The 108,709-nt window shown below is 42.4% G+C and overlaps 4 protein-coding genes across 14 annotated transcripts; 2 read left to right on the top strand and 2 right to left on the bottom strand.

The window, feature by feature from the left end:
• Window positions 1–241: 241 nt before the first annotated feature.
• NMT2 (N-myristoyltransferase 2) lies at window positions 242–59,668 on the top strand. 6 transcript variants are annotated; one of them, XM_057731195.1, is made up of 14 exons: window positions 1,087–1,225; window positions 13,428–13,676; window positions 18,983–19,080; window positions 27,826–27,961; window positions 36,899–37,043; window positions 39,758–39,876; window positions 39,973–40,064; window positions 40,185–40,301; window positions 41,553–41,723; window positions 42,838–42,946; window positions 50,375–50,545; window positions 55,742–55,909; window positions 57,894–58,031; window positions 58,221–59,668. In XM_057731195.1, the coding sequence occupies exons 3-14, from the start codon at window positions 19,034–19,036 to the stop codon at window positions 58,239–58,241; spliced, it is 1,434 nt and encodes a 477-aa protein (XP_057587178.1). In that variant the 5' UTR covers window positions 1,087–1,225; window positions 13,428–13,676; window positions 18,983–19,033; the 3' UTR covers window positions 58,242–59,668. The 6 variants fall into 6 exon arrangements, with proteins under 6 accessions (XP_057587177.1, XP_057587176.1, XP_057587178.1 ...); XM_057731197.1 differs by having other exon boundaries at window positions 1,150–1,225; window positions 13,433–13,676; XM_057731196.1 differs by lacking the exon at window positions 1,087–1,225 and adding an exon at window positions 6,175–6,196.
• A 1,715-nt stretch (window positions 59,669–61,383) lies between these two features.
• On the bottom strand, window positions 61,384–65,844 carry RPP38 (ribonuclease P/MRP subunit p38). 6 transcript variants are annotated; one of them, XM_057731200.1, is made up of 4 exons: window positions 65,639–65,844; window positions 64,274–64,314; window positions 63,586–63,705; window positions 61,384–62,320 (listed from the first exon to the last, which is right to left on the bottom strand). In XM_057731200.1, exon 4 carries the CDS (start codon window positions 62,308–62,310, stop codon window positions 61,462–61,464), a length of 849 nt encoding a protein of 282 aa, XP_057587183.1. In that variant the 5' UTR covers window positions 62,311–62,320; window positions 63,586–63,705; window positions 64,274–64,314; window positions 65,639–65,844; the 3' UTR covers window positions 61,384–61,461. The 6 variants fall into 6 exon arrangements, with proteins under 6 accessions (XP_057587183.1, XP_057587187.1, XP_057587182.1 ...); XM_057731204.1 differs by lacking the exon at window positions 65,639–65,844 and adding an exon at window positions 65,466–65,625; XM_057731199.1 differs by lacking the exon at window positions 63,586–63,705.
• Window positions 65,845–78,378: 12,534 nt separating this feature from the next.
• Window positions 78,379–86,354, top strand: ACBD7 (acyl-CoA binding domain containing 7). Its single transcript, XM_057730243.1, has 4 exons — window positions 78,379–78,449; window positions 84,546–84,663; window positions 84,771–84,833; window positions 84,919–86,354. Exons 1-4 carry the CDS (start codon window positions 78,438–78,440, stop codon window positions 84,990–84,992), a joined length of 267 nt encoding a protein of 88 aa, XP_057586226.1. The 5' UTR covers window positions 78,379–78,437; the 3' UTR covers window positions 84,993–86,354.
• Window positions 86,355–88,128: 1,774 nt separating this feature from the next.
• Window positions 88,129–106,538, bottom strand: OLAH (oleoyl-ACP hydrolase). Its single transcript, XM_057732603.1, has 7 exons — window positions 106,511–106,538; window positions 103,185–103,319; window positions 96,700–96,838; window positions 93,745–93,844; window positions 93,152–93,312; window positions 88,607–88,689; window positions 88,129–88,271 (listed from the first exon to the last, which is right to left on the bottom strand). Exons 1-7 carry the CDS (start codon window positions 106,536–106,538, stop codon window positions 88,129–88,131), a joined length of 789 nt encoding a protein of 262 aa, XP_057588586.1.
• Between the last annotated feature and the right edge of the window lie 2,171 nt (window positions 106,539–108,709).

Raw genomic sequence — 108,709 nt, 5'->3', positions numbered from 1 at the left:
GTTGCGGCACTCAGAGGCGAGCCCAGGGTTCAGGCGCAGGGCGGGTTCCAGGGCTCCGCCCCGGCGCGCGGCGGGGTGCGACCCCGCCTACTGCGCCCCGCCCCGCCCCGCCCGCTCGCTCCCTACCCCGGGCCGCTGGGACGTGCCGACCGCCCCCCGCCCCCCTCGCGGGCCGCGGTGGGCGGAGCGGGGCGGGGCGAGGCGGAGCGGGGCGGGGCGAGGCGGGGCGGAGCGAGGCGAGGAGCGGCGAGGCTGGCCGCACGGGCGCGCGGGGAGCCGGGAGCCGGGGCTCTGAGGAGACGGCGGGCGGCACTAGAGGGAGCTGCTCGCGCCGCCGCCTTCCCCGCGCCGGCCCCCCGCGCCCGCGGCCCCGAGCGCCGCCTCCCAGCCCGCGCCGCCGCGATGGCGGAGGACAGCGAGTCCGCGGCCAGCCAGCAGAGCCTGGAGCTGGACGACCAGGACACGTGCGGGATCGACGGAGACAATGAGGAGGAGACGGAGCACGCCAAGGGGTAGGCGCGCCCGGGGCTCCGCGCCGACGCCGGCTCCGGCTCCGGGGCGCGGCGGGCGGCCCCCCGCGTGGCTTCCGCGCGGCCCCGGGGCGGCGGGAGGTCCGGCGGCGCGTCTGGGGCGCGGCGCGGGCGAGGCCCCGGGTGGGCGGGGAGGCGCGGGGAGCAGTCGCGCCGCTGTCACCTGCCGCGCGGCCCGCCGGCCCTCGCGCGGCCCCGTCCCGGCCGGCGTGAGACTCGGCGGCACGGAGGGGGGCGCGGCGCCCTTGCCTTTGTGGCGGCCGGGCGGGTGGGAAGTGGCCCTCCTCTCTCCGCTCCTGTCAGCCTCTCCTGAAGTCCTCCCAGACCCTCCCCCCCTCCCCCAGCCGCCGCCGCCGCCGCCGCCGCCGCCGCCGCAGGGAGAAGAGAGCCGCTGACGGAGGAGGAGCGGTCAGAGATTCGCCCCTGCTCGTTTCGGCGCCGCTGGTGGGAGCTGCGGAAAGTTGGGCCGCCCCGGCCGCGCCGCCCCGCCCCGCGCCGCGCCGCGCGAGGGGGCGCCGGGGGTCCCGGCCCGGCTCCTGGGGACGCGCAGGTTCGCCGCCGCCCAGCGGGTCCGCATCTCTAGGAGCGGGTCCGACCTTGATTTCAGCTCAGGCTTGGGGAGCAGCTCCCGCCGACCCGACCAGATCCTGCTCGGCGTTTGATGTCCAAAGCCATGCGTTTTAACACCTGATCAGGTTTCTTCCTCCTTTCACTGGCTCCTTTTCTCCCCCGCAGACTTGATTTGCTCTCCTGTCGGAGAAAAGATTGCTTCCGGTGAGGGGGTGGGGGTTAGTGAAGTTCTGTTTTTATAGGTGGGGGGGGGGGTCATTTTAAATCCTGCCTGGTGTTTACCTTACCCTCTTACCCTGTTGAATTCGAACTGTGCGCTGGCACCGAGCACATCCCCTTAGAAGGGAGATTTTGCACACCGTGGTGACTGGTGAAGAAGTGGGTCAGCTTAAAAAACATGATGGGGAGGCCTTAGTCACAGATGGCTTATTTATTCAGTTCTTGGAGAGGATTCTTTAAATGATTGATGATTTAAAGTGTCAAGTATTTGCATTCTCTTTAACGTCTGCTTGAAGATTTATTTAAGAAAGGGACTTTGAGCTTTAATGTGTTATAAAATATTAAAAGAGATCAAGGAAAAGAAAAGCTGACTAAATGTATCTTTCATTGGCATGAATATTTTTCACTGGCAGCTGCAAGTACAGAATGTTATAATTCTAGTGTGGAATATTTTTTTAAAAGAGAGGAAAGGAAATTCTGCAGACATCTGAGCTCGACTTCTGTTTAATGCAGTGATAGAAATTTGTCTATGATAGGCAGCTAAATATAGATATGTTGTTGAAACAATGGCACTAGTGCCAGAAATGGGCCCAGATGCAGATGTGTTGGATTACGCAAAAAACTTTGGCACCTGGCTTTCTGGCAAGACCCTGGACGTCTGTCTTCTCCACTGTAATGTCTGTTTGTTGTTCTTCACTCTTTGGAAGGTTTGATTATGTACTTCTTTGCTTCTACAGTCAAGAATGTCCATGGTACAGGGAATTACTCATCTGTGTACCCATTGATGGGGACCTGCCCCCAGGAACCTTGCAGGAGGCTGTGCGAAGTTCCCAGATTAGCATCCAGAAACATCTGCATGCCTTCTTCAGAGATTTTCAGCTTTGTACATTAATTACACGTTAGCACAGTTACTCAAAATTAGAGCTGTTCAGTGGACTGAAATATTTTCACCCAGAACAGATAACATGATTTCAGCTTCTAGGAGGAAGAAATTGTTGTAATGGGTTTAGTGTAGTCAATTAAAACGTAAGGAGATTAGTAAAAATCCAAGTTGCTGTGCTAGTTGGTCTGCTTTTCTGGATTTGAATTCAGATGCTGTGTGCCACATTTGGGGGAGTCATTATGTTTTCTTTGGCTCAGGTACTGATGATATGGCTCAGTGATGATTTTTTCTCTTAAGTAGCTCAAGTGTGTTAAAATTTGAAAGAGTTTTCTACGCTTGGCCTCTTCATTCTCCACCAGTTTAAATCAGGTGACAAATAATGAGGCTTGGAGGAATGGGTATGTACACGCTTTACCTTTTAAAGGTGAATTATCACTTTGAGGCCACTAGGTATGAGTCAGTGCGCAAAGCAGTCATTTACTAATTAGTACCCTTGTGGCCTGAAAGAATTAATTTACCCCCACTATTGAGTATAATGTATTTACTAGTTGTCTTAGATGTATTAAAACTAAAGCCTCAGAGAAAAGGAAATGACCAAATTAGACTTATTTGTCACCACAATGTAAATATTACTGTGTATGCTCTTCTTCCGTTTTTGTAGAATTTTTTTTATGAATTAAAACGGGTATTTCATTTTGTGGATAGTGCCGAAAGTCCATAAATGAAATACAACTTCTGTTCAATTAAAAGCAATGGCTGACATAGTATAAAATACTTGCACTATCTCTGTATTTTATTTTTCATGGAGAATGTGCTCTTGATTTAACTTTCTGGTCCACCCAAGTATGAAAGTGGCACACCACTATACAAATTTCATGAATTCCAGAAAACATGGGGGAGGGCAGGGATTGTCCGTTTTAATTAGCAAGACTGAATTCAAAAAAGTGTAGTTTTATTATCTTCAAACGATATGCAGCAATTAGAACTAGACCAACAGAGGATTATCTAGAAACGTGCTTTAAATATTGCTTGAGTACATGATTTACAATTAGGGGAAGTGTGTAAAGTGTTTGAGGGGACTTGAAAACTTTCAAGCAAATTAAAAGTTCTAAGGTAGGGACATCCCTGGTGGTCCAGTGGTTAGAACTCTGTGCTTCCACTTCAGGGGACTTGGGTTCGATCCCTGGTCAGGGAACTAAGATCCTGCATGCTGTGCAAGGCAGCCAAAAAAAAAAAGTCCTAAGGTGATCTTTCTACATAGGTTAGAATTAACTTCACCTGTCTTCTTCTCCTTGCCCCACTGATCTGCATCTTCTCCATTTGTTAAATAGAGTGAGTCCTGGTCTTTATCTCTCAGTCTGCCTACCCCACAGTAAGCATAGTTGCTGTCCAGTGGTGGAAACAGGAACATGAAATGAGCATCTAAGTTGGCAACAGAACCAAATCTCTCTCTTTGCTTTACCAACACTGACTTGCAAAATGCATATTTCCTGGACAAATTGATGTGTTTCACCTCCATTTCACACAGAGGGCTTTCCCCTCATTATTCACTGTGGTGAATAGAGGCAGCTACCAAGAATATTTACATAGGGAATAAAATAAGCATATATGAAGATGCCTGTGTTGGCAGATAAATGACCAAATTATTCTCTGGGGTAGATATGAAATAGTCTGGTATTTGAGGGTTATTCCCAGACATTTAAAATAAATTATTTTTCTTAGAAAAATTAAAGATGTGGTATTTGGGAAAGATGGAAACTTTGGAATTATTTTAACAGAGACCCTAACCTCTCTTACCCCCAATTTAAAGGGGAAAAATGGAGGTTACTCTGTGTGCACTGTGTTGTAGTTCTGATTTTATCTGTTGAGTTGGGTGGTGGGAACTTCTTAGTAAACTGTAGAGTCAGTGGGAAGATGAAAAAAATTACTGTAACCCTCAAAGAGATTTTTCTTGTCATGGAAAACTTAAGGACTCCTTCAGAGCTGCTCCTCTGAAATGTGATCTGTTATCAGTAGTATAAATCTAAATGGAAAGGAGCTAACCGCCTTTGCCCAAGCAACCTCCCAATTTAGGAAATAACATTTAAAATTATCAAATGCCCGTCCAGACTTACATCTGAAAGCGTGATGTCACCCTGAGGCCCAGAACAAACTTCTTGCAGAGCTTGGCTAAACTCTAGAAAATGCCTAACTCTAGGAGACATACTGTGCCATCTTGAAATTGTTTATTAACCCGCGCATACACAGTAGGTACATACGAGTTCAAGTCAGTTACTGGGTTACCCCTGTGGTTGGAACCAAGTTCTTTACCAAGGTCAAGAAAGAGCTTGGTTGGTTGGTTTGTGGTTACTCCCATTGAAAATATGTCCATGACTTTTACTCATTGTAAGGCTAAAATATGTTTATTAAAAATGCAAACAGTAAAGTGTATGGAGAATAAAAGTCTCCATCATCTTATTTCTTAGAGATGCCTCTTTTTTAAAAAATTTATCTATGCATTTATTTATGTATTTATTTATTTATTTTATTAGCTGTATTGTGTCTTTGTTGCTGCACATGGGCTTTCTCTAGTTGCTTTGAGCAGGGGCTACTCTTCATTGCGGTGTGCGGTTCCTCATTGCTGAGGCTTCTCCTTTTGTGGAGCACTGCCTCTAGGCGCGTGGGCTTCAGCAGTTGCGGCACATGGGCCCAATAGTGGTGGCTCACGGGCCCTAGAGCACAGGCTCAGTAGTCGTGGCGCACAGGCTTAGTTGCTCCACGCCATGTGGGATCTTCCTGGAGCAGGGATCGAACCCATGTCCCCTGCATTGGCAGGCGGATTCTTAACCACTGCGCCACTAGGAAGTCCCAAGATGCCACTATTTACAGTGTAATCAAGTCATACTTATTTATGTTTATATACATATACACACAAATATTTACATAAATAAGACCATACTTTACACACAGACGCTTTTGTCAGCTTTTACTTTTCACTGACAATTAGCATTTATATTTATTTATATGTATAAATGTATGTTTAACATAAATAGGATCATACTTTATATAGATTCATATTACCTTGTATTCTTCACTGACTGTGAGAGTTGTCTGCTAGACCTTTCTGCAGTGATGGAAATGTCCAATGCAGAGGTCACTGGCCACTTGTGACCAGTGTGACTTAGGAGAATTTTAAATTTTATTCATTTTTAATTCATTTGAATTTAATAGGCCCATGTGGGTTGTGGCCATTGTGTTGGACAGCTCAGATCATATCCTGCCTTTGTAAGCCTTTTTGGTACTCAAATATTTCCTTATTCTTTTCTTGCGTTTTGCAGAATATGTCAAGTTTCCATTCTTCCTTTTTCCTTCCTTTTTTTTTTCCTCTAATGGTTTAGGAGCTCTATATCCTATTTTTCTTTTTCTGGGAATTATCATTAAATTTCGAGCAAGCATGCTTTTTTTCTGTATTTCTCTATCAATGTTAAAAATTGACCAATGTCCAAAATATTCTGCATACTACCAAACAAGACAAACCACGTAGGATGTTTGGATTTCTCCTTCCTTTACATGTCCTAGGTTTTGTTGAAATAATTGGAATTTTTAAATCCATGTGGCTTCTTTTACTTTTGCCCTTATATCATGGTAGAGCTTCTTTTCTCAACCATTGACGTTACAGTTACATCCATAGTATCAAAAGCTTCTTAAACTTCCCTGACGGCATTACTGTTTTCATTGCTTACCACTGTTTCTTATAAACTGCACCCTCCCCTTTTCTTCTTTGAGTATTTTCTCATTTAATTTTTTTATTAGAGTATGTGGATGATACATTTTCTAACCTCTTATATGTCCAAAAATGCCTTTTTTTTGTCCTCACGCAAGAACCAGAGTCTGTGTGGAAGTGTAATTCTGTGATAATCGTTTTCCTTCAAACTCCATAAACATTGTTTTATTATCTTGCAGGATTTAATGGAACAGATGTTTCTCTGCCAATCTGCTTCTCTTTCTTTTATGGGTAACTGCATTCTTTTTCTTTGACTTGTTTTTAGTCTGGAAGCTGGTAGGATTTTTCTCCCCATTTTCCTAAATCCCAAGGGTTTCCACATCTTTAACCTTCCAGGATCTCTCTTCTTTAATACCTAACGAAATGGCTCAAGCTCATACATATTTGCGGGGGGTCTCATGGGGACTGAGGTTTTCGTGGCCCTCCAGCACGTCCATGTGGCCCCAGCTGTCCCATCACTAGCTCCTGATGCTTTGGGTCCTATAGTATTTCTCCTGAGAGCTTTGACCCTGGGTGGAATACAGTCAGCTCTCTTTCATCCCCCCTCCCCCACCAAGAACCACTAATACGGGGCTGTCGTGCGCAGCATTTGCTGAAGATTCTGTGAATCAGGAGTGTGGGGTTTGTTGATAGCCTAAGGCAGAAAACAACTTCACATTCAGTGTCAGACATCATTGTTCACCAAAGGGATTTACTGGTGTCCGTGGCCCTCCAGCATAGGCCATGGCCTCCTGCAGTGTCCTTCTGAGAGTGGTCTCTTTAATCCTCCCACCTCTGCCTCTTCTCCAAGTTCAAGGTCGAGCTCCAATGTCTTTTTTTTCATGATGCCTTCCACGGTCATTATAACCAAGGGTGACAACCCCTGGCAAAGGCCCCGGGGCCCTTAGTGAGTGCATCCTTCACATGGTGCCTTTGCACCAGTCACCACCCCCACCCCCCAGCCATCTTCTCAGGCAGACTCTTGTTTTATGGGAAGGAAGCTCTGGCTCATAGGTAAGTGACTTGTCCAGAGTCACATGGTGCGTCGTAGGCAGGAACAGAGTTCTTGGTGTCTCTCTCTTCTTCTTCTTCTTCTTGTTTTTTCTTTTTTTGGCCGCTCCAAACAGCTTGTGGGATTTTAGTTCCCCAACCAGGGATTAAACCCGCACTTAGCACTGAGTCCTAACCACTGGACTGCCAGGGAAGTCCCGGTGTCTCTTGTTTAACATGTATGTATAACATCTTCTACATATTGGCTCACATAAAAGATTTTATTTTACACATGTGGTAGGTTGTTGTGAAATAAAGCGTGGCTGAACTTTATTAGAATTGAGGACCAGTGGGTTAGGAAAGCGGGTCTGTCTGTCTGTTTAACCTTCCCTCTCTCCATCAGTCAGCTAACAGCAGGCTGGGTCCAGGCGGTAGCAGAGAGTGAGCAGGCGGCAGGAGGGGGTTGTCACGTGCTACAGTATGGCCATTTAGGGGCAGACCTTTAGGGAGGTCTGGGATCAAAGTAGTTTTCAGAGAAGATAATAAACAAGGCTGGCACCTCCAAACCTGTCTAGAGAACACGAGCATGTGTCTACCTGTCTGCTAACACAGACTCCGATTCTTGTAATAGTGGGAATTGCACACGTTGGTAGCTTAGTAAAGATTTGTTGAATGGATTCCAGTGGTTCTTCATCTTCATTGACAAGTTAACTTCTGACTTAAAAAATGTTCCCCTGTGGGGACTTCCCTGGCAGTCCAGTGGTTAGGACTCCACGCTTCCACTGCAGGGGGCGTGGATTTGATTCCCGATCCGGGAACTAAGATCCCACATGCCACATCTTGCAGCCAAAAAAGAAAAAGATGTTCCCCTGTGTGCATTCAGAAGACATGAAGGATTTCCTTTTTTTAATTCTAATTTTGATGGATTTGGACTGTGGCTTTCGTTGTGTTCTTTGCTGTATAGGACCCAGCATGGGAAAATGATCCTCAGCTTTTGAACTCCTATGCGCTTCTTTCTCTGTATATGCATTTTTTTTTTCCCTCACTGAATCATAATAACAGATGAGGAGACTGAGGCTTCTCCAGGTGTAAATAACTTGCCCAGGCCACATCTCAGATTGAGATTTAGGTCTTGGCCTCTAGCTGTCTGTCAACTCCTGCATGTTCACAAACTGCCTGGTCTTGTGGACTCTCAATACAGAGCGATTTGTTTGATGATGTTTCAGATTCATCTCCCCGTGTGTCATGGATTACCAGCTTGAGCAGCTCTGGAGCCAAGATTCACCAGGGTGTACTGAATGTCAATGAATTTAAAAGAAAGAAATGCCTACATTTCCTTCTTTTAAAAGACATTGCACCTCGATTATAGAAAACCCTTTTGGAGTTTGTCTTTTGGTCTCTTAAAGGACTGCTTTTAAATTATAGCATCAGTAGTTGCAATAAGATCCTTCTTCCTCTGTGCTTCTTTCCTGGCTGTCTCTTCTCCTTTCTGGTTCAAGTTCCGTGGCTGCCCCACTGTAGCCTCTCACACACCAGCATCCTTTCCCCCGGTACTGCCATTGTTCAGGCCTCCACAAAGTCAGATTCTTGTGAGAAGCAACATGGGCGTAGGAATCCAGTTCTTAAACATCTCTGGGTGATAGCACCACTGGAGGAAGCCACGTCAGCACCTCGGTACCCGGCACCCCAACTCCACAGCTCGGCTTGTGCAGCGCTTGTGGTGGGTCATGCTTTTGGGGGTGCTTTGAGTTCCTCTCAGTTAGTGGCCCATCATGGGAGAGAACCCAGCACACCATCACCTGGTGCGGTGCCCACACTGATCTGGGATTTACCTCTGCAATTTCTGTTTTGTAAGCACGTTGCACTTCAGTTGCTGGCTTGAGCACATGCCAGGGAAATATGGGCTTTATTCTGTGTTCACTCAGTGGTCAAGTTCATGTAGTACTTTCCCAGAGAAAGATGGAGACTCAGTTACTATGATAATTTCCCGCAACTTCTCCATTTCGTATTTGGAGGTGGGGTTGATAGTTGTTCTTTACTGCCCTTGGGAATTTATTAACATTTTAAAGAAACCAAAGAAAGAACCCATGAAAGCAGACTTCCTTTTTTGTTTTTCCAATTGAATTTAAAACAAACAAACAAACAAACAAACAAAAAACCCTTTTTGCAAAAGCCCATCATTTCTAATATAGAATGTTAGAATGTATCACCAGGCAAAAAGACAATGCTTTGGCATATTCATTTATACATTTCCTATTCATATAGATTTACAAAAATGCAAGTATGGCTCCGGTTGTCCTGGAAATTCCTGTTTGTCATTTGATGGGCCAGGACCGTCTTTCCAGGGTGTTACAGAGCCTTCTTTGGCGTCACGGGAAGTGCCGGCTAGTGCATTGTACAGCTCTGTGGAGATGATAGAAGATCATCGCGGGTTCAGTCTCCTGTTGTTGGGCCTCAGTGGCCCAGGAGCAGGACCGGGGTGTGCTTGTTTGTGATGGGAAGTCTCCGTGGACCAGGTGAGCCCAGCACACAACCCAGGGTTCCTAGGGCTGGCCGAGAGCAGGTGGAGGGATTCCAGATCTTCTCCGGCAGAACTTCCTCACTGAGGGAAGCTGAGACTTTCCCATGAGAGCGATGTGGGCTCATGTGTCCCATGCTGCTGTTACTTTGGGACTCACCCCACACAGCTCAACCTGTACACTAACTAATAGAACATCTGCATATTACCTTTGACTTTGTAGACTCCTTCACTTTTTTATTATTATTTTTCGGATAGGTAGTATGAGAATATGGTACACTCTTCAAAAGGCGCACAAAGGGTGTCAAGTGAAAAGGAGGTCTCATCCTGCCAGCTTTGAGTTTCGCTCCCTGCGAGCAGCTCCTGATGCCAGTTCTTGGCGTATCCTCCTGGTGGCATCCTACACTCGTACAAGGATGCGGGGTGTGTGCACACGTGCATGGGCGTGCTTACGTGTGCACAGGCACTCACCAACAGTGGCAGAATGCCTTTCCATTGCTGTACCTTGATTTTTTTTTTTCCTTTTGGCTGCATTGGGTCTTCATTGCTGCGCACTGGTTTTCTCTCTAGTTGTGGTGAGCGGGGGCTACTCTTCATTGCGGTGCACAGGCTTCTCAGTGTGGTAGCTTTGTTGCAGAGCACGGGCTCTAGGCACACAGGGTTCAGTAGTTGCAGTACTCGGGCTCAGTAGTTGTGGCTCACGGGCTTAGTTGCTCCTCGGCATGTGGGATCTTCCCGGACCAGGGATTGAACCCATGTCCCCTGCATTGGCAGGAGGATTCTTAACCACTGCGCCACCAGGGAAGTCCTTGCACCTTGATTTTTCACTTACCTGATATATATCAGTTATATATATAACTGATATATAGAGATATATATATATCAATAAAAAGCCATAGACCAACCTCATTTTTTTAAAAGGCTGCCTGCCATCATTGAATAGATATCCCGTTACTCATTTAACCTGTCCCCTGTTCATAGCTCATGAGGCTGTTTCCAATCTTTTGTGCTAACGAACAGTGCTGAAATGAGTATCCTTGGATGTATAGCACTTCTTCAGAATATTTCTTCATGAATATTTTAAAAGCCTTTCCAGATAACAAGTTTTAAGGAGTCAGGTGTGTGGAAATGACTATTAAACCAGGAATCAGGAAACTCCTGTCACTCACCCTTAGTTGGATGTCAGAATACCAGTCAGTGCATCTCTCTGGGTATGAGTGTCTTGTCAGGAAATGGAAGCATTTTGCCCTCAAACTCTTAGAATTTAACAGGGATTTAACAAGTACACACTTTGTCCTGAGCCCGGTCCCTATCCTCAGGGATAAGGACCACAGACCTTGTGCCTCAGGCGCTATCAGGCCCCCAGAGATCCTTGGATTAACTTTCTGCTTCCATAGCCCAAAGGTCAGGGGGCAGTATAAATGCTGGCAAAAGAGAGATGCATGTCCTGCCCGTCTCCTGGCTTGTCCCACCTTTAAGCTCTCCTTCTAGGCACTGTCAGCTGTTCCTTCACTTTTAGACACTTTCTCTGAGCCCTGGGGTATTTCTGTGCTTTTTACATTTTTATTTTTTTTTAATTTATTTTATTGAAGTATAGTTGGTTTACAATGCTATGTTAATTTCTGCTATATGGTAATGTTATACATATGTATATTCTTTTTCATATTCTTTTCCACTCTGGTTTATCACAGGATATTAATATAGTCTCCTGTGCTATACAGTAGGACCTTGTTTTTTTATCAATCCCTTATATAACAGTTTGCATCTGTTTGTGCTTTGTAAAAATGTCCTTGTCTCTTTCCTATCCCATCCCAAAGTGGACCATGACCTCTGTCTCCCTTCTGGATCTGGGAGGTCATGTCCTTTTTGTTTGAGAACTCCAAGTTCACCTTTGTGATTCCCGGAGAAGAGGGCCACCTGCATGGCCTTAGCTTGGCCTCTGACTCTTGACTGTCCACTGAAATCATGTTTTCTCTGCATCCTGTTTGTGACCTTTGCACTTGGTCTCATATCACAGACTCATCGCTCAGCCCTTCTACTCGGGCTCGAGCTAGCATTTTCTCTGTTCCAGTGTTTCTACTGCTTTGGATCCATTGGTCCCTGGAATCCCTCCAGCCTAGATGGGATCTGGTCATTACCTTCTTGCTGTTGGAGCCTCCTTGCCCTTCCTCGCAGATTTAACGGTCTGAGATGGCGATTTGTCTTCCCCGCCAGGCACATCTTGCCCCACACTTCTTCACCAGAGTTTTCTGGCGGGGAGGGTCTGGTGGGGGAGCCTAATTTGCCACACTCTAACCACAAGCAGTTCATCCAAATACGGAACGTTCCTTTAATGAAAGAATTGAGTAGGTCTATGAGCAGCATTGAGACTGTAAAAAAAGAGGAACTAAAGAATGAAAATTGGATCTAGCAAAGGAATTCAGAAATAGGAATATCATTTGGAAAGCACACCAAGTTGTGGGCTTTGCTGACATTAATCTTATTAACTATAAAAGTGTTAATACAATACTGAGATGAATCTCAGCCATAAAAAAATTTTTTTTTTGACTCTTTCATCTTCCTTCAGTAAAGTCTGAAAGCCCCAGAAATGAGAAAAGTCGTAGAAGTAGGAGCTGGTGTGTATGGCCTGTTCTTCTATCAGAAAAAGATTTGTGAGCATGAGAAAAGGCTGTAGGAAATAGGGTAATTTTTCACTAATCTGGATTATCTTGAAGGCTATATACACTAACACCCTCAAACCTTTTTTTAAAAAAAGACTTGATTTTTCTACTCATTTTGTTCATTTCATCTTTTTTTAATAAATTTATTTATTTATTTATTTATTGGCTGTGTTGGGTTTTCATTGCTGCACAGGCTTTCCATAGTTGTGGTGAGTGGGGGCTACTCTTCGTTGCGGTGCACTGGCTTCTCATTGCAGTGGCTTCTCTTGTTGCGGAGCACAGGCTCTAGGTGTGCGGGCTTCAGTAGTTGTGGCACGTGGGCTCAATAGTTGTGGCTCGCAGGCTCTAGAGTGCAGGCTCGGTAGTTGTGGCGCACGGGCTTAGTTGCTCCGCAGCATGTGGATCTTCCTGGAGCGGGGCCCGAACCCGAGTCCCCTGCGTTGGCAGGCAGACTCTTAATCACTGTGCCACCAGGGAAGTCCCCATCATTTCATCTTTAGGAACAGTTTCTGTAAGATGCAAGAAAGTGAGCCTTTAAGAAATTTGTGGAATAATTGAACAATCTGTATTTAGTTTTTCAGTTATATGTAATGATCTTAGAGTTATATAAACAATGTTTAGGAGCATTTAAAATATTTCTTCCTTTATTCTGATCTTGAATAATCTGCAGTGACAGGTCTTCACAAACTAAACTTTATGCTAGACTAGTTTCTGGCCAATGAGTATTGGTAAAATTTTATGATGAGTTAACATTAACTCATTGGAATTGGGTTCTTATGAGAAGTAGGCCCCAAATGTGTTGGATAACAATGAGATAGTCGTGGAAAGAGAAGGTTTAATGTGATAGAAGCTATTTTCCCACATTTAGATTATGGTAAGAGTGGAAGCAACTAAAAACTTGGGAACAACCCAATATCTAAAAAAAGGGGAATCGGTTAGCAAGCTGTAGACCAGAAACTAGCGGAGGGAATCGTTAGGTGCTACTCCAGCTGGCCCAGGACTGCCCAGGGGCTTGTTGGTCAGCCACTGCCCAGAGGCAGTGCCCTCTGCTGCTGACACCCATGGAAATGCTGGAATTGCTGGCAGTCCCACCGCGACCTCTACCCAATATCCCAGCCTCAGTAGCTACTGCCGCCTGCCTCCTTGGCTGACCTCTGTAATGATAAAGGTCATTGTCAGGTTTCCACCCCTCACTGGTCATAAAAGTCTAGGGCAGCTTTGAGCTCGGAGCCCTCCAATGGCTTCTCCATGACTTACTGCTTCGACCAGAGATCATGTGGCTTTAAAGAACCTCTGACAGGTATTCCTCCATCAGTCCAGGACGGGAAGGAAGGGGCTGAGCAAGGGACGAAACTCCTGAATTGATGAGATGGCTGAAATCTTGCTGGAGGTCAGACCATGACGAAGCCAGGTGATGACAGCGGCAAGGTTGTTGGCTTCTTGCTCTGGACTGTGCATCACACTTGGGGAGAAAGCAGGTGAAGGCGTTGTGACTGGAATCGCACAGAGGAGCCACTGACAAAACAGACTCACTCGTGGGCCTTCAAGAACCTGCACTGTAGGTAAAATCCGTTCTTGAGTTGGGCGGCCACGTGATCAGCTTGTATCAGATGTGTGCCCCGATCCAGCATGAGAACAGCCTGTAGCCAGTACCCGGGAGAGTTTGAGCCTGCCTCAGCCCACCTGCCTGCAGCTGTGGCTGTGAGTTCTCTTCTATCAGCTGGGCACTGAGATGCTCCTTTGGGTTACCTTTACATTTTTCATAAACTGTGCCAAAACTGCCTCATGTATTTCCTCCTGGGTAGTGCATTTCCCTCTAAGTAAAGTGATTTGGTATCCCAAACAGAGCACACCTATACACACACACAAACATAACACTAAAGATCTGTTACCATTCCATAGAAGACAAACTAGGTTAATAAAAAATGTTCAGAAAAGAAGAGTTCATTCCCCAAAGAGGACCTCAAGATTGCCAATAAACATCTAAACAGATGTTCAGCCAGTGACAGTGGATGAATGGAAGACGATGTAGTGTAGTAATTACCTGGATCCTGGAGCCTGACTGGCTGATTTGAGTCCTGGCTCTGCCATTATTTAGCTGTGATTTTCAGCAAGTTACTTAACCTCTCTGTATTGCAGTTTCCTCTTCTATAAAATGGGATAACTGTAATCATAAGGTTTAACCTCACAAAGTTGTGACAGTTTACAAGGTTGATACACGTAAGGTGCTTACACAATGTCTGTGACAGTGATGAGGTTGATGGGGTGATGGTGGTGGTGGTGGTGCTGGTGTGGGAGTCGTGGTGGGAGTGATGATGGTGATGGTGATGGTTATGGTGGGGATGCCAGATGGTTCCCAGAGTGCTTGTACCAGCATTATGTAAGCGTTCCCTTTTCTCACATTCTTCCGATATTACTAGACTTGAAAATGTTTGGCACATCAACAGATAAAAAAATAGACTCTGAGGTGGTTTCATTTTTAGTTTCCTTACTGCTGGTGAGGTTGAGATCTTTTCATAAGTTTATTGGCTGTTAGGGTGTCCTCTTTTGTGACTCGTTTATTCACATCCTCAGCCCATTCTTCTCTCAGTCTTTTGTCTTCCTATGGATTTTTACATTGATTTCTCATTCATCCAGCAAACATTTATTTTATACCTCAGACACGTTAAGGCGCTAAGAAGACAATGAAAAAGACCGTCTCATGGATCTTATGTTCTAGTCAGAGGAAGACAAATAAATAAATAATACGTTTTTAGCTAGCAGTAAGTTACGTGAAGAAAAGTAAAGCAGGATAATCATAGTAATATCTAGCATGGACTGAGTGTGCCAACTGCTAATACAATGTATTAAGTCATTTTATCCTCACAATTTTAGAACACCATTTTTTGAAACCTTCATCCTTTTGCAGGGATGGAAACTGAAGCACAGAGAGGTTAAGTAAAAGATTCCAAGTCACATAGCTAGGAAGTAGTGGAGTCAGGTTTCAAAACCAGGTGGTCCGACTGTAGCTAATGCCTGCGGTCCTGACCAGGCTATTATGCTGCTCTCTATGCTATGCTGGAGACAGAAGGTGAACAGGAAAAGAGCTTTCTATATATTCTGTTAATATTTTATCATCTGTTTTATAAATACCTTGCCTCCTTCTATAGTTTTAAAATTTTGTTTGTAATCACTTTGCCACAGAATATTTAATTTAGATGTAGTCAGGTTATCCCTTTTTATCTTATGGTTCGTACTTTTGGGTCCTTATTTAAGGAGTTCTTTCCTTCACTGATACTAGGAAGTTATTGTCATCCTTTTGCTTATTCATTCAACAGATATTTACCTGAGCATCTACCATCTGCCAGACACTTTTCTAGGCATGGATAGATGTTAACAAAACCGACAAAAATCATTTCACCACTGATTTATGATGTAATCATCGTATATCAAGCTCTTGTGTGCCATGAGTTGTTACTCGTCTTTCTGCTCCATTTCTTTGATCCATTTATCTGTTCTAGAGCTCTGTTGTATTTTAATAATGTTTTAGTTGCAGAGGCATTGTGGTTATTATGAACAGTTTAGAAAATGCATGAAGATACAGCAGTGATTAAAATCACCTATAACCCCACCATTTCTTATGCAGGAAATTGGAAGTCAGGGGGGAAATTTTTGTAAAATAATTATATCAAACTACTAATGGTCCTTGTGGGGAGGAGCTAAGTGAACTCTCTGGTGGAATCGTGTGAAATCTAAAATATTTCTAATCTTTGGGGTTCACATACCATGAATCAAGCTCTTAAATTAATGTATTAATTATGACAGGCTAAGCTGCTATAACGAGTAGACCCTAAGGTGTGATTGTGCAATTCCTAATTGATGGGACAGTCCTGGACAGGTCTTCAGGTGGATGTTGAGGGGACATCCTTTCATTCTATCCATCAGAGGCTGCCTTCTCCCATCACGTGGCTTTACCATCCTCTGCTGCTTCATCCTACACTTGCATCCAGTCAGCCCAGGGAAGGGAGAGAATGCAGGAGCACCCCCAGGAAGGTCTCTGGGCCATCAGGCTCACTTCCACTTGCATCCCACTGGCTGGAACTCAGTCATATGGCCGTACCTGACCACCAGCAGCAAGAACATGTAGTCTAGCTGTGAGCTCCTGGAGGAGGCGGGGATGAATCTTTGTGGGCAGCTAGCAGTCTCTCTCACACACTTGTTTCTCCTGGAGCAGCTGTAAAACCTTTACAGTTTCCTGTAACATGTGTTCCTTTGCTCATTCCAGTAAGTCCTGTCTGCAGAATCCCTGAACACTTCTTTAAAGAGAGTTCCTGGATGTGCTTATTAAATGTTTGACATTTCCGTGGCTGAGAAGGAGTTTGTTGGTTTACACTTGGGGTTTGGAATGTGCCAAAGATTCTCTTCAGACACAGAAGTGTCTGTTCTTCCTGGGGTAGCAAAATGGAGAGGCTTTTCCTTATGGATTTTTCTTTTCTTTTTTTTTTAATTTAAAAATACTTTTATTTATGCATTTATAATAACGTACTGATACCGACTTTTCTATCAACATCAAGAATTAATCAGAATCTGAATCTCTTCTGTCTCCCAGAGCAGACAAATCCTTTAGCATACTTTCTCTTTAACAATGCACTGCATCCTTATGGATTTTTCATATGAATTCTTGAGGAGGTGGGAAATGGAACTTCTTTTCTTAAAGATCCAAGAGATTTTTTTAAAAGAGCTGCATGTGTTTCATGGCTAAACAACTAGGATTCTGTAATCAGCCTCAGGCACTGAGAGTCTGAATCTTTTTCTTCATCGGATTTCCAAGAAGTGTCTTCTCGAGCAGGGATTTTCCTCTATTATCCTGAGGCCTTTGCAGCATCTTATCACCCCTGGAGACAGGAATTTCACCTGCTACTTTTTCAACAGCTTTGACAAATCCACATACCTTGCAACTCACGCACCTAAAGTGTACAATCCAGTGGTTTTTAGTATTTTCACAGAGTTGTACAGCTATCACCCCAGTCAGTTTTAGAACGTTTTCGTCACCCCAAACTGAAACCCCTCATCCCTTAGCCATCACCCCCAACCCTCCTCATCCTCCCAGCCCCTGACACCAACCATCAATCTGTTTTCTCTCTAGAGTTGCCTGTGCTGGACACTTCATATAAATGGAGTCATACAGCGTGTGGCCCTTTGTGACTGGCTTCTTTCATGCAGCGTAATGTTTTCACAGTTCATGCATGTTGTCGCATGTGTCAATACTTTTTTTACTTAAAGTTTTTTTATTGCTAAATAATATTCATTGTATGGATATAACACATTTTCTTCATTCATCGGTTGATGGATATTTGGGTGGTTTATACTTTTTGGCTGTTATGAAGGACATTGTTATGAACATTTGTATACAGGTGTCTGTGTGCACAAATGTTTTCATTTATCTCAGTCATAGACCTAGGAGTGAAATTGCTGAGTCATGTGGTAAATCTCTGTTTAGTATTTCGAGGAACAGCCAGGCTGTTTTTGAAAGCACCTGCACCATTTTACATTGCCACCAACAGTGTCTGAGGGTTCCAGTTTCTCCATGTCCTCTCCAACACTTATTATTATTTCCTTTTTTTGGTTACAGTTGTCCTAGTCAGGGTCTAGTGGTACACCTGTGAGCTCTGATTCCCAAATTCTAGTCTCCTTGAGGCTAGACCCCTGCCACCCTTCCCCTGCACCCAGCACAGTGCTGAACGCATAGATGGCTCGGTAAATGCGTAATAATAGGCTGCCATCAACTTTACCATACAGGTAGGGAGCACTGCAGCTTTCAGAGATATTCTGCCTCCTGGCAATGTGTGATTGGAGCTACCCCAGGAACCAGAATTATTCGTTCATTCAACAAGCATTTGTTATAAAAATCTCCTAGTGTTGGGCATTAAAGCATTCATGATCTTACAGGTAGAAATAGAAATACCTTCTTCCCTACCCTCCACACACTGACACGAACACACACCTAAATCACATAACCACAGCACAGCAAGTTCACCATTTTACGAGGCACCAACCCTGGGAATACTGAGAGAGGAAAACCCAAAATAGTCAGGTTCCCAAATCGGAGAGTGTACAAAACCGTACCATGCATGGCATATTTCTAGCTCCAGTATCTGGCTGTGATATGTTTGTTTAAGCCCAATTGCTAGTCAGATATTTATGGAAGTTCTTAACTACTAGATGATTTTAAACATAAACATCACAATACGTAGTACAGATTTGATTCTACTGATGAAAACAAACTGCTCACTTGGGGGTGGGAATGCATTACTATTTTTAGACCACGAGGGTGCCATTTGGCGGGGTCTTCTCCTATCTCCAAAAATGAGCACTGCTTTCTATTCCAGGATTAGGGAGAACAAGGAAACGCGAATCTATAGCTCATGCACTTGTCTTTTAAACACTTTATCTCACTGTTGAACATGACTTTCATTCTTTGACTCTACAGAGGAATGAATTATTCACTTTAACTCAAAAGAGTTTCTGATTTTAATACATGAGTAACTGCCAGAAGGGAGAGTCCCCCTGTGACCTAGATTTTGGGTAATGAGGCTGGCACTTGGGATCCGTCCGGTTCCTCTTAGTGGTAAAGACCTAGCCCACAACTCTGTTTCGTTAAGTCAGCAAAACTTAGTCCTCCCCTGGCGCTACATGCAGCAGGCAGGGGGCCTCTGCTCCTCAGAGGGCCTCCCAGGCCTCAGCTGCAGGAGGCCCATCCCCTCCTGCTGGATCCTCTTGACAAGGCTGCGGGCTCACTGGGAGGGGAGGTCAGCAAAGAGAAGGTGTAGCAGCCCTCACGCGCGCTCACCTGGGAGCAACACTGTTCCATCGCCTTGTCTTCCATTGGGTCGGCCTGCTCAGCCTACCTTTCTCACTTCGCAGTGGGGATGGGGAAAGTGTATGCGTCATCCTCTGGAATTTCCACAGGAGAGGGTTCAGAAATATCGGTGAGTATGAATAGTATTTATCTGAGTAGGAAAACACCATTTCTGCTTCCGTGTTCTCCTGATTCTCACCTCTGTCACCCTCAGCACTTCTGACACCAGGTATGGGGGGTTTCCGCACACCAAGCATTTCTGCAGTGCCAGTGGGGGGTCATACCATGTAACTCAATTCTGACACTGGCTACCTGGAGACGGCTTCAGATCCCACAGATTGAGGACTCAGTCCCACATTCTGCCCCCTCCCCACTGGGGATGCCAATCCTAAGTCCAGATTGTCACCTGTGCTTCTGACTGACCAGCTACAAATTGGAGGTTCCCAAGAACCCCTCCTTGGGTTTGATTAATTTGAATTTACAGAACTCAAGAAAACACGTTTTACTGTTCACTGGCTGATTATAAAAGGATGTGATAAAGGTTGTAGACGAACACCCAGATGGAAGCAATGTGTAGGGCAAAGTGTGTGCGGTGAGGCACGAAGCTTCCATGCCCTCTCCGGGCACCACCCTCCCAGCACCTCCACATGTTCACCAACCCGGAAGTTCTCTGAACTCTGTACCTTTGAGGATTTTTATGAAGGCTTATGGTTGATCATTAACTCCATTTCCAGCCCCTCTCCCCTATCTGGAGAATTGGGGATGGGGCTGAAAATCGTTCAAGCTGCTGATCATGACTTGGTCTTTGTGGTGACCGTCCAGGAGCCCATGCAGAGGCATCTCATTAGAACAGAAGACACTGCTGCCTCCCAGGGAATTCCAAGAGTTTTAGGAGCTCTGTGCCAGGGACTGGGGTCAAAGACCTGTGTATATTTTCTCTATTGTTTCACACATTTGTTAGAGATATGAGAGACCTTCTGTTCTTCCACTCACTTACACTCTAGTGGGGAAAGAGGTAAGAGCACCAGGTTTCGAGTGTGTTAGATGGGAGGATACTCAGAAGACAGAGGACCATTGAGTTAGGAGCACATGCTTCAGAATAGAAAGGAGCAAGAGGGTTCTCGAAAGAGGTGATTCTTGGCTTAAATCTTTTTTTTTTTTTAATTGAAGTATAGTTTACTTATACTGCTGTGTTAATTACTGCTGTACAGCAAAGTGATTCAGTTATACATGTATATATTCCTTTTTTTATATATTCTTTTCCATTATGGTTTATCATAGGATATTGAATGTAGTTATCTGTGCTATAAAGTAGGACCTTGTTGTTTATCCATCCTATATATAAAAGCTTACATCTGCTAACCCCAACCTCCCACTCCATCCCTCCCCCAACCTCCTCTCCCTCAGCAACCACTAGTCTGTTCTCTATGTCTGTGGGTCTGTTTCTGTTTCCTGGATAGGTTCATTTGTGTCATATTTGAGATTCCACATATAAGTGATATCATATGGTGTTTGTCTTTCTCTTTCTGACTTACTTCACTTAGTATGATAATCTCTAGTTGCATCCATGTTGCTGCAAATGGCATTATCTCATTCTTTTTTATGGCTGAGTAGTATTCCATTATATATATATATACCATATCTTCTTTATCCATTTATCTGTCAATGGACATTTAGGTTGTTTCCATGTCTTGGCTATTGTGAATAGTGCTGCTAGGGGTGCATGTATCTTTTTGAATTATAGTTTTGTCTGGATATGTGCCCAGGAGTGGGATTGTTAGATCATATGATAGGTCTGTTTTTAGTTTTCTGAGGAACCTCCATACTGTTTTCCGCAGTGGTTGTACCAACTTACATTCCCATCAACAGTATAGGGGGATTCCCTTTTCTCCACACCCTCTCTGGCATTTGTTATTTGTAGACTTTTTAATCATGGCCATTCTGACTGGTGTGGGGTGGTGTCTCATTGTAATTTTAATTTGCATTTCTCTAATAGTTAGTGATGTGGAGCATCTTTTCATGTGCCTGTTTTCTTGGTCTCAATCTTGAATGAAAAGCAATTTGCCAGGAAATGAAGGAGAGAAGGGTGACCTGGCAGAGGAAACAACATGCCTAAATGTGTAATAATAACAGTACCTATCAGTTATTGAATGGCTTACTCCATGCCAGACACTAAGCTCTGCACTGTGTAGGCCCTGCATTGTTTAATTTCCTGTAGGCCTCCCATTTGTGTGTTATCTGTTGCCTTAAGAATATATGCTCCATAGGATAGGACGTTGCTTTGTTCATTGCTGTATCTTTATGTTCCCGTAACTCTTGTTGTTTAACAAGCCAACAAACATCTTATTAGGCTCACAGATCCTGTGGGTTAGGAATTTGGAAGGGGCATGGCTGGAGGGAGTTCTGGCTGGGGGTCTCATGGAGTTGTAGTCAGATTTCTTCTGCAGCTGCAGTCAGCCAAAGGCTCCCCTACAGTGGATGCCCGGGGGGCTTACTCTCATGACTGGCCATCAGTGCTGGCTGTTGACTGCAGCCCACCCACCACGCCTACACGTGGCCTCCCCGGCATGCACATCTCTAGGAAAAGCAGGTGGGAGCTTCTCACCTAGGCTGGGAAGTCACATGTTGTGAATGATTGGTTGTGAGTCAGAAGCCCATCCAAATTCAAGGGGAGGGGAGCTAGATTCCATCTTTCATTGGGAGGACTCTCTAAAAAATTTGAGGATGTATTGACAACTACCATAGTCCATCTTGGCCCCAAATTATGCACATTCTCACACATGTAGAACATATTTACCCTCCCTGAGGCTATCCCCAAAATCACATCTCGTTTTGGCTTATATATGAGGCTCAGGCTTGAAGTTCAGGATTTCATCATCTAAACCAAGTCTAGGTGTGGATGAGCCCCTCAGGGTCCATCTCAGTACCCATAAACTGAGCAGATATGTTGTCCGCACATCCACACCCCCGTCGTGGAAGGGTGGACAGATGTAGCCACCGTGGCTGTTTCCATTCGAAAAGGGGCAAGTCACACAGCACAGCCAGTGGTCCATAGCAGTTCTGAAATCCAACCAGGAACCTGTCGCCAGTCCCTTGATTTGAGTTCAGTCCTAATCCTCAGGAGCTGCTCTCCATGGCTCTGGCCTCTGTCCTTTGAGCTCTGGGTTCTGCCCTTTAAATCCTCCTTCCAAAAGAAAAGATGGCTTTGCATCTGAGTGAGTGACCTTCTCTGTCTGCCTCCTGCCTGTAAGTGGCTGAGGGTGCAAAGGCCTCTTTGTATTCTGTTCTGCTCTGTCTCTTTCAAACTGGTATAATCCTTAAAAAATGTCCTGGGCTTCCTATTCCAATGTATAATCCACTCTACCAAAGCCACACTCACCAATCTCTTCTTCAAGATAAGCTTTTCTCTATCTTGGTCTTTCTGTGAGGTTGAATGTCTGGAAGATTTAGAAGCCATACTGTTTAGAGAGAGGATAGAAGAGGCACATCCTTCAGAAACTTGGATGGCCGTTTGTCTGCTTAGAATGGTCGATGTGGCACCACCTTGGATCTTTCTGAGATCCTAACCATGGGTCTTACAGCTCCATCCCAGGTTTGGCTTTCTGTCCAGAGGCCATTTCTTAACACGTGCAGCCTTTGTCCCTGGAGATCCTGGGGATGAGGAACAGTTTGATTCTGAGTCTAGCAAGTCTGCCTGCTTTATGTATTCTCCAGCTTCCACTCAAATGCTGAGAAGCTCATTCTCGAGTTAATATCTCTCCACTCTCATTTTCTTATAGACAGCTGGGAGAAGCCAGCATACTTTCAACCTTCTGCCCAGAAATCTTTTTAGATTTTCACGCTCATTAGGTTCCTTTTCTGTTTTTCATGTTATCTCTGGCAGCAGTTTTATAAACGTTCCTCTACTACATAACGATGAGGGTCCCTCAGTCTTCCGATATCATTTCCTTTATTTTCCCAAGGCCCCCGCCACCCCACCAGCCTCCTCGAGACTGGCAGGCTTCTGCTCACAGTCGCCCTGGGGTTTTTCCACCTGCTCTGAAAGCCAGGGCCTTGTGTTTTGGGTTTTTGTTACAGCTTTCCACATTCATACCCCACATTTCTGGCTGAGTTTTTATTGCTGCATGCAAAATCGTCACAGACCTGGTGACATAAAACAGCATTGCTTTATTAGGCTTGCAGATCCTGCAGGTGAGAAGGTGAGAAAGGCAGTTCCTCTTTGGGGGTCTCTTGTGCACTTATAGATGTTGCCTTGGGCTGGAGTCTTTTGCAGACTTGACTTAGTTGGGCATTTATGAGGGCTCCCTCCCATGGCTGCAGTTAGTGGTCTCAGGGCAGTCAGGCCTCTTGCTTGGCACCTGGCTGCCCCCAGAGTTGAGCATCTCAAGGTAGCCAGGTGGAAACCGCCTGGTCTTTTGTGACCTAGTCTCAGAAGTCACGTAATGTCACTTCCACTGCATTACGAGCAAGTGACAAATCTGCCCAGATTCAAGAGGAGGGAAAGAGACTCCCACTTCTCCATGGGAGAAGCATCAAAGGATTCGCAGATGTGTTTTGAAACTGCTTGCATCTGGAGAAGCATCTGGCAGAAAGGGGTCCTGGCCGTGCAATTGTATCCAAGGAGTAGGCATGTCCGCCTCTCTTATTATATATGCTTCTTAGTCTTTGGGCGACACAGTGTGATCCCTGTAATAACAAGCTATGTTATAATGGGGCTTTCTTGTATTTGAAATGTATTTTTGAAAAGTAGGAATACGGGATTTCACATTGTATGTGTTTTATTCCAAATGAATTAGAAAGCTAAATATTTTTTACCCAAAGTCATAAAGCTAAAAGAGAAAAGATTTTAGAAGGATACCTATGTAATTTTGGAATTGGGAAGACTTTCTAAGCAAGATAGCCAAAAAATCACAAGGAAAATTTTTAAATATTAGAGCCCATAAAATTTTTAAGTGTCTATACAGGAAAAAAAATACCATAAATTAAGCTGAATGCTAAAAGCTAAACTGGGTAAAGTATTTACAGTCTAAACAGTAGACAACAAACTAGGCAATGGAATATTAGCATAGGGTAGTATCTTGCATAGGGCTGTTGTGAGGATTAAATGAGATTAAAGCACCCAAAGCAAAAATTCTTCATAAATGACAGGTTCTATCCACGCTTTTGTAAAGAGCACCTACAAATCTTTTTTTTTTTTAAAGATGGCTAATGGAAAAAGGATATGAAGGAGCTATTTGTGGAAAAATATAAATGGTCTGTAAACATATAAAAAGATATGTAGCCTCACTCCTTGTTAAATAAACGAACGTTAAGTCTACAGTGAGCTTTTTTTTTCTACCTATCAGATTGTCAGGGATGAAAAAGAATGGTTATATTTCAGTGCTGGCAGAGATGTAGGGAAATTGATGTTCTCATTTACTGTGTGGTCCTTTGTTCCTCTGTAGGTGAGGGAATTTTTCCTCTCTGGCTCCTTTTATCTTTGATTTTCAGTAGTTTGAAAATGATTTGGCAAGATGCTGTTTTTGGGGCATTTATCCTGCTTGGTGTTCCCTGAGCTTCTTGGATCTGTGGTTTAGTGCCTGATGTTGACTTGGAGAACTCTTTCGTCATTATTGTTTCAAGTATTTCTTCTATTTCTCTCTTCTTCTGGTACTCCCATTGCACGTATGTTACACTCTGTAGTTTTCCCACAGTCCTCGGATGTTCCATTTTTTTTTTCTGTCTTTCTTCTTTTTGCTTTTCAGGTTTGGGGAGTTTCCATTGCTGTATCCTCAAACTCAGAGATTCTTTCTGCAGCTGTATCCAGTCTACCAATAAGCCCGTCGTAGGTGTTCTTCATTTCTGTACTGCGTTTTTGATCCTTCTCATTTCTTTCGTAGGATTTCCGTCTCTCTGCAGACATTGCCCATCTGTTCTCCCAGGCTGTCTACTTTGTCATTTGAGCCTTTAGCCTATTAATCATAGTTGTTTCATATTCCTGGTATGATCATTCCACCTTCCCTGCCACGTCTGGCTCTGATGCTTGCTCTGTCTTTTCCAACTGTGTTTTTGGCCTTTTGGAATATCTTGCAGTTTTCTCTTGATAGCCAGACAAGATGTACTGAGTGAAAGGAACTGCCGTGAATAGGCCTTTGGTCATGCAGTGGTGAGGTGTGGGGGTGGGGGGAGGCATTCCAAGGTCCTATGGTCAGGTCTCAGTCTTTTAGTGACCCTGTGCCTCTAGACCGTGAGCCCACAAAAGTGAACAGGATGGCTAAAGGGGGCTGGGGTCGCACATTTCCCTTCCCCAGATCAGTTAAGCTCTGATCGTAGCCCAGTGGGTTAGGCTCTGGTTGACTAGTTTCCATTGAGCACACACAGGCCTTGTTAAGAAGCACAAAATGTCTGGCCTATTTCAAAAATGATTCCTCTTCCCCTCCCTCTGCCAGAAGCACAAGGGGATTTTTCTCCAATATCTGCTGTGGGAACCTGATTGTGCTCCTGGGGGTAAAACTCACAAAAGTGTGGGAGACCCCTATGACTGGGCTCATAACTCTCGGACTTGTCCATGTGTCCAGGACTTTGTGAATTACAGTCCAGTGGTTCCTACCTGGGCACTGGCTCTGATGGAGGCTCGTGAGTCTCTGCTCCCGGAAGCTGTCTCTGTAATCCTGGGGGCAGCAGTTTGTCCTGTGTTCTTGCCTCCCTCCCTTAGGGATCTGAGAAGAATTATTGATTTTTCAGCCTGCTAGAGTGGAATGGTGACGTCCACGCTCCTTATATTCAGAACCAGAAACTGATTTACTGTTGCTGGTATAGTATTTAGTAAAGCAGGCTTAACTGTCCACTAAAATTAAACATGTGTATACCCTTTCACCTCACATTTCCACCTTTGGACATGCTAGCATGAATGTGTAAAGATGTACGTACCAGATTATTTTTTTAGCAGCAGCATATTTAATATAGGAATGGTTGCATAAAATATGATATATTTACACAGTGGAGTGCTACCCAGTTGCTAAAAAGAAATGAGGTAGCTCAATATATCCTGACATAGAAAGAAAGAAATCCAAGACTCATTTGTTAAGTGGAAGGAGAAAAAAAGCCAAGTTTCAAAATAGTGTGTTTAAGATTCAATGTTTGTTGAGAACTTGTTCGTAGTAAAAATGAAAGCATGCTTAGGGAAGAAAGACTATTTTAGAAGAATTCATACCAGAAAAACTATTGGTTACCTTTGAGGGACACTGTTATAAGGCTGTTAATATATACATATATAAGGCTGTTAATTAATGATATTTGTGTGTTATATAATGAACATGTATTTGATAATTAGGTAAAAATTCAAGAAAGAAAATAGGAAGAGATAGCACTAATTAAGAACAATAGAACAGAACTGATGATTTCCATCACTTTTCCCTGTGTGAGGCAATAATGCAATAATAATTTCTGACTCGAAATTTGAATTTACCTTCTGGGAATACTGTGGGAGAGTAGGCCCAAAGATATGAAAAATTTAAATCTCCTTGTGTGTCTTTTGCTCTTGCAGAAGATGACAGCTCTTAGATGACAAGGGTTCCAAACAGAAATGTTTTTACCAGTGAACTCTTTTTTTCATGTAGTGTTTTTTTTTTATTGTTAATCCTTCTAATAAAAATCTTTATCAGGAAAAATTTCTCTCTCTGCAGAGCTTCAATTTCTTTGGTGTCAAGATTAGTGGTTTGTTGTACCCAGGAGATGTTTATAATGGAATATTTTACAACATGTATCTCCCTGAAAAGGCTGATTGAAAAGTAAATTAGTGGAACAGTGGTAACTGTGAAAGCTATTTGACTTCGTGATAAAATATAGTCTATTGCTACAGTTTTCCTGTTTAAATGACATCTAAGCACGCTGCAGGATGACTGAGTGTAGACTAACATTCTTCTGGGTTCCTGGACCCAGTTCCAGTGGGGAGGTGGGACTGTGGGGGTTCCCACATAACACCAAGCAGTTTTCAGGCACCAGCTGGGTGTTTTGCAATTCAACTCAGTTCTGACACCGTCAAGGCAGAGACAGCATTGCATCCCACAGGTTAAGTCCTACAAGAGTGTATCCCCCCCACCCCCGCCCAAGGCATCATAAATCCAGGTTGTTACGTGTGCTTCTGACCGGGCTACAGATTGGAGGTTCCTAAGCCCCCCTCCTTAGGTTCGGTTACTTCGTTAGAGCAGCTCACAGAACTCAGAGAAACATTTACCTACTAGATCACCTGTTTATTACAAAAGGATGTAACTTGGGAACAGCCAGGTGAAAGAGATGCACAGGGCAAAGTATGGGGAAGGGGCACAGAGCTTCCATGTCCTCTCCAGGTGCCACTGTCCCCAAATCTCCATGTGTTCACCAACCCAGAAGCTCTCTGAACCCCCTCCTTTGGGATTTTTATGGAAGCCTCCTTACATAGGTGTGATTGGTTACATCATTGGCCATTGGTGTTTGATTCTGCCTCCAGCCCCTCTCCCCTCCATGAGGTCAGGGGGATGGGATTGAAAGTCCAACCCTTGAATCACAGGGTTGGCTCCCCTGGTGACCAGCCCCCGTCCTTAGGTGCTTCCAGAAGTCACCTCCATACCACGACATAAGGGGCACCTTTAAGTTCTAATCTCTTAGGAAATTCCAAGGGTGTTGGGGGAGCTGTGACCCAGGAACCATGGATCGAGGCTAAATATAGATGAAAAATACGTATTTGGTCATCTGAATATCTATGTATTTCTTATCAATCAGAATATTGCACATCCTAATATAGTTTTTCTCTCCTATGTGTATAATGTGTTTTTCCTAAATGATTAATTTCATGCAATTCACATTTTATATAATGACCTGTTGTAATTTTTACAAAACTCTGTGAATTTCCTAACAGAAATCCCGGAAGGGATTTGGGTGCCAAAAAGAAAAAGAAGAAACAGAAGAGAAAAAAGGAGAAACCGAACTCCGGAGGTACCAAGTCAGACTCGGCATCTGATTCCCAGGAGATTAAAATTCAGCCGCCTTCAAAAGTGAGAACCAAGTTTTATTTTAACCTCCGTGGTGTCTCATGCATGTGAAAGCGTGTCCTAGCAGCTTAGGTGAGCACCCTGTTGGGTCAGAGGTGTAGTTAGGGTGTTGCTGTCACGGTGTACTGCGTGCTCACTGCAGGGTATTTACAGCCTTCCCAGAACTGAACTAAGAGGTCTGTGCTGGGCTTCTGTGTGTGTGTGTGTGTGTGTGTGTGTGTGTGTGTGTGTGTGTGTGTGTGTGTGTGTGTGTATTCTGCCTGCATTTTCCCTCTTTCTCAGCGAATTAGTGCGTAGACTGTAGTCATAGAAGAAAGTCTCAGTATGACCTTGTTAGGTTTTTGGTTTGGGTTTTTTTAAGTTACATTTAACATTTGATTCCTTTTCATTCAAAAGATATTCACATTTTCCCTTTTCTGGGTGTGTAATTACCTGAATAGCACAGCACCATCTGGCAGCAGGTTTCAGCGGGAGAAACCACAGTTACATCCCATATTGACTTTGCCCTGGAGCAGTCTGCAGTGGCCATTCTTAATTCCATTGCCAAGGATGGGAAGTAACCCATTTTAGACCAAACCAGAAGTGGTCTGGCTGGGCCCTACGTCTAGAATGCCTCTGGAGGTGCTGATGCCAGGTACCCCTTCCCTGGGGCCACCCTGGTCACCCTGGCTGGAAATAGAGGCCTCGTGTGCTCGGCCCAGAGAAGACAGAGCCCTCAATGCCAGAAACTCACAGCGAAAAGGGGTAGAGTTAGAAGTATAAGAAAGCAGAGGTTATCTGATTGTTGTAGCTCCAAGTTAGTTGGGTAGCGCGTGGTGTCAGAGCAGGAGCTCGGTCCTGCCCCAAGGCTCTCGAGCCCTGTGCCTTTGCCAGGCTCTGCCCCTCCTAAAGCTCATTTCATCTGCAACATGGGGACGATGCCTCCTCCCCAACTCACAGGCTCTTATGAGGTCACAATCAGACCATCTTCACTACATGGTTTTTATACTGTAAAGCACTGTCTGCATGGCAGCTGTTACCACTACACAAGTTTTATGGGGTCTAAGTTTCTTTCTTGCATAAAGTTTACATCATATGACATTGAGTGAGGCTTGCAGGTGGTTTTGTGTTGGTTGTTACCTGTTTTACACATAAGGACTAGGAATCACCAAGAAGGGAAATTCCTTGCCCCATTTTTGTCCTGATTGCCTTTGTGGGGTAAGAAGACAGTGCATTTTCCCTCGCTGGCTTTTCAACCTGGTTGTCAGGTAACAAGTAGTCTACCCACAGACAGAAGTTCCAAGGAAACTCATGTAAGGTGCACTGTAAGCTGGCAAGATATCTTCTCCATTTCTCGACATTGCATCATCAGATAAACGTGTTATTTATATGCATTTGTGACCATCTCCTTATTCCTTCTGTCATCACCATCCCTGTACCCTTTGGGGCCCTTCCCCTACCTCTGGTCACTTACAAGAAACTACAGAATGGGAGTTTGGGATTAGCAGAGGCAAGCTAGTATATACAGGATGGATAAACAACAAGGTCCTACTGTATAGCACAGGGAACTATATTCAATATCCTGTGGCAAACCATAATGGGAAAGAATATGAAAAGGAATACATGTAAACTGTGCTGAGTCACTGTGCTGCACAGCAGGAATTAACACATGTAAACATGTAAATCAACTATACTTCAATAAATTTTTTAAAAATTAAAAAATAAAAAATAAAATGCATGGGTGGATGAAATTTAAAAAAAGAAGAAGAAAAAGAAACTACAGCCAAGCAAAGCAGGTGGAACTGCTGGCATATTATGGTAGAGAAATTCTTTTCTTTTTTAATGAAGAATAACTCAAAATTGTTTTAATATGGGCTTTTCACTGCATTTTAAAAACTGGGGCTCCTTTCCCTGAAATTGATGGCAGCTCTACATAACACCATCAATTACAGTGACCTTTAGAGACTTTTTTTTTAAACAGACAATAAACTGCATATATTTAAAGTGTACAACTTGGTATCCCAATCTCCCAATTCGTTCCCCCCCAACCCTCCCTGCTTTCCCCACTTGGTGTCCATATGTTTGTTCTCTACATCTGTGTCTCTTTTTCTGCCTTGCAAACCAGTTGATTTGTACCATTTTTCTATAGTCCACATATATGTGTTAATATACAATATTCGTTTTTCTCTTTCTGACTCATTTCACTCCATATGATAGTCTCTAGGTCCATCCATCCATGTCTCTGCAAATGTCCTAGTTTGTCAGCTAACTTTGGGTTTTGTTTGCTCTTCTTACTCCAGTTTCTTTAGGTGTAAGGTTAGATTGTTTATGTGGGATTTTTCTTGTTTCTTGAGGTAGGATTGTATTGCTATAAACTTCCCTCTTAGAACAGCCTTTGCCTTATCCCATAGGTTTTGGATAATTGTGTTTTCATTGTCATTTGTCTCTAGGTATTTTCTGATTTCCTCTTTGATTTCTTCAGTGATCTCTTGGTTATTTAGTAGCATATTGTTTAGCCTCCATGTGTTTGTGTTTTTTACAGTTTTTTTCCAGTAATTGATTTCTAATCTCATAGTGTTGTGGTCAGAAAAGATGCTTGATACGATTTCAGTTTTCTTGAAGTTACCAAGGCTTGATTTATGACCCAAAATGTGATCTATCCTGGAGAATGTTCCATGTGCGCTTGAGAAGAACGTGTAATCTGCTGTTTTTGGATGTAATGTCCTATAGATATCTATTAAATCAAGCTGATTTACTGTGTCATTTAAAGCTTGTGTTTCCTTGTTAATTTTCTGTGTGGATGATCTGTCCATTGGTGTAAGTGGGGTGTTAAAGTCCCCCACGATGATTGTGTTACTGTCAATTTCCTCTTTCATAGTTGTTAGCATTTGCCTTATGTATTGAGGTGCTCCTATATTGGGTGCATATATATTTATAATTGTTATCTCTTCTTCTTGGATTGATCCCTTGATCTTTTTGTAATGTCCTTTCTTGTCTCTTGTAACATTTTTTATTTTAAAGTCTGTTTTATCTGATATGAGTATCTCTACTCCAGCTTTCTTTTGATTTCCATTTGCATGGGATATCTTTTTCCATGCCCTCACTTTCAGTCTGTATGTGTCCCTAGGTCTGAAGTGGGTCTCCGGTAGACAGCATATATATGGATCTTGTTTTTGTATCCATTCAGCCAGTCTGTGTCTTTTGGTTGGTGGGTTCAGTCCATTTACATTCAAGGTAATTATCGATATGTATGTTCCTATTACCATTTTCTTAATTGTTTTGTTTCTGTTTTTGTAGGTCCTTTTCTTCTCTTATGTTTCCCACTTAGAGAAGTTCCTTTAGCATTTGTTGTAGGGCTGGTGTGGTGGTGCTGAATTCTCTTAGCTGTTGCTTCTTTGTAAAGCTTTTGATTTCTCCATTGAATCTGAATGAGATCCTTGCTGGGTAGAGTATTCTTGGTTGTAGGTTCTTCCCTGTCATCACTTGAAATATATCATGCCACTCCCTTCTGGCTTGCAGAGTTTCTGCTGAGAAATCAGCTGTTAACCTGATGGGAGTTCCCTTGTATGTTATTTGTCATTTTTCCCTTGTTGCTTTTAATAACTTTTTTCTGTCTAATTTTTGTCAATTTGACTACTATACGTCTTGGCATGTTTCTCCTTGGGTTTCTCCTGCCTGGGACTCTCTGCACTTCCTGGACTTGGGTAGCTCTTTCCTTTCCCATGTTAGGGAAGTTTTCAACTAGAATCTCTTCCAATATTTTCTTGGGTCCTTTCTCTCTCTCTTCTCCTTCTGGGACCCCTATAATGTGAATGTTGGTGTGTTTAACATTGTCCCAGAGGGCTCTTAAGCTGTCTTCAGTTCTTTTCATTCTTTATCCTTTTCTGCATCAGTGATTATCCCCATTCTGTCTTCCAGCTCACTTATTCACCCTTCTGCCTCAGTTAATCTGCTATTGGTTCCTTCTAGTGTATTTTTCATTTCAGTTATTGTGTTGCTATTACCATTTTCTTAATTGTTTTGTTTTTGTTTTTGTAGGTCCTTTTCTTCTCTTATGTTTCCTGCTTAAAGAAGTTCTCTCTGTTTGTTTGTTCTTTAATTCTTCTAGGTCTTTGATAAACTTTTTGATCTTTGCATCCAGTCTTTTTTCAAAGTCCTGGATCATCTTCACCATCATTATTCAGAATTCTTTTTCTGGAAGGGTGCCTATCTCCTCTTCATTTAGTTGTTTTCCTGGGGTTTTATCCTGTCCCTTCATCTGGTACAAAGTCCTCTGCTTTTTCATTTTCTCTCTCTTTCTGTGGCTGTGGTTTTCAGTTCCACAGATGACATACTGTTGATACTGCTTGTTATTGCTGTCTGCCCTCTTGTGGAGGAAGCTGTCTAGGAAACTTGTGGGTGCTTCCTGATGGGAGGGACTGATGGTGGGTAGGATTGGGTGGGCGGAGCTCAGTAAGGCTTTAATCCGATTTGGTGGGTGGAGCTCAGTAAAACTTTCATCTGCTTGTCTGCCAATGGGTGGGGCTGTGTTCCCACCCTGTTGGTCGTTTGGCCTGAGGCCACCTAGCACTGGAGCTTACAGGCTCTTTGGTGGGGCTAATGGCAGACTCTGGGAGAGCTCACACCAGTGAGCACTTCCCGGAACCCCTGCTGCCAGCACCCCCGTCTCCTCGGTGAGCCACAGCTGCCCCCCACCTCCACAGGCAACCCTCCAACACCAACAGGTAGGTGTGGTTCAGTCTCCTATGGGGTCACTGCTCCTTCCCCTGGGTCCTGGTGGGCACACTCTTTTATGTGCCCTCCAAGGGTGGAGCCTCTGTTTCCCCCAGTCCTGTGGAGGTCCTACAATCAAATCCCACTGGCTTTCAAAGTCTGATTCCCTGGGGATTCCTCCTCCCATTGCTAAACTCCCAGGTTGGGAAGCCTGATGTCGGGCTTAGAACCCTCACTTTATTGGTTGGACTTCTGCAGTATAACTGTTCTCCAGTTTGTGAGTTACCCACCCAGCACTTATGGGATTTGATTTTAACATGATTGCACCCCTTCTGCTATCTCATTGTGGCTTCTCCTTTGTCTCTGGATGTGGGGTGTCTTTTTTGGTGAGTTCCAGTGTCTTTCTGTTGATGATTTTTCATCAGTCAAGATTTCTTTTTAAAGGTAAAATAATTAAAAAAAAATTTTTTTTCCAGCTCTTTATTGGAGTATAATTGCTTTACACTGTTGTGCCAGTTTCCACTGTACAACCAAGTGCATCAGCTGTGTTTATACATATATCCCCACATCCCCTCCCTCTTGAGCCTCCCTCCCACTCTCCCTATCCCACCCCTGTAGGTCATCGCTGATCATTAAGTTGATCTCCCTGTGCTATGCAGCAGCTTCCCACTAGCTATCTAGTTTACATTTGGTAGTGTATATATGTCAGTGCTACTCTCTCACTTCATCCCAGCTTCCCCTCCCCACACCGTGTCCTGAAGTCCGTTCTCTACATCTGCATCTTTAGTCTTGCCCTGCCACTGGGGTTCATCAGTACCATTTTTTTAGATTCCATATATATGAGTTAGCATACAGTATTTGTTTTTCTCTTTCTGACTTACTTCGCGCTGTATGACAGACTGTAGGTCCATCCACCTCACTACAAATAACTCAGTTTCATTTCTTTTTATGGCTGAGTAATATTCCATTGTATATTGCCACATCTTCTTTATCCAGTCATCTGTTGATGAATATTTAGGTTGCTTCCATGTCCTGGCTACTGTAAATAGTGCTGCAGTGAACATTGGGGTACATGTGTCTTATTGGATTATGGTTTTCTCAAGGTATATGCCCAGGAGTGGGATTGCTGGGTCATATGGTAGTTCTATTTTTAGTTTTTTATGAAATCTCCATACTGTTTTCCATAGTGGCTGTATCAAGTTACATTCCCACCAACAGTACAGGAGAGTTCCCTTTTCTCCAGCATTTATTGTTTCTAGATTTTTTGTTGATGGCCATTCTGACTGGTGTGAGGTGATACCTCATTGTGGTTTTGATTTGCATCTCTCTGATGATTAGTGATATTCAGCATCTTTTCATGTGTTTGCTGACCATCTGTATGTTGTCTTTGGAGAAATGTCTATTTAGGTCTTCTGCCTATTTTTAGATGGGTTTTTGTTTTTGTTTTTGTTTTTTTGATATTGAGCTGCATGTGCTGTGTATATTTTGGAGATTAATCCTTTGTCTGTTGCTTCATTTGCAAATGTTTTCTCCCATTCTGAGGGTTGTCTTTTCGTCTTATTTATGGTTCCCTTTGCTGTGCCAAAACTTTTAAGTTTCTTTAGGTCTCATTTGTTTATTTTTGTTTTTATTTCCATTACTCTAGGAGATGGGTCAAAAAGGATCTTGCTGTCATTTATGTCACAGAGTGTTCTTCCTATGTTTTCCTCTAAGAGTTTTGTAGTATCTGGCCTTACATTTAGATCTTTAATCCATTTTGAGTTTATTTTTGTGTATGGTGTTAGGGAGTGTTCTAATTTCATTCTTTTACATGTAGCAAGATTCTTTAGAGAATATTGTGGTCTAGAGTCAAGAACCAAAATAAAATGATATTTGGGATCTTGTACTTCTTAGTGATAAAGGACTTGAACATTTTTTCCAAAGTATTAAATTGGAAAATAATAGGCAAAGAGTCCAGTTGGTGTTTGGTATTTCCCAAGGAGCAGATATGGAGGAGAAGAGGCGTGTCTGACTCTTACATCAGAATATAATAGTGGGAGGCTAATGCAGGATCAGTACACATTCTCACGTTTCCAAACACCCCTTTGATGCTGCTCCCAAAGGCTATCGGATAGGTTTAAGAATTTATCATAGCGGAATTTTCCTTACTGCTCTGTTGCCATGGATTTGAAAGTTGCACTTACTTGAATCTAAGAGTGTCATCTGTAAAAATATTGAATCACTATGTTGTACACCTGAAGCTAATATAATATTGTAAATCAACTAGACTTCAATAAAAAAAAAGAAAGCTTTTAATAGTGAGCATTGGGATATGACTATTTCATGAATGGTGATATCATGTAAAGAGTGCTGGTCAACCTGCCAAGGCAGCGGCCACTCTGAGGGCTTCTTCATGGAGATGAGGTACCATCATTATCTCCTTTGGAACAAAGATGCTGATGCATGTTTGTTATGAACGAGTTGGAGTTTGATACATTCTTGTTAGAGGATTTAACCCAAATAGCAGGAAAAAAGAGTTAACCACCATGGCAAATTCGGTACCAGACACTGTAGGTATATTTTTGTAAGACTTGGTTCTACTTGGCCTATTTTAAGATAAACAGATGCATGTTCAGGCATTACTACATGAATGAAATATGCTGTCTCCTAGTTGATTGTGTTGTTGGGGGTTCAAGTGGATGTAAATTTCATTTGCTAGAAATCACAAACTTTTATGTTGAGGCTCAGAAGAGACCCAAATGAGAGAAATCTAAAAATACAGTAAATTAGAACAACAAAATTATTTTGTTAAATTAGTATGTATAATTGATATATGAACCTGACGATTCAGACCTCAATCAAAATAGAAGATAAACAGCTTACAAAATTTGTGGCAGTGCTTGGTGATGTTGTTAGACTTCCAAGTGGAGACATTAAAACTTTAACCTGCCTCTGGTTAGACTCCAACACTTTGTTTCTTGGAATCATTTTAGGGGCAAGAATCTTAAGGAAATCCGGTGAGTAAAGCCACCACAGGATGGTCTATTTTAAATAAACGTTGTTTTGTATGGGGTCAAACAAGTAATCTTCCCAGATTCAAGGATTTGCTCCAGACCACAGACTTCAGAGTCAAAACTGAACAGAAGTTCAGAGCTGCTGTTAATAAACCACTGAGGGTTGATGGCACCTTTCCTTGGTGCCTGTAGTGTTGACATACAGGGAAACCAAAGGCTCTGAAACTCCTTCTAACCAATTCTGAACCCACAGTGAAGAGCATTCTTTGTATGGCATCAAAATTCTAAAACTAATCAATAATTTCGCATGTTGAAGGAACCTCACAGATTTCCATGTTCAGTCCTACATACTACTCTCTCATTTCAAGTATGGTCTCATTTTCTGTGAAATATTACATTATTTGAGGGATCTTCCAAAAAAAAAAAGAGAGAGCAGGGGAATCTTCAGAGATAACAGGAATATTGGTTTTGAGGAAGGAACTTTAATATTTAAAGGCATTGTCAATTTTATAGACTGAGGATATATTTTACTTAAAAGGGAGGTTATTTCCAACCCTTGGATGGGGGAGAACAGGCTTTTATGGTTGCAAAAGATCTGCATTCATAGAGGAAACTGCTCATCCTTGCTGGAATGTTTGTCTCTGGAGAAGCATCAGAATTAGGAGAGAGCAGGGTGTGGTCCCAGAGAAGGCATCCTTAGAGAGTCCTTTCTTGATGAACTTCCTTCCCAGCCCAGCACTAAGTTCGGATTTCTTTCTTTTTATAAACTAAAATCTCCCTCGTCTGCCTGGCTTCCTTTCTAGAAGTTATTTCCTTTGTCCCCACAGTGCTCCTGCCAAACATTAACCCCAACAGTGACGCCAAAGCCAGAGTCTGACTGGCCGCCGTGTGGTGGTAACGTTTACATTGCACAGCACCCCTTCTGCTGCTCCGCCCACAGGAGTAGTTAAGGGTGAGGACTGTTTGCACATGGGTGGGAAATTGCAGCAAAGAGTGGTTCGGTTTACTTGAGATTTCCCAGACTGTCAGAGCCCCATTAAAGCTATAGAACTGTTGTTGCCTTTAACCTAACACGTTTGCTTATATTTTAATACGTTAGCATACTTGAGCCCAAGGGCCAGGCTTAGAGGAAGATTCTGTGTTTTTCCAACCAACGCTGTATAGTCTCCAAGGAGGGTGCACGTGGACCTGCCCCAGGTTTGGGAGTAGCGGCAGCTTCCTCATATTTTGTGTCTGTGTGTCTTTGCTGTTGTAGAATCCCACCATTCCAATGCAGAAGTTGCAGGATATCCAGAGGGCAATGGAGCTGTTATCCGCATGCCAGGGCCCCGCCAGGAACATTGATGAGGCTGTCAAACACAGATACCAGTTTTGGGACACACAGCCGGTACCCAAACTAAGTAAGCTTTTCTGCCTTTTCCCCACAAAAAACAAAGCTGGGTTAACAACAAACAAACAAAAAAAACACAAAAGAGGCTTGCCTTCACTTACACCATTTATTTTAGATGACAAATTCGAAAGTTACACAGGAGTCATATTTTCCTTCTTAAATATTGGGTGGTGACACTGGCTTTCAGTAAGAACAGTGTTAATCTAATTCCTGTCCCTATGAAATTTGGTGTCCGCACACTTCAAACATTAGTGTATTAAATGTATACATAAAACAGGGGTCTCTGCCACTCCCAGTTTTTTGGTTTCGATCGTCATGGAGTGGTTTATCTTCTACATACATTTTTAGCAGTCTCACAGTTCAGTTACCCCAAAAAACACAGAAAATTTGCCCTGTTAAATCTTACTGAAATGGAAAATTTTGCTCTGTTTAACAATAGGATTCTGAATGCTCACCCACGGTGTTAATTATTACCAGTGTGATAACATTCCAGTATAATAAGTGAATTGGGACACCCCGTGAAGGCCTTCATAAGTGCTCTGGGTCATGTAAAAGTCTCTGTAATAGGCCTCTTCCCCCAGTGCCTGGCCTGCTCCATCACATTTTACTTGAACTTTTACCACTTAAGTTTCCTTAAACATAATTTCACTGTTACTCTTTCACATTATGCAAAAATTAAAAAATGATATAAATGCCATAAAAATGTTTATCAGTGTATTACAAGCTAAACCTGCTGCTTTGTCTTATGTTTATATGAAGCTATATATTTCCATATATTATTTCCGTATTTTTCTTCCATGATAGTTTCAGTTCCAAAACCCATATAATAGGAGGTATTCATTGCCATCCCAAACTCTTTTATTAGCCCAGTTGTGTACAGATAATCAGTTTTATCAAATATAAATCAGGGAACAATCCTTCTCTGTGACTTCAAATAATAGGTTTCAAACTTTTTAAAAGTGGCCATTCCTTTTCCACCCACACCCACCCCAAGCAGCTTCAAAATCATGAGCTTCAGAGCATGAAAGAAAGAAGAAAGCAATGATCCTTGGTTGGTTTTTTTTGTTTTTTTGTTTTTTTGTTTTCAGGCTCTAGGAATTATTTGGTAGTGGAGGAAGACCCTCTAGACTGAATTTACTGGGTTTCAAATGACATTGAATTGATTGACTGTTAGCTAAAGAGATGTAGGTTTATTGATCTGAATGTACTGGGTTTGGCTAAATGCTGCTGGTGGCTTTTGGGTCACTGCCCGGGGAGGAGAAAGTCTCTTCTTGCTGGCACCTCACCCCAGTGCACCTCTTTGGGAAGATAGCCCCGCTGCTCGCTTTGTTTTGGCCCCTCCCCTAAATCCTTGCAGGATTCTCGGGTTCCTACAGTGTTACCTACCCACCTCAATTAAGGCAACACCAGTGGTGGAAGAGGGGGCCTGAGGTTGGGGAGAACATTTGAAAGTCAGGGGGACTCTGCCTCTTTGTTTCTCTCCAGAGCCGTGTCCCAGTTCAGTCAGACACACCCAGGTGTCTGGAGCAGCTTGAGTGGGATGGGCCCTGGGTGTTGTGTGGATTAGCGAAGCCCTAAGCAACTCCCAAGGGACCCCCGGGGAGCAGCTGGGAATCTGGCCACTGGGGCTGACCTAAGGGAGCCTGAGGTATTCACGTGCGGATGAGCTAGTAGAGTGGAGATGAGATGAACATGCAAAGTCAGGGATTAGGAAGAAGCAAAAAAGAAATCCCTTGGGGCTGGTACAAACCCTGTGACGTCCCCCCTGTAAAAAAGTCTCTGATGGTAAGAATTGTACCTGAAGGTCATTTATTCAGCAGATATTTGTTGAACATCTATCACTAAATGCCAGGCACTGGGACGCGGACCCCGGAAACAGTGGTGGGAAAGTAGGGTAACAGTGGGCAGGCAGGGAGGACATACCTCCACACAGGAAGAAGCTTTAGTCGGGGACAATGCTGTGAGGAAGTGATGTGTAAGCTTATAGCTGAAGAAACAGCAGTGGCCAGCCATGTGAAAGGCAGGGGATGGGCCTTCTGAGCAGAGGTTCAGCCTGAGGAAGGTCAGTGGGGCCGAAGCCTTGAGAGCAGGGGTGGGGTGGATGTGGCGAGGGTGGCCAGGCAGGCAGTGGCCATGGTCAAGGGCCTGGATTTTATCCCAACTGCATTGCGAAGCTCCGGAGGAGGAATTGGAAAAGGGCATCTCTTTGTGGAAATTGCTAGAGACATTGATGGCTTGAACTGTGCTGTCAGCAGCCCAGATAGAAGTAAACAGTCCTGAAATTAATTTTGGATTTTGCTGGGAGGGGTCAGAGGTCACTGCAGCCCTTGCCACCCGTCTGTTGAAAAGCAGAGTTTAAAAGAAAACATCTCTACGGCTGTTATATCAAACCTATGTGGCCAGCAGTTGTGTCGAATGATTAATCTGTAATGTAGGAGTTCAGACTGAGAAATCACCACTGTTTCATAATGTCCAGTTTGCCAGTGGATGATAGGATTTCTCCTTTAATTGGTCAATTAGCAGTTACTCTCCACCACTACGTATCTACCCTGCTTCATTCTGGAGGTAGCTGGAACACTACAGTATTTTTAAAAATTATATGAAACTCAAGAGCCCTAAGCATGCTTTTGTTTCCTGTAACTGACCATTTTGGATCGTCAGAACACTTTGTAATTGAATCATCTCTCTTTTTGTCTTTCTTTTTCTCCTTCTCCACGACTCCAGATGAAGTAATAACATCTCATGGTGCAATTGAAGCTGATAAAGAAAACGTGCGTCAAGAACCATATTCCCTGCCGCAGGGTTTCATGTGGGACACTTTAGATTTGGGTAATGCCGAAGTGGTGAGTAAAACCCTCGACCTCGGTCCCCGCGTTGGCATGGGTTGCTTCTGCGTTGGTCCCCAGCATCACAGGCAGGGTGCTTGTTTGCTCTCCTAGCTCAGGGAGCTGTACACCCTGTTGAATGAGAATTACGTGGAGGATGACGACAACATGTTCCGGTTTGACTATTCGCCCGAGTTCCTGTTGTGGTGAGTCTCGCTGGTCACATGTGCCTGGTGGGGACGGGGCGGCGGAGGGGTTGGCCTGTCTCTGTCTGTGTTTTGTTGGACACTCACTGCACCTGTTTTCCTTGCCTGCATTGACTTCAGGGCTCTGCGTCCCCCAGGCTGGCTCCTTCAGTGGCACTGTGGCGTCAGGGTGTCTTCGAACAAAAAACTAGTGGGATTCATCAGCGCCATTCCTGCGAACATTCGCATCTACGACAGGTACATGGTGAAGCTTCTCCTTGTCAGTTTTGAGGTATTGCTTCTCCAAGAATTGTGGTTAGAATAGGCTTCTTATTTTCTCCAGCTGCGTTACATGGCATGCAGAATCTTAGCTCCCCAGCCAGGGATCGAATCTGCAGCTCCTGCAGTGGAGGCACAGAGTCCTAACCACTGGACAGCCAGGGAATTCTCCTAGAATAGGCTTTTTTAAGTGACTGAATGCAGGCTGTTGATGGTGGGGGAGGTTGTGCATGTGGGAAGGGCAGAGGTGTATGGAAACTCTATACTTTCTGCTCGGTTTTGCTGGGAACCTAAAACTGCTCTAAAAATAAAGCTTATTAATAAAAAAACAGGTTGTGAACAATAACAAAAAAAAGAGCTGTATTTTTCTCTCTCTGTTTTTCTCTCTCTGCCTCTCAATCTCATACATGCACACACAGGTATGTATGTATGTAGCAGAAAAAACAAAGCTATAGATAGGTATTTCAGATTTGTTTCTGGAGAAAAAATTAGTTGGAGTTTTTTTTTGAAGTCTTTCTATCCATAGGATATGTATGTTCCATTTTTGCTCTGGGTCTCCAGCCCAGAAAGTCAGAGATACAGCTATGAAACTCGAAGATCTAATGCATAATAGGTCTCTTCACCTTTCAATGTATTGGGTAAGCTTACTTACTGCTAAAAAGCATTTGATCTCAAGGAATATTTTGTGCCAAATGAAATGCGTGCATATCTGGAACCAGAGCAGAGGATGGGCTTTGAAGCTCTAGAAGGTTCATTGTTGCTCAGAAAAGCACCAGCTCTGGCCTGGTTGAGGCACTTCCCAGAGATCCTGGGGATTGCATTATATGCCAAAGCAACATCTTATTAGATTCTGCATCTGGGTGACCCAGTTATTGCTGTAATTGTCTACATTACAGGAAAAACAGATACAGAAACTGTGAGGCACAGCTGATCCAGTTTCTAAACGGAAAACTTAGAAAAGACCAAAGTTCTCAAATTTATTTAGAACAAGGATGTTTGCATTTCCACAGCCTGGAGCTATGATCATTTTGGTGGTGGAGTGTGGGAAATAACATGTTAATCTGAATTCGTGAAATATCTAAATGATAGGATATTTTTCTTAAATAGTGTGTTACAGGAGGCCTTTCAGTTTCTTATTCTTTGAAATGTTGAAGGTGTTTTTGGTTTTTTGGTTTTTTTTAATGTTTTCCTCTTATGTTGGCTCTAATTTTCACTATTTTTATTTCTTAGCGTGAAGAAGATGGTCGAAATCAACTTTCTTTGTGTTCATAAGAAATTGAGATCAAAACGGGTAGCCCCAGTGTTGATTCGAGAAATAACCAGAAGAGTGAACCTGGAAGGGATTTTCCAGGCTGTTTATACCGCTGGAGTGGTTCTTCCGAAGCCAGTGGCCACATGCAGGTAATAGCATCACACCTTTATCTTGCACATCACCTGTACCTAACGCTTTGAGCCTCCCTGCTATTGACCCATGATGATGTGGTTGGTTGGTAGCAGAGATGGAGATAGAACCAAGAACCACTAGCCCAGTATTCTTGCAGTAAACCCTGCAGCCACGTGTATACGAAAGGTGCTGCATCTCCACTTCTGTCTCTCTTCCATTTGAAAGACTAGTCTCTGCCTTGGGAAACCCAGGGCATCAGTCATCTTGAGGTGTCCCTGTAGTACCATTTTCTTTCCTGCTTTAACACTCAGTGTTATGCCAGTGCTATCAGGAACTACTCCAAAAGCTTGAGAAACATCAGCTGAAAAGCCTGGACATACTCATTTGCTAACAGTGATAAGAAAGCTGAAGCTCTGTTTTTATTACTTCATCTGCTCTTATCAAGCTTTCAAAGGTTAATCTAATAAGGAAATTGCTGGTCAGAGTGTCACTTGACTAACCTGTTTCTAGAGCATCAGAAAGAGTTTATCTCCCTCTGTTATTTTTATTGACTCAAATAAGATGAAACTTCAGGAAAACAGAATATAAAACACAAAACTGTAAAATGACTCTCCTATTAACTTATTCATAAATAAACAGAATAAATTAGACTTCATGGGTATATTTTAATACAATCATTCATCCTAGTACCTAAACCTGGAAGCACTTAAGAAATTCAATCTCGTTTCTCAAAAAGTTTTCTTTGGTGTGCGATATGTAAACGTGAAGGCTACTAACTTAAGAAGGGTATTTTCATGTGTTTAAACTTTATGGTTTGCCTTCTTAGAATCTGTGATGATCATTCAGTACTTAGGAACTGGGCATTGTCAATATTCCTTTTGTAATTCTAAGATCTCTCTTTATTGAAAGAGATGAACGGTTACAAACAACAAAGAACATAACTGGGACATAATTTAGATGTAAAAAGTGACGGATAAAATAATTGCATAGGAAGAGAGCCAGCACCCAGCATTGCACTGGGCCTAATGTAAGCGTTTGTTCAATGCTTCTGTAACAGCTGAACTGAGACAAAGAGTAAAAACCTGGAGAGTCAGAAATCAATCAGATCTTAAAACCTGTATTGTATTCCAGATACTGGCATCGATCACTAAACCCCAGAAAATTGGTAGAAGTGAAATTTTCTCACTTGAGTAGAAATATGACTTTGCAGAGAACGATGAAGCTGTACAGACTTCCAGATGTAAGTAAGAATGATTTGCAGTTTTTCAAAGCTGTTAACAACTGCAACTTTTAACGTAGAAAAGAATTATTTGCAGGAAGCTTAAAACTGGCTCATGTGTCTGAGGACGTGAATATGCAGCTGAAAAGACTACATAGAATTCCAGGGCCAGGAGAAGGAGAGGAGTTCATTTGGAAACACCTGTTTGTTTTTTTAAGGCTTTTTTAAGTTCCTCAGTTTGAGATTGGATGGGATTGAAATTCAAACTTAAGTTTTGAAATTTTGAGTATTTATGTTCTGTTTAGGCAGAGAGAAGAAAAGTTCCGACCTATGATGGTATCTTAACACTTGGAACTAAGGAAAATACTGTTTAAAGGAGAAACCCAGGGAGGGGAAATAATGTCTTATTAAATTAGCATCTTTTTAAAGTATTGAATTCCCAGTGTGAAAAGTTGTCTCTTAATAAGGGGAAATTTAAATGTGCTTACCAGTCCTGGCTTTATTTGGGGCTCGGATGGTGAATCAGTTATCTATTGCTACATAACAAATTACCACAAATGTAGAAGCTTAAACCAGCACATGTGCTATCCCTTGGGTTCTGTGGGTCGGGAATCAAGGCACAGCTTAGCTGAGGCCTTTGCTTCAGGGTCTATCATGAAGCTGTCATCAGGGAGTCAGCCAAAGTCAGGGTTTCATCTGAAAACTTGACTGGGGATGCATCTGCTTCCAAGCTCATGTGGCTGTTGGCAGCCTTGAGTTCCTTGAGGGCAGTTGGACTGGGGTCCTCAGTTCCTTGCTGGCCTTCAGCCCAAGAGTGCCTCAGGTCCTCGTCAGCTGGGGTTCTCTGTAGGGCAGCCCACAACACGGTGGCTGGCTTCATCAGAGCCAGCAGGGAGAGTCTACAGAGAGTATCTGCTGGCAAGATGGAAGTTAGAACCCTGTGTAATCAGTTAAAGTGGAATCACTATTGCTGTATGTCATCAGTTAGAAGCCAGTCACAGGCCCCACCCACACTTGAAGCAAGTGGATGGCGTGGGCGTGAACTCCAGGAGGGCACTGCAGAATCTGTCGGCCACAGATGGGATCTTTTGTGTAAAGTTTTTATTTCTTCAGAGCAATTCTTTCTTTTGGGTTGTAGTACATCTTTTATATTACACGCAAATCCCTGATTGAGGGATTTGCGTGTAATATACCCATGTTCCTCTCAAACAAGGTGAGGACTTACCTGTGGAAGGTGCACCCGACCCCAGCTCCTTTTGTCTTGGGCCAGTTGTGTGGGTACCAAATGCATATGATCAGCGGCTGCGTGAATTGATGTCCTTCTTCCAGTGACAGACCAGAATCAACTAATTTCTGACTCAGGCAGAATTTCATAAGGAGAGAAGTGGAGGTGAAGGGAACCAGGTGTGGGAGATGTCGGGATCGTCATTCCAGGGCTTCATCACCTGGCAGAGGGCCTAGAAGGCACAGTCTCCCTTCTGTCGAAGCTGTAGTTGCAGACAGTGGGGCTCAAACTAATGAACTCCCTGCCTGTCTGTGAGGCCAAGGACAGAGGGGAACGCAGATCAGAACAGAGGAAAATGAAAAACACAGGCGACGTAACGAGGGAGGGTCCACATGTCCTGGGGAAGAAGGACCAGGCCTCCTCAAGCTGGGGTAACAGAACGAAGGTAAGTGTATGGAGGCACGTGCATTGCAATGGAGACGTGGGCAGATGCGCTGAGGGGGTCGCACCGTGATCATGACATGGTGATTTACTGATCAGCCAGGAGTAATTTCTGCTAATGGCCAAGACCCAGAGCCACTGAGAGGGGCAGAGTCACGTAGAGGCACAAGTGGTCTTGAGAAAAAAGAGGGCACAAGAGGGGCACAGTGCACAACGAAGACGAGATGCCATCGATTCTCAGCATCCTCCTTGCCAGTTGTCAAATACTTTGCTGTATGCGAGTTGAAATAAGAATTCAGAGGATGCCTCCTTTTTTCACTAGGGACAAATGCTGTTCTTTGGTCCCCGCAGATTTCGGTTTCTTGAACCTAAACCTGTGGAGCTTGTGTGTAAAGAAAGCGCCCCCTTACATTTAGTTGCCTAAAACGGAATGAAGAATAAGGAATTTTAGTAGCTGTCGTTGGTTTATCTGGGATGATTGGAGTTAGAGGTGCTGAAAGTTATTTTTGACTTGACTTTGTCCATCAGCTCCATATTTTTGTACAGGCATCCATCAACTCATCAGTAACAAAGTTTTGACAAGTTGGTGATAAATCGCGGGTCGGGTGTTGGTGGTGAAACCAGAATCTGGCATCTTGGTTGTGGTTAACCTGGGTTCCTTGGCACAGCAGTCCTCTTCTGGCCATGGGGTTATGGTGACTGCCTTTTTTCTTCCCCAATAAGTTGAAGTTTATAAGGTGCTGTGGCATATATTACTCAGTATATTCTCCCAACCACCATGTGAGGTCGGTATTCTTATCCCCATCATACAGATGCAAAGACCGAGGACTTGTGAAGGTTGATGCTTAGACCAGGGCCTGTCACTAATAAGTAGATGACTTGGGATGTGGGTCCCAGATGTCCGTGTTTCTCCTTTGAGGTCCCTTTGCCCCCACTGTCACCTCTAACACACCTGTCATGGGGGCACAAAGGCCCAGTCCCACCAGACGTCTCGCTGTGCCATCATTAGAGACCACGTTGAGGCAGGAAGGGACAAATGTCGAGGTCCAAACAGCTCTTGTTGGTGTGTTACAGCCTCCTTTCCTCCTTTTAAGTCATAGGAAAGGAAACTAAAGAGTAAATTAATTAGAAAAAAAAAAGAAAGAAAAGAAAAGAGAGAGAGAAAAGATCAAAGAGATACGCAAATAGAGATACTGGAAAATTGGAAGGTGCCGCCAGCAGCCACCGTGGTGTCGGCTCCTGCGTGGGAAGCTGGACGAGGCTGTGTACACCAGACCACCTCTTTCTCTCTCGGGGGCCCAGATGGGTGATGCCCCCACTGGCAATCGCATCACTTAACATTTTTGTACCATGAAGTGTAAAAAGAAGAACCTTACTGAATACAGCTTTTGCTCTTGGATTCAGACTTGTTTTCTGATTCGCCAGGACAGTTTGCTCACCGCGCCAGCTTTACATCTTCAACGGGGATGTCAGACCGTAAAAGTTAACATGGATTGCGGCCAGCATTATGCTGGACGTTTAATGTCCATAATCTCATTTATTATCCACACTGATCAGAGAGGGCAGGTCATTGTCCCCAGTCACAGAAGAGGACATTGAGACACCAAATTGATTTGCCCAGAGTCTTCCAGTCAGGACAGAACCATCCCCAAGGGCCATCAGCTACTGTTATCTATGAGACTGAGGTTTTCCCAAGAGGAACACAGTTTTCTACCCTTTCAGTGTTGGTTTGGTTTTAATTTGGTGTCGAGAATTTCCAAACCACGTAGAATTTTTTTTTTTGGTCAGTACTCTTCAAGGTGAAGAAATTTGAAGTAGATAAAGCACAAGAGTCAGGTTAATCTCCCAGCATCTTTACATTCTGTTGCAAGAAGCTTATGCTTGGGAAGACATGCTAAGACACAAGTGTTCTTGATTTAGTAACTGTAGATTTTTTTTTTTTTTTTTAGTGTTTAATGTCCTACTGCTCCTTCTTAAATCAAATAAATAACTATAATCATTGCTTACGTCTCTACTCTGGAATCTTGGCTGCAAATCATTTCACACCACATAGTTTGACAGAGAACAGCACTGCTTCTGTTTTTTAATAGGGCCTAAGCTTTATTTCATTATGTGCTTAAGAGCAGATTTTACACAGATTTCAGTGTATATAGAGTCCAACGAGTAATGCATGTTAGTTGGACCATGGGAAAGTATCTCTGATTCAGAAATAGAGTTTGCTTATGAAATTTAAGATTTTCTCAGTTGCTGGAAATGTTCTTTGCTTTTTATTGAAATCTCAGAAAACATTGCCACTTGACTCTTTCAGATTATGCCAAAGCTTAAATTTTTATCTAGGCATGACATTTTCCCCACCTATTCTTGAAGACAGCAGCTGTAATTGGCGTGTTTATTTTTCATTTTAAAATTTATTTCCTGTTTCTGTAGATTTCTTGGAGAGTATGTGACTTTATGATGTTATAAAGAAACAAGTTTAGGCTCTGAGATACATAAGCCATCGTTAATCAGCAAAGTAAATACTCTTCCCCTGTTTCTAGGACCTTATATTTTTTATAGTTGGATATAGGCTGATGTTCTCTTCTGCGTTAATGCTCCTGTAAAAACTTCTTTGAAGTACTTAAAAATTGCCAAGTTCATATACTTTCTCCCTGCCTGTTTGCCAAAATATACTGTTTCACTGAGTCTTCCTTATCTAAATTCTATTATCCGTTTTTCTGACCTTCAGACACCTGAGGTAGCAGTTCTCAAAGTGTGGTCCAGGGATCCCTGGAAGTTCCCAGAACCCTTTGAGGGGCCTGTGAAGTCAATTTTTTATAATAACACAAAAATCTAATTTGCATCTTTCATTTCATCATCTTACAAGTGCACCGTGCAGTCTTCCAGAGACTGTGTGGAATGTGAGCTTATGTATTTTTTTGTTTTAAAATTTCTAATTTAATTTTTAATCTTATAAATATGAATAAATAGAACTCACATAAGCAAAGTGCTTTGGGAGCACTGAATAATTTTTAAGAGCATAACAAAGTCCCAGACCAGAATATTTGAGAACTGCTGCTTTAAGGATGTCTTCTGGGCAAAAAAGATGTTGGTTTTAGTGATTTCACAGTATGAATATTCAATGAATAAGGACTGTGCTGCAGAAGCATCTTTTGCTCCAGAAAAGGAGTTGGCAAGCTTTATTCTTCATTTCTGAACGTTCTGTATGAACAGAGCGGTTGTATTGTGTTGCTTTCATTAGTTAATCTGATTGTTTGATATTATTGATTGTTACTGAACCAGTAACAAAATGTATCAAGGTCATCCTCATAGCAGAAAATAAGCTTTTCAAATGACTGCAGTATATATTTGGTATGGCTTTGGTCTTCCTACCAGCATTTTAAAAGGTATATTTTATTTCATTTAACACTATTTAGCAATCATATAGGTTCCCTCTTCCCACGAATTGCTGTATAGACAAGCTCCGAATAACTAAAATTGGCAAAGGAAAACAAAAGAAAAATATAGTTTCATGCCTGGATTGCACTTAAATGCCAGGCTGTAGAAATGTCATCTCTTCAGAGCCAACAGTGACTTTTTTCCATGTCTGCAGGCTTCACCTCACTTTATTGGGTAAATGATTGTGCTTAAAAACCTAGGAATTCATTCATTTATTCAACACATCTTCAGGCCACTATTAACCAAGGGTTAATAAGCCTTAGATGGAAGCTGGGACCTGGAGATTTCGGGTCCTTTGGCCTTGAGATCCACAGAAATACTAGAAGTATGAGTTCTCTATTAAATATCAAGGACTTAAATTCTCTCAATTTAGGATATTAAGCTATTTTAGCTGCATCACTACATCTTTATTGATTCCATAAATCATAACCAAGTGGCACATAGTAACTGCTCAACTAAGGACTGCTGGGTCTGTAAACACAAAGAACACATCTCCCTTCTCCTCCCAGCATGAATCAGTAATCAGTCAGCGTTTCTTGTCACAGACCCTTAGAAACCTCAGCGTGGCTACTAACATCCATCAGAGCCAGCACTGAAGATGAAAACCCATTTTCACCTTGGTCTTCTCCCCTACCACTAGTCTGGGGGCATGCAGGAATTGTGATGATCCAATTTTAGAGGCAGTTTTAAATTTAAAAGTACTTAGAGAAACAACAAGGTCCTACTGTATAGCACAGGAAACTATATTCAATGTCCTGTGATAAACCATTGTGGGAAGGAATATTAAAAAAGAATGTATATATGTCTATTAATAAGTTACTTTGCTGTACATACAGGCAGAGATTGGCACAACATTGTAAATCAACTATACTTCAATAAAAAAAAAATCTAAAAGTACTTAGAGATACTTTAGGACAGAAAAGGTAGAATAGCACTATTTTTTTTTTACTTTGTTACATTTCTTTATTTGTGAGCAAAGAATGATTGCTTTTCTTCTATTGATGTGGTGTGTTACATTGATTTCTGAATGTTAAAGCAACTTTTCATTCCTGGGCTAAGTCCCACTCGGTTATGGTGTATAATCCCTTTTTTATATTTTCAGATACAGTGTGCTAATATTTTGTTGAGGAATTCTGCATCTATATTTAAAAGAGATACTAGTCTAGTTTTCATGCTGTTGTCTTTGTTTGGCCTTGGTAGCAGGATAACAACTGGCCTCATGAAATGAGTTGAGAAGGGCTCCTCCTCTTTATATTTTGGAAGAGTTTGTGAATAACTCGTATTAATTTTTCTGTAGAAGTTTGGTAGAATTCACCAGTGAAGCCATTTGGGCATGGGCTTTTCTTTGACACTAGTTTGTTTACTAATTCAGTCTCTTTAGTACTTGGCATATGGCTAGAATAGCACTATTTGTATACAAGTTATTTGTCTCTTAAAATTTATCCATTATTTCTTCAAGAAAAAAAAATCAAGTTAACTAGAAAAATGAAGTTGTATTTGTAAGTATTAAATTTTTGCTTTGTACAAACGAGCAAATGTAGTAAGCTTTCTCATTTCTAGTGTCAAGTGTCCTGATGTCTGGACACTTCCTATAGCTGCTGTCTGGAGCTCTTTTAAGGATAAAAGAGCTTGTCCTAACATTGAGGGTTTGTTATTGAGGGCCTGATGTGAAAATTGCAACGTTCTGGAATGATGGATTCAGATGCCCATTCTGATCACTTTTTAATCAAAAGATGGCATGAGAGACCAGGGCTACATCTTGGAAACCAGCCATTCATTCTTGGCGATTAAAATGTTTACCTTCCCATACTGACCGACATGATTTACTCTTCTTTCATTTTTGTTGTTTATGAAAACAAAAGAGCTACATCTTTTACACGGGCTATTGGACAAAATCAGTTTCTCAGACATTTTCAATTGTGTTTCCAAAATGTCCGACGTGGCAGTCTTAAAGTGTGATACTCTAGAACATGTGCTGAAATTGTTCCACCCTATCATGTAGACTGTTAAAGTTCTTGGCATAGGGATATAGATGAACTTATAGTGTTCCCATTGGTTTTGTCTGGGTCATGGGCAATACTGACCTGGTACACAAAGATAGGCTAGAACATGTCGTGTAACTTATATTTTAAACTACCGGTTCTCAAGCTTTATGGGTATATGAATCACCAGGGGATCTTGTGAAATTGCACATCCTGACTTGGTAGGTCTGTGGCAGGCCCAAGTTTCTGCAATTCTAACAAGCTCCCATAGGATGCTAATATTGCTGGTCTGGGGACCATGCTTTGGCGCCAAGTTTGTTTACTCTTATTTAAACCTCCCAACTGGTTTTGTTTTCACTCCGACAGGTTACAAAAACTTCAGGTTTGAGGCCAATGGAACCAAGAGATATCAAAGCCGTTCAAGAACTAACCAACAGTTACCTGAAGCAGTTTCATCTAGCCCCAGTGATGGATGAAGAGGAAGTAGCCCACTGGTTCCTCCCCCAGGAGCACATCATTGACACTTTTGTAGTGGAGGTAAAGATAAGGTGATAAGATAGTACAGAGAAGTATGAAAACACTATGCGATTGAGTCCATTTTCCAGAAAATCATAGAGTGCCCTTCTCCTTCCTCTGCCTCCATGACTCACTGCTTCTATACCAGATTTCTGCTCACCCTGTTAGAACCAGCTGTTCTTACAGCTGCCATTCCTGGCATAAGAGCACACTTTTAGTATTTAATAATGGGAAATCAGGACACTGTTCTGTTGTTGCCTGTGTGATTAGTTGCTTTTCTCAGTTTTGAAAAAGCCAGTTTGGATGATCTCATCTGAGATGGATGTGCCCCAAGTTTAATATTGTTTTGCTTTTGCAAAACTGGTTGGAGCTGAACTGCCTTTGTTAAAGATGGCATAATTCAGCCACTTCAGTCAACCTTGGTCTTCTTGATTTGTAAAAAGTTTTGTTGTTGTTGTTGTTATTGTTTTTTTGTTTTTTTGGCTGCACTGTGCAGCTTGCAGGATCTTAGTTCCCTGACTAGGGATCGAACCTGGGCCTCTGGCAGTGAGAGCACCAAGTCCTAAACACTGGACCACCAGGGAATTCCCTGTAAAAGTTTTCTATAGACTGAATACTGATACTTCGTATTGTGGTCTATTTCTGGGTTCTCTGTTCTGTTCCATTGATCTCTGTGTCTATTTCCCCAAAAATGCCACGTTGTCTTAATTACTCTAGCTCCATAGGAAGCCTTGGTATCAGGTAGAGTGACCCTCCCACTTTATTCCTCCGTGTCAAGATTGTTTTAGCTCATCTAGTCCCTTTGCCTTTATGTATAAATTTTAGAATAAGCTTGTCTTTATCTACAAAAGACCTTGCTGGGATTTTGATAAGAATTACATTAAATCTGTAGATTAAGTCACAGAGAATTAACAAGTCTTCCAGTCCATGAACATGGTATGTCTCCATTTATTTAGGTCTTTTAAAACTTATTGTATCAGCATTCTGTAATTTTCAGCATCCAGATCCTGTACATTTTTTTAAAAGTGTGTACCTAGATACTTCATTTCCTTGGAGTAGTTATAAATAGTATTGTGTTTTTAATTTTGGTTTCCACGTGTTCATTGTTAGTATGTAAAAATATAATTGGTTTTTCTCTGTTGTTCTTGTATCCTGCAAAGTTGCTAAAATCACTTATTATTTCCAGGAATTTATTTGGAGATTTCTTGGGATTTCCACATAGACCATTGTGCCGTCTACAAATACAGTCAGTTTTATTTCTTCCCTTCCTGTGTGTATGCCTTTGCTTCCTTTCTCTTGCCTTATAGTACTTTCTTGAGTAGGAGGGGTGAAGGTTGACATCCTTGCCTTGTTCTGGATATTAGGGGAAAAGCATTGTCTTTCCCCATGAATCTTACACCATGATGTTAGCAGTAGGTTTTTCACGGAAGCTCCTTATCAGTTTGAGAAAATTCCCAACTTCCTGAGAGTTCTTATTATAAATGGGTGTTGAATTTTGTCCAGTGCTTTTTCTGCTTCAGTTGGTACAATCATGATTTTTCTTCTTCAGCCTGTTGATAATGGTATATTCATTTATTGATTTTCAAATCTTTGACCACCCTTATATACCTAGAAAAATCACCTACTTGGTTATGGTTTTTCTACATTATTGGATTTGGAGTGCTGATATTTTGTTGAGTATTTGCTGAATTCATGAGAGATATTTGTCTGCAGTTTCTTTTTTTTTTTTTTTTTTGGTACTGTTTTTTTGCTTGTTTGTTTTTGGTATCAGGATACTACTGGCCTCATCAGATGAGTTGGGAAGTGTGACCTCCTCTTCTGTTTCTAGAAGAAATTATATAGAGCTGGTGTTAATTCCGTAAATGTTTGCTAGAATTCTCCAGTTGAAACCATCTGACCTTAGAGAATTCTTGCTTGTGGAAATAATGAATTCACTTTCTTTAATGGTTATAGCACTGTTCATCTTGATTGAGTTTTAATACAGTTGACTCTTGAACAACATGGGTTTGAACTGTGTGGGTCCAGTTATAAATACTACAGAACTACACAACCCGAGGTTGGTTGAATCCAACCATGTGGAGGGCCGACTGTAATGTTATACCTGGATGTTCAGTTGCACTGGGGGTCAGCACCCATGTTTTTCAAGAGTGAACTGTAGTTTGTGGTTTTTGAGGAATTGGTCTATTTCTTCTAAATTGTCAAATTTAGAAGAATAAAGTTGTTCATAGTATTCTCTTTTAATGGCTACAGAATCTATAGTCACAGCCCTTATTTAATTCTGGTAGTTCTGTCAGTTAATGAGAAGGGTGTGGAAGTCCCCAGCTCTAACTGCAGATTTGTCTGTTTCTCCTTTAGTTCTGTCAGTCTTTCTTGATGTGTCTGGAGAGTCTTGTTTGGTGCTTATACCTGGAGGATCTGCATGTCTTTCTAGTGGATTGATCTTTTTATCATCATGTAATACTCCTCTTTGTCTTCCATAGTTCTCTTTGCTCTGAAATCTACTTCCTTGTATATTAATACAGGTAGACCTCCTTTTATCACACTCTGATTTATTGTACTAACAGATAATGCATTTTTCACAAATTGAAAGCTTGTGGTAACCCTATGTCCAGCATGTCTGTTGGTGCCTTTTTTTCCAACAGCATTTGCTCACTTTGTTTCTCTGTGTCACATTTTGGTAGTTCTTGCAGTATTTCAAACTTTTTCATTATGATTATATTTGGTGTGATGATCTTTGATGTTACTATTTCTACTTGCCAAAAGTTCAAATGACAGCAATTTTTTAAGGTATATACATTGTTTTCTAGACATAATGCTATTGCATACTTAACAGACTACAGTATAATCTGAACAAAACTTTCATATGAACTGGGAAAACAAAAAAATTCCTGTGACTCACATTATTACAATATTCACTTTATTGAAGGGGTCTGGAACCAAACCCGCAGTATCTCCTGGGTCTACCTGTACAGCCACTCCTATTTTTTTTAAATTCATGTTTGTATGGTATATCTTTTTCAGTCCTTTTACTTTCAACCCATCTGTGTCATTGAATTTGAAGTGAATTCTTGTAAACAGCATATATTTGAGCCATGTTTCCTTATCCACTCTGCCGCATTTCTTTTGATTGGTGTTTCGACCATTTACATTGGATGATTATTGATATGTTAGAGCTTAAGTCTTCCATATTATGTTTTCTGTTTGTTTCTTCTGGTTCTTGCCCCTATGTTTCTTTTTCCTTGCCTTCCTGTTCCTTGAACATTTTTGGATCTGTCTTGATTTATTTATAGTGCATTTGAGTATACTTGTGTAGGTCTCATGATGATTGCTCTGGGAATTACAATACACAGATGTGACTTCTCAAAGGCTTCTGGTACCCACATTTTACCACTTCAAGTGACTTTACTTCCATTTAGGTCTCTTTACTTTCTCATCGTTTAAATATCACTGTCTTGAGTATCAGATGGTGTCATAATATTTGTTTCAGTCATCAAGTAAGTTTATAAAACTTATGAGAAGAAGCATAGCTCAAAGTATGTACCCAAATCTCTATTCCTTCTTTCTTCCTTCCTTTCTAATGCTCCAAGATGCTTTCTTTTATGATTTCCTATCTAGTTGAAGAATGTCCTTTGGCCAGTCTTAATCTGCTAGCAACAAATTCTTTTAGTTTTCATTTGTCTGAGAATGACCTTATTAGCCCTTCTTTCCTGAAGGAAGTTTCACCAGATACAGAATTCACGGTGGATGGTTCTTTTCTTTCAGCTCTTGAGCCACTTGCTTCTGGCCCCTGTGGTTTCAGGTGAGCAGTCTGCTGTCATTTGAATTAGTATTTCCATGTAGGTAATGTGTTGTTTCTCTGTGGGTACTGTCAAGATCTCTCTCTGTCTTTAGTTTTTGAAAATTTTATTATGTTTCTTGGTGTGGATTTCTTTGGGTTTATCCTCTTAGAGTTCACTTGGCTTCTTGAATCTACTATCTGTGTTTTGCCAGATGTGGGAACTTTTCAGCCACTGTCTTTCAGCCCCACATATTCTTTCACCCGCACTCCCTCTGGGACTCCAGTGGTATGAATGGTAGATCTTTTGTTACTGCTCCACAGATCCCTGAGGCTTAAGTCTTTTTTTTTTTTCCCCCAGTCTGTCTTCTCTCTGTTGTTTCAGATTGGGTAAATTCTACTGGATTCTTCCAAGTTCGGTGATTCTATCCTCTGTCATCTACACTCTACTATTGAGCCCATCCCAGTGATTTTTTTTTTCCCTCTAATTTCTGCTGTGTTGTTTTTCAAGTTGAAAATCCTTAATAAAGCTGAAAATTTAGGTCTTTAAGTCAACTCTAATACTAAGCTGCTAATATAGTGCAGTAGAGAATCACTTTAGCTTAACATCTTTAATTTCATAATGTCTGGAAAAAGGGTTTAATGAATCAGAAGCACTCAAAAACCAGATAATCCATCCCTCTGGAATTTTCTGCTAAAACAAATAACTAGCGATGGCATATGTGGGCTAGCCTCTGCAGCGGTATAATTCAAATATATCATAGTTTGAATTGTATGCAGACTTGCATAGCTCACTGCAGCTAATTGAAACAACCCAAACAATATTGGCTAATTTCTTGTATTGAAAGGTATACCAGTGATGACGAAACACCATCTTTTGCATCCCTTTTGATTTTTGATTTTCAGATTTCCTCAGTTGTTCACATATATTTTGGTGCAGTACCAATGCCTTATACAAGCTTTTAAAAAAAACTGCTTCCAAACCCTATCCAACTTCACTTTAAGCTGATAAAATTCCTGCCTTGTGCCAAGAAGATGTTAGACATTATACAGTATCCTTTAGTTGGAAAAGGTAGCCTTCAGTCCTTGGTGCTCTTATTCCTGCAAAAACAATGAATTTACTTTTATCACTGCCCTGTAAGTCTAGAGAGACTCGTTAGTAAACCAGAGAGCAGCATTCCTTTTAGAACATTCTCCCTCTTAAGAACTCGATGTCAGTCGCCGACGAGCACTTAGGCTGAGGCACAGCTCCACGCTCCTCCTTGGCCTCCGTGCAGCACATGATAAGGGGCTCCACGGCAGACCTGGAGAGGGGAGCATGAGCTGTTGCTTTTCGTTCTGTTGAAAGCTGTGGTGCAAGTCAGAGATCAAGAAGTGAGCTGAAATGGCTGGAAGAAGCTTGTTCAAAGAGATGTTTACCTGACGTTACCTTTGTTCTTTAGAACTCCAGTGGTAAACTAACTGACTTCCTGAGCTTCTACACACTCCCCTCCACAGTCATGCATCACCCCGCTCACAAGAGCCTCAAAGCCGCCTACTCCTTCTACAACATCCACACGGAGACGCCGCTGCTGGACCTCATGAGCGATGCACTCATCATTGCCAAGCTGGTACGCGGCTCACTCCTTGTGGTCCCATGTGTGTCTCCACGTGTGTGTCAAAGTATATAAAACATCTTGTTGTATTTCCTTCCACACAGGGTGGATTTGTTTGAGATGCTTTTTACTGTTGACTATCAATCAAAGGAAGAAATTTGTTAAGAGTTTATTTTTTTTAAACTTTAGTGACTGTTTTCACCATTAATTCTATTGTAACCTAACCAAAAAGTCATTTTGTACAAATTAGAAACTTTTAACCCTTATATAAAAATACATAAAATTCATAATATAAGGAATGTAAGAAAAATATGTTGGTGATGACATAGGGGGTTGGTATAGGGAGGGTGGGAGGCAGGCTTAAGAGGGAGGGGATATGGGGTTATGTGTAAAAATACAGCTGATTCACTTTGTTGTACAGTAGAAACTGGCACAACATTGTAAAGCTATTATACTCCAACAAAGATCTGAAGGAAAAAAATGTAAAAAAAAAAGAAAAACACGTGATCCCATGATACAGGCATACTTTATAGAAATATTACAGGTTCAGTTCCAGATCACCACAGTAAGGCAAGCATCGAGATTAAGCAGGCCACACGAATTTTTTGGCTTCCCAGTACATATGAAAGTTATCTTTACACTATAGTATAGTCTGTTAAGTGTGCAGTAGTATATCTAAACAATACATAGACCATAATTTGAGCCTTCATAACCATCATCTGAGCCTTCAGAGAGTTGTAGTCATAATATCAGAGATCACAGATCACCATAACAAATATAATAATGAAAAAGTTTGAAATATTATAAGAATTACCAAAATGGAACGCAGAGACACGAAATGAGCAAATGCTATTGGAAAAATGACTCTGATAGATTTGCTCAGTGCAAGACTGCCATAGATCTTCAGTTTGTGAAAAACACAGATGCTGTGAATGAGTGTCTGTGTTGCAGTGAATAATTGGCAACAGTAAGTTTTTTTGGTTCAACTAAATAGTCTCTGAATTTTAAAATTAAAGAGATTTAATTTTAATTATTAAAATTATTATTAGTAAAAGAATTTAAAATGAAAAGAATTAAATTCAAGATGTTCCTTTCTATATTTGCATTATTATTCTATTTCTTCAGTGTAGTAGTTAGGATAATTGTTAAATTCTTGCTACAAATAAACATTTTCCTTTAAAAAGAAATTGAAATCAGCTGACGGGGTCATTTTGATGTAATTGCTGAATGAGAAAATATTGTTCATAAGAAAGTGGGAGCAACACATCAAAAATGTCTTCCTTGTATTCTTCTAGTATTTGATCACTGGAAACATTTTTTAAATCTATTATAAGTGGATCCCCAAATCAGCATTCTCCTTTGATTCTTTGCTCTTTAGCTCATTTTCAACTACTTCCCCAAAAAGGCCAGTAATAAGCTATTTAGTTAAAACCCCTGAGAAATAGAAATGTAGGTGCTTCGTCTGTATCACATGCTGCATAGTATTATCTTTTTTTTAAATTCTGTTTTTACTATTGAAGTGTTAATAAATTTATTTCCCATTGTCAGCCCAAGACAAATACATGATCTCAAGTCTGTACAGGTTTGGTTTCCTGGCTGTAGGTCTGGGTAAGTCAGAACTTAGAAGGGCCAGTGACTAACAGTTCTGGTGATGGAGCCATCTTGGCAACTGTTTCCTTCGAAAACGGACAAAATATTTCCTGAAATCTTAGTAGATTATTCTGTGTCAGTGTTAGCCATCAGACTGCACTTTTTGCTTCAGCATTTCTGGATAATCTTGCCGACTCCATCAGATTTGCTGCTTGCTAGTTTAATAAGATGGTTTTGAACTGAATTCCTAACCTGTACTGTATATTACAGACATTAAACCTTATTATAAAGGCATAATCAGTTCAAGCTGTTAGAAGGGGAATGCAGTGTTATACTGAAATACATAATATACAAAACAGTAATCCTTTGATACTTTAAAATTTAAAAAAATTTTTTTTTACATTGACAGAAAGGATTTGATGTATTCAATGCTCTAGATTTGATGGAAAATAAGACATTCTTGGAAAAACTCAAATTTGGCATAGGCGATGGCAATTTACAGTATTACTTGTACAACTGGAGGTGTCCAGGGACAGAGTCCGAAAAGGTAAGTGAAGTTGATAAACTTTTGCAACCTTGATAAATTTACCTACAGAATCCCATATTTGCTTTTCTTCGGATTGTTGAGAGGTTTTTTCTTACTAGCTTTTTAAAAATATAGATCTGTTGTATTATATTATAATTTAATTTTTCTTGCTCACTTGTTTTTACTATTCCATTTCTTCCCTCCCTTTAGGTTGGACTCGTATTACAGTAGATGGATATTCCTATTTTTAGGACTCTGATGTCATCATTCATTAATACCCTAGTTAATGATTCCCTGAACTGCCATTCCAAAGAAGAATAAAAGCACAATTTATGTGACATCGAAGTGTCAGTAACAGAAAAGATGGAAAAACATCGTTTGTGACCAATAGAACACATTTCTAGCTAGGATGTTAACATTCCTCCTTTTTTTCACTGTTGACCCATTTATAGAAGGGATGGAAGGAAGATACAAAGAGCACATTCCTCTAATTTTCAACCTTCTGAGTGTCTCTTGATGAAGAGAAGGTATTTGTTCCTCTCTCTAGAAAAGGTCCTGCTTTTCTGCGGGCTGAACAGAAGTCACAGAATTGTGTAAGAAAATCTTCGTCGTCGCATGGAGATAAACGGCTGCCTCTCTTTATTCAGTGGCGGTCTGCGGGCCCACGTAGCAGCATGAGGGAGCCACTTGGAAAGGGTTTACTTACATCACTGCACACCGTCTCCTAGGGAGCATCTGTGGAGCCAGCACTTTTGTAACTCAGTGATGAGCAGTGTGTTTTAAAGTGAAAAGTGAGATAAAGGTGTACTGGTGACTATTTCTCGAGAAGCGAAGTTGTCACATCAGTAAACATACAAACGTGTACTTTGATCTTCGGCAGGCTGGTGGATTGGTTCCAAAATAAGGTTTGGGGCAGACATTAAGTGTGCTCTCTGAAGAGCATGCACCCCTGACGAACTAGACTTTTCTGCTCCTGCAGAGACTTTTCTTCTCAGCAACAGCCAGGATAGGTGAGGAAAAGAAATATCAAAGCCCTCAAGTCAGAAGACATGCCCAGTGGACTTTATTAGTGCTGTCAGGATACTGATAATTTGAATGTTTTTTATTACTTATGCAGAATTGCACATATTCCTTTACGCGGACTCTAATTTATCATGAAAGCTGTCATGCTCTAGGAAGATGTCTTATTTGTAAATAAGTCTCATGGTTTTGTTACTTATGGTGTTTTTATCTAGGATTTGAAAAACCAAGTTTCTCGGTGTACATAGATATGTATATATCGCCAACAGCCCAAGGGGAAAAAAATGCTGGACAAGGCCACCTAAAATGGCCTCGACTCAAATACCACAAAGTTAGATACTCCTTCCTGCCTTTACGTACCAGTGCCTAAGCCATTCAGTCCAGAAAAATCTAATTACCTTAGACAACAGGATGCCCTTCCTTCCTGTTACAAGTAGTCAAAAGAAACAAGCATACTTTATACCAGGCAGGAGCTAGCACACTGGCCTGTGAGCTAAGCTCAGCCCATGAGCTAAGATTGGTGTTTACATTTTTGAATGGTTAAGGAGAAAAAAAAAAATCAAAAGAGTAACATCTGTAACATAAAAATTATAGGAAATTGAGATTTCAGCGACCATAAATAAAGTTTTATGGGAACAAGGCCACATTCATTCATTCATTCATGTGTTGCCTGTGTGTGGCTGCTTCATGCTACAAAAAGCAGAGTTGAGTTGTTCCGACAGAAACTGTGGACCCAAAGACCTAACATCTTTACAACCTGACTCCTTACAGAAAAAAAATTCCGTCGTCCCTGATTTCCTCTAAAAATCAGAAAGCCACTTTCTGCAGCTTCCCATCATCCTGAAGGCCACCCCACAGCTGTGGCACCCCTGGACTTCCACTAGGGGGCGCGTGTGGGTCCCAAAGTTGTCTCTAATGTAGGACAGCGCCGTTTTCCTTCTTGAAGACGCAAGGGAAGACTTCTGCTGTAGGATGATTCAAACCCAATTGCGTTACCATTTTTTCCTAACAGGAGGAGGATGGCTTCAGAAGCAAAAGTGAACCAATTCACTGAAACACCAGAATTAAGTAAACGAGATTTTTAATGTAATCTGGAGTGGAGGCTGCAGTTGAGAATTACGTTCCACTCGTTTCTATTGGCACCTACTTACAGGAGGGAGGTTCTCAATTGCAGGACTGCCCCTCAGAAATTCTGTCACAGGCTCACCTCACGAAGAAACTGTGGCATTGTTCCTCTGTTTACTTACATGACTACGGTTGTTACAGACTTCATATTCAGTAATTAATAAATGACTAGCACGTTTGCCTCTTTACAATTTAAGCCTGTTACCAATGAGCATTTTAAAATAGAAAATCACTACAACTGCTTGTGTTTTTAAAGTAACCGTTAGAACTAAATTTCAGTGCAGTATAGTGTCTTATAGATTCAAACCCCCCCCCCCCACCACCCCGTGTCCTTCGTCAGTAATGGAAATGCTCTCATCCATGAGGTATCCTTGCCCCCCACCCCCGTTTTGGTCAAGATGGCATCCAGTAAATTAAAATGAATAGAGGTGACATAATCCACAGATCAACCACTATTTAGGCTGAAAATAAACTCTGGCAATCCAGTACCTTACCCATAAATTACAAAAAGTACCTTTTCCAAACACATGCTGTAACTAGCAGGTACTTTAACACAGAGCATTGATTATACTCCATATATGAACATGAACGACCCCTGTCAGGGCAGAACCACCTCTGAGCATCCAAGCTCCTCCATTTATTTTTTTATTCTCTTCCTGTCTCATTTCACCTAATTACCATCATACTTTGATACACATTAAAGTCCCAAGGAAGTAAGTTAACCCTGTAAAGTGGTGAATTCTAACTAGAATTCTAACAAAATACCTTACCTGGCAATTTCTACAAATGTTTAGCCTTTCTCCCAAGCCCATGTTTAGGTCTGCCTACAAAGAAAGGCAAGCTGACAGTAAAAAATAATTATTGTTTCTGAGGACAGTGTATTGCTTGGCATTTGGTATCTTTCCTTTCCAGCTGAGGGTACATCTGCAGTGCAGTTTCATCTCCCCCACCAACCAGAACTATGTTTACGTGGTACAGTTGCCAAGTTTAATAGAAAGATGTTCAGCATTGCAGGATACAGATGCACTTGCTTACAAGCATTTTACCAGCCTTTTAAAAAGTGAATTTATACACGCATGGACATTAGTTTCAATAAATTTTTGTTTGGGTATTCACACTGCTGAATTTTCCCTACACTTAGCGTTCTGTGCTTCAGCGTATCTGTACTCTACAGTCATGGAGAATCTTACACATTTGAAAGGAAGGATTCTAAACAGTGTCCCAAGACTATATGTCATTTTATTCATTTCAAGGCTTCTCCAAGGTGTCATTTGACAACTGTATGAAGTGACAGGTTTATAGAAGATTACTTTGAAGCTGTTTTTTTACTTTTGGGTGGTTTCCTTATCTTATTGGGGTTTGGAATCAGTTTCTTTATTTTCAGGGGTTGTAACATGACAGCCTGCTGACACTCAGCAAGCTTTCTCTTGGGTTTAGAGAGGTCTTCGAAGGAAGTGTCCAAAATCTCTTTGTCTTGGCTTTCCAAATGTTCCGTCTCCAGGTCCTCCCTGGGGTGTTTGAGTGTGTCCTGGAGCCAAGGCACATCCAGATGGGGGACCCTGGGGATGATGACACTCACTTCCTCCCCAAAGGCAGTGGTGTTTCTTTTGAACCCCAAGGCCAGGACGCATTTTAAGCCCATGGCGGGTGCGAGCCTCTCGCTGAGCCGGGGCACTTGGCAGGCGGGGACACCTCTGCTAACGCTCAGCTGTACCAGGTGCGCGGTGATGATGGCCGGCTTGGCTGACTTACATGCCAAGGCCAAGAGCAGCTCGTTCCTCTCCAGCGCTCTGGTGACCTCGTTGACGCCGATGGCGAGCTGCTTCCTGATGTCAGCAGGGGTCCACCCTGACACCTGGGGGTCACCTTCTGGCTTTTCTTCCTTCGGGGCCTCACCAGTGTCCACATCCACACTGCACATGTCTCCACTTTGTCTTTTGAAAGGGGGCTGCTTTTTCTTCCTCTTCCTGTCCTCAATCTTCTGAAGCCCAAGAGATTTAATCCTGTCCTCCAGGGTCTGTAGTATGAAGTGCATATCCTCCCTGTCCAGGGTGCCCCAGCAGATGCCGTACGGGTTGTTCAATGATGTCTTCACAGGTAAAGGTCTCGTCTTCCGCACAGAGCCCCTCCCTGGTGCTTGGGGGGCTGCGGCCATTCTGAAAATCCTTCACAGAGGAGCAAAACGACAAAGGAAAATTCATGTTAACTAGACATACACATCTTAAGGATATCTAGGTTGTGCTCTTTCTGATTTTTGAAAGGCTTAGCAAGCCTACTTATATAGAACATGTACATACATATATATATACACATATATGTGTGACCATATACCTAATCTCTTTTAAGTCATTTATTTTCCCCATTTCCCCCTGACTTGATTTTCATTCACATACAGGCAATTTACAAATGTTTTCTGTTACTATAATCATAGTGAAATTCTATTTATTTCATTTATTAAAAATGTTCCATGTTGCCACTTGTTCACAATTATCTATTCCCTTCAGGACCTATGGTATTAGTCTGATAGATGTGTTACCAGTTTCTAAATTACTCTCTACTTAGGCTTCGTCAATCCATTCAGCAAATATTCACTGAGCACCCCCAATCAGAGTCATGGGCACCGGGGTTCAGGCTTGAACACGTTCCCACCGCTGCCTCCGTAAGCCCCTGAGTCTGCCTGCCCCGGGTCCACCTTTGAGGGCCCTGGAAGCCTCTGCCATTCGTGGTTAACCAAGTGTGAGTTTTTATGAACTGGGACCGTGATGTGTGCACAAGGCTAAAAATCCAAATGATAGTTTCGTTCTGTGCCCTTTTGTAAGTCTCCTCTCCCTGGATCCTAAGTTTCTTGTCTGTCCTTCCTAAAACACGGATACACCGATTCCCCCTCCCTCTGGAAAGTCCAAGCTGGCTGTTCCTCTGGCTGACAATGTGATGAAAACTAGGGAAATCTCGTAATGACATTTAAAGATATTAATCCATTAAGGCAAAATAGTAAGAGGGATCCTTGCTGGGGAAATGTTATAAACCACTGTTCTCAGGAATGTGTCCTATTTAACCCACCCAGAGGCAACTGTGTTCCTCTTTCTTCCCTCAGTTTTCTTCCTCACTTTCTTCCTGGGCTCAGCTGGGAACCCACGTTGTGAAACTGAAGGAAGTTAAACGAGCCAGCTCTGGGGAAGTCTGGAGTACGGAACTGTCCCTGTTTTCAGGTAACTACATTTCCTCATTCCAGGCCACTCATCCCATGCCTACCGGCCTCCCCCCATCCCCCCACCCCCCCGCCCCAAGCGCCCCAGGCAGAATTAAAGATGAAGTCCCCTCCAATTAAACTTCCCCCTACGAGCCAGGCTGCTGTCGCTGAGAAGCAGGTGTCCCTGGGGCTGTGTCAGAACATATAAGGCACTTCCTCCACGAATTATTTGATCCTCACCCAGTTCCTATGTAATTGCCCCGTGTGTGGAGGAGGAAACAGACTCAGGTTAAACACCTTGCCAGGGTCACAACTGGTTTCCCAAATCCAAATTTTATGCTCTTTCAGTCCTGGCTGCACCTGAAAAATAATCTGTGACTTTTAAAAACATATAGATGGTTAGTCCTAACCCCAGGTCTACTGAATCGGAATTGTAGTTGTCAAAAGGCTGCCCCGGTTAATCTGATACAGAACCAGGATTGGGCACCACTGGTGTAAGACAGGGGGCCTTTCTGCACCGGACGGCCCTGAGACAGGGTCTCCTGATCTCTACCCGCCTCTGACATTCCTCCTATGTCACCTTCTCATAGGACACCAAAATTCAGCTCCCTGGGATGCAAGCTCAGACCTCGTTCATGTCAGCATCGTCACCCACTGCTAGAGACTCAGTATCTGCCTCCTAAGCCACTTCCTTCCCGTGCAGCCCTTCCCATCCCCATCGTCCCCTTGCTCCCCTCCAGCTCAGGAAGCAGGAGGCAGCTCATCTGAATCCAATGAAGTGATTGGCAGAGGCTGGCACCAGGTTGAAGGTGGTCAGGAAGAGGGAAATAAATGACCAAGGAGCAAATAGGAGGATCTATCAGAGCTTTGCCAGGCCACAAACTGCAGTTCATGTGCCTCAGCATTCAAACAGGGAGTCAGTACTTACAGTTCTGTGCTCTGGGCATCAGCTCCTCCTGTCTTCAGAGTCTAGGGAGGTGAGACAAGAACCAAGTGGTTCGATAAGTAGAATCTCACGGGATATAATGCGAAACCAAAGTGGAACAAGTAACAGCTTTGGAGGAGAAAATTAGGAAGGCCTTGCTGAGGAGCTTTTGGAAGCCTCTGCTGCCCGTAAGATCAAGTGCGAACTCACTGAGGTGACATCCAAGGGCCCCCACCTCCCCATCAGCCTTCCTCCTTAGGCTCCATCACCAAACCACATACTGTTTAATGAGGCCATCAGTTCCTCCCCTCCTGGCTTTATACACATTCCCTCTGCCCAGAAAACTACTCCCACCCTCTGCCCCACCACCACTTTTCTCACTTTAACAAATATTTGTGGATTATCCACAGTGCACCAGGCCAGAAACATTACGAATTAAAGCAAAAACAGCCACTGAACTCACTGCGCTTAGAATCTGTGAGGGAGACTTATCAGCAAGGAATAAGATGTGATGCACATTAAGGTCAGGGAAGTACAGGATACTGGACAGACGCCTGACTCAGTTGAGGAGGTCAGGAAGGGCTTCCTGGAGGAAGTGACCTTTTAACCCCCATCTGAAGAATATTCGGAGGGGCAACCCAGGAAACTGCGTTAAAGGAAATGATGTCCATGTCGTCAGGACAGAGATGCTAGAGAGAGTGGAGAGACACGAAGAAATGGAAGGAAGGACCAGATGGTGAAGACTTGCAAACGTTACAGTGGAAAGGCATCATAGAAAGGTATTTGTAGACTCAGGCCAGGTAGGAGTCCTTTGCCAAGACTGGAAGCAGCAAAGAGGCTCCCGAGTAGCCCTGGTAAGAAATGACGGTGGCCTTCACTAGAGTAGCCGCAGAGGGGACAGAAATACATGCTAGTTGAAACAGTCAGGAGGTACAACCCGCCCGACTTGGTGATCAACTGGGAGTAAAGCAGAGGAAGCACTCAGTAAGGACTCCGGATTTGTGGATCCGGTAACCGAGGGGATGAAAGCCCCAGTTCCTAGAGTTAATCTCTCCCTACGGTCTGCCGCCTCTCTGTCGAGTGCCTACTTTACTATATAGCACACACGACTGGAGTCATTGTCTTGTCCGCCTCCACTTCTAGAGCGCGGAGTACAGAAGGGCCAGGTGGGGCTTTATCTCGCTGTTTCTCATACCCAGCAGACGCTCAACTCCAGGCAGAGAGCTGGCAAACACGCGGGCACTGGCGGGGGCGGCCCCAGGGAGAGGGAGCCTGGGAGACCTTGCGCGCACCCGACCGAGTGCCAGGCTCGACCCCCACCAGCGGCCCCTCCGGAGCTCAGACACCCGCACAGGCGCCCCTACTCACGATCGCTTCTGCGCCAGCTCCACGTGGGCCGCGCTGCGCGTGCGCACAGCCCCCGCCTTCCGGTGCGGTGCGGCGGAAGAAGGGGGGGGTGGGACCGCTCAGAAAACACCTTCCTCCTGAATGGGAAAGTCGGCCCAGGGCGTCGCAACAGAGCGAGGCCCGATCTCTAAAAACCCTGAGATTAGGAGCGGGGCGGAGGCGCAGGAGAAGGCCCTAAAGCGGCAGTGCGCAGGCGCAATGTGTGTCTCGCGAGACCTCCGGTTGCCTAGTAACCAGCCGCTCACGCGCTCTGCCACTGGATGTGGGGACCAGTCTACAGTAGGTGGTTAGACTCTGGAGGTGGGGTCTCTCACCAGACGCAGTTACCTCCTAACTCAGTTTCCGCCTTTCAGCGCCTGGCACTCTGATCCCCTCTAGGTTTTCTGTTTTTGGCTTGCCTAAGGGACTCAAAACTCTGACCCAGTGCACGCATCACCAAGTCTCTGCCGAATCCCCGACACGGTTGAAATCAAGATGAATGGGGGGATGGGGAGGTGTATTGAAGAAAACACATGCTTACAGGCAACAATGTAGGCGATCTTGAGCCTTCCGAGAGAGAATAAAGGCTGTCTGAACAGTTCTGCTGTGGCTACTCCACCCAGTGGAGACTTCAGTGGTTACAAATGGAGTCGCTGGGAAGTCATGGGCAATTGTAAATCAGCTGAAGAACACTTTCAAGGTCAGGGGTCTGAATCTGCTGATTTACCCGTCGAGAACGAAGACGGAGACCGTAGATTGCTTCTGACCCAATGAGCCTCCTCCCTCCCCACCCCCTTTCGTTTCCTTTTCCAGTCTAACTTAGCACTTTTATTCCTCCTCTAAATATCTTCCTCCTTTTTTCAATCTCTTCACTGCTCGTTTTGTTTCCCATTCTTTGGTTTACTTTCTGCTCGTATATTTTCAATTTTCATCACCTGCATAGTACCCGACTGGCGGTTAAGTAAACAAAACAAAAAGCTATGGGTGTGTCAGAGTATTGCAGGTTACACGGAGTAAGGTACAATGTGTTGTTTTCTTTAATCACAATTAGAAAAATTTAAAAGAACGAAATTACGAGTTTGAGTGTAACAACAGGCTTTTGTTTCATAAAATGAATAGTAGCAAAGCGTCATGATGACCTGCAAACATGTAGTTCTAAAGTAGTCTCAGATCACAAACAATTTTGGGCAGCAAGCCCTCATTGCCCAACAGAGTTCTTCTGTTCTTGAAATGTCACTGACTGTCCTGATTAAGCTCTGCCCTGGTTTTTTGTTTTGTTTTCTTTAATTAATTGGTTGTGTTGGTTCTTCGTTACTGAACACGGGCTTTCTCTAGTTGTGGCGAGCTGGGGCTACTCTTTTTCTATAGTGCACGGGCATCTCATTGCAGTGGCTTCTCTTGTGGAGCACAAGCTCTAGGTGTGCAGGCTTCAGTAGTTGCGGCTTGCAGGCTCTAGAGCACAGGCTCAGTAGTTGTGGCACACGGGCTTCGTTGCTCCATAGCATGTGGGATCCTCCCCGACCAGGGCTTGAACCCATGTCCTCTGCATTGGCAGGCGGATTCTTAGCCACTATGCCACCAGGGAAGTCCCTCTGCCCTGTTTTCTATCATGTCTGTCACCTTATTCATTAGAAACATGATGGGAGTTTGGGGCGTTGGAAGGCAAGGAGTTCATGTCTGTGATTTTTTAATATAATACTTTGGTGGGGACTAGCCTTTATACCACCACTGATAAAGACTGTGACCCTAGACCCTAAGGCAGTTTGGACAGTAGGTCCAACCACAGTGTTCGTTGTGTTAGGTAATAACTTAGACTTCATAAATCACTCACCTCTTGAAAAATATTAATAAACTCTTGAAAGAGCTTCAGCACCCCCAGAATAATGTTTTAAAATTTAGGGCTACTTACTCCCAAATCAACACAGTTTTGAATGTAACTTAACTCTGGCTTTTGGTTTGGTAAATTGCTAGTTATGGCTATCTAAATTGAGTTAGATTAACCTGTGACCCAGTGATTTTTCTGGCTTCTTAATGCAAACAGTTATACTTAATGGTGGCAAAACTGAAATTAAAATGTTAATTGTAAGAGTCAATTGCAAAGTCATTTTTTTTTTCAAAGTAATGAAAACATAGTACGTCATCTACTGTTAAAATTACAGGTTAATGATTTAGTCCTACAGAGTGGCTCTTGAACTTTCAATGAACCCACACTGATTTAAGAAATGGTAAAGTATCATTTCAAAGATTAAATAATGATGAGCGTAAATCACATTTTAAGTAATGACACCAAATATAAGGTTTTAAAGCTCTCAGTAGAAATTTTTGGATAAAAAGATGAGAAATTATTCAATCAAAGTGGAAGGTAATTATAATTTTAAAAGAATGAACTATTTGTGAATCTTATTTTTAAAAAGTAATCTGATAAATATTTTAAAATCGAAAAGAATAAAATAAAGTCTTCTCAGATCTAGCTTTTAAGCTGTAAAACAAATAGAAACACATGTCTGATGGGAATGCTAGAGTAATGGGAAGAATTATGTGTAAGTTTTTGTACCTCTGTAAGTTTTCAGATTGATAGCTTGAGCATCTTCTCTTTTTATATTTGCTCTATGAAGATTCGCAGCCATTACATCCATGGCTCTGGAGCAAGACCAGCTAAGGTCGAGATCTAAACTTCATCACTAACTAGTCACATGACCCTAAAGCAAACTAATTAACCCTGTCTATGAAGTGATAAAACTAGTACCTGTTGTGGGGATTAGAAGAAATAATCTACTTAAAATGCTTAGCACAGTGCCTGACACAAAGTGCTTCATAAATAGAATCGATGAATCCAGTGATAACCTGAATTAAAAATTAGGTTAATACAAATTAAGCCTCCATTATTTTAGTGCATCTGTTCTATTTTAAGACTAATCAATATAATTTCCACAAGAATTTTGCTAAAATGACTACATTTCAAAGGTAATTTCTCTCTTATTTGTGTCACACAAACATTGCAACAAAAAAGTAAAAAGAAAATAATTGCCCCACAGCCCAGTTACCTCACAACACATTTCCTTTCAGTTCCTTTCTAATTTGTTTCACATTTAGGTATGCACTTACATTATTAAAATATAAATTAAATTTTGTGTTCTGATTTTCTTTCCATATAACATTTTTTCCCATTTTTCCCAAATATAGTCTTCAAGTTATCACTTTAACTCATATCTTTGGTATCCTATACTAATCAGTTTACTTTTTAGTAATAGCTGTTACCATTATTTTACCCTGTAGAACCTCACTTTGGTCTTTGAATAATAAAGCGTTCTTTTTATATTCATTCTAAGAATTGGACTATGGTTAGATTTATATGCTTGCCATGCTGTAAGAGTGAGTTAAAAGACTTGGTGATCAGTTATGTCATTAGCCACGATTTTTTGATGAAAGTTACCAGCAAGAAAGTTTGTCAATAGAAGAATGTGAGAGAATTGAGCACCAGATTCTTCCTTCCCTCTGTGGCATCCTCATCTTTGCTGTGTGTGTATAGAGCTCTCCAGAGAAGTGGAACTGGTAGGAGATAACAGATGTGAATTATGGAGCCTGGGAAGTCTCACAATCTGCTGTCTGCAAGCTGGAAACCCAGGAAAGCTGGTGACGTCGTTCCAGTCTAAACCCAATGGCCTGACCATCAGGGGACCTGGTGGTGTGAATTCCAGTCCAAGGTCAGGAGGAGGTGAGATGGGACGTCCCAGCTCAATCAGGGAAGCAAGATAGGGGGAAATTCCTCCTTCCTCTGACTTGTGTTGTATTCAGGCCCTCAGTGGATTGGATGATGCCCACCTGCTTTGGGGAGGGGGATTGACTTTACTGAGTCCACTGATTCAACGGCTCATCTCATCCAGAAACACCCCCATAGACACACCCAGAAATAATGTTTAAATGGGCCAGTCAAGTTGACACATGAAACTTCACGTGTCACAGTGAGATTGTTACTATATCATACATAACAATTGTTATACAGTACTCGGTTATTTTAAAATCAATGACTAGAAGAACTTAGTGATGAGCTGCAAAATCAATAACCTTTTCAGTCTGCAGATAACAAAACATCCTACTGAAAGTGGTTATTCAATAGTTACTCTCTGTGGTTAAAGTCGGGATCTTTTCCAGGATTGGCTCATTTGGTCACACAATATCTCGTCAAAATCCCAAGGGCTTTCTGTACTTGCCCTTTGCCATCCTCTGAATATTGGCACTGGCCCTCAGGCTTGTCCTCTCAAGCTCACAATTTAGTGGTCACAGCTCCGATCATCACATCCTACACAACCACATGGTGGGGGGCAGTAAGTGTTCCCTCGTGCATTTTTCTTTTTATCAGAAAGAAAAACCTTCCTAAGAGGCCCCTGTCCTCTGTGGCTCATTGGACAGCATTGGGCACATGCCCACACCTACACGAGTCACAGGCAGAGGTGAATGAGCCAAACAAGACTGGCTGAGACCACTGATGAGCCTTCTTCTGGAGATGGACCCTGAACATATCATCGCTTCGTAACTAAAGGAAAGTACGGTTGTTAACAAAAACAAAGAGGGAAATGGCTGCTAGGTGGGGAACCTACGGTATCCCCAGTAGGGAGATATTTTGTTTAATGGAGTTCAGTCGCAGAACATGTTAATTGGACATGCGTATGTAAAACACATGCAATATGATAACCAAATGAGCAAAGTAGAGACAAAATTATGAGCCATGTGTCCTTTAATTCAGCCCTGTCTACATATTATCATTGAAACCAAGGCTAGAAACAACACAAGTGTAATGAGGAGTGTTGAACCATAAAAGGTTGTTGGCAGTGGTACCTTAGGAAGATAAAGCTCTGAGCTAGCCATTATATCTTGCTAGACTGGGTAAAAACTGGAAGATATTTATGAATCTTTACTTTGAAAACTCTAAAAATATAAATATTAAACCAAATGAAAGTAAAAGTGCCTCCTGTCAGATATTGTCTTTTTCTGAAACTTGTTACAGTGAACTTGTCCTCATTCGCTTTTTGCAAGGAGTTGTCTTTAAACATCCTAACTTTCCAATGATGTGAAATATAACCTTCCATGTCTAGGCTATGCCTACGTAGTTGTTTGTCTTGGGAAGTTGTATTAATTGTTTGTTGTTTCAGGAAATTATATTAAAGTGTTTTTGTAGAAAATTATTCATCTAAAGCTGTGATGTAGTCACCTGTATTGTAATCACTAATTCAGTGTTAGGACATCACTGACTTTATAACTTTTCTAGTTTAGAAGTGATTTGACCTCATTTTTTTAGTCAGAGGTACTAAGAATCCTGTTTTTATTTTCTCCCCATAGACAGTTTGTAATCAATTTGGTAGCCCTAACAGACTCATTTCAAATGAAGAACACAAGTATGAGTCTTTTCACTTCCTTCCTTGTGAAGATTCATCACTGACAGATATTTAGGCCAATCAGACCATGAACAAATTCAACCAATCACACAAAACCACATACCAGAAATGGAGAACCATATAATACTAGTTAATGTAACATTTAAAACCAATTAGATTTAGGGAAAAAGCAAATATTTCTGATTAGTGGCTAGTAAAATAATAAGGTTAAACTCATCGTAGAAAATGTAACGAAGCAAGAAAAAAAAAATAAAATGGGTAGAAAATTTTAATCTATGTTTAAAAGAAAATCTTTGAAAAATGCAGTTGGCTTCATACATAACTTTTTTTTCAGTGTGACCAGTATGAGCTCTTCAAAGCCAAACATTATTACAGTTTTTCAAACTAAAAATGAAAAAGCCACTGAAGCATCCTCCAGGTTTTAATTTCTAATAAGGTAAATGTTTATAGCTATAACCCATTAATCAGAAAGCTCTTGGGGTATTCTCAATAATTTATTTAAAAGAATAAATTGTTCTAGAGTCTCCAAAATGAGAAATCCCCAGCTTGGATGGGCCCATTTCGTGGTATGGCCTCACAAGAAGCCATTGTTATGAAATTTCAAGCTTCTTTCAACTTCCTGGCTGGGCTACTTTTCAATTCTTCTAGCTCCAGGAGCTGGTTTTCAGTGACAGGAAGAACTCTGACCAATATTTCTTATTGACATGCTGGGGGTTTTGTCTGTTACTAATTTTTACTTTTTTTTCCCCATTTTTTTCTTAGTTCTTTTTTCCCTTGACTTTTTAAACTCTCTTTTCCCCTCGTTTTCATCTGTACTTTTTTCTTTTCCTCATTTTTTCCTTTTTAAAATTTTCTCTTTTTTTTCTTTTATTTAGCTTGTTAGTATTTGGTTTTGTTTATTTGTATATCTGGCATTGTGTTTTGGTTCCATTATAAAGATCAGTTCATCAGGAGGAGTCTGGAAGTGATTTTCTTTTGAGGTGATTTGGGTCAAGTTTCTGACCAGCTTTCCCCAATTTAAGTTGACCTTGGGACACCTTGACTCCAAGGTGAGCAGTGAGTCCAATATGCTGCAGGCATCTCAGCCATCTCTGCTAAGGGGGAGACCCATATTGACAACCACCGGTAGAAGACCATTGCCAAGGGCAACTTGACCAAGCTGAAGTTGGTTCAGTATATCCTGACTTGGGAAAGAGGCAGTCATGAAGATCACTGACATGCCTTAGCCAAATGCCTCCAAACTCTAGAGACGGTCCCTTGAAGTAAGAATCATGAAGGACTTGAGTCATCCCAAAACAATTATTTGTAGTGATCCACTCTGCCTTGTCAGGAAGTACTCAACAGAAGAGACATGTTTGAGTACCTAGTGGCTCATGGAAGTTTGTAAGCAAAAGAGGTGCTGGCAAATTCCTTCAGTGGCGTACTGTCACCAGAAGTGTGTGGTTCCTAGAGATAGATCAGGACACCTTCTTTTAGATGCTGCTATGAAAATCAAGTTTGAAGACTGGCTGCAGCAACAAAGCTGGATACCTTTATTGGCAGTCCCCCTTAATGCTGCCCAGGAACTCTTCCAGGTCCAAATAAGATGGACCCACAGTAGATGTGTGGAATCGGAAGGTCATCCTATATATATTGGTCAGCAGCCCCCCGCCTTTTGCTGGAGCCCTGCCCTCAAGGAGCTGCAGGAGTTGGTACTCAGTGAAACACACCTGTGCCCTTTCACACATCCAAGAAATGTGAAAAACTGCTCAAGAAATTGCTCATTCTCAATCCCAGCAAGAAAGGCACTTTAGAGCCCATCCAGAAAGATCCATGGATGAATACAGGTCATGAAGAGGAACTAAAGCCTTATGTGGAGCCACTCTCTGACTACCAGGAACACTAGCCGACTGAGTTGATGGTGTCCACATGTGACAAAAGGGGAGCAATCCAAGGCTCGCTGATGGCCAGAAACAAAACCAAGTGATGGCCACCTGTTTGCTTCTGAGGTACAAGAGAGCCGATCAGAAGGGCCGCGTCATTGCCATGAAACCTCAGGCTTCAGGGGATCTCACCAACAGCAGCACACCAAGGACCCGCTTGAGTTTCTGCCAACACATGGCAGTGGGGTATCAGCGAGCTAGCTGCTCCCACGACAAATTCCCATTCTAAGAATACTCAGAGGAGCAACACAGAGCATAAGCCACCTGAGGAGGACCAGGTGTCAGGGTGGAAGGGCAGCAGCAAAGCCAAGGAGGGGAAGAGATCACCTCACCTCTAGGAATAGCGACCCCTCCATCAGTGCAAATCAACGCAGGAATTCCCAGCTTTGGGAGCAGGCCAGCTTTGGCCAAGCCTCCATGCAGAAGGGCAAAGACAGACTAACTGTGCCAAGGTCAAGGGCTTCATGGCCTCTGCACCCCTCCACACCCGGGTCTCCCCAACAAAGGCACTCCTGCATGGGGACCCAAACGGTACAGCTCACCAAGGCCTCTGGGCTGTGCTCCACAGAGAGGAACTGGGACGTGTCCCCAGCCCAGCACAGGCTCCCAAATGTGGCCCTTTGGCCACTTCTTCCACCTACATATCAGAAGTAGTGGCAGAGCCACAGAAGGAACCAATTTCCCCCAGGGTGTGTCCAAAGGAAACTCCATCCACCTGGGCAAACTCCGGAGGATAAGCCACCCCAGCGTTCCCTCTGAAGGACCAGAGGGTCTTCTTCACCAGGTTCGAGTTCATACTGAAACATCTGTGTTTCAGGTTTGCCAAAAGGAACCCGAAAGCAGAGTCGGAGGGGAGACACTCACACCTCATGCAGCGGGAGCCGAGGCAGAGAAAAAGAAAAAAAGGTGGGGAGGGCCAGGTTGCTCTCTCTACACTTGAAGATCATGAACTTCACGGAGCCCACTGAGAAGGTGCGGGAGATCGACCAGGTGCTGGAAGCAAACAGCGGCCAGTGCGAGCTGAACAGGAAATCCTCGCAGCTCTGAATGCAGGGCACCCGGCCAAGAGGACCTTGCGCAGGGGTCCAACCTGTCATGGCCATCGCTCAATGGAGTTCCGTTTCAGTGGAGAGCCGCACCTCTGAGGGCTTGGAAAGCACTGCCTCCAAAATCACTGCAGCTTCACCTTCCAAAGCTGGCCGGGAGCCTCCAGGGAGACAAGAGGAGGGGCGGCCACTGCGCCCCACCTGGCCGTTGGCTTCGGGCCGCCTCCCTCTGCCGCCTGCGCCCGCTCTTCTTCTGTGCTTGTGGGGGAGGGGAGCCAGTGTCGCTAGGTGGCAGTTTGGTAACGTATCAGAACCCTTAACGGGTTCTTCCCGGGAAAATCTCATAGGCGAGTTTTCCTGAGGGCCTGACGAGCATGAGCGCCACCTCTATGCCACAAAGACTTTGGGGTTTATCATAAGAGATCTGGGATGCCCCTGAAACGTGCACGCAGCGGGGGGCGCACGATGCCCTTCGGAGGACAGGACACTCACTCTGGCTGCCGGTTGGAAAAGCGGTGGGATAAGCGGCCAAGTTTCCCCTGTCTTTCGAAAGTGGGCTTTTTACCCCAGGGATTGGAAGTGAGGGAGGCAGCAAGAAAAAAGTCAGCTCAAATGTCACTGACTGCTGGGTGACCTCTCCTTTGTAAATGTTTTCCATTCTACGTGATTTATTCCAGAATAAAAAATGGGAGCCTGCTTTCCCAACTTGTTTTATGTGCTAGTTTCGATGCAATGCCAAGAAAAATTCAAGAATTTTCTTCAATGGAAGTTGACTCATGGATGTTAGAAGAGCAAAGTGCCAAAGACAATCTTTCCTGAAGAAGTACAAAATTGGGGCCGGGGGTTGGAGGGGTGTGGGGGGGTGGAGCTTTAATGATTGACAGTGTGATGTAGGTGGAGGGAGAAACAAATGCAGAGCCCCCCAAAACGATTCTAACTATTCTGTATTGCCTCCCAACCCCGTGTTTTCTCCTAAACCCACTCTAATCAGGCTTGGCCCTGCCACAACTGCATTCAGATCTCCTCTTAGGTCATCAGTGATCTTGACAATGACCTAAATCCAATTGTTAATTCTCAGTCCTCACCTAACCTATTTTCTCATTCATTAAGCTTTCTCAACACTGCATTCTCTTGGTTTTTCTCTCAGTGATCATGTCTCTGTCTCCTTCACTCCTTCCTCCTCTTCACCCCCAAAACATTTAGTGTTGGAATTTCCCATGACTCACTCTTCAGTTCTCTTTCCTTTTCTCCTCTATATACATTTATTTTCTAGGGCCATCCTGTCTCAAAGTTCTTTTTTCTCTCTCTCTCTCTCTTTTTTTTTTTTAATGTGGGCCATTTTTAAAGTCTTTATTGAATTTGTTACAATATTGCTTCTGCTTTATGTTTTGGCTTTTTGGCCAAGAGGCATGTGGGAGCTTAGCTCCCCACCAGGTATTGAACCCACACAGCCTGCATTGGAAGGTGAAGTCTTAACCAGTGGACTGCCAGGGAAGTTCCCTGTTTCAAGGTTCTAAACACCATTAAGAGTCCCAGATTTATATACCCAGCTCAGTTGAAACCTGGATAGCTAACTGCCTATTTGGCATCTCCACTTGGATGTCCAGTATCTCAGATGCAGCATGTCCCAAACCGAACTTCTGATCTTTGCCACCCCACCAAGCCTGCTCCACCTATGGTCCTTCAAGTTACTCAGGGCAAACATCTTGGAGTTATCCTGACTCCTCTCTTTCACATCCCATGTAGAATCTCTCAGGGACTCCTGTTGACTCTACCTTTAAAATATATCCAGAATCTGAACTACTTCTCACTACCTCCGAGGCTACCATCTGAGTTGGAGACACCTGTAAGTTCTCCCCTAGATTATTATTACAGTAAGAATCTCGCTTCCAACCTGTTCTTTGTAGTCGTAGGAACAGGAGTGGTCCTTTAAAAAAGTAAGTCAGATCATGTCAGATCCTCACTCAAAACCCTTCAGTGGTTCTGTTTCACTTCCCCTTGAAGCCAAATGCCTTTGGGCCAGGTCTCATATGACCTGGTCTCCATCTCCTACCCTCTGACCTCCTCTCTTCCTCCTCTGCTTGGGCCACACTGGCTCCTTGCTCTTCCTCACACCTGCCAAGAAGCTCATTCCTTAGGGCCTTTGTACTGGATGCTGCTTTTGCAAGGGAAATGCTTCCCCAGGGATCTTCCAGGACAGCTCCCTCCCCTCCTTCAATTTTTACTCAGATGTCAGCTTCCCAAGAGGAAGCTTCCCTGATCACCGTATTTACAATTGCAAGTCATCCTCACTCCACATACACAAGATTCTCCATCCCTTTGCTCTGCTCTTTTTGAAAATAGCTCCTGTCACCTAACATCTTTTAATAGACTCTATAATTTGCTCATTACGTGTGTTTGTTCTCTGTCATCCCCTACCTGAATGTAACACAAGGATGGGGATTCTTATTGGTTTTGCTGACTGATGCTTCTCAAAAACTTAGAACAGTGCTTGGCTCATGTTGGAACTCAATAACTATTTGAATGAATGAATGAGTGAATGAATAAGGAGGATAGGATGGAATGGAACCAGGAGGGTCACAAAGGTAAAGGGAATGTTCTATTTCTTAAACTGGTGGCATGTTCATAAATGTGCCCTTCATTTTTAAAATTTTACATATATATGTATATATGCATACTGGTTTATAACCAATATTTAATACCATAGTAAAAAAAAAAAGACTTGATTGTCCAACTTGACTGACTCCCTAAGGGTTCCACAAAGCTGAGTTTTCACTGTACCTAGTATATTATTATCGCTGAACAGAGGACATCAGTGTTTCCACTGTCTCCTTGAGACAGGCCACCCGTGGCTCTGATATCCAGTCGGGGGATGGCAACTCAAGAAAAGAACCTGTTTTGAAAAGAGTTCTTCAAAGAACATTCTAGGCTTAAAGAATAAAATGGAGCACAGTATGTCTTCCCTCTCCTCCTGATTTCTTAGAATGACGATAATACAAAAATGTCTCAGCTGTAGATACACACCGATATTGGACCTCATTGCAGTATTTCCCGGCTGACACACTGGTAAACAGGGCTCTCCCCAGCAGATGGCATTCGCTCTTCTTAAGCTGCCATTTCCTTTGTTCCTTATGATGTGTTTCTCATTGTCGGGAAATTAAGGAAAAAAAAAACCAAAAATCCTGCCCAGTACATTTTTCTTTTTTCTTTTCTTTTCTTCCTCCCTTCCTCCCTTTCTCTTCTTCCTTCCTTCCTTCCTCCCTCCCTCTCTCCCTCCCTCCCTTCCACCATGCCGCATGGCTTGTGGGATCTTAATTCCCGGACCAGGGATGGAACCAGGCCCTCCTCAGTGAAAGCACAGAGTCCTAACCAATGGGCTGCCAGGGAATTCCGCCCAGTATATTTTTCTAAAAATTGTTTTTTGTTCTTTGTTTAGAAACTGATTGATTTAACCATGAAAATGTTTTCGAGAAGAAAATTTAAAAAAAAAAAGCGATTTACATGAAAAAGTAGCAAATAATTTTTAAATGTAATTTTATGCAAAAACAAGCTAAAATGTTTTGGGGCCTTGAATCGCTATACGTTGTTGCATTATTAGACATTTCAAATCAGTGACTTTCTTTAAACTAAGTTTGCCATTTCTTCCAGTCACTTTGCCCCCACAAAGGCGTCTATGTAATTACAGAGTCAGACATTAACTCCTCGGATGACCAGAAATTGCAGTTCCAGTTCTTTGAAAATTTAATCAAATGTGAATCACAACCCCTTTCTGTGTCTGCAGACTTGGAGTGGCATTGGGTTTGTTCCCTGGAGAATGGGGTCAAATTAAAGAGTCCTGTGCTTTTAATTAAAAACCCGTTCAGGTGGCTGCAGCGCGTGTTCAGAACGTTAAGTGGCCTTGCTTTATAACGAGGAGAAAAGAGGCAAACTACTAGCCTTTTTCATTCCTGATGGTCTGTGCCTAGAGAGGTCTGAAAAAACGCTGTCTGCTGTCCAGGTTTTTAGGAATCATGCGGAGGATAGAGGTATACATCAAAAGGAATCCCAAGTGAGGTCCGTGCCCTGGGGAGACCTCTTTGGATTGCCTGCAAACAACCCCTCGAGAAAGACAGAGGAGCTAGCCAGGGCGGAGAGGAACTCATGTAAATTCCCTTCCCTTCGCCTTGCCAGTTACAACCGCACTGGCAGCAGACAACTCTGGCCAGGCCTCGGGGACCGCAGCCGCGCCGCAGGCACGGCGGGTGCCACTCACCGCCCAGCCCCGCCCTCCAGGGCCAGCCGCCAATGGGAGCCAGCCGGGTCCGGGAGCACAGCCAATGGGAGCTGGCGGGCCGAGGCGCGCCGCCCTTAAAGGAGCGGCTGGGCGCTGTGTCGGGGGAACAGATCGTCTGGAGTGGGGCCGCGCTCGGGAGTCGCCGCCATGTCCCTGCAGGTGAGCGGGGGGGTTGGGGGGGGAGGGGGAGGCGGCGGAGGGAAGCACTCGAGTGGGGCGCGGTGCGCCGCTGCGGGCAGCCGGTGGTCCTTGCCGCGCGAGCCGTGCGCGGTGACCCGGGAGACACGCCCAGCCCTTCGCCACCGCCCCGTTGCTGCAGGTAGGCCGCGCCGGTGCCTCCTGCTGCCGGCGCACCGTGCTCCCTGTGGCGACTCCCGTGACGCCCGGGGGCTGGTGAGAGGCAGAGGAGGCGCGGGTCTGGGGGAGGCCGGGCGCACCGCTCCTGCGGCTCGGCGCCTCCTGGAGCGGGAGGGGGCGGCTGCGGGCTCACCCCGGCCCTGGCTGCTTGGCCCGTCCACCGGCGCCCCCAGGCAAGCGCGGAGGTCTGCAAAACCGCGGTCTAGAAACACTGTTTTTATGATTTGGGAAAAAAAAATGTTCAGGGTGGAAATCTGGGGGAAGACAACAAAGTAAAACCATCACACAAATGATAACCACATGAACACGATGTTACTGAGAAACGTCTGTGTGCGCATGTGGATGTATATGTGCGTGTTTATACACGTACCGATTTTGCTATTTTTATGGTTTTGCCCTTTTTTTTCTTCTGTTTTTGTATTACGAGCGTTTTGTCATCACTAAATATTCTTTAAACCTTTCTACATGTCTGTACCGGGTACACCCTGTGTGAGTGTCGGTGGTGACACCGAGGTCGCTGCTACACGAGGGGCGGGGTCAGGGGACCTTGCGGTGAGAACGTGAACAGGAGAGGGTGTAAGACAGTTGTGTTGAACGACCTGGAGCACAGTTGCCGGGCAGATCAAGTGCACGGGCGTTCAGCCGGGATGCTGAGGGCCTAGCTCCAGGACGGTCGGCCCCGCAGAGGCTGAAATCCCTCACCCAGAGGGGCGAGTCCAGCGCTACAGCAGTGCGGGAACCTGGGCAGACTTTCCCTTTGCTTCAGAATGCTCGGGATCAAACACAAACAGCCGTACGTTTGTTGCTCACCTACGGTCATTCTCAGACCCTCTTCATATCCACTCACTTATCACTCCCTATCCAACAAGGAGGTGTACAAGGCTCAGGTGGGCTCCTGCCACCTGCCAGCTCTCCGTAAGGCCAGGCTTTTGCTACCAAGATGAATGTATATGCCTGTCCTGGGTTATGGTTACGTGGGGGAACAAATAAATACATTTCCGCCAGTCTTTGTGCTGAGCCCTAATAAATGCTGTCTGTGGCTGCCTGGAACCCCCTTCCCTGCCTCTGTCCACCCCTGGGGCGCTGACGTCCCAGGCTCAGCGAAGCACCGTCTCCCCTGAGAAGGCTTCTTCCACACGCCGCGCTGCTGCTCCCTCCTCTGTGGTCCCACAGCACCCACTGCTCCTCTGCTAGAGCGGGTGTCACGTGGTCACTGTGACCTGCTCATCTCCCACTAGACGTTGAGCGTTGTAAGAGCCGACTGCCCTGTTCATCCCTGTCTGCTCAGCCGAGGCCTGGCCCGTCAGGGCTGTTCACTACGTGCTGAACGGTATGATACACGTATACACGTCATGAGCTCTCGGCGGGCAGTCAACAGAACGCAATCAAGAATGTTTACGTTCTTAATCTTGTTTAATCCTCACACTTCCCCGCTGAGGTTGATATTATCTCTTTTTGGCTGACGCTGAATCTCAGAGGAGCTGTGTTGCTTGCACAGAGTCCCACTGCGGTGTGTCTCAAAGCGAGAATTCAAGTCCAGGATCCTGATGCGAAGCCGATGTTCTTCCCACCACAGCTTATCATGGTTGGGCTGGGGGAGGGCACGTCGGAACTACCGTGTAAAGCAGGAGTATATCAAGTCGGGGCGCCAGGGAAGGGCATGCTGGAGAGGAAGACCGGTCCTGGGTCCTGCTCTGGAGCAAGCTTCTCTACCTGGGGAGGGAGGAGGGAAGGGACCCCTGAAATTGCCTGGAAAACTATCAGGGGCTGCACTCTTGGGTGGAGAGCGTCCAAGACTTTCATGAGATTGCCGAATGGTTCCACATCCCTCAAAACGTGAAGCACAATTTTCCAGAGACTCTTTCCCGGAAGGCAGGGACTTAGCATGGTTTTTGAGAAGCCGTAGAGTTCTAATCGAGGTTTAGCTTGCCAGAAGGAATTGAGTTGCTCTCTTTGGAAAATGGCACAAGACTTTACAGCAAACAGAACACCTGAGATGCCTGCCAGCCCTGCTCTGCCCTTAGGAAGCTGAAGACAGTAATGTAGCATTTTAACTTTGTCCTTATCATAGACACAATATGTGCACATTATAGAAAATTTAGAGAGTACAGATAGTATTTAAAAAAAAAAAGGAAACAGCAATAATCAAGGCAATTAGTGTTGACACATTTTAGTATATTTTTTTCTATTCATTTTTTTCTGAAAGCTGAGTGTATACCAACAATGCTGTATCCTTTGTTAAATCATAAAAAGCATTTTTGACGTCTAGCTTCATTGCAAGTACTTTTTTCTAGAACTAGTTTTTTTTTTTTTCCAAAGAGGCTTATAATAAAAATTATAGCAGGTAAACTTTATTGAACACTCACTATGTGCCAGGCACTATTTAAAATATTTTACATGTGTTGTTGTTAACTTATATCCTCATAAATAAGTTTTACATATGGGTGGGTGGCGTTGCAGCATATTGTCTCATATTTCAGATGAAGAAACAGACACAAAGAGGTTAAGTAACCTGCCTAAGACCACACAGCTCTTAAGTCATGAAGCTGAGAGTCAAACCAAGGCAGTCAAGTTACAGGGCCTGTGTTCTTAACCATAATATTATCTATAAAGCAGCTGACAATTTCCTAGGGGGAAAACAATAACTCAAAAAGATGAGGCAGGGAGTCTGTGCTTCATCCTGGTCACATGTACCCACGCGTCTCAGATCCCCATAGAGATTGATTCAGTGGCAGGGCTGTTTTCAAGGATATTTAGGTAGAGACCCTAGTCTCTGGCTTACAAGTGATTTTTGTTCCTCACAATACAACTGTTCTAGTTGTGCTAGTGTCCTGTCTTTGGTGCTGGGTGGAAATTTTACCCAGCAACTCTGCTGAGATCACAGGGATTCTGATGTTACAGCGGCCTCTCCACTTCCTCTACCAGGTCTTTCAATCAAAAGGGAGCTCTGGCTTCGGAGAAGGAAAGTAGGTAGTAGGGGTAGAATGCCTCCTTGTGCCTTTCTTGTTTGATACCCAAGCTGCTGACAATTCCTGCTTACTCCTGATTTCAAACAAATAACACAAGAATGGAGAAAAAAAAAAGAATGGAGAAAAAAAAAGTGGAAAAAAAGAATGAAAAAAAAAAAAAGGAACAATTCCATTAAGGAAAGTAATCAGCAACGCCTTTGTATATAAACTAATAGGTTAAAAGGAGAAAGGGATAAATCTGCTAGGAGCACCTCATCTCTGTGTGGAACCTTCTGGGGGCAGCTGCTGGTTGAGACCCTGGCTGAGGGCCCCAGCCAACCTAGCATCTTGGGAACTAGGCAGGTGGGGATTTTCAGAGTTGAGTCATGAATGAGGAGGATGGGTTTATTTTATTATTCAGTGTATTTAATATACAAAATTTCCTGGAAGTCAGTTTCTTTTCGCTAATCAGCTAAGTTGGCTGAACAACTTCTCTTTTTTCTGGAAATCAGTTGAAATAAGTCTTAGAAGTTTTGGTCTCAGTTTTTAAAGGAATTTATACAGGCAACTCAACGAATCAGAAGTACTGGCCTCAGAAATTAGCTAGTCCACTCCATAGGTATAAGTAATACTGCTGGGGAGGCGTGTGGACAGAGAGGCCCTGGGAGACGAATGCCCTGGACAGAGAGATTGATTGGCAGCTGTTGCAAACAGCAAAGTGTTGCTTTTGGAAGAAGAGGAGGAAGTACTCCTGAGGGTGATCAAGAAAGTGAATGCAATGTCATTTAAAAAGATTAATAGAAACTCGTATTAATATATTTTAATTTATGAGAAAAACTTTGCTTTGAAATTTCTCAGGTGTAATTTTTTTGCATGTTTTTCTTTTACCTTTTAACCATCTTCAACCATTCTTCCCCCCACCTCTGGCAACTACCACTCTGCTCTCTGTTTCTATTAGTTTTGTTGTTGTTGTTTTAGATTCCACATATAAGTGAGATCATACACTATTTGTCTTTCCCTGTCTGACTTTTTTCATTCAGCATAATGCCCTCCAAGTCCATCCATGTTGTTTCAAATGTCAGGAGCTCCTCCTTTTTGATGGTTGATTAATATTCCATATATATACATATCTCATACATTCTTTACCCATCCATCCATCAGTGGACACTGAGGTTGCTTCCCTGTCTTGGCTATTGTAAATAAAGCTACAGTGTACACGAGGCGGGGCGGGGGGGGGGGGGGGGGCAGCTATCTCTTCGAGATAGTGATTTCATTTCCTTTGGATACCTACCCAGAAGTGGGATTGCTGGATTGTACAGTAGTTCTTTTTTAAATTTTTTGAGGAAACTTCATACTGTTTTCCACAGTGGCTGCACCAATTTACATTCCCACCAGCAGCGTATAGGGTTCCCTTTTCTCCACACCTCGTCAACACTTGTTATTTCTTGTCTTTTTGATAATGGCCATTCTGACAGGTATGAGGTGATATCTCGTTGTTTTGATTTGAATTTCCCTGTTGAGTAATGATGTGGAGCATCTTTTCAGGCCATCTGTATGTCTTCTGTGGAAAAAAAATCTCCTGGCTATTTTTAAATCAGATTGTTTTTCTTTCTTTCTTTCTCTCTCCCTTTCTTTCTTTCTCTCTCCCTTTCTTTCTTTCTCTCTCCCTTTCTTTCTCTCTCCCTTTCTTTCTTTCTTTCTTTCTTTCTTTCTTTCTTTCTTTCTTTCTTTCTTGCTGTTGAGTCATATGAGTTCTTTATATATTTTGGATATTAGCCCCTTATCAGATATATGATTTGCAAATATTTTGTCCCATTCAGTAGGTTGCCTTTTCATTTTGTTGATGCTTTCCTTTGCTGTGCAGAAGCTTTTCTGTTTGATGTAGTCCCTTTTGTTTATTTTTGCTTTAGCTAGTTTTACTTTTGGTGTTAAATCCAAAGCATCATAGGTAAGATTGATGTCAAGGAACTTTGTATGTGTTTTTTCTGGTTGTTTTACAGTTTTAAGTCTTACATTTAAATCTTTAATTCATTTTCAGTTGATTTTTGTATATGGTGTAAGACGGGGTCCAGTTTCATTTATTTTGCATGTGCTGTTCAGTTTTCCCAGCACCATTGATTGCAGACACTGTCCTTTCCCCACTGTATATTCTTGGCTCCTTTATCATAAACTAATTGACCATATATGCATGGGTTTATTTCTGGGCTCTTGATTCTGTTCCATTGATCTATGTGTCTGTTTTTATGCCAATCCCATACTGTTTTGCTTACTATAGCTTGTAATATTGTTTGAAATCAGGAATTGTGATGCCTCAAGTTTTGTTCTTGTCAAGATTGCTTTGGCTTTTATGGTTCCATACACATTTTAGGATTGCTTTTTCTATTTCTGTGGAGAATGCTGTTGGAATTTTGATAGGAATTGCATTGAATTTGTATTGATAGATGGCTTTGGGTATGATGAACATTTTACTATTAATTCTTCCTATCCATGCACATGGAATATCTTTCCATTTATTCTTGTCATCTTCAATTTTTAAACATAGAGAAATTAAAACATTTTAAGTATTAACTCATTATTGACCTACGGATTTTTGCAGAAACTAATGCCTGTGGCAGGCAATTTGTTATATAAGTGAATATTGAAACAGCTCCGGTCAGTAACACTTGGGTGACAAAAGACGTATTAATAAATCTCTGGTCAACAAGGTGTTAAGAATTTTATTTAGTTCTCCATATCTAATACATAGGTATATTGCCTCGGTAACAGGTAAGGACCAGGGGAAGTGTCCACGAGTTAAAATAAGTTAGGATAATTCTGGTGGAACCAAAGCAATGATGTTATGTTCATTTTTGTTTGACAGCTCCCTCCTCCTCTTCAAGTTCCCCCAAAGCAGATGAACCTGCCGAAAGTTAGCAACTGCACTGTGTGCCTTTTTGTCTTTTTGCTTTAGGCTGATTTTGATAAGGCGGCCAAAGACGTGAGGAAGCTGAAAACCAGGCCAGATGATGAAGAACTAAAAGAACTCTATGGGCTCTACAAACAATCCGTAATTGGAGACGTAGATATTGGTACTGTGTTGTCATTTAAAAAGTAACAATACACATCATTGAACAGTATTTCTAGAAGCTAGAGTAAAACATAACCCTGAAAAGTAACCCTGTCCTTCTTTCGGCAGAGTGTCCAGGACTGTTAGATCTAAAAGGCAAGGCTAAGTGGGAAGCCTGGAACCTCCAAAAAGGTGGTTAATTTTTAAATAAGTTAAACAAACCTCCTTAATTTCCCAATACATGGGTCAGTGAGTCAGTTTTTTTGTATCTTTCTAGGATTATCGAAGGAGGATGCCATGAGTGCCTATGTTTCTAAAGCAAAAGAGCTAATAGTAAAATATGGAATCTAGAATTCAGTGTGTGAGAACATTTTCCTTTTGAAGCCTTCATAATGGTATCATGACCTAATATTTAGGGGAGAAATGCACTGTTAAGTCTTTATGTGTCATTGATATTTTTGCTAGTAACATGAATTACAATTCTTAACCAGAGGTATGCTGAAACTACATATTTAACAAAACCTTACCTGCTCAAACCAGGTGATTTTTAAACGTTCTTTTTAAAGAAGTGTTGCTCTGGTAGTATGTGCACAAAAACATTAACAACTCTTTGTTCTTCTGGCTTCTTTGTTTTTCTGCAGCGAGGAGGACTTCCCGGTATAGTCAGAACAGTTTATTAAGAACTAATCACAGGACTCTTTGTTTCACTGTGTAGCTTTGGGGTTCACACTTACACGGGGCAGGCACAGGCACACCTGGTTCCAGTCCCCCTTCTGTCACTTACTTACTTGAGGCAAGTTAACTGAGACTTGCTAAACTCCTCTGTAGAGTAAGGGAGACAATATCAGTCTCACACTGTTATAAGAACCAAATGAGGTGACTGTAATTATCCTACCTTTATTTTAAAGCACATACTATATAAAAGCTAACAGTAAACAACAAAATTCTTAAAAAAATAAACTTATGAGTCTGTCTATAGCTCTTCAAAGAAAGAAAAAAGCCATCATGGGACTATCAACTATTTATCTTTAAGTTTCTACACTTCAGACAAATCAAAAAATCAGACTAAAATGTAATATTTCATGATGACAAACTGTACAATGTGCCTCTTAGGTCCAGTTTTTATCAGAGTGAAAATGCAGAATCTGGAATAATCATTTGGACCAAAGAAGAAAAATTTTGGATCAACTAGATGAATTTCCAGGGAATTATGCTGGGTGAAAAAAGCCAATCCCCAAAGGTTACATATTGTGATCCTGTTTATGTAACCTCCTTGAAATGGCAAAATTATAGACCTAGAGGACTGGATAGTGCTTGTCAGGGAGGAGGGGGTGGGGGAGGGTGTAAAAGGGCAGTGCGAGGGACCCAGCGGTATTGGGATGCTCTGTGTCTTGACGGTATCACTGTCATCCTCTGGTTGGACTGTTACACCAGAGTTCTGCATGATGTTGCCCTCAGGGAAACTGGGGCACTCTGTGTCATTTCTTAGAACCCCACGTGAATCTACAGTTACCTCAAAATAAAAAGTTTAATTAAAAACAAATCTAGCTTGATTTCTAATCTGGAAAACTTTAGAAAGTAAAGGTGATTCTCATCTGTACAGTAAGTCCCCTACTACTGTATAGACTACAGTAGTACAGCATCTTTATTTCAAGCCCAGGATGTCCAGAAGCAAGCATAAAAGCAGCGGTGATATAGCTGTTACTACTCTCCTTTTCCAGGTACTGTACTGTAAGATTAAAAATGTTTTCTTTATTTTTTGTGTTTGTTTTTTATGTTTTATTTGTGTGAAAAGTATTATAAACCTATTATAGTACAGTACTATGTAGCCGACTGTGTTAGCTGGGTGCCTAGGTTAACTTTGTTGGACTTATGAACAAATTGGACTTCCTAAAGCGCTCTCAAAACGGAACTTGTTTGTAGGTAAGAGACTTACTGTACTAAGTTTTGCATGAAGACAGAAGTCTTCCATGATGAAGTCGACACCCAAATCCAACAAAGAGAAGGTATCAGCGGTGATCAGCCTGGTCTCTTCCAATTGAGGGTTTGGAAACTCTTCAAGCTGTTCCTATGGGGACCTCGCCTCCACCCCAGAAACCTGGCATTGGCTATATGGTGAGATTCCCATTTGTGGACTACAGTAACTATAAATTGTTCAAATGAATGATCACAAACCCAGATCACGTTAGCATCAGTCCTTCCAGAAGGGAGCCCTGGAAATTGTATCCTACCAAAGAGTAAAGCACAGCACAGCACACACTAAACATTTAACATAATTTGCTTGGGGTTATTTTTAGCTCAAATTGATTATGTGAATGCTAACTCAAAACTCCCCTCATAATGAAATTTATATTATTTGCACTTGGTTAAAGAGGAATGATACATTCTAAAAAATACCACCTGTGTGCATTTCCCTGTACTATTTTTAAATTGTAACAGAAACATGAACCCATATTATGTGATGCTAAACACATCCATGCTTTAACAGGTGGCCCTTTTGAGAGTATGACACTGTGTCGAGCTGTGTAAGCCTTAAAGAAGAGACATCGAAGAGACACCGAAGAGACACGGGTTGCATGAAGTAGGGGGTTTATTGTGAGGATCCGGAGATAACAAATCAACATACTGATTGAATAGCCAGGAATGCAAGAGACAGACGCAGTTTGGGAATCACCAGACACAGCAGGCCCCTGGTATATGGTGCCTCTGCATTCCCTGTGAATCCTATTTGTAGTGTTCTGCCGTCGTTCCAACTCAGATAATTTCCGCTATTTCCCGTTTCCCCTTTTTATTCTTGTCTGTTTCCAGCTGTTGCTCTTTCTCCCTATGTTTGGTTCAGGTTACTGTTGGGCGTGGCATTTGTGCTTGACTGTCCATACGCCAGGGGCTGTCCATGGTAGGCTTCCTAGGTCAGGGCCACCCAAAGACCACAGGAAATCTGGGTTGGAGGAACCCCTTAGACAAGAACCAGGGCTACGGGCATTCTCAGGACTTGCCAGCACAGGCAGCAGTGATTATTCGGGACTGTCTTATTTTAACAAAACAGGAGGCTACATTTCCTCATTAAATGGGACAACCCTGTATTTCAGAAGATGAGGTCAGGCTTTGAGCCACAGTGTGTTAATGAAACAGTCATTTCATTTCAAGTACTTCCCCTGTCTATCACTTTCGCTGTCACAATAACTGAAGGGAAGAAATGCATCATCAACCAAGCAGGAACTTCATTGACAGAAGCTTCCACAGATTAGACTCAAATGGGATTCTAATATGAAGAAGAAAGACCCTCCCAGAAGTATTCTTGACTCATTTGTCTTTCATCCCCTGGATATCCTTAAGTGCTCTGTGGGGAAAGACATTTGTAGATAACAAGTCACCCTGACAGTAGCAATGTATCATTTCCCAATCTCTGAAGCAGACGCTAGTCAGAAAACTGGAGAAGAGTATCAGGTAATCACGTGGGCTATTTTAAGATGGATAGGGGAAATATCTAAATGTAGTGAATCATTGATGCTTCTAGAGTCTTGGTTATGTAATTTTTGATGAAGATCTCATTGGAAGGTTCCATAAGATAAAAGTGGTTTCCTGGAAGCACGTGAGTATCACAGCTTCCACTGGTTACATCTCCCCAGGCTAAAAAGAAACAGGGTTATGTTATATTTAGTAACAAAGGACACCACCAACATCAGATTTCCTTCCAGATATTACTTTTCTAAGAGCTGATACTAGTGGTAGAGTTACTTCCAAGGTCTCATGTTCTATACATCCTGTATTTTTAATTTCTCAGGGACCTATCAGTATACAGCGGTATTACCTGCCTTCTCTCGTTTTAAACACAACCAACATCTCTCCATTTACACTAAATAAAACTCGGGCCAATTTTCTACTCCGTGTAACTGCTAGTTGACATTAGCTGAAAATCATCACATACGTCAATAAAATACCTCAAACCATCAAAATAATTTCACCTTTAAAATCCTCTGGTATATCATCAGATCCAGTAAAGCATGTTAAGTCACAAGAAAGAGGAACCTCAGAGGGTGTATCAAAGCTGCAAACATAGAAGAGCCAGTTGGTAACTTTTCATAACAGACACCCCCAGAATCTTTTCCTGTTAACAACTTCATTTAAATCAAACATGGTGTGTCCTCATTTCTTTTCCTTTTGCTATTTACAGCAACACAAACATTTTTTTACCCATAGTTCTTCTACCTGTCAGCACCTGTCCGAGAATCACTGTGGTCCAGGCTATTTTCCAAGATCATCTGGCTTCTAGAACAATGCCAGTGGCAGGATGGCACCTGGGTACCCAGTCCAACTCAGGGTGAGGCTGCTTATATGGTATCTTTAACTGTCATTCCCCAGCCCTCCATCCAGCAGAGGGTTGCTATGTGTAAAACAGAGAAAGATTTATGGGAGCAGGGCCCCTGAATTGGCTCCACCAATTTTCAGTTTAATCAGGACAGCAGGAAACATTGACCAAGGGAGATGCTGGGTGCTGCGTTAGTCCTTAGGGACACTTAGGTAAATAAGCACAGTCCTGGGACCTCCCTGGTGGCGCAGTGGTTAAGAACCCGCCTGCCAATGCAAGGGACGCGGGTTCGGGCTCTGGTCCGGGAAGATCGCACATGTCGAGGAGCAACTAAGCTCGTGTGCCACGACTACTGAGCCTGCATGCTGCAACTACTGAAGCCCACGAGCCTAGAGCCTGTGCTCTACAACAAGAGAAGCCACGGCAATGAGAAGCCCACGTGCCGCAACAGGGTAGCCCCCCGTTCGTCTCAATTAGAGGAAGCCTGCAAGCAGCAACAAAGACCCAATGCAGCCAAAAATAACAATAATAAAAATAAGCACAGTCCCTTTCCTCCTGCAGCTTAGAGACTAGCTGCGAGACAGACATTAATGAAAGCATCGGATGACTGGAGCAGTGTGTCACCAAGTTCAGGGTGATCTGTGAACCCTTGACAGGTGGGGGTGAGGTGGCATCAAGCAGGGTCTCCCTGGGAAGTGGAGTCTTAACCACTAGACCACCAGGGAAGTCCCCAGGGCCACAATTCTATACGAAAACCAAGAAAAAGCCTTGTACTCCTGGGGAGGGACAGGGCACGTCCCCCCGAGACCCACCCACAAGACCCAGGCACAGAGGACCTGCCTAAGATGGAAGCTCAAGCCTGGCTAGGCTGTGCCAGAACTCCCCATGTCCCCACAGAGGCTAGCGTCACACATAGGGTGCCAAGCAACAGCTGTCTGTCTCTCCCCGCAGGGAGAGCCTGGGGAGGGACTGTTCTGTGAGGCCCGGGAAGACAGAAGAGTTCTCCAGCAGCCCAGTCGCCACAGTCAGCACACAGGAACTTGGGAGCAGTGTTGTCCTGAAGTAAGCCCAGTAACAGCAAGACCCAGACCCAGCTCATCTCCAGTCTGACTTGACCCAACTCCCACATGAATGGCCTGACAGAAGAGAAGATGGGTCCCAATCCAGGCGTGAAAAATATTTGTCAGTTTCATGCATGATATCTAGCTTTCAGCACAAACTATCAGACACACAAGAAAGCAAAAAATAACTCCATTGTCAAGAGGCAAAGCAATCCGAAGAATCAGACTCAGAGAAGACCCACATGTTGGACCTATCAGACCCGGGCTTTACAGAACCTATGCCTGAGTTGTCAAAGGATTCCATGGAAAAAGTGGACATGCATTAACAGACAGAGAAGTTCATGAGAGGTGAGGACTGTGAGGAAGAGTCCAAAAGGAATTCTAGAAAGCCGTAGCAACGGCAATGAGGCATTCCTTTGACACGCTCATCAGGAGACTTGACACAGCTGAGGAAAGAATCAGTGAACCTGAAGATGGTTAATAGAAATTATCCAAACTGAAACGAAAAGAAAAAAAAAAGTTAAAAAAGAAACCTGAGCGCTTTGGGCCTGTATCAAACAGCCTGACGTGTGTAGCTAGGGTGCCCTGAAGGAGAAGAGAACAGCACATTCGGCAGGACAGGAGGACAGCTCAAGGGAGGTGGGAGCCAGCAGCGCTTTCCCACCTGTCACAGATTTTCATTTTGGCCATCAGGCTCCGAGCCTGGGGGGTGGGTGATGGAAAAGGGCTGAGAGACATCCTCAGGCCTGATTTCCTTTCTACTGGAAAAAGCGGAGCGCTACGGAGAGGTGGAGAGAGAGCAGACTGAGCAAGGGGAAGGAGCAGGAGCACGAAGAGAAGAGCCCAGTGAGCAGCCTTGGGGGCGACGTTCGGGATTTGGAGAGAGGACGCGGAGAGCTGTGAGCAGCTACGGCGATCCGATTCTCTGCAGAGAGGGTGAGAATAAGTTTTGGGGTTTTTTTGTATCCTCTGAGTGGAATATCCCTGTGAGTGATTTCTCTTTTATTTTTGGCTTGGGGGAGGTTTCTTTTGAGAGCTCTTGAGAGTTTAGCTAAACTACTTTATAATACTGCTGCCTTGGCATCCACACTGTGTTGCCAAGAGGCCTTTGGGAGCCACTGACACTACCCCTTCCTGGGAGCACATGTAGGGTCACAAGTAAGGGTGAGTTCCTGGGACTTCCCTGGTGGTCCAGTGGTTAGGACCCTGCGCTCTCAGTGCTGAGGGCCTGGGTTTGATCCCTGGTTGGGGAACTAAGATCCCACAAGCCGTGCAGCTCAGCCAAAAAAAAAAAAAAAAAATGCAAGTTCCTGATATGGCCCTCCTAGCAGCTTTTGTGATAGGTTTCTTTTGGCCTCTCAGATCCTTCCCTCATGTGCCTCTTGGATAACTCTCCAGAGAAGTTTACCAAAACCCACTCTTTGGGGTTTGAATTGACCAGTTTGGCCTATAGCCTGGGAACCCAAAGCCCTCCACCCATGCATAAAACACCCCCTAATAGGGGCATGTCCTTCAGGTCCTGCCACCTGTCTGCCTGCAGCCCGCCTTGACCTCCCCGCGTGGCCCCTCCAGCTGAGCCATGGGCATCCTCCAGGACCTGTGAGTCATGAACTTCTTTATTTCAATTTCTCTTGGGGTCTGTTGTTGAACCTCTGCTCCCTTTCCAACACTCAGGTTTCTTCTTAACAAATGTTAATTTACCAGTCCCAAGAGCCTTGGGTAGTGAATTGTTTTGTTGTGTTTGGTTTTTAAAAATCACATGAGGTTTGTTATGTGCCACACCGTTTCCTAAACACGACCTCATGCAATCCTTAGCAACACACCTGGAGAGAATCACTCTCATCATGCCTTCCTCTGACAGATGAGACCCTTGCTCCGAATCTCACAGCTACTAAGCCAAGGGTTTGGGTCCTGGGAAGCAGATTGTACAGACAGCATGTTTGTGCAAGGCTTAATTATTAAAAAGCAGCTTTTGCCTATGTTATTATTTCACTGAATGTCCACAGTGATTTGGATTACTTTTCCACTCTGCGGGGCGGGGCAGAGGATGGAGGGGCGGGGATGTCGGACTGGTATTTATTGGATTCTGACTCTGTGCTGAGCCAGGACCGCAGAAAGCTCAGCCCTGTGAGGACCACATTTGCTCAGATGGGGTAGAAATGGAGAGAGGTGGACAGAATCGGGGCAGCTGGGAGGCAGATGGTGGACCTAGTGATAGAGTAGAGGTGGGCATTAGGGTGACAGGTGCACGGAGTTGTCTCTGTTCTCAAGGTGCTTCCAGTCTGCTCCACTTTTTTTTGTTAAGCTATTTGTGTAAACTTCTAGTCACAGGCACTGCCCATGGTGACCCTAGGCCCAGTTCCAGGATTTGTGACAGAAATAAACACAGGCCCAAGCATCTGGCTCCTCCACAGAGGAGACAAAGTAGAAGAAAGGCAAAGTAGAAGAAATGCATGACAGCATATAATGGTGACTAAGGGCTGGATGCTGGCTCCACAGGACCTGCTGTGGGGAAGTTAGAATAGGAAGAACCATTTGTAGGTTCAGATTATCGGGGCCAGCATCTGAAATGTTGGGACTTCAGTTCTATTAGAAGACTCAAGGGTCAATGAGACATCTCAGGGGACACAGGAACGGTCAGGTGCCATGGAGCCAAATGAGTTCTGGAACAAAATTCCCCCAAAAGCAAACCCCTCCCCTGTGCTGGGTCACCTCCACACTTAATAAGTAGGGATCCCCTTCTGCTGACCCCCTAAGAAGATGAAAATCCTTTGGCATTAGTAATTTATTCAACAAATATTTGTTATGTGACAAAGCATACATGTTGAACTGTATTTTTTTTTAAAGAAAAAATGCTCAAAAAAAAATTTTAGACACAGCTCACCCTTTGACTAAATATATTTAAAGGTAAAAGTTTATAAAAAAAAAAAAAAAAGAAAGAAAGAGATGCTCTATTCATCCCTGATTGATGTAATTTCCAGGCCCAGGCTCCATTCTAAGACAGCAAAAATATCACAAGTGGGCCTCAAAAGAAAGGAAGTCAAACTGCCTTCTTGAATAGGCAGCCCCAGAGAACAGCCTGTCTGCATCTTCCATAGATAATTATGTATTAAAAAAGGAAACTTGTCTCAATTACCTACATGTAATTACTACCAAGGTAAACATCTGCCAACAGTCTGGGAAATTGTAAACATGTGTCGTCTTCGAAAAAATCCTTGGGAGTGCCTCCAGGTTTCTTTAGTTGACTGGTAATTTGTTCTTCTGACAAACTTTCTTCGGGAATACAATATCGGGCCTTTGACTTAAAACATTGACGATATTAGTCTGCTATTTCATGTAACGCACCTGTTCAGACATCAGAAGTTACCCACTCTCCCTTTTGATGATTTCAAGAATTCTCTGATCCAGTTAGTTTGCTGAAAGTTAAGTTCTCAGCTGACTCAGAATGAAAGAAAATACACTTAGCATCAATATTAGCTTGGAGATGCTAGGGCTAGTGCAGGCCCTGTTAAAGTGCATTTCAGAGGAAACAGTTAAAGTGCATTTCAGAGGAAAGGAGAGAAGAGGATACTGAAAGAGATTTGCGTGTGTTTCATTACCCAATAGTATCTTTCATTAATCATCGTGCCCCTATGCTGGATCACAATTCACCAGATAGGAAAATAATGACTCGATTTTCCCTCCCATCTCCCTCCTTTCTACCACCCTCCCTAAGGAAAATGAAATTACTTACATGAGGAGGATTTACACCTGACACGAATAAATGCACCGGTTCTAGCTTACATTTTTCTTTTAAGTGTAGTGCAGTCATAAAGGCAAGATAAGATCCCAAACTATATTGGGGGAAGAAAGACACGATAACAACTTCAACAAAACTCGTAATATACAATGCCTGAAGTAGAGGAGAGGTACTCAACAGATACATCCTGAGAACAATGAATGTATGGATGGTTGGATGAAAGAAAGGATGGATTGATGGAGGAAAAAAAGCAGAATTTTGTGACTATAGAGATTGTCAGGCTTTCTGGTGCTCAGCCTGTCTTCTCCAACTGCACAGGCCCTGTAGAGGTAGCACAGATGGCCTGTACTTATCAAGTCATTGTAAATGAACAAATAAAAGCCATGTGCTCACCTGTAAAACAAAACAAAACCTCACGATAATCCATCGGAAGTCCACAAGAACAGGTATCATAAACACAAGCCATGGTCATGAAATAGCCCAAAGAAAAGCATACGTTAGTTGAGTAATAAGTTATTTGTAAAAGGTATACTTTCAGTGATTTATAGCAGCACGAGAAGTGTTTCAAGACATCCTCGATAACTCAGACTAAGATTTGGTACTGATTTCCACAATGTCTTGAAATTATTTTAAATTTCCTTTTCTCTCTGAAAAATATATATCACTATGTCTTTAATAATACATATGAGCAGTTCTCAAACTATAGTCTGGGGACTCCTAGGCATTCCTGAGACATTTGCAGATGACCTATGAGGCTTTTGAGGTGGCCTATGAGGTTAAAACTATTTTTAGGATAATATTAAAATATCATTTGCCTTTACAATTCTCATTTTTTCGTGAGAGCATAGTTGAGTTTTCCATACTCCATGTATGACATGGGGTATTGCCACAGTTGGAAGGCAGAAGCAGAAGGGAGAATCTAGCTGCTTTCTAATAAGCCAGACATTAAACATATGCCAAAATGTGAAACAGTGCCACTCTTCTCACTATGGTTTTTTTTGAAAATATAGTCTTTTACATAAAATATATATTTTTTATGTCAGCATATAAGGGATTTATTAATGTTAAGTATCTTTAAAGTTTCATAGTTTTAATTTCTAATATGGTAAATATTGACAGATAAATCACACATAGATTGTCAATGCTTTTTAGAAGTATTAAAGCAGTGCTGGGACCAAAAAGTTTATGGACTGCTGTAGACATTATATTTTGTAGACAATATTGCCAGAGATAATTTTTTGTAAATATCTTTGGAGGAGGAAAAAAGGGAAACTCAGGGGACTTCCCTGGTGATGCAGTGGTTAAGAATCCGCCTGCCAATGCAGGGGACATGGGTTCAAGCCCTGGTCCGGGAAGATCCCACATGCAGAGGAGCAACTAAGCCCATGCGCCATGACTACTGAGCCCGTGTGCTGCAACTACTGAGCCCACATGCCTAGAGCCTGTGCTCCGCAACAAGAGAAGCCACTGCAATGAGAAGCCCCCGCTCTCCACAACTAGAGAAAGCACCACAGCGCCACAACTACTGAGCCTGTGATCTAGAGCCCGTGTGCCACAACTACTGAAGCTTGTGCGCCTAGAGTCCGTTCTCTGCAAAAGAGAAGCCGTTGCAAAGAGAAGCCCCCACTCTCCACAACTAGAGAAAGCCCGTGCGCAGCAACAAAGACACAACACAGCCAAAAAGAAAAAAGGGAAATTCAGTCCCATGTTCATTGCTGATGGAGTGCAATAATTTGAAGATACATATCAAGAGCTTTATCACTGTGCATGTCATTAACCTAAATTCTGGAGATGTGTCCTTAAGAAATTTATGAGATGTATACTAAATTTTCTACAAAAGTTTTCATTGAAGTGTTTTTATAACAGAAAATACTTCTCTCTCCACAAAAGGGTATCGATAAAGTCATGAAACAATGTAATCTTCAGTGGTAAAAGATCTCCATGGCAATAGTAAGTGGAGAGAAAAATCAGGAAAAAATAGAAAATAGGATCTCATCATGCAGAAATACAGTGGAATCACATCAAAATTCTGAAGGATTATCTAGGATAATGCATACTTTTTCTTTTTTTTTGCTTGATTGTATCTATAAATATTGATATATATGTAATATAGTAGCCAAAATGTGTTGCGTTCTTACCATAATACCAAGTAATTTATGGTTGTCATTCATTTCATCCTCACAAACGGGACCCATTATTATCCCAGCTTTACAGAGGAGGATACTTAATTCAGAAGCCTAAGGAATTGCCCAAGGTGGAACTGAGTAAGGGGCAGACAGAACTCCAGAATTCATGACCTAACCTTAAAATTCTATAACTTAGCTTAAGAAACACATACTATTTGTATCCTTTTCAAATTTTAAAAAACAGGGCTTCCTAGGTGGCGCAGTGGTTAAGAATCCGCCTGCCAATGCAGAGGTCATGGGTTTGATACCAGCTCCAGGAAGATCCCACGTGCTGCAGAGCAACTAAGCCCGTGTGCCAAAAAAAACACATTTTTTTAAATAAATGGAATATAAGTTGCTGCTTGAGTCTTGATTTTATGTCTTGATTTTTTTTTGCCTAAAAGGAAAAAAGGGACGAGGACTACACAGACAGGCCAGTTGTAGGAGCGGTGGCTGGTCAGCATTACCCAACATGCTGGGACTGTTTCCAAAAGAGAAGATACCAAGAGGAGCCTAGGATTTACCCACTCCTTAACTTAAAGATTTCAGTTGATCTCACCACCTGGCATTTCTGTCTTTTTGGTCCCTACCACCCAGCTTCTTTCAGTCTGACTTTCTCATTTGAGAACAGCTGTAACCATATTGAACCAATTATTCTTTCAAGCAGTGATGAAGCAGTATAACCAAAACAAAGGCATGTGTCCCACAACACATGACAACATTAACCATGGATTTGTGATGGAAGAAACTCCCCCAAATATCTTTCAAAACAGAGGTTAAATACCTGTGGCCAAAAAATGCAAAATTTTCACCCTGGAGGACCGGCAGCAGAGCGCAGACGACTTCATCAACCACCTGGTAGATGTCCTTTGGAAAAGGCTCTTGAAGCTGACTTTCTCTCCCAGCAAGCCTTATGGCATGCACTGGAGATTGAGGAAGACAGTTAATGCATGCAGATGGCGAGAGGGATGCTGTGATGCTGTGAAAAGGCTTATGTTAATATGATGAGAACAGTTTCAAAGACGTGAATAATAATGGTCAAATGTAAGGAGAGAAAAGTTTTGGAATTTACTGACTAAAAAGAACACAAACTACAGCAGACTAAATATCTGAGAAATACCCTCCAACTATAAAACATTTAGAAATGCTAGATGAGTCACACGTGTGCTGAGTTTTGCTCACAATAAGGTAAATGGAATACCTAGAAAAAAAAAGAGGGACTGAAAATTCCAGTCATGAGGCTGTGCTAACAGAATGGCTGTCTATTGCTTGTATCAGGAAAATAAAATAGCAGGTTTCAAAGGTGGCCAAGAGAGACAAGGCGTTGGAGTGCCTTAAATTTGTGAGAAAGGCAGATAGACCAATGGAACAGAATAGAGAGCTTAGAAGTAGACCGCATATATGTGGAAACTCAGTTTATAACTGTATTGACATTTAAAATCAGTGGGGAAAGTGTAGCTCTCTGAATAACTGGTGATTCACGTGGAATAAATAAAATTAAATACCAAGGCCCTACGCCAGCCATATATGAAAGTCAATTCTAACTTAAATATGACAAAATACTGAAGAATTGATAGAAGAAAACATCAGCAAATAACTTTGTGACTGAGGGTTAGAGTATACTGTTTAAAGTAAGCCATAAGAAGTACAAACTTTAAGAGTGATAAACTTGACTATATTAAAATTTAAAACTTCCGTGAATCAAAAGACAACACGTAAAGAAGAAGGTGGCACAGACTGGAAAAGGCATTTTAACCCACCAAACCTAAAAAACTCCGGGTCAAGAATATGTAAAGAATTTCTACATGTCAATAAAAAAATAGAGAATCAAATGGAAAAGTAGGCATGAGGTATTACCGAGAAACTCATAGGAAAGAAAACATAAATAGCGATACATATATGAAAAATGCCCAGCCTCATCTGTAACAAGGGTTATTCCATTGAAAATCAGAGTAATTTCTTTATCTTATAACTGGAAGTTGTACCTTTTGATCACCTTCACCCATTTCCCCCACCCACTTCTGTCCTCTGAATTTGTGTTTTTAGATTCCACATGTAAGTGATACCATACAGTATTTGTCTTTCTCTGTCTGACTTATTTCACTTAGCATAATACCCTCACAGTCCATCCATGATGTTGCAAATGCCAGGGTTTCCTTTTTTATGGCTGAGCAATGTTTCATTATATATCTATCTAGATATCACATTTTCTATATCATTGATCTATAGATGGATAAGTAGATTGTTTTCATGTCTTGGCTATTGTAAGTATTGCTGTAATGAACATAGGGCGTATGGATATCTCTTCGAGATACCAATTTTGTTTCCTTTGGATATATACCCAGAAGTGGGATTGCTAGATCATATGGTAGTTCTGTTTTTAATTTTTTGAGGAACCTCCATACTGTTTGCCACAGTGGCTTCACCAATTTACATCCCCACCAACAGTGCACAGGGGTTCCCATTTCTCCACATCCTCATCAATACTTGTTATCTCTTGTCATTTTGGTAATATTCGTTTTAACAGGTGTGAGGTTCTGATTTGCATTTCCCTGATGATTAGTGATGTTGAGCACCTTTTCGTGTACCTATTGGCCATTTGTAAGTCATCTTTGGGAGAATGTCTATTCAATTCCTTTGTCTATTCAATCTTAAAATCAGACTGTTTGGTTTTTGGTATTGAGTTGTATGAGTTCCTTAAATATTTTAAGTATTAGCCCTTTCTTAGATGGGTGATTCACAAATATTTTCTCCCATTTGGTAGGTTGCCTTTTCATTTTCTTGATTCTTTTGCTGTGCTGAAGCTTTTTAGTTTAGCATCATCCCACTTGTTTATTTTACTTTTGTGTTTGTGTTTTAGGTGTCATGTCTGAAAAATCATCACCAAGATTAAGTCAAGGAGATTTTACTTTGTTTCCTTCTAGGAGTTTTATGGTTTCACATCTTACCTTTAAGGTTTAAGTCGTTCATTCATTTTGAGTTAATTTTTGTGAGTGGTAAGAGGTGCCTCGTTTCATTCTTTTGCTTGTAAATATCCAACTTTGCCTGCAGCATTTATTGAAGAGACTGTCTTTTCTCCACTGAGTATTCTTATTGCTCTTGTCAAACATTAGCAGACTGTGTATTTGGGGGTTTATCTCTGGGCTTTCAATTCTATTGCATTTGCCTAAGTGTCTATTTTTATGCCAATAGCATACTATTTTGATTACTATGAATACATTCTGGGGATATAATGTACAGCACGGTGACTGTAGTTAACACAACTGTATTGTACATTTGAAAGTTAAAGTTATTCCAGGAAAAAAAGTTGAAACTATATGAGGTGATGGATGTTAACTAAACTTATTGTGGTGGTCATTTCACAATATATACATATGTCAAATTATGTGGTTCAGCTTACACTTATACAATATTACATGTCAATTACATCTCCATAAAACTGGAAAAAATAGAACAAAATCAGAATAATTTCATACACAGATGGGCAAAAAATTAAAAAAACCTTGGCAATAGCAATATTGTCAAGGATATAGAGCGATAAGAATTTTCATGTGCTGCTTTGACAGTGTAAATCATTTCAGCTCCTTTGGAGAAAAGTTTGACAGTATCTCCTATAGTAGGAGACGTTCCTATTCCACGGCCCAGAAATGCCACCCCTAGGTGTAGACTCTCTTACCCACACATGCAAGAACAGTTGCCCCTTGAACAAGAGTTTGAACTGTGAGGATCCATTCATCTGCAGATTGTTTTCAATAGTAAGTAGTAGTAGTAAATACTTTGGTACCACAGGAATCATGGTTGGTTGAATTCATAGATGCTGAACCATGAAAACAGAGGGCCAACCACTAGTTATATGTGAATTTTGACTGCAGAGGGTCAGCGTCCCTAACCCCTGCATTGTTTAAAGGTCGACTGCATATGAGACTGCTCACAGAAATGAGTACTAATAGCAAAAAAATGAAAAAGACCTTAATACCTATAAAGAGAAGAATAGATGTATAAGTTGTGTTATAGAATACTAGACACTAGTCAAAGATCAACAAAGTAGAGATCCACATATCTATGTAATGAATCTCAGAAAATTAGAGGATAAAAAAAGTAATTTTCAGAGGCATATTTACAATACGGTACATTTATATAAAGTTAGAAAAATACGTGAAATGTCTATTAAACTGTCAGCCATTGATTAAGAAAACCTTGTGTGAAACTACTTCCAATAATTTGTAAAAATATTTTTATACATTGGTAACAGGGCTCTTTTCTTCCAGCGAATGGATTATTCCGAGACCTCCATGGCAGAGTACTGATGACTGCAAAGTGGAGAGGAAGGGGCTTGGAAAGCATGAGGGAGCAGGGAGGGGTAGTGTTGGGAAGGGCAACATTTCCGTGGGTGAGAAAGGCATCTTGGAAAGGGAGAAACATTTCTTGGAGGCCTGATGGCAAGAATAAAGAAGGAAGGGGCTGAAGATAAGAGCCCTACAGTTACAAGGTAGGATCAAAGAATCAAGAATGTGGAATCCACAACTCTACAAAGTGTCATTTATTTTTAAACTGCACTTCACTGTAGCGACAGAAGAGGGCACTCTTGAACTAGTAATCAGAGTAAGCAACTCATCACCTTGGGCTCCTGCTCCCACCTCTGCCCCCCATCCCCCACTCCCTCTGCCATGGAATGACCTGTTTTCGTGGGTCAGGAAAATCCAACACACTTCATGAACAGAAATAAACATAACACCCAGAACAAATAAGATAGGACTCAAATTTTTTCAGCTAATGAACATGCTTTTTTAAAAAACTCACAAAGCAAAGAAAACAATACAACACTCCAACATGAATTAAATTCAGATGAGAAATTGCAGATATGAAAGAACACTGTAACTCACAAATTTAAAATCCTGAACAGAAACAAACAATTGCAGAAAGAGCTGACAGAATACTGGAAAGAAATTGAATAAGAGGACAAAAATTATTTCAAAAATGACTGAAAGTTGTCTGTGAGACACTAGATGCAAAGTATTTAAATGGATACAGAAGACAGGAATAGGAAAGCTAGGAATAAGCAAACAGAGAAGGAAAAGGTCCCCAAAAAAGACGATAATTGTAAGAGGCAGGAAGAGTTCCAACGTAGGAATAAATGGAGACTCTCAAGAAAGGTAAACAACAAAAAATAAACAGACAAAAAAGAAAGGTAAACAAACTAAAACACTGGAAAAGAACTAATATGTGAAATTATAATCCATGCAAACTTCCCTGAAATAAAATAACACATGAAACTGTGTATTGAAAGATTTTGACAATTGAGGAAAGTGGGTGAGGGGTAGATGAGAACGTTTGCAACTTTTCCATAAATCTAAAACTACTTTTTAAAATAGCTGTATTTTTTTTTAAATGAATGGAGATCTTAGTCAAAAGTAAAAATAAAATCTGAAGCAAATATTTCAAAATAGTAATATTGAAAAGGCAGGTAGTAGTTGATACACGATTGTTTGTTAGATTACCCCATTAAACCAGCTTTCCAGTTCTGGTTGTTAAGAAGTAGCCTGCATAGGGACTTCCCTGGTGGCACAGTGGTTAAGAATCCGCCTGCCAATGCAGGGAACACGGGTTCAATCCCTGGTCCCAGAAGATCCTACATGCCGCAGAACAACTAAGCCCACGTGCCACAACTACTAAGCCTGTGCTCTAGAGCCCGTGAGCCACAACTACTGAGCCTTCGAGCCACAACTAGTGAAGCCCTCGTGCCTAGAGCCCGTGCTCTGCAGTAAGAGAGGCCACTGCAATGAGAAGCTCATGCACCACAACAAAAGTAGCCCTCTCTAGCCACAACTAGAGAAAGCCTGTGTGCAGCAATGAAGACCCAATGCAGCCAATAAATAAATAAATTTTTAAAAAAAGTCTCTTGCATAGCATTGTAAATCAACTATACTACAATAAGAATTTTTTTTAAAAGAATATTACTCAGCCATAAAACAAACAAACAGAAAACCCAAAATAATGCCATTTGCAGCAACATGGATAGGCCTAGGACCTAGAGATTGTCATACTGAGTGAAGTAAGTCAGACACAGAAAGACAAATATCATATGATATAGCTTACATGTGGAATCTAAAAAAAGGGTACAAATGAACTTACAAAACAGAAGTAGAGTCATGGATGTAGAAAACAAACTTATGGTTACCAGGGGATAAGGGGGAGGGGCTAAGGGATGAACTGGGAGATTGGGACAGACATATACACACTACTATATATATAATAGATAACTAATAAGAACCTACTGTATAGCCCAGGGAACTCTGCTCAATACTCTGTAATGGCCTATATGGGAGAAGAGTCTAAAAAAAAAAAAGGGTGGATATATGTATATGTATAACTGATTCACTTTGCTGTACACCTGAAACTAACACAGCATTGTACAATAAATCAAGTGTAATCCAATAATTTTTTAAAGAAGTATCTTGCAGCAGAAAAACCCTCTCATTGAACAGGTAGATAAGCTGAAAAAAATACACACACACACAATCTGTCTGAAGCCATCACTGAGCTGCTGACGGCAACAAGGACCTCCCTGGAGAGAGGAAAACTGGAGAAGTGAAGTGCCATTCCTCCAGCCTTTTTCCGCCTGTGGAGATGTGTCAGTTACTCACAGAGGTGTCAAGTTCTAGACGGCAGGCTCAGGCCTGCTTTTAAGAGGCCAAGAAGCCAGCAGAGCTCTTTGCATCCCCACAGGGCTAGAGAGAGAAGAATTGGAAGACAGTGCTGCAAAGTCAGCCAGGAATTAGATGCCACAATGTCAGACAAGAGGTACAGTCTTTTGTCCCTCAAGACATTTGACTTAGTCTTAAACTTCGCACATCAAGGGATTAAGAAAATATAATCAGAAAATTATACTTAAAAGAAAAATGGTATTTAATTCAGTTTCGTGCTGCTGTGAAAAAAATTCAAGTCCACAACCCACCAACAAGAAAGTTCCCAGGCAGACGGCAATAAACGGAAACTGAAGCACAGAGAGCAAAGGAGCCTAAAAAAAGCTCAACAGAGTCTGAGTGCCCTGTTGGACAATATCAAGTAGTATAAAACACATTTAATTAGGAAACAGGAGGTAACAGAATTTCTTACTCTAGAAATGTAAAACTCACCTTATTAAAGAGCAATCTTGAATGCCTATTAGTTATTCACCAGTAAGGAAAAGTTTTATTGTGCTTTGAGTTCCTATATGTGCACATCATCTGACCTTGTAAATTACTTAGATGGTGATGAAAGTTCACATACCTTCCACCAAACTGGAAATATTTTGGCCCCATTTGGCAAAATGATAGGAGTTGCCTCCTGCCCAGGGAAAACAGACCAGCCTAAAGAGTGCATCACGATTGTGGTATAAGCAGTTCACAACATTTTTATTCCTAGGAAGAAAATTCAAATATATTTAATGATAAGGTCAATCAATTAACCTGTCTGAACTGAAAATAGGTGTGTTTTAATGGAAATTTTCATTAATTATAAAGAGAATGTATTCAAATATAAAGTGATTGCCATTTTTTTTCAGCAAGAAAGACCAAAAAAGGTTTTCATGCATTTGTTTTTAACAATTAGAGTATATAAACTTTTATGGTTGTAGGTGAAATAGTCAAGTATTGATCTGTAACATTTAGGAAGTACATTTCATATGCACATTTAAACCATTAGATGTGTTAATTTAGAAATCACCTTTTTCACAATTCAGGGAACAGTTTTATCTATACAGTTTTATCTCAGTGTCTTCATGATTTCAAGTCATCTGTAAGTTTTCCAGAGCACATAATTTCCACTCCCTTCTGAGTGTTAGATAAATATACCTTTTTTGCATCTGCATATAATGTTGTCTTTGAAAATTTTACCCCAAGATCCAAGTATCCTTTCACTTAGTATTAGGATAATTTCTTTTTTAAAAAAAATCAATATATATTTATATACTAATATAAATATGTATGTCAACAATATATATTTGTATCATCCATAATTTAAACACTTCCTGTAAAGTTTTCAAATTGATCCTTAAATTGTTTACAAAGATAACTAGCCCTTCCAAATGTGTGATTATCTACCGTAGTATTGTGATTAAATCTGGTTTTTTTGGGGGGCGGGGGTTTACTCTTTATTTATTTATTTTTTTTTGTTTTTTGGGGGTACACCAGGTTCAATCATCTGTTTTTATACACATATCCCCGTATTCCCTCCCTTCTTTGACTCCCCCACCTCGAGTCCCCCCCACCCTCCCTTAAATCTGTTTTGCCTCTTTCTTTTCCCTAGAACTAACAATGATTGAGATTTTTTTCAAGTTCACGTGTGTTATCTAAAGAGGACTTTGTTTTTCATAATAAAATAATGGAGAGAACACTAATAATTATGGGAGACTTTACACAAAGTTAAGCACAAGTTAAAATCTTTCTCGGGAGGAAAGATAATTTTTGAAGAAAAACCCCTTGCCTTCTGCCTGGGCACTTATGTTAATAATTGCTAATTTAAAGATAAAAACAAAAGGGCTAATTTTAATATTTTCTTTCGAAGAAGAACATTTTGTACTTGAGGCTATATTCCTCCTAACCAATCCTATTATCAACAAACTCACTGACCATGGATCAGCCCTAAATAAGAGCTTCATAGGTATCAACTATTTTCTGGAAAAAATGCTAGTGTCATTTTTTTAAGGAGTACAAAAATCTTCTGTAGTGCCTACCACAGTTTGTTAAAAACTACATAGCCAATGGATGATTTTTCTGAACTTTATTTCTGGAAGCTATTGAAGAGTCTTGAAAAATGACTTGAAATCAACATTTCTTTAAAACATGTCCATATTTTTAAAGCCAAGGAGCCCTACTTCAATCTACTTAAATTACTTGCATTCTAGGGAACAAAAATATGTCAGAACAAGGGTAGTTTTGCCATACCTGAAGCCTATGTAATTTGCAAGAATAGGGGAGTTTTTTGAGAAAAAGAATATAAAGCTATGAATACAAAATTAGGTGTATACCCTTTGATCATTAGTTTCAAGGTAAAACCATCTTCATTTGTGTTGGGGATGGGATAGGAGCTGCCTTTTACTTATTTAGAGCCAGTCTCAGTGGGTCCTCAGAAGCCATACTGATGGGGTGCCTGCCCTCCACAGTGAACCCACGGCCAAGATCTCATGGGAAGGTACAGCCTGGGAGGGTAGTGCTCATTGCTGCAAAGCCTGGATGGTCAGTAGAACCTTCTCACGCTTGGGCTCTTGCTATCTCCTCATCCATCCAAACTTCTGCGTCTCCCGAGAGAGAATCAAAGACCAAGAAAAGCTAACCTTGCCCAGCCAATCCTCTGGGTAGAAGCCTTCTACCTGAACTTGCCTTCTCTTTTTCTTCCCTTCTTCGTTTTTGAGTTAAATCATAAAATTCTAAGACTTTAGAGTCGAGAGGGGTCAGGGCGATCATTGAACCCACTATTACAACCCAGTGACTAGGGCTGGGGACACAGAGATCCACGTTCAAATCCTGGCTACAGCCATCAATGTAACATTAGGCAAATGACCTGAGTGGTTTAAAGTCTCAATGTCCTCATCTGTAAAAGGAGGTCAATAATAGCACCTTCCCTATATTTTGATTAAATGTCTCACAAATGCTCAGCATGGTTTTAGGCACCCACTAAACAAAAATGAATATTACCTATTATTCCTTGTTTGACAGTTGAAGAAACTGAGGCTGAGAAGTAAGTTACTTGCCCAAGGTCACCCAGCCAGTGACAAATCAGGATTTAGAACACTAATCCTGTTCATCCTAAAAGCTACTTCCCCACTTATCCCTTTTCTCAGCATCAGCACCCACGTGGACCACTAAGTGGCAGGGAGTGGGCAACACACCTGGGAAGCTTTGGATTAGAGAGCCAGGGATAAGTACTTCTTCTTTACTTTGGGGTATAAATGGAATCTTGCCTTCACCTCTCCTAATCCACAGGAGTGTTTTGGCCAAGTCATGGATTTATAATTTCACTTTAAGATCACCACCAAACCAGTACCATTTTACACAGTGAGTAGTTGGGGCCATTTACAATAGCAATGGCCGCCGAATGAGGTTTCTCTGAGAAGCCCCTTTCAATGTCAAAGGGCAACCTGCAAAGGCACAGCATTGGAGCACCTGGGGTGGGGAGGAACCAGATTGCCCACAAGGCAACATACCTGGCTGTCTCAGCTTTGTCTCTTCTCTCCATTCCGTCAGGAGATGGTGCAAAATTGCTGCTCTCAGCAACCTTTTCGTCAGTGCCAAATTCGACATCTCTTTTGGATGATCTCTGATCATCCTTGTGCACACTTTTAAATTGGTTGACTGTGTTTGTTGCTCTAAACTCTTAAAAAAAAAAGGAGGAGAGAAATGGATTAGAAGCAACATAACAGATGATATTATGTTGGAGTTACCTGCTTTAGTGCACCTTCAGTTACCAGATAACTGCTTCCATTAGCTGATCCCCCAGCTCATATAGAGAAAGACAAAGATGTAACATCTTCTAAACTCCAGCAAGTAAACAACCCTGCAGCCAAACCAAGCAGAAAACACACAATACCTACTAGAAAATTGGGGTCGAAGAGGATGTTTGCTTTTGAAATACAGATGTCTGCATTTTCTAGATATTTATAAAGTCTTAAGGAAAACTTAGGACGTCTAAGAAAGACTTTACTGCTCTGCCAAGCTTCCAACTCGCAAGCTGCAAATATTCAGAAAAGAAGAATAATTACCCCCAAATCTGTCATTGAGAGTGGGTTTTATCTTTTCACTTCCTAAAAGCTCCATTGAGTTAGGTCAGTGCCCCGGATTACTCAGCTGTGAACCTCAGAAGTGTTCCTGGGAGGCCAGGCTGACTTCTCAGCCTCTTTTTTATAGGCCAGTGCACAGCCCTTGGAAGAACTGAAAGACTTGCTTAACTAGTGGAATAAAGTTCACTGAGGCGGGGAGTCATCTTGTCATTCAGACTATGTTCTTAATACGAATGGCCTGGAGAAATCAAATTCTCAAAACAACCACCCGGATGACCCATTAGGATTTCACTGACTTCTTAGGAAATGAGATAAAAGGCAGGAAAAGGTGGCTTCTTCTACCAAGAAAAATCAGCAATCAGAGGTTGGATACACATCTTCAGTGTTTACGACTGAAGGCTGTTGTTGAGGGCTACAGGACTTCAATAAGGCTAAATTCTTCTAGCTCTCCCTAATTGAGATAGGTAAAACATATTCTTTCTGATGTCATCTTATTTTTGACTGGGCAAATCTTGTGATCAATTATACTTAGGAGGAGTGTTTAAATTTACTCAACAGACATTTTTTTGAGGGCTCATCATTCAATCCTGGGTCATTTCTCAACATTTGGAGGTATCCTCAGGTAAAAGTAATAATGACTCTGTCCTCAAAAGGAAACCAGTAGAAGCATCTATTTGATTGGAATTTCAGAGGAAAGAAGAGATGAAATGAGGTAGAGACAATATTCAAGAGATAATGGCTTGGATTTTTCCAGAACTGATACATACTAGCAGTCCAAAGAGAAAAGATGGCCAGCAAATTCCTAGCAGAATAGATTAAAAAGAAAGACATCTATGTATAAGTTCATTATGATGAAATTGGAAAACAGACAAAGACAAAGGGCAAATATTAAAAGCTGAGAGAGTGAGGAAGTGGGGTTGGATTATTATCTTGGAAAGAGCAGCATTTAGGCTGGAAAGCTAACTCTTCAAGTGCTAAAAGAAAAACTGCCAAATTAGAATTCTCAAAACAGCTCTTAAGTGGGGAAAACTAGAAGAATCTGGCTTGAGAGAGATTAAGATGGTGGAGTAGGAAGATGTAAAGCTCGCCTCCCCCAACAAACATGTTAAAAATACATCTAGGGGATTCCCAGGTGGTCCAGTGGTTAGGACTTGGCACAGATTCCTGCACAGGCAGAACACTGGATCTCTGTAAGCACATGAATCCTATTGCTTCTGCATTCCTCTCCTTTGGGGCAAAGGTTCTAATGTGGGGAGAAGGGAAAACACCCACTTAGAAGGAACAGAGTCAGCCCTGAGGTCTTCTGCTCCAGAAATTTGGGAGCAGAACCCAGCCGTGCCAGGGCAGTGATGGCTATGAGCAGAAGGAAGCCCTGCCTCACACCCTGTGCAGGCTGTATCTCCTCCATCTCCAGCCACACCGGCTACCAAGATGAGGGCTGCCAGCATGCACTGAGGAAAGACATGACTGATGTCCTCATAAAATCCAGCTCTCGCATGTAAGAACAGCCCCTCAAGACCACAGCAGGTTAACTGTTTCACCTAAATTCACAGAGGCAGAGAAAGCTGAGTAAGTTAAAAAGGCAGAGGAACTACTCTCAATTGAAAGAGCAAGAGAAAATCCCTGCAAAAAATAAATAATGTATCATAAGTAATTTACTAGGTAAGGAATTCAAAACACTGGTAATAAAATGTTAACTGAATTAGGGAAAAGGATTGATCTAAAGACTGATCATTTTAACAAGGAACTAGAAAATATAAAAAAAGACAATCAAAAATAGTTCAATATCTGAGATAAACACATTAGAAGACTAAGTGATACAGAAGAACATATAAATGATCTGGAAGATAGGATAATAGAAATCACCCAATCAGAACAGCAGGAAGGCAAATGAATAAAAACAAAAGCAGTATGCCAGATCTCTGGGATAACATTAAATGTGCCAACATTCACATCATAAGGGTTCCAGAAGGAGAAGAGAGAGAAGTGGATTGAAAATGTATCTGAAGGGATTATGGTTGACAGCTTCCCAAACTTG

This window comes from Hippopotamus amphibius, chromosome 4, assembly GCF_030028045.1.
Source record: "Hippopotamus amphibius kiboko isolate mHipAmp2 chromosome 4, mHipAmp2.hap2, whole genome shotgun sequence".
NCBI lineage: Eukaryota > Metazoa > Chordata > Mammalia > Artiodactyla > Hippopotamidae > Hippopotamus > Hippopotamus amphibius.
This window is presented reverse-complemented; position numbering and strand designations above follow the sequence as displayed.

Bases quoted from the DNA above. Each gene is read 5' to 3' on its own strand.
- NMT2 (XM_057731193.1), top strand. From the start codon at position 485: ATGAGGAGGAGACGGAGCACGCCAAGGGGT. The intron at 27,962-36,898 runs GTGAGAACCAAG...TTGCTGTTGTAG, and splicing joins AAATTCAGCCGCCTTCAAAA to AATCCCACCATTCCAATGCA. The intron at 50,546-55,741 runs GTAAAGATAAGG...TTTGTTCTTTAG, and splicing joins TTGACACTTTTGTAGTGGAG to AACTCCAGTGGTAAACTAAC.
- RPP38 (XM_057731200.1), bottom strand. From the start codon at position 62,310: ATGGCCGCAGCCCCCCAAGCACCAGGGAGGGGCTCTGTGCGGAAGACG.
- ACBD7 (XM_057730243.1), top strand. The intron at 84,664-84,770 runs GTACTGTGTTGT...TTCTTTCGGCAG, and splicing joins AATTGGAGACGTAGATATTG to AGTGTCCAGGACTGTTAGAT. The intron at 84,834-84,918 runs GTGGTTAATTTT...GTATCTTTCTAG, and splicing joins AGCCTGGAACCTCCAAAAAG to GATTATCGAAGGAGGATGCC.
- OLAH (XM_057732603.1), bottom strand. From the start codon at position 106,538: ATGCAGACATCTGTATTTCAAAAGCAAA. The intron at 103,320-106,510 runs CATCCTCTTCGA...TGAATTTTCTTC, and splicing joins ATCTGTATTTCAAAAGCAAA to CTAGGAATAAAAATGTTGTG. The intron at 88,690-93,151 runs GTAGGTAATTGA...CTATGTTTGCAG, and splicing joins TACCTTGGTAGTAATTACAT to CTTTGATACACCCTCTGAGG.